This window comes from Conger conger, chromosome 2 (assembly GCF_963514075.1).
Source record: "Conger conger chromosome 2, fConCon1.1, whole genome shotgun sequence".
In the NCBI taxonomy this organism is placed as follows: Eukaryota; Metazoa; Chordata; class Actinopteri; order Anguilliformes; family Congridae; genus Conger; species Conger conger.
This window is the reverse complement of record NC_083761.1, coordinates 24616893-24761071: the sequence shown is the minus strand read 5'-3', so window position 1 is coordinate 24761071 and position 144179 is coordinate 24616893. Positions and strand designations below refer to the sequence as shown.

At 44.7% G+C, this 144179-nt stretch overlaps 1 protein-coding gene across 18 annotated transcripts; it reads right to left on the bottom strand.

The window, feature by feature from the left end:
• Nucleotides 1-27003: 27003 nt before the first annotated feature.
• On the bottom strand, nt 27004-137396 carry tcf7l2 (transcription factor 7 like 2). 18 transcript variants are annotated; one of them, XM_061223782.1, is made up of 15 exons: nt 136730-137396; nt 136501-136567; nt 136223-136347; nt 99382-99483; nt 91387-91446; nt 51970-52102; nt 47699-47801; nt 46647-46733; nt 40645-40785; nt 39121-39283; nt 38048-38155; nt 36342-36405; nt 35503-35553; nt 34200-34272; nt 27004-28191 (listed from the first exon to the last, which is right to left on the bottom strand). In XM_061223782.1, exons 1-15 carry the CDS (start codon nt 136916-136918, stop codon nt 27747-27749), a joined length of 1911 nt encoding a protein of 636 aa, XP_061079766.1. In that variant the 5' UTR covers nt 136919-137396; the 3' UTR covers nt 27004-27746. The 18 variants fall into 18 exon arrangements, with proteins under 18 accessions (XP_061079766.1, XP_061079775.1, XP_061079784.1 ...); XM_061223791.1 differs by having other exon boundaries at nt 36342-36390; XM_061223800.1 differs by having other exon boundaries at nt 40645-40770.
• Between the last annotated feature and the right edge of the window lie 6783 nt (nt 137397-144179).

Sequence of the window (144179 nt, the reverse complement as noted above, 5' to 3'; positions counted from 1 at the left end):
GAAATACCTCTCCTTTTGTATTGTTGCTGTGTTTTTATTTCTGTTTACTTTTGTTTACAATTGATCAGTTCTGGTTATGACCCCGGCCCAAACTTTGAAAGTAATACTTCAAATTCGACTGCGACCCCCCCTACACCCGTCAGCCACCCTTCTCTCTGTCCGTCTCTCTCTGCAACCTACGAGCCGTGAGAACCGCCAACCAGCAGCTCATTTCTCCAGCTCATATTCTCACCATGAGTAGAGATTTAACGTCTCGTTCTTTGTAAACGCACTTTATCCCTCAGCGAGAATACACTGTAGCCTAATTCTGCCTATTCTGTGATGCATGTTTCATGTTCCACGCCACATTAGTCTTGTAAGTCACTCTCACAAAGTCACGTCTGCCACATAAATAAACACGGATTAAAACAGCCCTGGCATGTTCTGGGTTATAGCTTAAGCGTTTAAGTTTAAGGTGTATTGCCGCGGTAACCTTGACAACAATGATATCCCAAGTGTTAAGAAACAGTTTTCCAAATGTACAACTGCATTACAGGATGAAATGGAATGAAATAGACCTGGCTGAGGGAATTTCTGTATGGAAAATGGCAATCGACTTCATCACTGCTGAATCATTTAAAAAGTTCAATCCACTGGGTTTAACCATAAAAATGACATTTTTGTCAAATATCCACCGTAGAAACCTGGGGCCAAATCTTCTGCTTTTTTTGTCACCCATGTGCCATCTCATATCCAAAGCATCTGACATCTGGAGTCGAGGAACTGATTGATGGCAGAATGAAATTCTGCTGCCAGACAGTTTACGAGGCAGGGAAATCTGAATATTGAAAGTCCAACAGTGTCACTTTTGCCATATTAAGAATTATTTGACAATGCATTGTGTTAGAAACCTGTCATGCAATGCTGGCACTCAGGGGCTGGTTTTCCCTGGAGTCTGGATTATGGTTGGTGGTGCAATGAAAGCGCTATCGCTAGTTTTATTGCTATTTCCCCTGACTGCCCCGCACCCTCCCCAAAGTCTCCCACCTCCATTTTATTTTTTAGGGAGCCCTCTGCCTCCATCAAAGTCCTGGCTCCCCGTGGTAATTATTAATGATGCTCATTTGCACCAATATTTGTCTGCAGTCATGTCTTATTCCACACTTCATTTTAAAGTGTAGTTCAGCAGGAAGTATGTATTTTTCACTCAGAATCATTTTCCTTCAGGGTCTGGTGGTTGATGTGAACATTACAGTAACTGAAGCTCCTGACCCACATCTGCATGATTTTATGCATTGCACTGCTGCCACACGATTGGCTGATTACATAATTGCATGAATAAGTAGGTGTACATGTGTTCCTAATAAAGTGCTCACTGAGTATATATTCACAATAGTCTAGCGAACATCTTTATATTTAAAGCAAAGTTCAAAGTAAAACAAGAGTATCTGCTCCGTAGTTACTGTTCCCCAGGAAATGACACTGTGACAATAAGTACGACCAGAAGTACATATGTGACTTTATATATAGATATTATTTATATATAAGGTTTTTGTGAAATCCTGCAAAGTTTTTGAGAACATATCAAATGAACATGTGCATTTAATACTAAATTAAATGTAACAGAGTTAAATAAATAGGTCACAGCAGCATTTCCAAGGTTAGTAATTATTATTGTATGAGATTTACAATGACCACTCATCATTACAAAAATGTGATGGGTGCTTGAAAAGTACTGTAGTATCAAAAATACTGTAAATTAGCGATTGCACAATTATCGTAGATTAATGGCAACTCACTCAGTTATTGAAGTAGGCCCAATTACATTTAATAGAAAAGCAGTGATGGAAAACATTAAATGCACCAAGGTGTTTTTATTACATTAGAAATGGGGGGAAGGGTGTCTCGGTGGCGCAGCCTGTAGAGCACTGACTGCATGCTCATTGCAAGCCGCGACGTCGGCGGTTCGAATCCGACCGTCTGACATTTGTCGCATGTCTTCCCCTCTCTCTTGCTCCCATTCTTCCTGTCTCTCTGTGCTGTATACTGTCCAATAAAGCTGAAAAAAGGCCTAAAAAATATCTTTAAAAAAAAAAGAAATGGGGGGAAAATGTCAGACTCTATTGCCTGCCTATGTCAATTCTATCAGGCCTTAGATCACAAACCATCAAAACCAGGGATAAATAATTCATTTGTAATAACATTATAATTACACAGTACATATGTAATAATAAAGTATACAATAAGAAAGAGAGGATTAACTACAGATTATTCAGTCATTTTTGCCTCCCGAATCTCTCCTCTGAATCGGCCGTGTGCAGTGGTGTACTTCATAGCACCTCACTTTGGGCTGATAGCGAGCGTAACCTTTGACCTCTTACGGCCCCCTCGGAAACGCTGCAAGGAATAAGATAGCATTTCAAAGGAGGGGGGGGGGGTGTTTCTCTGGCATAATAATCTTAATAAATAAATATCAGAAGAAGAAGCCGTCGGCAAAGCTTTGAACCGGAGGGGGGTCTGGCCCATTCATCCCAAACACGGTTCACGTTCACCAACGACCCACGCCCCCGAGCCTGTCTCCCGAATCCGAGCCTTTCTCTCTGATGACCAACGAATAATCAAGTGGCTTTGAGGTCCGTCGCTACAGAGAGCAAAAACAAGCTATTTTTTTCTTGCAGTCCTTTCATTCATGCTAGATATCTATGTATACGGTTCATCGTCTTCACACTTCACATATCCTGAATAGGATAAAATGACAAATTATCTTTCATGTAATGTCCAAGCAAAAGAGGGGAAATGGATGCTGGGGTCAGGTTTCTAATCTCTATCCAACAAAAAGGGCGGAGGTGAGATTTTCATGTCACGATACCCTTGCCCTGAGATAACTTTCCAGACCCCAAGCATCCTCAGTTTCTAAAACAGTGGTAACCAATCCTGTTCCTGGAGATCCTGTCAGTTTTCACTCCCAACCTAATAAAGCACACCTCAGCTAGAGATTTTGTTGAGCTGCCAATTAGCACAGTCAGTTGTGCCAAATTAAGGTTGGCATGAAAACCTAGGAACAGGGTAGTTACCACTGCTCTAAAGCGTATGATGTCCTTACTGACTTCATTTCACTTCCTATGTCCATCAAATCCAGGAGGATAGCATAGGAGGCTGCTGAGCTATAGCTTGTACAGGACAGGCAGGGAAGTTACATACAGTACAATCAAATGCAAGACCACTACGATCAGTCTTTCAGTTCAACTAGCCAGGTAGGTAGTTTGCTTGTGAAACACTGTGCTGTTTAATAAATTAATCTTAATTTATTTTGCTTTGTGCATCTCTTTTTCTGTATTAACTGCAGTGATCTGAAACAAACCCATAGATGAAATGCTTCAAATTGATAGCGTTGGGGTTGTTTTTGTTGATGCTTATTAGTGTTTTATTAATCATTATTCCACCGTTTTTTGTCTGCATACTGTGTACGCAGTTTTTGAGATACAAACTTGAATCTGGCATGATCCCTAATGGTGTGCTTGTTCACAGTTTTTTTTTATATTCCCATTCATTTCCAAGATATTTAAGGTTTTCCATGGAAAAAAGTCCCATGGAAATGAATGGCTGAATGTTCTGTTTCTAGAGAGGCGAAAGCTGGAATTCACATTTTTTCACACATTTTTGAAACTGCCATTACTCTCTCAATTTTTACACTACATACATATATTATACATCGAAATGTTCAGTGTCAATGTTAACAACATTTGGGTATGCCTTATACTTTTTGAATTATGAGCATTTGTTTCAGAACAGCTTTCCACACGCTCTAACATTAAAATGACTTATTCTACAGTTCAACCAATCTGCTATTGATATGCAAATGAGCTGTGAGCCTCATGGAACCTTGTGATGCCACAATACTGTCTGCCCTCTAGCAGCATTCATATTGAGTTCATAACTGACTTTACTCATGAAGAGCTTCAAATACCGCCATCACACCAATTGCCTTGTATTATACAATAACTCTTCATTCACGCCACTGATTGGTTGTTATGAATACCTAGCCACCACCTAGCAACTGACTAGTAATACCCTTAGCAGCTTATATACTTATATGTGTATATACTGAGTGTAAATAATGGTTATATGCTTCATAGACTTTCATTCAACAAAAATGCTGATATGTTTCATATACTTCCATTCAACCAATTACCTGGCATTATGCAGTAACACCTTGCCTCTGATTGGCCATTATAAGTGCCTAGCAACCACCTAGCAACACCTCAGCAACCACCAAGCAACACCTTAGCAACACCCTAGCAGCCACCGAGTGTTTTTAAACAAGTTGAAAAAGGAGGAGTATTATGGGTGATATATTTTTATTTCTATGATTTATATTTATTTCAGGCAGTTTTATGACTGACTGTTACTTTTAATTTCAGGGTATTTGCATCCGTATTAGGTGATCCGTGTAGGAATTGCATCCCCCTTTATACACAGTGGTCCAATTACTTTAGGGGACCAAAAGTAATTGGACAGTTAGCTTCTCTGTTATTTCTGATCAATTGAGTGTATTCAATCAATTCCTTAGCGCAGGAATAAGAAAGCTTTCAGCATCTAGCCTTGATTCGAGGCTTTTGATTGTCTTTGGAGTCTGTTATTGCCATTTGTCAACAGGAGGACCAGTTGTGTTAATGAAAGTCAAGGAAGCCATTATGAGACTGAGAAATAAGAAAAAAAACTGTCAGAGACATAGGCCGAACAATAGGCTTACTTACAAACATCATTAAGAAGAAAGACAGCTCTCTTTTCTCCAAGGGACAACTGAATACAGTGAAGGCCAGTCCCTAAGGCTCCATTACTCACGCAGAATGCAGAGGCCATGCTGATTCAGAATGTGAATATGCATACAGTTGCATAATGGTTTGAGCAATTACCTGTGTAATCCAGGAATTACAGTTAACTTTTCCATTACGGGGCCAATCAGCATGAGACTGCTTATTTTGTGGAGGGAAATAATTGCGGAATTGGAGCAGTTGCTGAGATCCTGTGAGTAATTTCATGGGTATTTCCAGTTGTTGCCTCACTCTCTGAGGTAGGGAATCTCTCATGTGTTGTAAGTGCTTCCTCTACAGCATTTGAGCTGCGTTCCAATAAAACTAAAACATTGAAAGCTGCTGCACAGTTTATAAAAAGGATTGTCTACATTGATTTTAATTATTAATTTCATTGTTATTTGATTTAGCGTATTTCCCCCCAGTGCAAAACGGGATTTTATCACAGTAGCATGTATATTTTATAGTTATTTCTCAGAGATGTTCTATGAGGAAGATACACGATATGCTGTATATTCATGACAAATCGTATGCATTGATATTTCCACATGAGTAGCTGTGTTAGCTTTTCTAGCTCACAATATCTTCCAGCTCACAACCTGCTGTGTGCAAATCATGTTCCATTTGCAATTTCAACAATGTATTGGGGGGTTAATGTCAATGCAATTGTAAGTAACTTTCAGTTCACACCCAAAGTAAAGATGAAAGATAAACAGCAAACATAAGCACTGAATGTCAGCTAATACTGCCCATGGGGAGAAGGCCAGGAAGAGACAACCCCAAAAATCTCCATAGGATCTCTTTCACTTTACTTGAGAATACCAACACATTTACGTAGCACTCCCCCTCTCTTGCTCCAATTATCAATCTACAACAGCAGCTGCAGAGAGAGAGACAGAAAGAAAGAGAGAGGGAGGGAGAGAGAGTGTCTATTTGCCTTGGAGAAGGAGGGGTGGGGAGGGGGCTCCACTCTGTCCTGGAACCAATCAATAACACTTAGCCCTTCAACATGGAGAGGAGAAGTAAATGCTTCTTGACTGATGTTCATAGTATATAACTACATTGCCCCAGGGAGTTTATTATTGACTTCAGAAAAAAAAAAAACTGTTGAACTGCGAAATTAATTTAAGACGAAGCAACCTTCAGTTTCCAAACGCCTCCGTGTTATCGGTTGAGGATATGCATCTACCAGAGGGCTCGACAGGAGGACAAAATAATTATTATTCAAGCAAACAAGACACTTTCTTCCCGAAGCTCTGGCCTTGCTGTGTACACTCTTTACTGATCACAAACACATTTACACCGATGCTTGGAGTATAAATGTCCGGCGTGAGGTTTATTTTTGTTACCTAAACATATCAAACGTTGCGTGGATGTGATGATTTCCCTGGTGTTTTTGGTTACTCAGATCTTGAGACCTTCAGACCTACTTTAAGCCCGGCAAAACAAAAGGTGTCACATCATTTATCTGACTGCAGTCTTATTTATTCCAAATCTTTTTAGGTAACCAGGTACTTCATGACTTGTGTGTTCTTATTTTGTTAGACTTTCAATTCTCGTATAGCCCCTTTTGATTTTTTGCTGATTGGATTTCGTGTTTGACATTGCCTCAGTTTATTAGACTCTGACTCTTGCCTTAGCCCTTTTGATTTTTGCCTTAACCACTGATTGCCTCGCTGAACTTCATTCATTTTGGCTTCAACTTTCGTTTTGCCCCACTGCTCGCCATGCAGTTTTAGCTAGAGTGTTCCCGGCAGGGAAAATATTTCCCCCCATGTATTGATGTTCAATCTACGCTACATAAATTTTATGTTTTTTTAAGTTATTTTTTCCGAGGTCCGATATTTTCCCCCTAGCACACAAACATATAGATGTTTTTATTTCCCAAGAAATGCTCAGATTTTAAATCTAGTGTGCCCTGGCAACTGAGCATTAAGCGTTTATCATTGGTTCATCCGCCGTAGCATGTAATGTACTGTGCGTCTTCTTAGTCGTACATGTGACTAGGCAAATGACCAAAAACACAAATGAACATGAGCAGTGAACGAACATGCTGCCCTGTGTGGCGGACTTTTTCCCCATTGGTTTGTATCGGCGTCACTGTCTCTATATATTATAGTATACTCTAAGGTCGTATCACAGCTTTTTTGTGATGAGTAGCCTCTCTGGCTAATGGTATAGCAAATTACATATTGTCCTGTGGGACTTCCTACTTACAGACAACACTGGTGCACAGTCTTGATTCGGTCTGAGCCAATGGAAGCATTTTTACCAAAGTTCAAAATGCTCAATTTCATATGAACACCATTATAGTATGCAACACTTGCTTGTATAAGTGGGCCTAAAATATACAATCTTCTTGACATGAACAACTGTATAACACGTATTTCTGTTGCTTCTGGTGAGGCCCGCAACTTATCCTATGATAGCTTTATACAGTTGGGTGGGGTCGGGTGTAAGTACTGTAGGTAAGTCAGCTTCTATTCATATTCTTCACTGCTGATTGTAAATTAGCATCATTCCTGAGTCTTAACTGTTCAAAATACCTGGACCATACAGTCCTCGAGAGGTGGAAACCCACTTTGGCTCTTATTCTGTGTCTCTGTCCAGCATTCTTGTCACTTCCTGACTTTCCTTTTTTTATGTATTTTCTAGTTCCATGTTCTGTTCCCTGTCCTGTCATGTCCCGTGCCTCTGTGTCTTAGTTAATTTCCCTGGTTCTCTATTTTCATGTGTTCTCCAGGTTTGTGTTCCGTTCCATGTTTTCCCCCTTTTCCTGGTTACGTGTCTCTGCACCCCGCACCTGATACATGTTTTCTCATGTGTTATTGTCTCAACTGTTTCTTGTTGTGTCATCATTAGCCTACCTATTTCTTTGTTCTGGGCTAGTTCGTCTTGTGTTGTGTCTTTGGGGTCATGTCCTGGTTTTCTAGCCTCTGTTTTCTCAGTCACTGCACCATGCCAGTTCCTGGTCATGTTTTGGGGTCATATCCTGGTTTTCTAGCCTCTGTTTTCTCAGACACTGTACCATGCCAGTTCCTGATCCCCGCCTGCTTCTCCATCCAGACCTGCTCCAGCCCTCCTGCCGGCCTCCCTGTCTCCATTCAAAAGCCATGCTCCAGCCCTCCTGCCCGCCTTATCCATTTCTGTCCAAGCCCACCCTCCTGCTCCTGTACCCATCTCCTGTCCTTCTACCCTCCTGTTCTCCAGTTCCCCACTGCTGGATCTGCCAGCTTCGACCTCTGCATGTCTTTAGACTTCGCCCTCCTTTCTCCTCATTGCCCTGATTGGGACTCTGACCCCTTGCCTGGACTTGACCATGTACTGCTTTCCTGCGTTGCCCTGTCTGCCGTCAGTTGAGCTGTTTTCCGTGTACTCTGCCGTTAACTACATCCCTGAGTCCGTGAGTGGCTCCAACCGGTTCTTACTTAACAGCTATCCAGGCCTTTCTTTCTTTCTATTTTTCTTTTTTTATTTCTTTCAGTATTCAGTTTCAGAATTAAGTTCTGTCCTCCACCTGGAACAAAACACAAGATGCCCCTATTGTTCCTGAAATCTTCATGGAAAAGACAAACATGGCTCACATACTACTGGCCAGTTTGTATTGGATCCCAGACCATTGAGCATTTCCCTTCCCCTTAGCTCGATGGATACTCTGCCCTTGAGTAGTTCTTAAGATGAATTGAATCAAAACTGAATGCATGTGAGACCTTGTTGTGCTGTCATACAATAGACAAGCTTTCAGTTGTGAACGATCGTTCACAAATGATTTCCCTCAAAATATATTATTGTATATATAGTCATAAGATGTACTCAATTTGAAACAGGCCTTTTCGGTGATACACTCGCTATATGGACATATACAGGGTATTCATGGACCATCCACCATACATTTTTCATTTTGTATGTTTTACATTTGTTAGCGTTGAAAATAATGGATTTTTAAACAACATTAATGTTCCATTTTTCAAGCCTACAAGTTTTAATGGAGGTTATATAAGCAACTAATAAAGCAACTACATCAAGTCAACTGAACAACTACTGTTCTTTATAACCCAGCAATTACTATAGTCAGAATCTCTCCACGGACGGCTGTACCGCCGTTAATTTAAAATGGCCACATGCTCAAATCTTCCACCTGCTGACCCAGTGATCAGGGAAAGTGTGGTAAAAAGAAAAGACAACACAGAAACACACAGAATCAAATCTTCTATACTACCCCTCCCCTCTCTAAAGAAAACAGACCAAAGCCAGGCTGACAAAGATTGAAGGAGATGATGCAACCCCAGCGTCTCACTTTCAAGGCGGATAATTTTGGCTGTGCGTCCGCGACGCCCCGGAAAAGCAGCGGCTTCCCTGCAAATTGCTCCCGCCGCCCGCAGGACGGATCACGACGAGCCAGCGGACTAGCTGCTTGGCCAGGAGCCGGGTTCCTCTGATCCCCGCGATCGCGCCTCCTTAAAACGGCCACGTTTCCCCTTCGCACCGAGTCTTATTGACGCACACATGAGCCCGCGTGTGAATGGGGCGACACATCAAAGAGAAGCGCCCCCCCCCCCTCAACCCCCGCCCCCTTGCAATCTTCTTTAATTTCGCAGATGAAATCAAAGAGATTAATTTTCTCGTGCGAACGGCGGCACCGGGTGTGTAAGGCAAACCTATCTGGCCTTAAGTGACAGATCAAACTGAGGGGGAGGGGTTTGCTTTTTGGTGACTGTGTCTTGATTATTACACTGAATGAATGTGTCTGTGGAAAGGGGGAGGGGGAGGGGGGGGGGGGGCGGGGGGTGTTGTGCTTGTGAGATGATGTTTTTTTCGGTTAAATTAGATTATTTATCTTTCTCTGTCATCATTTTGCATGTAGAAATGCTATACCAAATTTGATTTGCAGCTGTAGCTGCTCTATGAGAAAAGACTTATCACAGAACCAACCTTCTTGAATGTTCATATCTTATAAACATACTGTATATGAGTGTGTACGAGTCAGTGTGTGTCAGTGTACTACTAGTTTTGCTAGAAATAATCATAATAATAACAAAAATAATACTAATACTAATAATAATAAGTATTATTATTGTTATTGTTACTTCAATATTTAATAATTATATACTATTCAATATTATTTATGTATTCACTTAGCAGAGCATTAGCATACAATGCCATAGCAACAATATTTGTTGTTTAAGTTGTTATCACAGTCCTTTAGGATATGTTTTGTACAAATACAAGCATTGTGCAGAATGACAATATTGCTTTATCATTAAATGTTCTCTAAATATTGATTGTGATTATCTAAATATCAGTAAGCGAAGTCTAAACCCAGTCTAAGAAAAGGAGCTGAACAAAAACTGTTTGCATTCGCAATGTCGAAGGACAAAAGTTTGCAGCAAAAAAAGAGGCGAAAAAAGAAAAGAACACACTGTGAATTTATATTTCATTTTTATTGTAAGTTCAGATTGTCGAGTCTTTTTTTGGGGGGGGGGGGGGGTGGCGTTGTATGGATGGGGATGAAGCCCAGCCTTGACGAGTCTGCAGAGAGGGATTAGCCTGAGGGCAGAGCGCTGCCTGCTCACTGCCATCATTAGGGACAATGACAGGTCTGAGGAGATGACATAAAATAACTGCTCTTTCAAATGGCGGCAGGGTTCTTCTCTCCTCAATTACAAATGAGCTGAATCGACTTCACACATCCCCGATGTGTGCACACGAGCACAACCGCCATCACTGTACATGTGTGTGCGCGCGCGTGTGTGTGAGTGCGCACATGGGTGTGAGTGCGCACACACACGCGCGCACACACACGCACAGTGATACAATCACACCTATAAGCCTAAAATACCGTAAAAAAACCCTAGTATAGACTCAGACACACATATGAACACAAGCACAGAGCAGAAGTAGAAGACTATTTCTTATGCCAATTCAAACCGTATTTTAAAACCAAACTCCGTTTATGCACAATGCTGACAATAGAGCAAGCTTGCAACATAACCTGACCTGATTTTCGACCGCAAAATAATTACATGGAGAGATTTGAGAATGAATTGTATCCATCACAATATATCTATCTACAGTATAGGAAGCCGTTATTTACAATATATAAGTCAATGCATTTTGGAAACGTATAACCATAAATATGGCAGTTGTTCTCTGTATTTATCCCTGCCCTATTATACTCTCCTGAAGTGCACTTTATCCTTTTTTTCTAGAAAACGTCTTTCGAAATGTGAAATTTCACCAACATATTAACCTTTTGTGTGCTTCATTGTGTACTTCAAGGTTGCGAAGTATTTGCCTCCTTAAAAAAAGACATGGAAACCCAGCTCTTTTCAAAATAACGTAAGATCTTTTCTTTACGGGCGCAAAAATAAATGCAAAAAAAAGCAGAGGCAAATCATGCCGCACTTCTGTCAGCGGAATTCTAAACTCAACCTTAAAAAAATGAAATGAATAGAGAAGAAAGTATTGTGAAAGGAGCCGGGATATGTTTCTGCCGTCAGGACGAGCTCTTAAGCTGAGTGTGCATGTATGTATGCGTGAGCGTACACTCTCTCCTTAAAACTTAACCACAGCCTTTCACGCTAACGAGGACAATATCCACCAATAAGGGTGGAGTAGCAGGTTGCCCGGAGTCTTCCATAAGAATACTAATGCAGTAAGCGGGCCATGGCGTTAAACGAGATAAATGTGCAGAATTCAAGCATTTTCAGCGATGGCGCAAGAGAGTGGCATTTAGCAAACGGGACAAGAGAACCACACGCAGCGTAGTGTTTGCGCTTTCGTAATTTTTAGACCCTCGGCCAATACTTTTTATGTTCTGCCCCCCTTTCCCACAAACCACACACACACACACACACACACACACACGTGTGGCTGCCAAAACTCATCTTTGTTCACGCAGCATTTATTTCCAATCAAAGTCAACACATCATGTCATCCGTGACTTGTGGGCTAGCGGCGACTGTATCTCTCCAGTCATTAGAAAACTACACGGAGTCGCCATGGGATTTCTACCTTGTCTGGTTTCCTCTCCACTGAAATAAAAAAAGGCAAGAAAAAAAAAACGGGAAAAGAAAAGAAAGAAGGAAAGAAAGAAACTTTTCTTTTTTTGTTAAAAAGTATTAAGTCTCCCAGGAAAGTGGTGACAGCTTGAGGCCATTACTGGAGGAAGTGACAGAAGTATCAGTACAACTGGCTCTCATTACCATTCTGGCTGCTCTCTCTTTCTCTTCTGCGTATTGATGTACTGCACTCCCCACCACCACCACCCCCAACCCCCCCTTTTCCCCCACCCCACCACCACAACCAGTCATGATTTATTAACTGTTACTACCACAAGTGTCATCTTATCAACCCAAAGTGCAGCTCCAGGCCTAGCGTTGACGCTAACTCCGGGGGCTATAATAGGAGGGCTTTTTTGGGGTGGTTTAGGGGGTGGATGGTGGATGGTGGATGGCGAATGGGGGGTTGCTGCTGTTACTTCCGTACTTTGTCCTGCCTCGATGGTGTCGCACGGGGATGTGCGCTTCCCCTACTTCGATTGTCCAGTGAAGGGACGCTGTGCGAATGCAATGCAGTGGGATGAGGGTGAGGGTGCTCTTGCCGCACCGCGTACCTGTTTCGGAGAACGTTCCAGATCTTAGCTGTCTGCTCAGTCGCCCTGCGTGGATCAATTACGTGCCTCGGAAAGCAGGAATTTTACTAACTACACTCTGGCTTTTGTGGGGGTCTGTGAGATCGTGAACTGAGGACGACGGGGGGAGAGGGGTATGAGATCACAGACCAGGGGAGTTCAGGCCTTTTTGGGCAAGCTTAGGAAGGTGGAGAGGTAGGTTGAGCCCCACCTTGCTCCCTCCCCCCCATAATTCAAACACGGTGGTACATTCTCTCTTAACACTTAATGCGGTAATGTAATGAGTTAGCCAATCAGAATGGTTAAGAAAGAGAATTACCCACCGTAGGGGTGCTTGACAATTTGACTTTAGACAGGGTAGGGGAAACATATGGCTCAGGCAGTAAGAGCAGTAAGAGCAGTTGTCTGGCAGTCGGAGGTTTGCCGGTTCGATCCCCCGCCCGGGCTGTGTTGAAGTGTCCCTGAGCAAGACACCTAACCCCTAAATGCTCCTGACGAGCTGGTCGGCGCCTTGCATGGCAGCCAATCGCCGTTGGTGTGTGTGTGTGAGTGTGTGTATGAATGGGTGAATGAGAAGCATCAATTGTACAGCGCTTTGGATAAAGGCGCTATATAAATTCCAACCATTTACCATTTACCATTTACCATTTACATCTTCGTTCAGCCTCCACAGGCCGCTTAGCACCTCCCCCTCTCAGAACCTCCACCTCACGCTCACGACTACTGTCTGTTCTGGCTCCACGGTGGTGGAACGAACTCCCCGTTGAGGTCAGAACTATAGAATCTCTCCCCACCTTCAAGCGCAAGCTGAAGACGCACCTCTTCAAGCAGCACCTCTCCCCATCCCTCCCTACCTCCCTGTGAACCTTAATGGTTGTCTCTGTGACTTGCTTTGTGTATCGGTATTTTTAGTTGGCTAGGTAAGCAGTGTTTGGATAGTTAACTTTGGTCACTTTTGCTCTTGTTTGTTTGTTTGTTTGTTTGTTCAAAAAAATAAAAAATAAAAAATAAAAAAAAATGGCCCTTGTCCTTATCTTTGTTGTACAGGTAGCAGTTGAAATTGTACTTACCTCTAGGGTCTTTCAGCGAACTTATCCCTGGTTATGGGTATGCACTTTGTTGTACGTCGCTCTGGATAAGAGCGTCTGCCAAATGCCAATAATGTAATGTAATGTAATGTAATGTAATGTAATGTAACATATTTATTTATATAAGAATATTAGAATTACCTTTTATGATTTAAATATTGAAGAACTCTCCTTACCTTTTTTTTACCTCCTTCAGGGGAATTCAAGGTGCACCCTGCCTCAGAGTACTGTGTGAAAGGTACAAGTGGTACATTCCAAGATAAATTCTCAGAATCCAGACAGGCGCTTGTTCTAGCATCCACTTCAATAAGAAAAGAGTAAATGATAAAACACCCCTTTTCATTTTGCAAAGTCAGACAGGTCAGATGGAAACAATTGCAGGGTGCTTAGCTGGAGTTTAAACCGGCGGTTCTCAGTTTAAGACAACAGAACTTAATTAGAAATGAAGCAGCTATCCAAATCTGTGCAATATGGATTAGCTGATCCACTTGTAATGCAGTTCCGTGGTCTAGAGGTTTAAACTTAAGCATGCTTCAATTGACCCAAGGTACTTTTCTCATATGGAAAATATAACTGACTTTTTGGTCTCGACCACGGTCTCTTACACTGCACAACCGGGGGGGGGGGGGGGGATTCATATGCTAGATCTGTAGATATTCCTGACAGGTATTATTACACTCAGGAAAAACATTTATAAAGGTGCACATTTTCCAGATATCCAGAAAAAGGGATTGTGTCATAAAAAGACGTTCCCATGTTGTAATCCCAGGACAATGGTGACATGGGAACATAATTCAGCTGCAGTTAACAGTCCTGGCCTCTCTGGGGTGATAGCAAAGTGACAGAATGACTGTGCTTCAGTTGAGGCTGTGACACTTGCATGGTAACTCTCCGTCTTTGAAGTCTGTGGTCGGACGTGGATCTTTTGATCTCTCCCTCCCACCCATCACCAGACAGATCCCGGGAAACACAGTGGATAATGCAAGACTTACGGGACACCTGTGACAACTTCACACAACCAACTGAAGAACCAGCAGCATGAAACAAATTTGACAAAACCAGAACCCCATCCCTTCCCAACTTATTTCCGGGGAACTAACTTCTTAGCTTGTTTTTTTTTTTTTAACTTCTAACCTGTTTGTCAGGAAAAGTCATGGATTAAATTCAAGATTAGATCATATTTCTGCAACCCCCACATTAGCAAACGATGGATGATACTGTGGATCAGTGTTTCAGCATTGATTGTAAAAACAAACCTACATTCTTGTAATTTTGTGATTGCCGAATTGCTTGGATGTCTGTAGCACAGACCTGTGTAAAATACAAAATACTGTTTTGCGCTCGATGGATCTCGGTTGACCAGCTACCAGCTCAGACAAACTAACAGCACTAGCTGGTTGACCAGCTCATACCCAGCTAGACCAGCTTTATGAACAGCCTGGCCAGGCTGGTTGACCAGCTCATACCCAGCTAGACCAGCTTCATGACCAGCTTGGCCATGCTGGTTGACCAGCTCATACCCAGCTAGACCAGCTTATGACCAGCTCAATTTTCATGGTGGCATAGGCGGATTTTACAACAGGGTAATTCATGAACTGAGAGGAATCTGGTGTATTCTGCCTTCTGCCTCAGTTCATCAGCTTTGAATATCAGAGATACTATGTTCTAAGATTAGCAAAATTCTTTGACTGGTCGGTTGTCAATATTTAGCCAGTACTTTTTCTAGATGCTCATTTAGATCAATTATTTCAGATTTACAAAACTGAACCAAAGGTTGACTAACTTTAATTTGAATGCACACAAAGCTCATTTATTTTTGGAATGTGCACCAACAGAGTTTCTGTATCTCTGCAAGAGCAGGTTTACAGTATTTCTTCCATTTCCCCTGCATACATTTTCAATAATCACGCTGTGTAAGGGGTGTTAGAAATCCCTTTCAACTTTGAGACTGAAATCTAATTTAGGGCTTCAAAACAAAACCTTTTCCTAACAGACCTTGTGCAGAAAACTATATTCTAAAAAATAAGTTCTGTAAATGACTCAGCGCTGAATAATGTTGAGGCCAATATTTTTCATCTTGTACAGACCTGTGCAGTTCTATATTTATAATTTCTAATATTTTATATTTTTTAAGGATGCAGAGAAAAACAGAGGACTGAATAGTCACACAACAACAACAACAACAATAATAATAATAATAATAATAATAATAATAATAATAATAATAATAATAATTGCAGAAAATGCAGAAAAGCAAATACTCTATAATAATGAATCTGATCATTTTTATTATCAGATTCATTATTATAGAGTATTTGCTTGTGTGTTTCTTATGAATTGACAGCAATTCATTCATGTGTAGCCGGAGGTTTTAGAGAGTGGATCTGTTCCATGATTCAGGCTGATCATGTTATCGGAGCTGTTTAGCTTTACTTTAGCTTTGACAATAACAAAACCAAAGTGAAGGTTTCAAAGGTCTGACCCGATCGTGCTTATGAATAAGTGCATGTTTCTTTCATCCTGTATTGATCAGAAAGATGTCTTTCAACATCATGAAAGCAAGAGAAAGCTTTTTTAAGAAATTGAATGAATTGAATACTGAAAATAAATTTTGAAATATAGCAGTAGGGAAATTGCTGAAATAGACATAATGGAAATGGTGCGCATTGATAGGGCAATGAATGAATACCTACAACCGTAGAAAGGGTTTGCTTCCCACAATAACTTTCCAGGAGGGATTTTTACACAGAAAGGACTGAAATGAATGTGCAGCCAGACCTCCAGCTATCAAAGGCTTTTGTTGATATCAACTATTGTACTAATAAAAATGCCTCTATCCTCTCTCATTTCAGAAGCAATTGTTTACATCTTAAAGCAGTAATATCTTTTCAGAATCACTTCTGAAATAAGACAGGATGGGGGCATCCTTTTTATAAAATAATAATATAATAATAAAGATATATTATTATTATTATTATTATTATTATTATTATTATTATTTTTAATCAAAATCAAGGCTGCTCAGAGAAAACGGGTGTCGATGTGTCATAATTGCTTTGTTTACAAAAACGTATTATGTGAGAGGCACCTGTAGGGACCGAAACAGCATTAACGCCAGGTGAATACAAGAGCCTTTACTATCTTAAAATGAACCACATAAATTAAATGTCAACAGTCAACTTTTTAATTTATCAAATTCATCACACGAAGCCCAGTTTTCTGACTTCCACATTTATTGCTGACTATACAATGAAGAAAAACATAAAGAGTTCAGACCAAACCGTGAGGCTCGTCCTATGTATTGTTAATGTGTGTCCATGACGGAATTCTATGTGCTGCCTCCAATACGTGTGTGAATTCAATGCTTATTTGTGTTTGCCACTTTCATGCAACAAACTCATTCTAATCAACATGAGAGAGAGAGAGAGAGAGAGAGAGAGAGAGAGAGAGAGAATCAGTGATTAAATGTTTTAAAATGTGAAGTTTTTATTCAATAGTTCAAGAGAGAGATTATCAGTGAATGAATATTTTAAAATGTGAAGTATTTATTCAATATTTCGAGAGAGAGACTGTCAGTGATTAAATATTTTAAAATGTGAAGTATTTATTCAATAGTTCAAGCTGTGAGTATAATTATGTTCTTTGGGGAAATGAAAAAACACCAATCACTGTTTGAGTTTGCTTTGAAATTAAGACTAGTTGCAAAATAAATGCCAATAATCCATTTACAAACACTGTATAATACATTACACAAATTCATGCAGATTTTTTTTGATGTCTCGTTCAAATGAGAAATCCTGAGCAAAAACAGAACAGGTCATAATTTATGTATTCATACGTAGTATGCTAAACATCTGTATAATTTTTATATATTTATGTTCACATCAACAGGTGATTGCACAAAAAAAGACACAAGACCGGGAGGTAAGAGTGGGTGTTTGGCAGTAAGAGGGTTGCCGATTCAATCTCCCGCCATGGGTGTGTCGATGTGTCCCTGAGCAAGACACCTAACCCACCATTGGCATGTGTGAACGAGAGGCATTCATTGTAAAGCGATTTGGATAAAAACCTATATAAATTCCATATTCCATATAACATGCTTTACAGAAAAGAAAGAAAGAACGAAAGAAAGAATTTTTTTTTGGGAATTGAGTTTCTGTTGAATTGTTCTTCCCCGACAGTCAGAAATCTCCTGCCAGTGAATTCTGAAAACAATGACTATAGCTGCAGAGGAATAGCCCCCCATGGTTAAAGCTGAGTAGGATTATGCTTGGTCAACACATGGATGCAAAATCTAAGGTGAACCAGGTGGCTAGTCGAAGTGGAGTTTGTTAGCTCTTGGGAGTGGTCGTCGTGGCCACAGTGTTGGTGTTATGGGGGGGCATTCGTGGGCCATGCCCCCCTAGATCAGTTCCCCTCCCTCCCAGGCCAAGCCCTGTACGTTTGCTTTATATTAATTCATTTATATGTATCATATTAAAACTGCTAAATGTTTTATAATAAATCAAATAAGAACACACCCTTGTCGGTCGTATTTACATTACATGAGGTCAAATTTCAGGAAGTGTGTGCTTATCGGTGTGGTACATCACCTATCACATCAAAATAAGCGTGGGCACAGACCAAGTCAGATGGCGTTAATACCTTTGAGAGCAAGCGTACATCCATCCATGTGATTATCAGACTACACTTAAAAGATTAAGAAAATGGATATAAGAAAATGGCTTACGATCGCTTGTAATTGATACAGAGTACGAAGTTGCGAAACAATTCTTCAGCTTGCAAAAACAATCACAGCCAATGGAGGGGAATTAGACTATACAGCACATCCTCTCAAAGTACCACACACTGATCGCAATTCCCAGCGTACTGACTGCTTTCAAACATCCGGGGCCTCCACAGCAATGTGCAAGCATTCATTACCATAGATGCACAATGCTCCACAAAAGAAAGGCCCAGTTGGTCCAGCTAGTGTTTGAGAAGGACTTAACACAAAACTGCAGTGGAGACACGTTTTCAGATTGGAGCTGCGTTGGGGCTTGTGTGTTGGTTGTTGATGGCAAACTCATTATCAAGCATAGATTGAGTTCTCAAACAGCAGTTTGTGTCCCCCTGCGGTTAGCCTAATGCCCTCCCATTAAATTTGTTTTGACGCCAAATCTGCATGGCCAGGGTATTTTGTTAGTTACCTGTACTCTGCCCACCAAGTATTTGAACAGCAAGGCCAATTCCTTTGTTTTTGCAATACACCGAATACATTTAGAATTTCAGATGTTATTTCCTGGTATTTACACCTAGATGTGTTAAACTACTTAGAACATAGCACATTTGGTATCAGACCACCCAACAGTCGCATTCTTCTTTTGTGATGTCTTTCCAGGCTTTTACTGCAGCCTCTTTCAGTTGTTTTTTGGGGTTTTCCCCCTTAATCTCTTCTTCAAGAGGTACTTGCTCAATTGGGTTAAGGTCTGGTGATTTGACTTGGCCAGTCTAAAACCATCCATTTTTTCTTCCTAATGAAGTCTTGCTTCACAGATGAGCTCCTATGTTTTGGTTCATTAGCAGATTCCTTCTTTTGCCACACTTTGGTCTTTCCTTCACTTTCGGAGAGGTACATTTTGGTCTCATCAGTCCATAAAACTTTGTTGCAGAACTTTTGTGGCACATCTTTGTACTTCTCGCCTTTCGATTCTCTCTACTGATGAGTGGTTTGCATCTTGTGGTATAACCTCCATATTGCTGCTCTCTAAGTCTTCTTCGGTTGATTGAGATACCTTCACCCCTGTCCTGTGAAGATTGTTTGTGATGTCACTGACTGATATTTTGGGGTTTTTCTTCATAGCTCTCACAATGTTTCTGTCATCAACTGCTGTTGTTTGCCTTGGTCAACCTGTTCGATGTCTGTTGCTCAGTACACCAGCGGTTTCTTTCTTTTTCAGGACATTCCAAGTTGTTGTACAAGCCATCCCCAATGCAATGGCTCTGATCAATTTCCTCTTTTCTAAGCTTCAAAATTGCTTGCTTTTCTCCCAAAGACAGGTCTTCTGGTCTTCATGTTGGCTTCACTTTTCTAACAAAAATACAGTCAAAACCCAAGGCTAAAACCAAGAGTAGACATTCAGAACTATTTATTGTCAATCTAATTGGACACATCTGGGCAACAAGAAACAACTGTAAGTCACATGTTCCAATACTTTTTCTCACCTAGAAATTGGGTGGTGTGATACAAAAGGTGATATGTTCTAAGTTATTTAACAAGTCTAGATAAAAAATACCAGGAAATAAAAGCTGAAATTTGGATCTGTCATCTCATGTTCATCTTTTCACCTTCAGTGTATAGCAAAAACAAAATAATTGGCCTTGCTTTTCTGATACTTTTGGAAGGGAATATGTGAGTGAATGTCTCTTGTCTAATTGTTTAATAGACCCCTCTCTCTCTACCCTAGTTGGCATACTATATGGGCCTATTCCAATTTCTTAGTTGTCCTTTCCTTGCTCCTGACCCAGGAATCAATCAAGGTCCACCATCTTAAATGTTCCTTCTAGGAGGTAGCAGCAGAAGTCAGCAACTCCAAAAACATCAGTGCATCCTTTGCGGAGCAGGCTCTAGAAGGTTTCATTTCATAATCCAGAATACAGTTTGTGGATGAGAAAGCCTAAGATTCCACCTAAAATCTTTCAAAAATGCCCAAAATAATAAAAACAACAGTATTCCATGCCGTATCATCATCTGTAAAAAAGGAATCTTTCTGAAGCTACATATGTGCAGTTACAACCATATAAAGTACACGATGAAATTACCTTGTTTTTAAGTTGTCTTGTTTTGATTGAAAAATTGAAAACAGATTTTTGCCAACCACTGCTTGTTTTCACATTGCAGCCCACAGGTTGTCCTTACACAGATATGAGTTAGAGCACAGGTGTCAAACTCCAGTCCTGGCCGTAATGTCTGCTGGTTTTTGGGGTGTTCTGGGTTCATTCAAGTCATTGATTGGTTAAAGTATCCACACGCCTTGTTCTCAAGGCCTTAATTGGCCTTAATTGGCAGCTGATTGAAAGGAAACCACAAAAACCTGCAGACACTGCGGCCCCCCGGGGATTCAGTTTGACACCCCTGAGTTAGAGGAAGACTCTTTGTGTTCAGCCCCTAACACAAACACACACACACTTGTGAAATTACCAGTGTAATGCTGTGAGCATTGGCAAAGAGGCGATTCCATACCAGACTGTGAGGCCCATGCACACACTGGAACGGTGCCAGAGCTTTATTGAGATGAGCCACCCAGCAGCTCCTATGAGGCCTTTTTGATGGAGTAATTATATCTGGAAAACAAAAGCTGTGGAGAGCTGCCATTGTCTGGTCAAAAAGACATTCTTCAAAGTTAGAAAATGAATTAAATTAATTTTTAGGGGCAAACTTTTAATGTAAAAAAAATCCTTAAATGAAATTTTTAATTTTGTTGAAATGAAGAAATTATGAATTATGACACCTACAGCCCGCCCACCCACCGCAATGGCCTACTACCCTCATCTGGACTGACAACCAGTCTGAGTTCTGCAGAAGAGGTTAAATAATCTGCACTCAAATTTCCTCTAAACAATTTTTTTTTGTGGCAATTATAATAAGCGGTTATGAAACTTATTCTGATGGTAGAAGAGTGGTAAAACAGTTTCATATGCATTTACCCTATTGCTATATGTGATAGATTGCCTAGCAAGTCATTAAAATGTAACCTTGACAACCTAAAGGATTTTATTGAGTCCAATTAAAATTATGTCACCTGACCCTACCTCTGAGACAGAGAGATGGCGTGATAGTTACCATTTTGAAAACCTGGAGACAGAGTGAAAAATTATATTGGTTAAAAGAAATGACACAAAAATGTAAAGCTAAAATGTTTATGTTGATCTGGAGGCAGGCTGTTCTTTTTGGTACAAGAAAAGAACAGAAAAACAGATGGAAATAACCATTTGACCGGAGGAAAATGACCCAGCTCTGCTGGTCTTGGTGTTTTCTGAAGTTTATTTGGTGCCGTTCCAAGGCAAGGAGACATAAGACCCAAGGAACAAAAAAAATGCAAGTATTAGACATAAGAAAACTCATTTCATTTTTCAAAAATAGCCTAAAGGAAAAGTATTCTCTCTTGAGAGAGCCATTCTGAACACAGAGAACTGCGGGCCGGCGGACTTAAGTGATTCATTCAGCGACTATGTGTAGTTATAACCATGTTTATGATGACATAAGCCCTTAATTTATTGTCTTTTCGTTAAAAAAATGCTAACCTAAAATGCTTGTTCACATTACAGTCCACAGGCTGACCTCGGACAGATATGTGTCAGAGGAAGAGGCTTCATATGCAGTGTAAACATACCCTGCTGTAAAATCTAGCTATGTTAGTTTGACCAGCATTAAAATTGTTTGTTCTAAATGAGTATGAGCTGGTCAACCAGCTAGTGCTGATTGCTTGTCTGAGCGGGTAGAACCTAGCTGTTTTAAAACACAACTTGAGCTGGTCAAACCATGTCAAGCTGGGAGCTGGTCTGAACTGGTCAACCAGCTAAACCATGTCGAGCTGGGAGATAGTCTGAACTGATCAACCAGCTACTAGCTGTTTCATAACTTAACTTGAGCTGTATTTTTCAGCAGTTCAAGTTGTAGGACCCCAATTTATCAACAGAGGATGCTGCTGATGGTCATCCAGGACAACTGAACCCCTTCCTGTCCGGGTTATGCTACGGGCAGAAAACTATGCATCACTTAACAAAGACAGGACTTACAGTCGGCATTTCATACACATGCAGAAAATGCCTGTGTTTTTCACACCTGGGTCAAATACTTTTCTACACTTTACTGAGCTTGGTGTATTGAAACCTATGAAACACTCTCAAAAAGTGCAAACCCCACCTTCTGGTCCTCTTGGTTGGCTCAACTGAACCAAGCAAGATCAATCAAGGACAGAAAAGGATTCATATGCAAACCAAATACATATTTAAGCCAGGTCTATCGTTTTTGTGGTACTTCACAGAGGATGTTGAAGATGTCAGCCACTTGCTAAGGCAAGACAAGTTCCCCAGTGTCCCCTCCCCCCCTACTTGAGATATCTCTCAATCCTCCAACACTTCATCCTGTGAAATGACCACTGTAACACAAATAGCATAGGCCTCAACATGAACAGCTGCCTTATCATCACCAGGAAAAGCACACGGACATGTAAACTGTTGCTTCTCAAGTTTTCATGGTCATTATCTGGTTCAGAATCCCCTCTGCAAGTATTTGGCTTTCAGGACAGCAGTACCCAAAAAACTGTTCAGCCCAGTGCATTGTGACAATGCTGCATTCCACCACAGGATACAGCATTTTTGCATAGCTCCATAAATGCTGAACAGACACATTTTAAGAGACTTCCATAATGACCCCAAAATGGGACAGCTTGTAGCCTAGTGGCTAAGGTACATGACTGGGACACCCGGTGTAGCCACAATAAGATCCGCACAGCCGTTGGGCCCTTGAACAAGGCCCTTAACCCCGCTCCAAGAGGGATTGTCCCCTGTTTATTCTATCTATTAAGTCATTTAGGATAAAAGCATCAACTAAATAACAAATTATTATGTATTACAAAAAGAAAATATAAGAAAGATTGTATGTGGATAGCTGAACTTAGGGTTTGCCATGGATCTGGCAGATTGAAGAGGAAAACATTGTTGAACTGCAGTACCTGTAGGAATTTCCATAAATGGGATGTTTCCGATATTTCATACTATCCATCCATCCATCCATCCATTATCTGAACCCGCTTATCCTGAACAGGGTCGCAGGGGGGCTGGAGCCTATCCCAGCATACATTGGGCGAAAGGCAGGAATACACCCTGGACAGGTCGCCAGTCCATCGCAGGGCACACACACCATTCACTCACACACTCATACCTACGGGCAATTTAGACTCTCCAATCAGCCTAACCTGCATGTCTTTGGACTGTGGGAGGAAACCAGAGTACCCAGAGGAAACCCACGCAGACACGGGGAGAACATGCAAACTCCGCACAGAGAGGCCCCGGCCGACGGGGATTCGAACCCAGGACCTCCTTGCAGTGAGGCGGCAGTGCTACCCACTGCACCATCCGTGCCGCTCTATTTCATACTATGTGTTCTTAAATGTATGACAAGACTCATGATGAAAATGTATAGGGAAATTTAGGAATCAGTTGGATGCCTTTAGTTACCTAATTTTGAACAATGTGGACCAGCGAATGGCTTCTAGCTATGAAGAAATGTACACGTCACCTTACAACTGTGGTTCCTCCGATGCCTACTGTGGAAAAGAGCACACATATAACAGCCTGTTCTAATTTGAAACATTGCCCAGGTGTGTGCCTACTTAACCAGTCAGCGTGGTCCTCAGATTGACCTGCTTCCTTCCCACAAACCTCGCCAGACTTATATATAGTTAGCGAGCACTTTATTAGGTATTTATTAAACATATTTTTTAGACATATTGTTCTACTGCTGTAGCCTATCCACTTAAAGGCTTGACACGTTGTGTGTTCAGAAATGCTCTTCTGCATACCACTGTTGTAATGTGTGGTTATTCGCGTTACTGTCAACTTCCTGTCAGCTTTCACCAGTCTGGCCCTTCTCCTCTGACCTCTCTCATTAACAACACGCTTTCGCTTGGAGAACTGCTGCTCACTGGAAGTTCTTTGTTTTTCCACACCATTCTCTGCAAACTCTAGAGACTGTTGTCCAAGGAGATATTTAAACCTTACCAACAATCATTCCACGGTCAAGGTCACTTACATCACATTTCTTCCCCATTCTGACATTTGGTCTGAAAAACAGCTGAACCCCTTGGCCATGTCTGCATGCTTTTATGCATTTAGTTGCTGCCACATGACTGGCTGATTAAATATTTGCATTAGCAAGCTGGTGTACAGGTCTACCTAATAAAAGTGCTCACTGATTGCATATTGTGATTTATTTTATTAAATATTGTATTGTGATTGGTAAAGAAGAGTTATTTTTTCAAGCAGAATGAAGATAAGTTATTACAAGCAGAAAGAAACTGTATAATTCATAGCAATAGTAGCTCCAGCAAAAACATTTAACAATATTTCAAAATAATAGAGGCAAACGCATGCGTCTACATTCTCAATAACAAAAAATCACCTTCCGTAATCTTATAAAAATCGGTATGCTAAAGTTACAGCACCGATGTACGACTGTATGTTCCACATGGCAAGTTCTGCAACATCTGGCAGCACAAAATTAAATTCTTGAATATAACATCATCAGTCAACGAATGCGGTCTCCTAACTCTGCACACCAGCATAATGCATTATAATTACTTTACCAAACAGACCACTGTACAGAATAACAAACATTTGTTTATTTGCCAACTAGAAAACACGACACTGCCTATTTATGAACTGGAGATACGGAACTTCATTCTATGCTACAAATGACATAATGAATAAACGCGTTATGACAGTGTATGTAACCTTCAAGTAAAATGCTGTCAAAGTATTAGACAAGTGAATATACAATCCATTCCAAGCAAGATTAATTAAAATGGGCATTATTGTAATAGCTATGATTACGCAAGCAACTGGAGGCAAGCTATTGTGTTATGGATAAGGCAATTCTGTTTTGTAAATAAGGAGATGGTTTAATGTTTAACAGGTTATTAGAGAGTTATGTGCAACATGGGATCGATCCAGCTCAAAGTTAGTTAAAACATGGTCCCTACAAATCAAACCCCATGGTATGAAGTCTGTACAGTAAAGCACACTATATGCACTCTGCACTACAAAACCAGTCCTAGGCTTGCCTTGCTTGGTTACTGTCCATTTTATATTGGACAGGAATAGAGGTATTACTGATAACAGGAAATGTAGACCATCTTACTTTAGCGGGGATATAAAAAAACATGGTTATCAAAGGAATAAGACAGATAATGGTAAATGTAATAAACACATTAATGATCATGAATTAATACCTACCTCTTGCAACCTTTTATAAAGTGAGCACAATATTAAAAAAAAGAATCCACTGTAAATTGTTGCACATTCAATGCAGTTCTTGACACACTTATTTAATGAATGCATCGGCCAATGTAAGTTGAACGAATGCACCGGCCACCTTAAAAATGCATCGCTTCGTAGGTATGTGGGGCAGAGTTTGCATATATCAATAAAAGCAGAATACTGTATCCTGCACAAACTGAAATGCATACATTTTGTATTTTGGGGTAAATTCTCCCTTTAAAATGAACAGAAAACAACAGAGGGTTTTTGCACATACTAACTTGTTTTTATTAATACATACAGAACTGCATGCTACAGATACTGTACAGCATAAACATTTATTCATTACAAAAAATGGTTTTGGAACCATTAAAATAACAAAAAACAAACAAAAAAGAAAAAAGAAAAAGAATAAGAGCATAAAATAGAACAGGAACATCATCACAGCCGTTAGGAAACATTCAAACTATTCATCATTAGCATCTTAATAAACCAGAGAAAAATTGACAGTTTACAGTCGCGTCATGTCAACTACAATGGCACCGAATGGATGATTTTCTTGTAGCTTTTTTTACAGCCTCTTGCAACATCAACATGCCTATTTTTTGCTACCTACCTATATGTAGTAGTGTACTTAAAAGTGGCAGTTTGTGTTTTTTTTTTTCCATTTAACATTTTTTTTTATGAACCTCCTAATATACAGTTTGGCCCGAGTGGGATTATACAGTACAACGTCCGTCATTTGTTCAGTTTAGATTTAATATTTGACAATCTGCTACCAAACACATTTGTTATAGCAACATTTATACTACATACATAGCAATCTATGTAACGTCACAGCAAAATATGGTTTAAAAAAATAAAATAAAATAAAAAAACTACAGCGTTAAGGAGGGGGGGGAAGGAAATTATCACAAATTTTGGCACGGAAATCTGTACACAATTCTACAGTCTGGAAGAGATAAGACTGTGCATTAAAAAAAGAAGGGCTTTAGACATTTTTCCCACTACTGAAGACGCTGTCCCCAACACACCTTCAAGTTTTTTATTCTTATTGTATAATGGCTTATAGTTGTGTTTCTTGAAGTATTGTTGTGCACTTATCTGTTCTTAAAAAGAATCTACACGGTTCATTTGGTGGAATCCAGGTTTCATTGAGGAAAAACAAAAACAAAACTTCAAAAATCCTTGTAAAAATGGATCATTTTCATATATATATAAGCTGCTTACGCTAAGGAAAAAAAAATATTTATACAATGTATTATGAAAAGAAAATATTTAAAAAGGGACAACATACAAGAAACAACGAGCAATCTCTAAAGCAATAAATACTACTGGTCCTAGCGTTGTGACTTTTTGAATTTAACAACCCCACCCGCCCGCCCACCCACCCATACCCCACCCTGCCCTGCCTGGTTCCCTGCCCTTCCTCAAGACAAACCCCACCCCACCTCCCTCCCTCCCCCAACAAACAACAAAATAAAACTTTTTTTTAAAAGACAACGCCATGGAACGATGCATATTAACACAGTTTCCCCCAAATATTTCTGTACATTTAAACAATAACAAGTAACATCACAATTAAAGTTGTTCCGCACAGTTTGAAGAGGTGACAATGCTTTCCACATGCCCTCTGTATCTGAACTGATGGAAAATGATTGGTTCGCAAGCTCGTATTTAATACAAATAATAAAGAACCACAAACGCTTTTGGAAAGGGCAAACGCAATTCATCAATTATCTCCTAAACCTCAGCTTTTTTTTTTCTCTTCCTACATCTAGTTTTTGTTGCAATTTCCTGTCGACAAATCTCGTCTTTCGAATGCATGTATGAGGAACTACACAACCCTGAACACATTCTCCCCGTTTCGTCGTTAAACGCTTAAAAAGAGTCGGAACAGTTGCTGATAAAAATTTTGGCAGATTCACAAAGCTTATAATCTACAATTCATTGTACTTAACTTTTTTTCTTTCTTTTTATTTTTATTTTCCCGAGATAATGATGGGTCAAATATTGACCAATGAACTTGGTTTAACAAACTAAAAAAAGAAAAGAAAAAAGAACAAAAAAAGGCACACGCACAGACAGAAAAAAGTAGAAACGTACTTGAAACCAGGAGGGGAAAAAAAGAAAAGAAAAAAAAGGCAAACAAAACAAACAAAACAAAACAACCGTAAGAGCCTAGCTGAGAGAGTGCTAAAAAGGGCTATTCTATTCTATAGACTTGGTTACGAGCGACAGAGGCTGGGGTAGCAGAGAGTGGGTGTGGCACAGGGTTGGGGTGGGCCTAGCCAGCACGGAGGAGGAGGAAGAGGAGGAGGAAGAGGAGGAGGACCCCGCCGGTCGGGGGGGGATGGTGGGGCGCTCCAAAGGCCCGTTCCTGGCGCCGGGTTTGCCGGCCGCTGCTGCTGCTGCCGCCGCGGTTTCCAGCAGGACTAAAGACGAGGGCATGGGGTGGTGTGTGACCAGGGGCGGCGGTTTCATAGTCAGTGAGAGTGGCTGCGTTTGATCTGTCTGCGGTTTGGAGTCTTTCGGGTGGGGGGAACCGATGAGGGACGGGGACGAGGGCGGGGAGTCTAGCAAACTTCCGTCCGAGGATGGGGGGCTGGCACAGCTGCCTTCGCCTTGGATGTAGCGGATGCACTTTTTTTTTCTCCTGCGGAAAAGAAGAGAAAGCGGAAGGAGAATGAAATCAAATGGGCCGCGGGAAGGTAGTGGACGGAGGTCGGCTCTACGGCCGTCAGGGTGTGCGACTACCCAGTTTCCCCTTTTTAGACAACCGCCCCCCCCCCCCCCCCCGCCCTCGTAATGACCTATGTGTCGGCCTACACCACGATGGGCATTCTCAAACCTGATTCTGGGATCCGTGAGATACTCTAATCTTACATGCGCAACTTTCTGTTTTGGGTGGCACCCCAACCCCATTAACTTCAACCCCCTGTCCTAGTCTCTGTGTTGTGAGTTTGGTGGGTAGTAAAGGGGGGGTGACTGAGACTGAATCTTGAGATTGCACACATTTTACTGGATGAGTGTGGGTGTGAAGTGGTGACAATGAACCCAAATACAGCACTGACACGGGTCACATGACAGGAGAGACAGAACGGACAAAAGAGAGAAGGAGAGAGAGAGACACTAGAAGGTTTATTCACACAGAGGAGGTAGGAGGTGGGGGGTAGGGACAGGTTCTGTGGAACAGTGAAATTTTAATTACTGCCCTTAACATGCTGTCCCAGGTCAATAGAAAAAAACAGAAGCGTGAAGTGGCCGCACAGACAAAAAACGTTTCAAAATTTTCAGAAGGCAGGCGGACGGAGAAAACGAGCGACGGCCCTCTTATCTCCCTCCTTCAAAAAACAAAAAACAACAACAAAAAAAAAACCCTCTTTCTTCCCCCGGTTATTTCCTTTTTGCCTTTTTGTGTGTGTGTGTGCGTTGGGTTTCTTTGGGGATTGCGGATGTGGAAGGTTAGCAGAACGGCACCGAGCGGCAACCTGCCTCACAGACATGTCTGCCGCCTAGCCGCGCGGGGTCAGGGCCGGGGCGCCCGCGCTCGCCTCCCCGCTGCTTTCCTCCCCAGCCAGGTCAAGGTTCCCCCCTCGTCTGCTACGCCCGGAGCCAGTGGAGCGCGACTGCGGCCCGGCCCCGCTGACCTCAGAAACGCCGGAGCGTTAGCTAGCGCTCCGTACCAAGGAAGGAGGGAGGCATTAGCCTCCGAGGGGGCTAAAGGCTCGGTGTGTTTGGGGGGGGGAGGGGGTGTCTGGATTGGGTGGCAAGAGAGAGCACCCCCTCCCGCCCGCCCCTCCACCCCCTCTTCTTCCTCCCCCAACACCACCCGATCCCCCCCCCCCCCCCCCCTAACCCTGACCCCCCACAGCTCCTCCCCAAGAGGCATCTGCCTGCCTGAGGCCCAAATTCAGCTGGGCACGAGAACAAACGAAACGGAAAGATTCAACATTTAGCTCGGCGCTACGCACTGCTCATATCGAAAGAGCCGGGAAAGCGGGAGAGGGAAAGAGAAAAGGGAAAGAGAAAAGAAGAAGAGCAATGGGGAGACGGAGAGAAAGAGAGAGGGAGAGGGAGACGGAGAAAGAGAGATAGAGAAAGGGAGACGGAGAGAAAGAGAGAGACATTTCCCTACACATGCGGTTCCTCGACTGCTGAAAGCCGCCTCCGTACAGTGGTGGAAGAACATGACGGTTTTTTTGCAGAGGGAGTAAAAAAAAAAAAAAAAAAGAAATAAAGAAAAGAACAGAAAAAAAGAACAGACGAAACTGTGCTGAAGAGAGGAAACGGAGGGTGGCATAATGCGCGCCACGCGGGTAAGGTATGTTTCTTAAGTCATACCCCTGCCTGCAAAACTGTGGACTTGGGTGCCAAACAAAGAAAAAAGTAGTCGAGAGAGGAGAGGGAGACACAGACACGGAGAGGGATAAGGAGAGAAAGGGAGAGAGAGAGAGAGAGAGAAAGAGAGGGACAGAGAGAGAGATTTTGGTAGGAATGTGCAACAGCAACATTAGCCCACAGTTTATGTAGATTGCATGCGGCACTGGCAGGGCTCATGCAGAGTGGAGAGGGAGGGTACGTACGCAACAATGCAGGACGACACAGAACTACGACGCAACGCCAGGGCGAAAACAAAAACACGTCACCTACAAAGAAGTGACTGAAATAAGAGCTACTGTACTGAACCCAACAGGCAGAGAGAGAGCGAGAGAGAGCGAGAGAGAGAGACAGCAACCCGACGCCAACGTTCCCTTTTCAGGACACTAATAAAGCCATCTAAACGGACGACATCCCAGGCCGGGAAAGCGATCGAGGCGCCGATCAGGCTAATGCCATAATAACTGCCTGTCAAACAGTTGTAAATAAGGTGATATCCATTTTTAAATAGACGTTATCGATTCCTAGCGTTTGGCCTGTGCGCTGTATTGATTCGGGGGGTATCGCTGGGGATTCCCCCCGAATGCGCGTGAAGGAGGCAAGCTCTTTTAACCCCTCTGCACCTCAAATTTACACACAATTACCGCCGGCTTACGTTTTCACAGCCCAAGACAACGGCTCTTCTGAAACGTGCTGCGGAAAGTGCATCGTTGTGTAAGCTCGCTGAGGTTTGACCTCCCAGTCAAGAGTACGATCCCATCTGCCCTTCATTTATATGCATATCTTATATAATCTTAGTACGTTTTCTTTTTATATCGATTAGCGCCTATACTGACCTAACATCAAATGCTCATCTGCATTCGTTCCTTCGCAGGGTGGCAGCTAAAGCTAACTTAACAAACTGGCAGGTCGAAGTTAAGGACAAGCTGTTGGCAAGGCCCATCCAAAAGGCAAGATACTGACAGATTCCACTGGTGGGTTGCTAAGGAAATGCTCGTCCCTCCATCGTTGGGGGTGCCCAATTACGTGTAATGGGGGGCTGAGAGTATGTAGGTTTTCATTCCAACCAATCACTACCAGCTGATTTCACCGATTAACACACCGTCAACCAGAGAGGAGGGAACTAACCAGTGAAATCAGCGGGTGTAGCGACCGGTTGGAATGAAAACCTGCATACTCTCGGTACGTGATTGGCCTAAGCTAAGCTTCTGTCGGGGCCACGGTGGGAAGCTCCGGAAACGGTTGCAACGGACGAACGTGCCAACATGCCTGGACCGCGCGGGTTCGCGCTCCTTGCTCTTGCTCTGAGGGGTCGCGATCCCGACAGACGGACCCGTGTCTCCATGCGGACCGCGGCGGTCAGACCCGGAATGCCGGCCTTGGCTCTCCGAGCGAGCGGGTTAAATTTTAATGCTGGCGAAGGCGTCACGCAGAGAGAATCAAAGCCAAGAGCATGGAACTACACTCGCCGTGTTCTGAGGGGCCGAGGGTTGGGTGGGCACCTTCTCGCACCTCAACCTTGCGGAAGCACTTCAAAAGTGCCTATAAGTGGTTTGTAAGATGATGTTTGACTGAACAAGACCCAAGCGGAGAATCCTGATGGGACAGAATGGTCATATTGGGAACGTGTGTGTATACGTGTGCATGCAGAGGTGTGTATGACAAAACATACTTGCGTGTGACTATGTACCGTTGTACGCGTATGTGCTCGAGTGAGTACTACACAAATTAAACACTAATTTTGAATGTCACCAAAAATCATGGCTTGCGAGAAGGCCGTTGTAGCGACACAAAAAGAGGTGTTGTTCAACCGGCTGCAAAAACCGTCTTTCTGTGTTTCCCTTACAGGCGGCGAGGCCACTTCTGCCATTTCACGGAAATTAGACCGAACTTAAAATGGCGGAGTGTGATTCACTCACACGAGCTGACCTGAAAACCACACTCCGCAGCAAATGAAATGAAGAAATAACTCTATGACTAATAATGGGACAGCGATGGGGCACAGCATGCCTGTAAACGCATGGATTTGAGTCACAGAACCAGGACCTACGATGGGGTAGGGTGGCATGGGGGACGTGGGGGGGAGTGAAAGAGCAAGCGGGTCACAGAGAAGGGTATTACTTATCAGAAACAAATACCTACCATGAAAATATTCCAAATTCAAAGACTGCTTGTGTCAGAACAGAAAAACAACAGATTGGGACTAAGTAAGGTTATTGGGGAAAAAGAGACTGTGTAATGAGAATGGAGAAGACTACAATGGTCCCTCCGTCCAAAAAATTAAACTAAACAAATCAGACAGTTGAAAGTGACAGAGCAAAATTGACAGAGTTATGACAGCAAAGTAAGCAGGTATTTGCCCTGGTGCAGATATTTACCCAGGCATTTACCCCTGGTGCAGAAATGGCATTTTTTTTATAAACAGATTTGATTAAATTACTTCTTAAATATATGTCAATACTTATTTAGATAAACATAGATTAGAGAAAGAAACTGCATTTAAAATCTCAGAACATCTCCTCAAGCAAAAATGAAACCCCTGGGGAAAGTAATTTAAAAATGCGTAAAATACCTGATATGTATAGAATTTATACAAAGTCGGACCAAATGTGCGCACTGAAAAAGAAATAAGAACCAATGGGTTTCTCTGGAAAAAAATCAACCTACATAAATAATTTTTGATTGATACTCCAATACTTTGCATGGGTTTATTTACAAAGATGAACTGAGAAACGTCATTTGAAAAAATAATATTTTCTAGACCCGTAACAGTCCAATATACTACATTAAGGGTCCACAATAACGTTTCTGAAATATCACACAAATAATGTGTACAGTATTCAAATCCATTTCATGCCACAGGACACACGTTTCTGTACATATGGTTGTCCTGTATATTTGTTTTGGGGTATTTTTGTTTCAGGATCCAGTTTCACAAAGACAACTCTGTTTTAAGAGCGAGCGAGAGTTTAAGGAAAGGAATGGGGGAGGGGGGGAGAAAACAAAGATAGACAAACATTTTCTAGAGAGGGAAAAAAACAGGGTGGATTTCACTTTGTTCACCATGGTCACCGTGGGCCCAGAGGTACTACAGGGAATATACCTGCATGGTTTGCACCATGAACTCAGCTGCTCAAGACCAAACAAGGCACGACACTTCTTTGGGGTATTTGCATCTGTTAGCCAAGAGGTAAACACAAAAATACAACAGGGAGGGGGGGGGAGAAAAAAACAAAAAAAAAAAAAAACACACAAGAAGTGGACATGGTCATTGGAGGACATTGCAGTGAGGCGGGGCTTCGGTTTCAGCTGGAGCAAATGGCAGTTCCCTCTGACTTACCGAGCTTTCAGCCCCACCCTTCACTATCAACCCATCGAACCTGCACCGATCCCCTCCCCCAAACACATACACATACAGCGGCCCCTCAGCCCAGTTTGAGCCTCAATGAAGGCCTTATTGGTTGCTATGTGAGATGTTACGAGCTGCACTGTATACTATGAAGGTTCTCAACCTTCGGTTAAACACACCTCTCGGTGCATTTTGACTATCGGATGTTATACCGTGTCCCTGAAATCGTTTGACTGTAAGGTGTTAGAAACTTCTCTCCATGTCTGCTATGAGACGATGGTGACCTTGTTCTACAAACATAACTACTATGAGATGTTATGACCCGTTATCTGTATTGACCAATTCTCTGAAGGTCTCCTCTATGAGGCTTTTATAGTAATTGAAAATTGTTATTTAGCTGACGCTTTTATCCAAAGCGACTTACAGTTGATTAGACTAAGCAGGGGACAATCCCCCCTGGAGCAATGTGGGGTTAAGAGCCTTGCTCAAGGGCTGAGCAGCTGTGCAGATCTTATACACCGGGGCTCGAACCACCAACCTCCCGGGTCACAGTCATGCACCTTAGCCACTAGGCTACAGGCTGCCCCACCCTCTTTAATCTGCTCTCTGTACACATGTGAGTGACTGAAGTTCTCTGTAAACACGTCGATTGTGAGATGTTATAACTTGAACCAGAGTTAGCGGAGGGAGGGCTGTATGTGCAGGGGAGGTAGAACACCGATGCTCAGGTCCTGGCTTAGGGATGGGGGAAATGGGACACACACGCACTCACGCACGCACGCAGGCCTGCGTCAAACCCGGGCGGAGAGAGAGAGGAAGGCGAGGGGGAGGGTGGGAGCGATAGCCGGAAAAGGGGGACAGAGAGGGGGGGGTAACCAATTTGTAAACCAGCTGCAACCTCGCCCCGGCCAGTGTGCGAGCGCCGTCATACACACCTGCACGGACCGCACCAGTTATTCTGCTGATCAAGGCCGAAGCGCGCTCGGCATTTCTTAGGAGCGCTCAGATCTGATCGAGTCAGAGAGAGAGAGAAAAGGAGAGAGAGAGATAGAGAGAGATAGAGGAAGATACAGAGAGGAAGAGGGAGAGAGGAGAGAGATACAGAGAGGAAGATACGAGAGGAAGAGAGAGATAGAGAGAGAGAGAGAGAGAGAGAGAGAGAGAGAGAGAGAGAGAGAAAAGGAGAAAGCCAGCAGCAGGAGAGAAGGGAGGAAACAGAAAAAGAGTGAAACAAAGAAGGAAAAACAGAAACAAATGAATCTGCACAGTTCCAAATTATGTAAATTATGCTTTTTTATACCCAAGTGGGTGCATTTCAACAGGAAGTAGTTATGTAGTGTCCCTTTTACTGCGAAGATTGACAGAGGATGCAGTTAGTGTACTCCATACATTAGCAAGATCAGATGTCGAGCAAAAAACAAACCAGAAATTATATTTCAAAAATGCTATTGGGACGCTAGGATAACTTCTTATCATCCTGTTTAAATGATGTCTGTTTAAATTATTTCTGCTATGCAGTATATATATGTGTATATATTTTTTGGAAAATATTCAACTGTAAAGGAAAAAAAAAATCAAAAGAACATAATGGGGAATTTGCAGATTTGATTACTCGTCTGCTACATATGATTTTAACTTGAAAAAGGAAGTGTAGTAAGAGAGTGAGCAGCAGCCAGTTAAGCTAGTTAAGCGAGTTAAGACCCAGGCAGCGAAGCGTGTGGATTTGCACCCAAACAAAATGCGCTAGCGAGTGTCGTTCCGTCGAGGAGCCGAGCAAAGAGAGGTTAGCTACGTCTCCATGCTAGTGTAAGAGAGGACAGGTAAGGCTACTGAAGCAGACAGATTAAGGAGGTTTACTCTGGCCGTACGAATCTCCTGTTCAATCCTCAATATCCGCATATACCTTTCAGTCATTTCGCATAATGTTAAAATACTGCGTGTTGCCAAAATGGGGAATGTTGTTAAATTATTTATGACTTCACAGAGAAACGCTGTTGTTAATTTAATTAATCAATCAATTATTAAGCATACTTGTGGTGGAAGTAGAACAAACGAACAGTGAGCTTTTAAGATAAAAAAAACCCATATTTGTCCATAACTAGCATTTTCGGTAAAATAATTAAATATATACACGGTACAAACATACATAAATAAGTACATAATTAACCAAAAGAGAGAGAGAGAGAGAAATAAAATAAACAAGTTAGTAAATTTAAGACTCAAAATGACATTAAGCACCTGTAATCGGAGGGAGGGAAAGGCAAGGATTTGGAAAATATTCTCTGTGGTCTGTAAAAAAAAAAGAACAGACACAAAGCCTTTAAAAACGGGTTCTGCAGCCAAAGAGACTGCCATTACATTTAGTCTACACTTCTTTTAACGCACAAAAAAGAAAAATGATGATGATAATAATAATAATAATAATAATAATAATAATAATAATAATAATAATAGTAATAATAAAATGAATAAATGATAGAATTAGCAAACCTCCTTAATTTAAAGACGTGGGTGATTTCCCCCCCAAAAAGCATGCATCAAAAGCAAACAGGCGCAGCCCCAGCTAATACACTCAACACAGGGAAGGGGGGTGATCAGGGAAGGAGGCAGGGGAGGCAAGTCAGGACCAGGGGGGCAAGTCAGGACCAAGGCACAGGCAAGTAAAACACACACAACAGCAGCATGTTAACAGCTTTCAGGACAGTAAACTTCATAACATATTTAAAAACACACACATCACAATGTCAAAATAACACGATGCTTTGGTGAATGGTGAAGGGGTGAGGGAGGGGTGTGTTGGAGGTCATTGTAGTAGGGGGGGGGGGGGGGGTGTTTGGACATGCGTGGTAACTTTGCTGTTAGCTTTTAACAAGGGGTAGTAACAAGCAGTCTATCGTTTGTAAACGCTGAATTAGATAGCACAGTCGCATACAGAAAAAAATGTGGCAGGCAATAAATAAGTAAGTTAATAAATGGATAAAAACGAGAGGAGTAAGCAGGACTTTTTATCTGGGAGATGTCATGGCTTGACACATGAGGCACTCCTCCGTCACCAGAGATAATTGCCGTCGACTCACCGCTGCCCTCTCCTGGCTGCTTATCCCTTTTCCGCTTCTTCTTCTTGCCCTGTTGGTTACCCGCCAAAAACAGAGAAATAGACAGGCACCTTAGTTATTATATTGCAGAAGACAAAGACACCGGAACAAAAAAGGAGTAGGGGAGGAAGCAGCACGTTTTTGGCCCAGAGGGTTTCCCATGGTTTAAGGCCGCCTCAAACCATAACAAGACTTCATTGCGCTACGCTTCTCCCTTGAAGTCTTCCGAAGGTCATACTGGTGTAATTCGGTCATGGCCTAAAACATAAACTTTACCAAAATGATAAAAAAAAGATTCAGGGGCTAGAATTACTTTAAAGTGCTCCAGCAAGCTTTTAAATGTAAATAAGGGGGTGTTTTTTTGTTTGTTTCAACATTGCTTTATTAATAAGAAGACCAAAAAGCATAACTACATGTAATTGAATGATGATATACATTAATAAACTTTACTCCATTAGTCCAAGCAAAACTGAGAGCAATATCAAAGTTTCAGGTGCCATGTACACCAAATAATAGTTCCATTTTGCAGAATTTATGAAGCTTCACAGGTCATAGTTAAAATTGCCTCGGAGGACAACAGACCTGGAGTTCTTATACTCACCAGATTATCTGACATGTTCAATACCGACACAGGAAGACTAGGGTCTGAAAACCACTTCCTGTGTAGTCCATTTCCAGAAAAGAGGATAAAAATCACCTCTTTCCTGGAAGACAGGCGCACTTCACTTGAATAGCGCTAAATATCCAGCCATTTCAATTGCTCATAAAAACAACGTACTGTGCAAGTCGTTCTTGGACTACAGATGCAAATGCTAATTTTCTTAACTGAGTTCAGAGGCTGCAAACCTCTGAACTATTTGGAGCTATTTGGATTCTCCAAAGATTCAGGAACTGTGTACAAACTCTTTCATTGGAGCAGACACTTTGTCCTGGTCTCCTTTATAAATGTACAGGCTCTGCCTCCTTTCAGCAGGGTGAAGAGGTGAGGCCCCTCTCCACCTGGCCACAGGGATCGTCAAATCACAATCCTCGAGGAACTGCTGGTTTTCCACCCTCCCTTTACCTGGGAGTCAGGAGTCAAGACAGTCTGGCAAATCAGTAGCGCTAATTGTTCAGCTAATTACCTGGGAGAAAAGAAAACCAGAGCCAAATTTGGATTTGAGGTCCAGGTTTGATGATTGCTGCCCCCAGGAGCTTGCAAACTCCAGTGGTTACCCGAGCTATTTGCAGTTTATAAAGCATCTGGTGTTAACTGAAGTTCATTCAAAACTACAAAATTATTACATTTTTGACAGTGCTTTTAAACTCTAAAATGTCCTCACACTGGACCTAATCACACTGAATGGACCAATTTTTCTGAGCCACACAACAGAAGATAGAAGATTTATGTTCATTCCTATTCATCCCTTCATGTGAACAAGCTCTGGAGTCAAAAAACACCCCACAGTCAAACATGGCAGCATCCGTGAACTGACTTCAAACGCCACAGAGCAGCGCCCAGAGGAAACGGAGTAAACGGAAGCCACCTCCAGTGCTTACACTTATATGTTGATGGTACAGACGAATAGGCCCCGTGCCCTACACCCGGGCAGGTTTAGGCCTCGCCCCCTTCCAGCAGGGTACAGATGACATTGCAAAGTAAGGAAACGTGTTTAAATCTTAGACGACTTGAAAACTTAAAAACTTACATAGTTGTCTCGCGCCGACCACCCGGGGTACAGCTGCATGTGCAGTTGTCGCTCTTTTCTGGCCAGCTCGTAGTATTTCGCCTGTTCTTCCCTGGATAGCGCGTGCCACTGTGGGGAGAGGGAGAGTAATTCAAGGGATTAGCACAGTGTCAAGGGCGAGACTCTATAAACAAAACAAAGGTTACATGAGCATCTACCTCAGACTGATTTCAAAAACACATTGCCAGCTGCTTCTTCACACACCACAGAGTACAAGACCTGTCTTTCAAGGCTTTGATGCAGCCTACGAACACCCAATCGACCAGCAGGGGTGGCTAGATCGCGAAGATCGTCGAACCTTATCCGACTGAACCATCACATTTACTAGGCGACACTATTGCCAGTTGCGCATCACTCTATGGCATGGTCCGGATTCAATCCGAGGCCATACCACATCTTTCAGAAAACAAATCGTATTTACGCTTGCAAAACTCCAGTGGTTGCATTTTATTAGTCCTGCATTGTTTGTAAACGCAGTTGCACAGATTAGAAAATCAAAATAGTCACATAATACTACAGTTTACTCATGGTTACTGCGTGGATGAAGAACAATACCACAAACAATAGTTTCCACCAGACCTGGGTCGAATAAAAAACTGTTTTGGATTCAAACAATTTTCTGTGCTTGATTAATCTTGCTTGGAGCAATTGAGCCAAACAAGAGGACCAGAATCATAACTACAATATGTTAGTCAACGTTTTTATCCAAACCGACTTAACAGTTGATTGGACTAAGCAGGGGACAATACCTCCTGGAGCAATGCAGGCATAAGGGCCTTGCTCAAGGGCTCAACAGGGGCTACAACAGGACTTGAACCACCAGAAGGAGGGAGTTGTACTTTATTTGAGAGCATTTCATAGGTTCCAATACATCAGGCAAGCTCAGTAGAGCTTAGATAAGCATTCAAATCCAATACAAGTACATGTTTTGACCCAGGTCTGGTTTCCGTAGCGTCAGCGAACTGGAGTTTGACGCGCCAAGTGTGACCCGCGTAACAAACCCAGACATTCGATGGTGACTGAAGCCTCCTTACCCTCCGTCCCAAGATCTGATTAATGGCGGCGCTCTCCTTCAGCGTGCACTCGGCCACCACTTTGGCCCTCATCTCCTTCATGTAGAGCATGAACGCGTTCAGCGGCTTCTTTATGTGAGGCTGCTTCTTCTTCTCGTCCTCCTTTTTCGAGTCCTGATGTTTCCTGCGGAATGGAGGATAGGGAGAGAGGGTTTACTCGGTGCGCATCGTTTTCTCATAAATGACATCACTCTACCAAACAGCCGACGGGGCGAGACGGTTTTGGAACGTCTTCAGAAGTAAGTTATATCCGTGTGAAGTGTCCAGTTTTAGAACGTCGGATCTCGGCGGCTGGCATTTCGAGAACTGAGCATGTCAAATCTTAAGCCCGGAGTTTTAGAACAATTAGTGATTTACCGTTACAGTTAACTCGGGTCGTCATGGAAACAGTTGTTTATTTGTTATTCTTTAGTGTGAACTGTCTAGTCCATACTCACGGACGTTTTGAGATACAAACACGGACGTTCGAGATTTCTCTAGTCTTGTCTCGTCTCGGGAGTTTGGTGGAGACTGAGCTTAAGAAGCATTTGCTTCTTAAACAACGCAGGTTACGACGCAACATAAATGCAGCATGTTTCAAATTGAGTGACAGTTAAGCTTCAACTTCGGCGATACGATTATCTGTCCCCTTAGAAAGATACTGTGACCAATGCTACCTTAAAAGTGCTAAGTGTGTGTGCGTAAGTATAAGTTAATGTTATTTTTTTCCCCACAAGTGCCATCACCTAAGAATTTGCTTCTTTACCAATACAGGTGATCTTGTGATATAAATTCAGCGTATTTGACGTTGTATTTGAACTTTTCAAGTTCAGAAATGCGCCTCAATGTCAATCAATGTCCACCTGTATTGAGTGAGTATTTAAATCTAAAAATAAATCACGGGAACATTTCTCTTTATTGAGAAAGTCTTCTAATTCACAGGAAGGTTATCTCCGTCCAGAGAGAGCAACGCGACATACAACAGTGAAGGACACATCATCGTGACATCATTGACAGGCTTTATAAAAGACCTTGGGTAACCGAGAAACAGACAAACCAACGTGCAATAAAAAAGAGTCAGGGTTTTTTCCTTACTGGACAACAAGCTAAAGGCCTATCCACACCAATAGCTATAATTCTAACCATAACTATAACAATAACGATGTGAGCATCCACACTGCTGAACGATAATATTCTGTAAATAGCCTCTCGGCTAGGTCGTCCGCCATTTAGCAAGTGACACCCTGTAAATTCTGATGGATTTTGATCGATGTTATAGTGTTTTATCGTTCATGCAGCTAGAAAAAAAAAAAAGCTATGAAAGTGGACCCAACGATATCGTTCGCCAGTGTTATTGTCCTTATAATTGTGATGTGGACTCCACCACCATTTGAGTTAAAACAACATATTTATAGCTATCTTTATAGGTGTGGATGGGCCTTAACAGTGCGCTAATGGCTACGAAGAGGGCGAAAGGGAGAGAGAGGGAGAAGGAAAGAGACTCACGAGCTGTTGAGAGAGCCGATGTCGCTGTGGGAAGACTCCTGCTTGACGTTGGGGGTGACGATGGCTGGGTGGGGGATGCCCGTGGTGTGCAAACTGTGATGGGGGGGCACCATGTGGGGGGGGAACCTGGAGGCGAGAAAACTGTGTAAATCGTCAGAATGGACACAGGTGAAATGAGAGATGAACACACACATACACACACAATATCAGCAACATTAACAGGAACACGCATAAACCAGAGACATGCTAATGCAATTCACACAAACTCATGCAATGCACTCAACTCACATTGTGTGATTTTTGAGGGAAATATGACCATTTACTTTCGAAATGGAATAAACAGTGTTGCTGTGACATGTCTTTGCCTAATGAACGAACACCATTGTCGAAATTGTCATCATTGGCTAACAAAGTTTTAAGGTGACTCTTCAAGTCTCTTTAAGTTTTAAGGTGATTTGGTACTCAATGTAGCAAGCTGGTTAGCACCACATATCAATGGAAGAAATAGCTAGCTAGCTACCTTGGCTAACATCATTTTCATAGCATTTTATAGAAAACAAGTCAGCATAAGATTTTTCACTGATAAACCATACTCCCATTGCTTATCTAAAATTTGCTATTTGGGAACATTTGCTGGCTAAAAATTTAACCGTTATCTTAAAACAAAATTTACGAAATTTGTGTTGGTATGATTTACATGAGTGTAACCCTCCCGACTCCTGGAGATCTACCATTTTTTAAGTTCTCATTCCAAAACCAAACCAAGCAAATCTCATTCAATAGAGATCTCACCGAGCTTCTACAGTAATTTGCAGAATCGGGAATGCCAAATTAGTGTCTAGCCCTGATAATTCAACCCGCCAATGTTGTGGGCATGGGTGAAAGGGGCTTAAACGCGCTCTAAAGGGAACATATCTGCAAACGCGCACACACAGACACACACACACATGCAGACGCGCTTATCCATGCTCACTGACACCAACGCTCACAACACACTCACTGACACATACTCAAAACTCAATGAGTGACATGATTAGATAACACAGCTGAGAGGTGATGGGCTGGACTGGTGCTGGAACCCTTATCCCTGACCCCCAAGCTAGTAAGGCTAACACAATGGTCCTCAATCCCGGTCCTGGACAGCCGCAGGGTGCGCTGTTTTTTGTTTTCACCTTCATATCAGCAACCAATGCAGACCCAAGAAACCAGGGGAGGGGAGTTAACTGTGCAATTAACTGCTTTAAGTGATCAATTAAGTGCTGAGCAACATCATAAACCAGCACAACCTGCAGCTCACCAGGACCAGGAGTGAGAACCACTGTGCCAAGACAATATGCACACAATCAACAGTACGAACATGTCAATCTTGCAATGTCAGAATCAAAGACACATTGCTTCATAATGTCCTCTTTACAGTACTACACACATTTTGTTTTCTAAGTGTGGACGCTCTGCGAAGGTGAGATTTTGACTGTATGATAACCTTGACTAAATATATAGCAATATCGTCTTACGGTATCGAGATATTCTAGCAAATGTAGTAGTAAGATCACTGAAATAAAAAAAAGGAAAAAAAAGAAAAGAAAGAATGCTCCTTGTTTTACCATGGGGGAAATATGAAAATGCTACTTATTTATTATTACTCGCAAAATAAATAAATAAATGAATAAATAAAATTGGATGTCGTCGGAACGAATGGATAGAAAGTTCAACGGTTTCAGAGCTGAGGAAAGGCAACGGACTGTAAAAACCGGACGCCGGACCCTGTGCAATGGCCATTTTATATACTGCAGCTGTAAATATTCTAGGTGAAGACATACGAGTATAGCCGTTGCTGTTGATACAGGTGCAGATAAGGACATAGCTGTAGACTGACTGGGAACAGTTTTGGATGTAGACAGCAATGGTTGTAGCTGCGCAGGTGGAGGGCAGTTAGGGGTGTAGACGGTGGTGTAAAAATATGTTACGTGCATATGGGTACGGGTATATACACTCAGTGAGCACTTTATTAGGTAGACCTTTATACCAGCTTGTTAATGCAAATATTTAATCAGCCAATCATGTGGCAGCAACTAAATGCATAAAAGCATGCAGACATGGTCAAGAGATTCAGTTGTTATTCAGACCAAATGTCAGAATGGGGAGGAAATGTGATCTAAGTGACTTTGACCATGGAATATTGTTAGTGCCAGATTGGTTTGAATATCTCAGAAACTGCTGATCTCCAGGGATTTTCACGCAGAGAATGGTGCGAAAAACCTAAAAAAATCCAGTGAGCAGCAGTTCTGCGGGCAAAAACGCCTTGTTAATGAGAGGTCAGAGCTGAGAGGGCCAGACAGGAAGGTGACAGTAGCGCAAATAATCACACACTACAACAGTGGTATGCAGAAAAGCATCTCTGAAGACACAACATGTCAAACCTTTAAGTGGATAGGCTTCAGCAGCAGAATACCAATAAGTAAAAAAAAATAAGTCTAATAAATATCGAATAAAGTGCTCAGTGAGTGTAGATGGATAAGTGAGCATGTAGACTACAATGTAAATGTGTGTGGTGAGAGTATCTGTGTATATAGGCCTGGGTTTGCAGTAGACTTAGATGCTATTCCACAGTACACTACATTGAGTGTGTGTGAGAGAGTAGCCACTTTACATGTAGCTTCAATAGTTAGCCGACTAGCTAAGCACTGTTTTGCGATGAATTCTGGTTTCAGAACTTTAGCCGCACAGAGATTCTCAGTCCAGTCAGATCTTTAAATATTTTCACGCAAGTATCAGTACAGCGATCATAATTATCCCCTTTGCTAGCATCGTCATGATAATCGTTAGCATCCCACTTTCTAAATACAGCCATTAGCCGCATCGCTGTTGTGAACCACTGTGCGTGTGTGTGTGCGCGCGTGTGTGTGTGTTTTCTTGTGCATGGAAATGAGTGTGCGCATCAGAGAGTGTGCGAGTGTGAACGCGTATTTGTGCGTGCGAGCGTGAATGTGTCACCGACAGTACACAAATCAGTGCGGAAGATTGGCTGATGATAGGAAAAAAAAAAAAAAAAAGGAAAAAAAGGCAGCTCATTACCCGGCCAGTGTCTGGCTGCATGGCTCCGAGCCAGAATATAACGATGAGCCTAAACTTGCGAGGAACAACTATTTTGTGTTGGGAGGCTGTCTCTGGGGATCCCGCTTTCCTAGCCCCGCGCCCCGCCCGCACCTCTCGTCTCCTCTCTTCATCACTGTCATGTTCCCGCGCGACACCATACCCACCCCCCCCCCCCCCCCCTCCCCCGTCCTCCCTCCCTCCCTCCCTCCCTCGCGCGGGAGCGAGCGGCCTCTTCCTTCCCCCGGTGCGGGGCCCTTTGAGCTGCCTCGTATCCGCCATCATTATCCCTCTCTCCCCCTGCACTTGTTACGTTTCGTCTTTTTTCCCGGATCCAATTTTTTTCTTCTCTCTCCCTCTCTCTCTCTCTCTCTCTCTCTCTCTCTCTCTCTCTCTCTCTCTCTTTCCTCCCCCCCCCCCCCCCCCCCCGCCCCCGCCCCACCTCCCCATAGCGTGGCCCAGGTTATGGTTTAAACATGACGCTCCTCTCTTTGAAGCCGGGGCCGGGGCTGGCGGAATCGGGCCCTCATCAGCAAGCCCGGCACCTCGGACCAATTTAGCCCGGGCGAAAGGGCCCCGCAGGCTGTACCCTCGCCTCCGTCTAAAGGGGGCGACCGCGGCCAACTTATCCCGTCCGCGAAGCCTCGGCGAGGGCCGTTTAATTGCGCCGCTGTTTAACGGGTAATGACCCGTCCGCTCTTTTTCCCCACAAGCCCCCGGAACCGTCAAAGGCCGGGCCCCGCGCCGGGAGCTAGCGGCTGACGCTTCCCCTTTGGCGATGCCCCGACGGTCTGTTAAAAAGATAACGCGTTTAATTTGTCCTACCTTCCTCTGAATGTCCTGTGTTTTTTCTATTTTTTGTATTATAAGAACAGGATACCTGTTAAAGAGAGGGGGGGCGGCTGTCAAGGGAGTGGTGGGTTAGAGGTAGCGGCGGCGTTCGCAATGCTAACGTGCTAATGTCGCCCCAGTCCCCCTGTCTCCCAGCTATGTTCCCGCTGAAATACAAGGTCCGGAATAAAAAATGGTGGGGGCATCCTTGTTTCGGTCTGTGGTCTTTAAAGGCCCACACACGTTTCATCCTGGAGCTTTTGATTTGTGTTCCACACTGATCCAAGTATTAGTGTTGGATCAGACGCCTATTTTTCCAAGCAGTTTGCAAAAACGATTTCCCACGTGACATGACGTATGTTTTTGGATGATGTTGCTAAATATAATCCTCTGAGTTTGAGTCCGAGCCAAAAGCCTTTGGACACCCTTTTAGAACTCTTGATCTTCTAAATATTTAAACGCTATTTTTCTCCTCCATCCCTCTCCCTCACTATTGTATTCTCTCCACTTTCGCCACTGTCCATGTTAACACAGAGAGCTGACCGCAGGAGGGGCAGGGGTTAGGCTCTTTGTGAACGTTTTGTGGGTGTTTTAGAGCCTAAAACCAGGAAGTGAATGCTGAGACGTGTGGACCTTTAAAGTCTCGTGCCCAGAGAATTTTCCCTCTCTCTAAACGTGCGTTTCCAACGTGGACGTGAGTCAAGCGAGCATGCGGACCGGGGAACCCACCCCCCTTTTTGTCGTTTTAACATAAACATGCTAAACTGCGCTCTCGCCAGACACGTGGAACCTCTACCTATTAATCTGCGCTAATTCAATTAGGGGATTATCAAAATGCATTAGCCGTCCCCGGCCCATCACGAAGCTCCCAGACCCTCCGCCAATTCAATTAGCCGCACTGGAAATAAGATGATCACAATATAAACCCCTCATTAAGGCCAATTAGCCGTCACTTAAACACAGGTCCGCCGGCTGCCCGGTAAACACAACGCCAGATACCCGAAATTACCCAGGGCGAAACCACGGCAGGCGAGCATCGTACGTATTTGTCCGTACGCATCTCGTGCGGCAGCTCGAATAACCGGTGATGCAGTGCCGCAGTGTTATTTTAAAAATGTTGGCCGTCCCACCGCAAGAACAGACAGACCTCCATTTCAGGAACTTCTTGACGTTTCTCGGTGTCAGAGGAGCAGTAGACGGTCGGGGGGGCGGAGGGGAATCCGGCTCCGCAGAGCCGGTTTCTACATTTACAGCGCAGTTACACGCCGGCGTTCCACCGTCTGGAGACTAGCCCGACGCATATTTCACCCTGCTCTCACGGCTATAAACCATGTGTGTTTTCTGACATTCAAAAATGGTAATACCATCATTATTAGAATGGAATGGGCCTAGCACTTCAGGGCTCATAGTTGTTGTAGTTGTGGAGGGGGGGGGTTGGGTATGCAACAGGAGGAGTTGAAAACAATGTTTTTTTCCGCCTCCGTCTCTGTTATTTCATTTTAAAGACACTAGCACAAACCTCGGGGTGTTAGTCGTCTACGGTTAACCCTTAGCCGCCTCGCCGCTGCTGATTTCACTCGCCTTTCCCCGGAGAAAAAAAAAAACACAAATACAGGCCCCAGCCATATGCTCTCCCCGCAGTCTTGGCCCTCGGAGAAATGCATCTCGAGCCTCTTAACTAGCCACGCCGAGATCTCCCCGCATTCAAGACCCCCCCCCCACCTCCCCACCACCGCCCTCCTGCTAACCCCCTCCCCCCGCAGCATCCGGCGAGGGTAAACGTGCATCGGGGGCCTTGGTACCAGAAACGCTGGTAATAATTAATATTTTAATATCTACGCGGGGCCACTGTGGGGATTGCCTTTATTAATGGGGAGAGCAAAGAGAGCTCTTCCTTCGGGGAAAAGTTCTGGAGGATCGGAGCAGATGGAGTATCCTCGCTTCTGGGCCCCCTGGTGTTTCAAAAGGGTGTGCGCACCCCCCCCCCCCCCCCCCCCACCCCCTAACCCCACACCAGCACCAACACCACCCACCCCCACCACCTCAACATAACCCCCCCTTCCCAGAACTCAACTCACCTTGACATGGAGGCGTTGACGGTAAGTGCGGTGGGGTAGGGGTGCCTGAATCCGCCCGTTGTGATTGGATACACTGGCTGACCTTGCCTGCGAAGAAGAAAGGGAAAGGTAAAAGCTCTCCCTGTGCGACCGGCTTTATTCTCATTTGATCAGAACAAAAAATCTTGGGGATTGCCGAGCGGGGATCAAAGGGAGCAAACTCCGAACAATTTGAATGCCGCAAATCTGATAGGAATGGCTAATTAAATTTTATAACCCTCTCCTATGTCAATGGAAACCCTTTTTCCCCCGAGCTGGGGCTAGGTGTTTTGTTGTGATAATTAAAGACGAAGCTACGGACGCTTTAATGGAGCCATCACGCTAATTGAGCTCTACACATCCAAAGGAAAACAATAATGAATGTAAATTTATACCAAAATAAAGCGCAGCGAATCAAAGAGCGGCGGACCGGCTCCCGGCCTCTCTCGGTATTTAGATCGCGGTGAGAAAACATTAAATTAACAGAGCTTAATTTGTAGCCTTTTGTCATATTAACAAGTGTTGACATGGGTTACCAGGGGAAGGGTCCCCGTGTGGAATTGTGGGTAAAATACTGGCAATCACAGTTCATTACTTTAATTGGACAATACAGCAACATGCAAAATAGCATTCTCGGCACAAAGAAGCAACTTGGGGCTGATGGGGGGGGGGGGAGGGGGGGGGAAATAAGGCAGTGTGTGCATTTTATTTATTTATTTATTTATGTTTCACAGGCGGTGAAAGTGCCGGTGTATACCAGCGGAATGCATAAGGTGGGGAAGTTACTCTGGAGGGGAGGCGGTAAGCTAATATTAGCTTAAAAGAAAGGGTTGATAACATGCCTCTTAACCTAATGGGGGAGGCAAATACCCCTTCCTCCCATTCAAACCTACTGCCTCACTGAAGAGAAACAAAACAGTAAGCAACAAAATATGAAAATGTCATAAATATTCAGGCACATCTGATAACATAAGGGCTCCTGGTAAAGCAGCAAGGTAAAATCTTATAGTAGAAAAAAAGTGGTGTTTGCTTACTGTGGTACTAACCATCCTAACGGATGGGGGATTTGGCCTACTGTTCCAGGAGACAAAGGGTAATATGGTGATATGTCAGGGGGGTGTGGAGGCCTCGGAATTCCTGTGAAAAGAAAGAGAAATAAAGAAGAGAGTGAGAGAAAGAATGGGCGAAAGGGGGAAAACAGAGAGAGAGAACAAGTGTTCAAACGTTTATCCCCTCAGTCTGACGACCCTATCCCCCCGCGAAGACTACAGTAAGGCTAAACTCGTCCGTTGTGAGTTGCACAATTGAACAAAGTCAAACATCACAGGGAACCAGCGCGCGCGTTGTACGGCGCTAAACCGCTACGTTTTGATCAAAGCCCTTTGAGGTGCCGTAATGAGAGGATGAAAACACTGCTCTGTCATCCACATCGTCGTGCCGACCGAATCAGAGACCTAGCGCGCGCGATAATCAAAGATTTAAAGCAAAACAGCAGTACAGTGCTCTCTCTAAACCAGTCCCCAGATCTTGGCTTTAAAGCAGTCAGATAGCAAATTAACTACACCTTTCATATGCGTCTGCCCAGTATTAGAGTAAAATATAAACACATAGAAACACACACACAAAAATAAACAACACACCACTTTGCAAAGAGGTTTGTCACCACAGACGTCCTTGTATCATGTCGTTATCTCACTGTGGTGACTACAGCCACATGAAAAGCAAGACTTTACAGAGACTTCAACTCCACCATCATCTCAATGAAAAAAATAGAAAAGAAAAGGGAGGGGTGCCTGAATTTACGGTAATCTAAACACAAACATGTATGGGTCATAGACCGTAGAAAAAGTGCCTGTTTTGTCACACACTATCCATGGGCTTGTGAAAAGCATTTTGAAACCGAGAATCAAGCTTACAGACGGCGTTACATTGCACAATTTGGAGCCAGAGTCGGGAGTGCGGCTCCTCCACTAAGTGTGTGAGAGAGAGTGACATAATCTGTCCCTGATTCGACCACAAAGTATTGCTGTATTGTCCTACTAACACAATAACTTAAAGAGAATAGGCCAATGGGGAGACATTTGATGTACATTTGAAGAAAAAAACACTGATTGCGAATACACAAAAAAAAGAAGAAAAAAAGATTGCTTTTGTATTTTGACAGCAATTGTATCATTGACTACACTGAAAACAGGTCAGAATGACCTATACTGGAGCCAAACGTAGAGGCGCTAGTGAGCACCGCCTCTCAGCATGACCAGGAAGTACCAGGAAATTAGCTTGAAAACAAACCTGGTATTGGCCGCTTGGTAAGGAGCAGAGGCAGCCGTTTCTCAATGTGAAAAAAGAAAAGAAGAGTACTCTGAAATGTACGGTAATCCCAACACAAACGTGTGAGGAGCGGGGACTCTGAAATGTACGGTAATCCCAACACAAACGTGTGAGGAATGGGGACTCTGAAATGTACGGTAATCCCAACACAAACGTGTGAGGAGCGGGGACTCTGAAATGTACGGTAATCCCAACACAAACGTGTGAGGAGCGGGGACTCTGGGGGTAACAGCTGAACCAGCGATTCGGCCCCCGCTCCCTGACAGCTGTCCGCTGTGGCCACCCGCTTCCTGTTCGCATTAAGCTCGTTCCTGCTTTTTCATTTAGAAATTATTGCCCTTGTGTTATTCATTCACACTGGAGCTCAGCTGAGCCCACGTGCAAAAACAAGCAGCCTGCTGTCTGGCTCCCTATATAAATACTCCAAGAAGTACTTTTTTTAACGTGCAATAACACTGAAGGAATCATAAGCGCACACAGAAATTCAGTCTGAAATTCGAAAATATAAAAACGTGATTGTCAACAAAATCAGACGCACCAACCGAGAGATTACAAACTAAAAAAATATATACAATAAAATACAAATTTTGATTTTCATCCTAGAGGGGGAAATGCTACATATACTAACATCGCTAAATCTCTTCCAGAGACCTTTCCACATCTCGGTGTAAAATATATTGTCGTAAAAGGAAAAAGATCGAGTTACCAGTGGTGTAAAGCATGCGCAGGGCCACTGTGGAAGCGCTTAGCGTCTGCTGCCCGGACAGCTCTTAAAACTGGCTGAGGCGCTTCAGTAGGGTACGCCAGGAGCACGGTGTGACATTTATGCGCCTCAGTGCATACTTCCAGTCTGCTCGCTTCCCCAGCTGTGCTCAAGACAGCAGGACGAAACTACACTACTGTAGGCCCTGGACTAAATGCTGTCCTACTGTAGGCCCTGGACTAAATGCAATTCTACTGAAGGCTCTGTACTACATGCTGTCCTGCTGAAGGCTCTGTACTACATGCTGTCCTGCTGAAGGCTCTGTACTACATGCTGTCCTGCAGAAGGCTCTGAACTATATGCTGTCCTGCTGAAGGCTCTGTACTACATGCTGTCCTGCTGAAGGTTCTGTACTACATGCTGTCTTGCAGAAGGCTCTGTACTACATGCTGTCCTGCTGAAGGCTCTGTACTACATGCTGTCCTGCAGAAGGCTCTGTACTACATGCTGTCCTGCAGAAGGCTCTGTACTACATGCTGTCCTGCTGAAGGCTCTGTACTACATGCTGTCCTGCAGAAGGCTCTGTACTACATGCTGTCCTGCAGAAGGCTCTGTACTACATGCTGTCCTGCAGAAGGCTCTGTACTACATGCTGTCCTGCAGAAGGCTCTGTACTACATGCTGTCCTGCTGAAGGCTCTGTACTACATGCTGTCCTGCAGAAGGCTCTGTACTACATGCTGCCCTGCAGAAGGCTCTGTACTACATGCTGTCCTGCAGAAGGCTCTGTACTACATGCTGTCCTGCAGAAGGCTCTGTACTACATGCTGTCCTGCAGAAGGCTCTGTACTACACGCTGTCCTGCAGAAGGCTCTGTACTACATGCTGTCGTACTGAAGGCTCTGTACTACATGCTGTCCTGCTGAAGGCGCTGTACTACATGCTGGCCTGCTGAAGGTTCTGTACTACATGCTGTCCTGCTGAAGGCTCTGTACTACATGCTGGCCTGCTGAAGGTTCTGTACTACATGCTGTCGTACTGAAGGCTCTGTACTACATGCTGTCCTGCTGAAGGCTCTGTACACTCTCCTACTGTATTGAACACACCCCACTACTACTACTTTACGTATTATCTACTACTACTACGACTGTATACTAATATATACTTTCACACAATACTACTACTGTAACTCAAGAGTCTGCAACTATTGTCCCACCAGTCTATTACTATTGTTCCCCTACACAAGCTTCTAACAAAAATAATTAAATTCTGATAAACATCTGAAAAACCTCAGCTGTTATAAAAAGCAATGAATGAATGCATTCAGCTTTGTCTGGCACAGGCTAGACAACATTCAGAAAGCCGGAGGAATGCGGTGGGAACATTCAATCCACGCCCTGCTCGTGTTCTCCAACAGCGCAAGCACACGACAGCTTTAATATGGCTCATGGATTAATTAAACGCTAAGCTCAATTAAGCAACGCCATTAAGCGCTGCATTTAACAGGATGCGAGCCATTACCGCACCTGTGACGAGGACGCTGTAATTGAAGACAGCATTAGAGTCAGACAAGGCAAGAATCAGAGCGCTCGCATCCTTCCGAAAGAGGTCATGGATGAGCCACGAAGGAAAGCATGAAAAACAGCAGGTTTAAACTGCCATCGGGACAAGTTCTGGGTAATAACTACAGATAGGATCTCCCTCTTTCGCACACCTGCACATACATTAAGGAGTCACTCCAGTAACTCCAGTGAATTAAAGAGTCACTCCAGTAACTCCAGTGAACTAAGGAGTCACTCCAGTAACTCCAGTGAACTAAGGAGTCACTCCAGTAACTCCAGTGAACTAAGGAGTCACTCCAGTAACTCCAGTGAACTAAGGAGTCACTCCAGTAACTCCAGTGAACTAAGGAGTCACTCCAGTAACTCCAGTGAACTAAGGAGTCACTCCAGTAACTCCAGTGAACTAAGGAGTCACTCCAGTAACTCCAGTGAACTAAGGAGTCACTCCAGTAACTCCAGTGAACTAAGGAGTCACTCCAGTAACTCCAGTGAATTAAGGAGTCACTCCAGTAAGTCCAGTGAACTAAGGAGTCACTCCAGTAATTCCAGTGAACTAAGGAGTCACTCTAGTAACTCCAGAGAATGAAGGAGTCACTCCAATTAATTAACGAGTCACCTCAGTTTAAGTGACATGATTGAGGCGTTGTAGGTTTGTGATGTATGTGAGCTAGGAAGAACGCACAGTGTCGGGAAGGAGGCACCACTCTTACCCGTTTTGGGGTCCACGTCAGTCTGTAGGTGGGGTGGGGGGTTCCCGGGAGTGAAATGCTCATTGCTGTAGGTGATCAGGGGGGTGAGAGGGTGCACATGGTGAGGGTGCTGAACCACAGGGACTTTATTGGACTGCAAGAGAGATAGAAAGAGAGAGAAGGGAGGGAGGGAGACCAAATCATGTTAATCTTTGACAGGAAAGAGAACCAAACATGGGCAATGAGAAATATAGAGTTTACACTTCACCAACTGCAGCGAGGAGGCGGAAGACCACCTCAAAGCGCAGTATTGTTTTGTGGTTTGCTTAACCCTGTGGTAAAAGTCAACTTCATCCTCTGCTCTGGCAGGCGGTCACGACTAGCAACTGGCGCGTTAGCACAGCGCGGGAAATCCACACGGCGGTCTGCCTCCCCGACACTGAAGCCATTTCCTCCATCCCCTAAACCCCCCCCCCCCTTCCCCCAGGGGTTCCTAGAGTCTCTGCTCCGACCCCCCTAAGCCTGCCAGCCCTGCGTGTGTTTGGGCAGGGATTTGGCACCGTAAAGGAAAAAAAAAAAAAGAAAAAGAATCATCTCCCCATTTTGCCAAATTGGCTTTAGTGATGTAATCGGCTCTTTGTGGCAAAAGCCCTTTTTCAATTACATTAAGATTACAGTTTAACAGAGAGGGGAAGTCTGAGGGGGAATTTGGCAGGGGGAGGGGGGGAGCTGGCGTTAAACGGCTGTGGGGAGAGAGTGAATTCCCAGCGCGCCCGAAGGGAACCAGATTAGGTGGCGGTGGCGCAGATTAGACAGGCTGGGGGAAGGTGATGGATGGATTAGACTCCGCTCTCATTTGCCCCACTGTCTTACAGGTCTTTTATCTCAGGAGTAGGTAGATACAGGCCACAGGCACAACGCAGGCTCAGCACAGCGTAGGCCCAAAAGAAGCAGAGCACAGGCATAGAGGAGGCTCAGCACTACACAGGCCCGACGCACACCCAAAAGAAGCATAGCGCAATTGTCAACGTAGGCACAGCCCCGAAGCAGGCACAACAATGAGCCGAAACAGGCAGAGAACAGGCCCAATGTCGGCACAGCACAGGCTGAACACAGGTTGAACACAGACCCACAACAGCACAGAGCCAATGCAGGCCTAAGAGAGGCCCAAAACAGAGCCGATGCAGACATAACACAGACACAGCAGAAGCCCAACATTGGCACAGCCGAGGCCCAACACAGAAAGCTCTTGAGCTACGCCGAGTGACTCACTTGTTAACACTGAAACAGCAAAAGAATTTGTACGAAAAGTACTGAAATATGATACCCGACACACAGAAACATGCACACATGAATATGGTGTGCATCTGCAGGGAATATGTTTCCAGCGGTTTATCATGTCATTTCATATCATATCATTCTGTGGTGGCGCTCACTCAGTTTGTAAATGTAACGCAATTGGTTTACTGTTCAAAATGGAACTTCCTGAAAAATGGCAGCAGAGAGCTAAATTCAGCTGCAAATAAAAACGAAATAAGCAAACAAAGGTGCGACTCCCACCCCTTCCGTACGGGTCAATCCTCAAGTCCAGTCAATCAAGAATAAAAAAAAAAAAAAAAAAAAGCTACGCACTGGCAGCCGTTGCACACGCCTACCGAGTCCGCCATTGAGAGAGACCCGCGTCGCGCTAACCCCCTCCCCCCACCCCGGTAATGATGTGAAAGAATGCTGCCCATTCTCTGGGGCTGAAAGGCTTTAGTACACCATTGAAATGGGTTCTTTTGTCAGGGGTCTCTATTCAGTATTCCTCCGAATGGCCATCTACTGCCCACGCATTCAGAGGACGAGCAATTGATTTACATCACAGTTAGCGTAGGACGCGTACGTCTTAAATAAAAAAAAAAAAACACAAAAAAAAAAAAGGATTTTTTCTTTTCCCTGTTAAGAAAGTCCGTTACTCATGGAATACCCCTGACCTTTGACCTTGGGAGATCCGACACGTTGCGGGGGTGGGGTAAATAAAAACAAAAACAAATAAACTAAATCAGTTCTGAGGATATGTACTCGTCATTGTACATATCCAGTTTTGCCCATTTAAGAGAAGTTAAAAAAAAAAAAAAAAACACAAAAGAGATCAATAAGTAAACATGAAATGTAAAATATTAAGAATAAAAAAAAATCTGTAAAACCAAAAAAAAAAAAAAGGAAAACAAGCATTTCAATTCCGATAAACCGCATAACTAACAACAAACAAGACAACCCCAGCTCACTTATTTTCAACCCACAATAATCTTTTCAGATGGACTTTTGACTGGACAATACACCGCCCCCCAAACTTTCACCATCTCCATCTTTACACAAACTCCCTCCCCACTGAAGCAGAACCCCGTTCTGTCCCGAGACATAAAAAACCCTCTGCATCTCACTCACTTAGGCTCTCTTCGTCTCGTTCCCTAACCTCCGCAGCGACACTAAACACAATGGCCGAACGACATCACGCTGCCCCGCCGGCTGAACAATGCCTCTTAATTATGCCCAGCGACAAATGAAACAAAACGCAAGGGGAAATGCACGGGAGCCTTTTCACTCCTACCTCTTTTAGAGGAGAAAAACGTAAATAAAAGACACTTCCTGCCTCCCGCACGGCCCGTACCACCCACTAATACACCCCCCACCCCGCCTCCGCCCGCCCCCAAAGCCCCCACAACCCCACCTCCAATAGTCAAAAAGAACCTAAGAAAGATAAAAGAACAAAACAAAACAAAACAAAAAAAAGAATCAGCCGATCTGAACTCTGTCGACTGAGAAGCGTTTCGGCCTACCGCACGCATGAACAGGTCTCTATGTAATGAAAGAAAATACACATATAAACACCAAAATATTTAAAGAAAATGGAGGACTGCGCACCCTGGAACTCGGGTGAGTGGACGTGACAGCGGGGAGCGTCCGAAAACGCGGCTGCTGCCGGCCCCCCGAAAACGGCTCCTTCGCTCGGCCTGATGCTAACGCAACGCTAGCGCTACACTAACGCACAGAGCGCGTGTGTGTCACTTCACTGCAGCCATTAACCACAATGTCAGTCCATTAACGGTAATTGACAGGAGGCTGTGGGAGGCCGGTGGGGGGATTTGCGGCCCTCCATTGTAGCTCGCCGAGCTCTCGTGATGAAGTGAGCGCGCGTTCCATGCCGACAATGAGAGGTTAATGCGTCTCTAGGCTCTATGGGCCAGAGCATGGGGGACTTGCAAGATGTGGGGGGAAAAACATCAAGAGTTCATTGTTTTGTATCCGGGCACTAAGTTAACACACACCGCGTACCATCTACACCGAAAGGGTCCGACAACACCACTGTTTACCATGGCGCACGACCGACCCGACGGCCTAACCCATTATTAAAGCCAACACACCTTCCTTAAACCTTAAACCCACAGCAAGCTTTTAAAAGAGGGGTACAGCGAGGGAGAGAGATAGCGGAGTGTCGATGCCGAGACGGAAAGAAGGGGCGAGAGGGACCGGGACACGCTTGCGTATTTTTCCGCTGCGCGGCAACCTCGCGAGGAAGGGAAAATTTAAAGAGCGAATACGGAGGTGGCGACCTCTGGGGGCTCCCCCGGGGGGAGGTGGGGTGAGTGCGCCTCGACACTTTACAGCATGATATGATGAGCTGTCACCGGCGCTTGAGGGGCCTAATGAGCTGTTGTGCTGTTCTGTGGGGGGTGGGTGGAGGGGTTAGGCTGACAGCGCTGTGATGGATCGGGGGCTCTCAGACTGACAAATTCCAGCACAAGCGGCAAAGCTGCCAAACGCGCCGAGCGATAAGAGACGCGCCGGGGGCCTGCGTCCGAGGGCCCGCGGTGACACGCCGTGCGGTGTGTGCGAGTGTGTGTGTGTGTGCGAGTGTGTGTGTGTGTGCGAGTGTGTGTGTGTGTGTGTGAGTGTGTGAGTGAGTGTGTGTGTGTGAGTGTGTGTGTGTGTGTGTATGTGTGTCAGTGTGAGTGTGTGAGTGAGTGTGTGTGTGTGAGTGTGTGTGTGTGTGTATGTGTGTCAGTGTGTGTATGTGTCAGTGTGAGCGTGTGTGTGTGTATGTGTCAGTGTGTGCGTGTGTGTGTATGTGTCAGTGTGTGCATGTGTCAGTGTGTGTGTGTGTGCGTGTATGTCTGCGCATGTGTCAGCATATGTGTGCGTGTGTATGTGGTTCTGCGTATATGTGCATGTCAGTGTGTGTGTGTGTTAGTGCGTATGTGTCAGTGTGTATGTGTCTGTGGGCATGCATGTGTGTTTGTGCTTATGCGTGCGTTTGTGTGTGTGTGCGTACTAGATGTAGGTTTCCACACACCCTTAGCATTGCTGCGTTGTTTGCTCGAATGTATATAAACTACACAGTATACCCTGTGTGTGTGTGTGTGTGCGCATGTCTCTGAGCACAGTGTGCAGAATTCCACAAATGTGCAAGAACAAACAAATCCAAGGTCACAGGGTGAGTGTGTGTGTGTGTGTGTGTGTGTGTGTGTGTGTGTGTGCGCAGTCAGAACAGTATGTGCAGCATGCATGAGCGAGTGAGCACGTGCAATCAGCAGTCTGTGTGTTCCGTGCATGAGTGTGTGTGTGTGTGTGTGTGTGTGTTGGCAGTCAGAAAAGTATGTGTAGCATATATGAGCGAGTGAGTGAGCAAGCGAGCACGTGCAATCAGCAGTCTGAGTGTTGCGTGCACGTGTGTGTGTGTGTGCGCCTAGTCAGTATTGCATACACAGAAGCTTGCAACTTCAAGCGGCCTAAACAACTCAGGAAATGCTGTGTTATTTGATTCACGCATTGACGTACCCAGCCATAAACAACATTAAAACGGACCATAACAAATGTAATCAGGAAAGAGAATTAAAAAAATGATTATCCTAATGAAAGCAGCCAATCAGCCATGTAGCTACTTCCTATGTTAATTGCAGGGGACCTGCATTGATCCAAGCATGCCAAATACAGGCTACATACAGGCTATACCTGCTACAAAATGAGCCTGTGTTGACACACAGGTCAAACTAGGTCAAATACAAATTCAAGAAATATTGTAGAAACCAAGGTCGTTTTGAATAAACGAACATGAATATGAATATTTGACTGAATAATTTTACTTTTATTGCAACATTATTTCATTTTCGCACACATGCACGCACCCACACATGCACCACACACGCACGTGTGCGCGCGCGCACGCACGCACACACGCACACACGCACACACGCACACACACGGTTGCCCATATGCCTTACATAAACAAACCCTTGGGGAGTTATGTAGGCCTCTTGGAGCCCTTTCTCATTCCCGCATTTCAGATCCTACCAGCATTCCTATTTCAGAAAAACCAGAAAAATCAGACAGCCCCTTTGCTCCTGGGACAAGAGTAGATTTAAAAGTTAATCTATTCACTTTACTGCAATGACAGGCTGGCTTCTGTGATCTGGGAAGAGCACAGAAATGTTATCTGGGCCAGAGACTTCACTGTCATTTGCATGGGTGTATTTTTCCCCTCTTCTTTATTATTTGTTGTTTTTGTTTTTTTTACATGAAGTAATACATCAATTTGAAGCACCAAAACAATGTTTTTGTTTTATTGTTGACGTAATCTTGGAGAAAGGCCTTAAAAATAAATGGCTTTAAAAATGGTAACCTTGCGTTTTAAAAATCGGCAAACGATAAAATGTAGCACAAAGAAATGATCACATAACAATAATAATAATAATACATTTTAATAATTTCATTATCATTTTTTCATTGATAATTCTTCCTATGGAAGAGAGGCCTATTGTACACTGTTCCTGCACCTTAGAAGCCGGATGAAGGAGGAAGAAAAGAATCAGACGCCACACGGCACTCGTTCATCCTGGCTTAACGCAGCGAAGCCTCCGTGTTCCGGAAAACGGCCTGGCGCTTGGGCACCAACAAATGCCCTTGCGCTCCACCCCCCGTCCCGCTGCCCCACGGGGCCACCCTACCCACCGCCAAGGGGCATTTCCCACAAAGGTGAAGAGCTCTGGCCGGGGCAGGAAGGACCGCGGTTTAACCATGAGCAGGCCCAATCACCGACTCTCCCATTTCCTGATTAAAAATGTCTCCCAAGTAACTAATGCCTTTTTTTGTCCTCACCCTCTGACTACTGCACAGCTTTTCAGCCTGAAGAATTAAATTTTTTTTAACAGAACCGCAACATAAACAGGAATATATTAATTTGTAATGGGAAACATACTACTGTATATATTTGAATCCAATGCGTGTGGGCTCTTCTTTGCTCATTTTTGCAGGTACCTTTGACAGCATTTGAAATAAAATGAGAGAATTGCCCTAAACAGCCCAACAAACAGATGATGTGAATAAGGGATAAAAGAACAATGTGTGTGTGTATGTGTGTGTGTGTGTGTATGCTTGTGTGCGTAAGGGGTGGGGGGGGGAAGGGGGGTCAAATGTCACCCCAACCACACACAGAGGGTTATCGTTAATCCCCAAATGCAATACAATACCTATTGTACAACAAAAATAAAGTATAAGTTCCTGTAAAAATGCCAGCAAAGTATTTCCCACTGAAGTACCACTTGCAATGCGTATTTAAAAACGTCTGGCAGCCAACATAACTTTACCACGCACACACACACACACACACAAATACACGTGCACGGCCTGAATCGAACCCTCCACTCTTAAATGCATCCCCCCCCCCGAAGACAAAAAAACAAACCTTTCCTTCAATAATTGCATGAATAAAACTCACCGAGCACTCGTGTAACCTTAAAGCAGGAAGTTGTCATTCGGACCTCCCGTCTACGTCTCCCTCACCTCCCCCCGCCCCGCCTCGCCCTGCCGCCCCAGGCCGAGAAGAGAGGGACGGCGGAAGGCGAAAAGAAAAGAGCGAGGGAGGGAGGGAAGGAGGAAGGGGACGGGAGGAGCGAGGGACTCACCCAGCAGTTGAGGTTGAGGTGCCAGCAGCCGAGCTGCTGCAGGAGGGAGAATCCCGAGGAGGAGGAGAGGGGGCCTCCTTTGCAGCCCTGTTCCTCCATCGCAGCGGGAACGCTGTCCCGCGAGTACATAGCGGCCCTCTCCGCTCCCCCGTCCGACCCCGACGCCTTCCCCCGCCCCCCCTCCCCTCGGCCGGCCGACGACCTCCCCGAAAAGGCCTTCTCTGTCTCCCGCTCTCCTTTTCCTCCTCCTCGTTTTCCCAAAACCCCGCTTTTTCCCGTAGCTCTCCCCCCACCGAACCCGCCGCGCGCGCTACCATTCAATCAGCCCTCCCCCGTTTATCTTTCTTTCTCCCGCTCGTCGCTCACTTATCGATTCGAAAAGCTACTTTGAGGGGGAAAAAACGAAACAAAAACGCCACTCTGGGGAGACGGAGGGGTCGGCGGTTCCGAGGCCTGGGCCGTTGGGGGGGGGTGGGGGGTGGGGTTAAGGGGGGGGGGGGGTTGGCGGATTTGGGCCGGCGCTAAGACGAGCCTCTCGCCCGCCCGGCGCATGCCAACCGCACCAGCACCGCTGCTCCCCAGTTCGGCTCCAGTTATCGTTTTTTTTATCCTTTTCTTTTTTTAAGTAAAAGAGAAACGGAGAAAAGACGGGGGGGTAATGTGGGCTACGACTCCTAGCGCGGGAGCAAAGTGCTCGGGTAGAAGCCTTCCCACCGACGAAAACCAAACGAAATAAATAAAAAATAAAATAAAACAAACAAACCAAAAACAAAAAAAACACCGCCGAAACAAAACAACACAAAAACGTTGAAAGTTACCCGACCCCGGAGTTGCGCCCCACCATGTGTAGGCTAAGCATCGGGGGCTCGTCGGGGGTGCCCCGAAAAGCGGCGGCGCCTTGAAAGCTTCTGCGTGAAGGAGCGCGCAAGGCGAGACGAGGAGGAGCGGGGATGAAGGGAGAGGAAAAAAGGAGGAAGGAGACGGAGCAGCATCCGTAAAGCAGCGCGAGATCAGCACACTGGAGCGAGCAGTCATTTATCTGAGCCTGTGCAGGTCCCCCCGCGAAAAAAGCACAACACGCTCGCGCGCGCACACACACTTCCCTCGGAGACCAGAGCGGGAAAATTTTCCCCTCTTGTCACTTTGACACGGCTGTGACATCTACATCATGGGGCTTTTTCATTTCTCTCTCTCTCTCGGTCTCCGTTTTTTTTTTTTTTTTTTTACGAGTGGCTCGCCTTTTCTTTTCCGTTTTTTTTTTTTAAGAAGTAGAACAAGGAGAGGAAGAGGAGGATGAAGAAGAAAAGGAAAGAGCGGAAAAAAAAAAAACAGAGGCGCTAAATTTTGACTAACCTGTCTCTGTAGCTCCTCGCCTGTCCACAAGGCCCCTTAACCACCTGCCCCCTGTGCCTTTCATTCTTTATTTACTGTACTTAAACAATACCCCACGATATTTAGCCCTGAAAGACCTTTTTCTACAGACCAGTTTCAGGCTTTCAAACAACTGTAACATTATTGGGAGTCAAAACCTACAGCACGTTCAGAGGGCACTTTCATATTTTTCATATTTTAAAACATGTTTTGTCCTTTTCCTTTAATGAGAAATATTTTAAAAGAGAGAGCTAGAAAAAAGCTTTACAATTACAATGACGAAACTGTAATAAACTAAATAACGCGATTGAGGGGAAGATGAGAGGAACATTTCGTAACCCACTGAACATGAAAAACATGAAAGTTTGGTGGGTTATGAAAAGCTTAGTGATATAATAAAATATAATAAAAATAAAAACACTCTATATACGTTTTATATACAAATAAAATGTTTTTTTACAGTTTTTTTTAAAGAATTTAAATTCATAAAGTAATTACTTCCCTCATTGAATATTGTAAAGGTATCTGTCAAGAAGGGGGGAGGACAACAAACACAGCCTTTCTGTCTCTCTCAAACAGCACAACGCACACGACAAAAATAAAAACAAAACAAACAAAATAAGGCCAAGGACAAAACAAATGCTCTTCCTCAAACTTTTTACATTTTCTGTGTTCGTCGTGCCTGCGGAACATCCGCCAGAGAGCTCTCTGGGCCCTTAACGCTGAAATGCCGAAACAAAAACCGGCAGAATTTCCTTTACACGGGAATAACAAAAGCTGCGAGAGCCCGGCTTGACAAGCCAAAGAGCCCCGACAACACGGCGGCTAATTACCTCCACTCCTTCCATTCAGCCGCCCGCCACGCTCCTGCCGAACCCTTTGTCGCACGTGCGCTTTCTTAAGCTAACCGCCGGTTCGCCTGCCGCTAACCGACAGCCCCCAATCAGTCGGGACACAATGGTAGCACGCCGGCCTTGCCAGCCGGAGAGAAACTCTCTTTCCTCTCTCTTTCCGGCTCAACCCGGACCACGACAGGGAAAGTGCAGAAAAAAAACAAAACAAAACAATACAAACAAAAAACAATACTCGTCGTACCGAACAAGCTACAACAGAGTACCGCCCGTCCAATGCAAAATACACACTAAACTTTGAAGTAAATCTGATGAGACAATTTTTTAAATATTTGTACTCACACACCCGTGCGCGCACACGTACGCAGACACACACGTGTGCAAACGGACAAAACACACGGGCGGCTGCCCACCTGCTAGAACTCTTTAAACTATTTATTTGTTTTGTTTTTGCCAAAACTTTGTGCGGCATTTTTGAAGATGCTGATCAACTTGTGATACACTGCTTTAGAACAGTACACAAAGGCGATTTGAAAAACAGACATTTCAGAAAACAAAAATGTTTCTCTTAAATTTCCTTGAAGTTGATGGTAACCTGCATTAGAACATTTCAAAGGCTGAATCAAACTTATGACAACGGTCATCCAAAAGCAGGGCTCTATAATTGCCAATAACATACCTTAGAGAAATTAATTACTTCAAACTGAAACTTACAAAATGTAATAGATGCAAAATAACATTGAAATCTATACACTTTTTAATAAATATTCAACATCCAAAAAGGAAAACAACCTTAAATTGTAGGACAAACCTAAGCTTTGTTTACCAAAATTCAAACACGTTCCCAGATAATTCAACTCCAGAAATGTTGTAGAAAAAATAAACCAGTATTGTCATAAATATACATATTTTTTGTGACTATATAGAGGTATAAGTATATAAATAAATATAAAAGACTGCACAAATAAAAATTGACCCAACAAAGTGGTAGGTAGAATAAAAAAAAAAAAAGACAAGCAAAAAAAAAAAAAAAAAAAAAAAAAAAAAAAAGACAGCTTACCATTTACACCGGCTTGGTTTGGGATGGGTACCGATGCGTCTGGTTTCCTGGTTATAACAAGCATGCTGCTGCTTGCGGTAGCGCTCAGACTACACAAGACGCGACGCCGCGCTGTCATCAGCTACTCCACTGGAGGGCAGCACCTTCCCAGACTGCCGTCCGGCGACCAGATCGCCCGAGCCGATAACAAAAGCCCAGATGAGACACGGCGAGTCAAGCCAAGCCACCCAAGCGCCCGGGACCCGAGTCCTCTCCGCAGACTAAGCGCCGCTCAAACTCCCCCGATCGCCAGAATTAAGCGCGCGCGGCGGGAAAGATCTCGCCGACGCACATCTCTCCCCCCTCCGCTCATCCTCATATCCCTCTTAATAAGCTCTTTTGTGTCCATCTTCCTTTCTTTGATAAGTTGAAAGAACAAAAAAAAAAAAAAAAAAAAAAAAAAAAAAAAAGGCTTTCACTTCTTTTCCAGAGCTTGGCAAACATAAAGGTACTCGAGACCGGTCTATACAACTTTCCCCTAACTTGGCTAAACTCGAACAGCGGGCGTCCTCCTCCGTGTCATTAAACCTAAACGCATCGCTCGTTTCAGAGGTCGAAAACGAAAACAAACTTAAAAACAAAGCAGGGAAAAAAAAAAAACACCCAAAAGAAGAGTAAAATGCAGGGTGGCAGCAGCACATGACCGAAAGGGAGTCGCTCTCCTTCTCCTTCTGCGTTTTGCTCACTCACAATTTTGATGTAGATACAGGGAAAATATAAAGGCAGCAGACATAAATGAGAGCCTTAAAAAAAAAAGAAAAAAAGAAATAGCACATTGTTGCTGCTTTGCGAATTGCGCCACTTTCTTTAACGACGGCGACGCAAAAGCAACCAAACTCCAAAATCAAACCAACAAACCGGCATCAAAAAAAGAAAAAGAAAAAAAAAAAACAAACCCAGAAACAAGTCACATTAATTTCAGAAGCACTGGCAGAAATTTAGCGCGGGCAACTAATGGCAATAAGAGACGGACCCCGCTCTTAAAGCCGCGATCCGAACACACTCGAAAACCACCGCTGTGCGCCTTTTAACCATAGTAGAAAAAAATTACTATTGATCTTCAAATAGCGATAATTGAAAAGATCAAAAAGATTAAACAAAATCGAGAAATGTGCTGACTTACCATGTTATGCTTTTTTTTTGTTGCAACTTTTTGTTAAAAAAAAAAAAAAAGATTTTGCTCAAAGATGCTGCATCGGAGGTGTCAAATTTTAGCAGTGACTCTTGATCGCGTTACTTCCGCAGCCCTGCCTCGCAATGCTTCAGAACTTTTCCCTTTCTCTTTTATTTTGTTTGTGGTACCTCGCTTTTTTTTCCGCTAAAGACTTTAAAAGCCTTCAGCGCAGTAAACCAGCACAAATTATCTTGCCACCTTGCTCAGCTCTGATGCTTTGGCCGCTAACTTTGGAAGGCCCTTTACTACTGCATCAAAATTAGCATTGTCAAAGCAGTTAATGAATATTAATATTGTATTTGTCATTGGAGCTGGCCCGTTGCTGAACTCCAAGTCATCCATCAGGGACAAGATTAAGAACACAATTATTTCTGACTGACAGGGACCAAATCTGCGAGATTTCCCCCCCCCCCCCCCCAACAATTTAAAGAAAAAGACACAATATCATCTTAAGGTGTCTCCCTAGAGACAAGAGACCAGATTAATACACTTTTAATGAAGCAAGATTTTATTGTGCGTGAACTGGCAGGGTGGAGGGGGGTGGGGGGGCAATATTCCAACTCACAAATTCAGCATTTTACTGAAAGCCTTGAACCCACAAATGGCACATCTTATGCGACAGCTATCCAAAACATTTTTGTTCAATATATTCTTTGGAGACTTTTTTCACTGGAATCTCTGTTTTAAGGCTCCATATTTATTCTCAAACAGAATAATTTCATCCAAGCCTTTTTTTTTTTTTTTTTTTTTTACTGAAGGGAATCACACGCAGATTAGTCCAGAGTTCCTACACAAATTTGGCAAGAAACGCCTTAATCAATCGCTTCAACTATAACCACAACTTCCAGTGCATTGACCCCCGATGCTGTATCTCACCTGCTTTAGACCACACAATCTGCTTTCACCAAAACCCACAAAGCCCAACTCAACCACAAACGGCAATTTCACCGGGTGCCCGACTTTCAAAATCACTTCCCATGATAAAACAAACAAAAATTATACATTTATGCAGTGTTTTCGTAAAAACAAAAAAGAAAACTGCCGCATTCATCTCTCCTCAAGACTTTCGGCGAGAAGGTATCGTTCAAGCAAATTAGGCGACAATCGCCTGAAGAGTAATCTACCACAAACCCTTTCATTTCAGCATCCTTACCTGCGACTGCCTCTCTGGGAAATTAGCGACGTAACATGCCATTTAACACGCTTTCCGTCCTCGCAGAAAAGAGCGTCCTCGCGCCGCGCATCTTACGAAGCGCGAAAAGCTGAAGAACGCGGGCAAAAAAAAAAAACGGCTTTTATTTAGAATTCCGCGACTTAAATAATTAACTGCAAAAATAAACAGAACTTAAGCGCGAGGCTACGCCATCTGGATCCGGCTGTTCGAGACTGCGGTTTTTGCTCCGTTTACCGTTCCCCGCTTTCGTTTTTTTTTTTTTTTTCTCCCCGCCAGGGGAAGACAACCGCAAAACCTTTAAGTTTCAAATTGTTTGGTTTTTGTTCGTTTCAATAAAAAATATAAAAAAAACATATATAAGCTGGGGTGAGGGGGTTTCGTGGGGGGGGGCGGAAAATGACAGATGCGGGGACTAATGCTATCAGACCGATGAATCGCTGAAGGTCTGGGTCAAACAGTGGGCTCATCGCAGAATGGCCGTCTCCTGCTGGTCACTCCGTCGGCCCCCTAATACCATTAGCAACCCTTAGATGAACATTCTAAATTGGAGTTTTGTTCTGGAGGTGCCAACCTGACCCCCCATCCCACCAGCCCAAGGCTGCAAATGCAGATGGTGGAGTCTTTTACTAAAATGAGGGGAAGAAAAGAAGAAGAAAAAAAAAGCAGATTAAATTCTGCCGATTTTTTGCACGTTTTGCGCCGAAGCCGACGGCTTCACCGTCCTCTTTTATCGGCGCGCCTTTTCCCGTTGTGATATATGCAAAAAAAAAAAATACAAATAAACTAAATAACTATTCTGAATTTATAGGACAACGTTAACAATTCCAAATTAACCTGCAAGTAATAGGATATAAAAATATTCTCTTCGTAATTTCGAATATCACCGTGTCTGGTTATGAATGTAAGGAGGAGTAAACACTAATCGCTTGACAGACCACAGGTTTATTGTAAGACATTAAGGAATAATGAGGAGTGGATTTAAAATAACGTTCAAAACAAGCCAGGTTTTTTGTTTGTTCGTTTAGTGCGCCTCTCAACTTGAATCAATGGCACTTGTAACTGTCATTTTCAGTTTTATCTCTGTTGGTGCTGCCATTAACCGAGATCCAAAGCATTTCAGTGTTTAAGCATTAAAAATGGATGAGGCACGAGATAGAATTTATATAAATTATTTTGTCAAATAGAATTACACTAATAGTACTTCTACGACAACTAAAAAAATTATAATAACCATATTATTACAATTATTATGATTATTATTATTATTATAATTATGAGAACTTTTTGTATAATTATTAGTACTTTTTGTATTATTATTATTATTATTATTATTATTATTATTATTATCTTATTATTGTTATTGTGGCATTAAGTTTGATTATAAGAAAATATAAATTGTAACATTGTTACTGTTATTTGTGCATTGCCATTATTATTAGCTATACCAGTATTCATTTAAATAGCTATATACTTGAAATTTGGTATATACTTTTAAATGGTGAAAAAAGAGAATAAAAACAAGATGAAATTCACTTGACCTGACATTAATATATGCTTGCACGCACACCAGTGCACGCCTGTAAACACTTGCGCGCGCACACACACACACACACACACACACACACACGCGCGCGCGCACATAAAAGCACACACGCACGCACAAAGCACACTGCACCCTGTACCGCACATTCACAAGAATACCAAAAAAGAAATGTAGAGAATCACAATCCGCCGGTGCGCATGAGAAGTGTGGAGGACAGGAAGTGTGATTTGTTTGAGCGCACGCGGCGCGGCGACGCTGCCGGGCTCGCCCTCTCCCCTCCTCGCCGGAGCTCGGCGAACGCTCGGGCGGCACAGCGTGATGGCATCAGCCCGAGTATCAAATTAACTCTCCGACTTTGAAACTTATTGATCTGCTATTAAGACACTACTGAACTTGATGAAGTGAGTGCTGTAGGTGACTGTGAGACTTCAAAGTGCCGCGCAGCCACATAAAACAAGCCGCTTTGATCCTCTGCGCCGATCTGGAGAGAGGGCTTTAGAACCCCCGAATCTAGCTAAGCCTGTCCTTCACCGAGAGCCGCGTCTGATTCGCGACCGGCCGACACCTTGATAATGTTAATTGCGCAAGGTTTAACAAGCGGGCGAATGCAAGGAAAACAATATCGTGCGAGGAGACCACCCTGACGGTCGTGCTCTTTCTAACACGCACACTCGCACACGCGAGGGCAAACGCCCGCGCCCCCGGTTCCGAGCGGTCGGGGCAGTCGGCCTTCAAATGCGCCGAGCGGTTCGCACGTCCGGCTCTCCCTTCTTCCCCTTTCTCGCTCTCTCCGTCCTCCCGCTTAGCCGGAGGAAAACGCACGTTTGGCTTTCCCCGTAAGACGCGAAGAGCCAAAGCACCTTATTAAATTCCGCGATGCAGATAACGAAAGCCCCGGTTCTATTCAATCAAAGGGGGGGGGGGGGGCGACTAAAAATTCCATATTGTTCGGGCGGCAAGGTTTCCCCCCCCAAACAGAATTTCCAATGTGTAATACTATGTGTTTATGAAGAACAATGAATAATTCTGAATAAAATATGCCGATTGTGAAGTGAACTATTCCTGCTCGGCCCGGGGCTCCCCATCACGCTCGGCGTTTGAAGAGGCGTGCCGACGATCCCCACACAGGCTCTTGCCTTACGCCACTGGGTGGAGATGCACACCGACTCGCATTAGGACTGAAAAGAAGAAATAAACGCGAGATGCGTTCGACTGATGATTAGAAGAAGGGGGAAAAAGTTACAATCGGAAGAAATAAATTAAGAGAATGCCACACCGCTTTTCGTGCTCCGAGATTAACAGAAATATCATGAAACAATCCTGGGTTATCAGACGTGGAGCTTTACATTTTCCTTACATTTATGCTTTGTGACTAATGACAAAAGCGTCTCACAGCTAAACAACAAAGCCTACATGTAAGTATCCTGAGACTTCTTTATTTGTGCAGAAGTTACACTGGCTTAAATCTTCCAATGGTGGTAGAAGCACACGTGTACATTTTATATTTATTGACAAAGATTCGTTCCAATTTCACCTTTTCTGCAATCTTTTTGTAAGCAGAAAATCCGAAACATTTTGCAAACAATGACAAATATTCACCCAGATGTGGAAACAGGACAGCCAAACGAGCAGATATGTTAGCATTGAGAATTCAGTTCAAGGTATTCTCAAGTCAGGGCTAAAATGTGGAAATTGGTACATGACTAATAGACATCATTTAAAGTAAAAATTTCTTATCTAATTTATTTCATCCATAATATAAGTTTAGGGGTTTACTCAGTTGGTCAGTTGGAAAGAAAACATGACTGATATTAGTCTTTCCATTCAGGCCACAGTGAGCTTTCTCTGAATCACAACTTAGCACTTAAAAAAAAAAATATATATATATATTTCTATATAAATTCAGGTAGCTTATCTTTCACCAGTTTTCAATAGGCAACAATACAGGGAACAAGCTCAATATATAAGCTCAAATATTTGAAAAGCATTCACACATAATGTGTTTATTAATATCACTATTAGTTGCTGTTATTATTCCTAATACCAACTGTCATCAAACCATGAGCACTATCAATGCTGAGAATGTAGTATGTGTATACCATTCACATCCCGACCTCAAATGCACACGTTATTGCAACACCTAATAACCCGATACATACCATTGCCTTCAGCAGAGATAATCCTTTATTTTTTAACCCACTTGCAACACCTAACTTAAAGGAATCACTTCCACTCTGACAAACGTAAAAAGAGGGAAAAAAAACAAAAACTGGGGGATGGGAAGAGGAAAAAGAACAAGAAGGAAAAAAAAATAATAATAATAATAATACAAAAAAAAAAAAAAAAAACGTGCCACAAGCACACATACGAGAACTTTCACCAATTAGTGTGGGGAGATGGGAGAGGGAGCAGGCACAGCGGCTGGTGCTCAAAGAGCCGGGCCTCGCGGCAAAGCTGTCATGTCGGCAGGATTGATCAACAGCCCCACTATTTCTAATGGCATCTTGTCATGAAGCCTCAGCCATGGGGAGCCACCTGCCTAACTCCTCACAGACAGACGAGGGTGTGTGTGCACGCGCGTGCTTGCGTGTGTGTGTGTGTGTGTGTATGTGTGTATGTGTGTGTGTGCGTGTGCGTGTGTGTTTGGGGGGGTACGTATTCCATGCCAATGTCTTTTACTAACAATTTCAGAAGGGGCTTCATCCCCCCCACCCCCCACCTATCCCCCCCTCACCCCGTACATGCATATCCCTCGGTTGAAATGTGACAGGTGCGCTACACTGCCTCAACTTGCCTCGTCCTACTAAGCAAAACACGCCGAATGCTAATGGGAGAGGTACAAGGGTAAAAAACATCGCCACGTCAAATATGTATTTATAAAAATATTTAAATAAATATAAATAAATATATCTAATTAATTTCAAGTGGGTCACATGTACAGTGTTTAAAAATATGCCAAAATGGTATATCGTAGATTCATGTCAGGTCAAATTGCCTCGATTGAAAATAGAAATTGATAAAATGCTGCCAATTATGACAAAATTCATATTTATGAATTTTTTAATTTTTTTTTAATTTTTATAGCTAATAGCCAAAATACTAATATAAATGGCTGCCTTATTTACTAAATATTTTTTTAAAAGCCACTTTCCTGTGGTCTGTGGATAGCACGTTTCCTCAAAAACGCACATGCTAACTTCCGCGAAATCGATAAATGAAATATTTTTTACACGTTTAAAAAAAAAGACTATTCGGCTAGCTTTATTACATCCTCTGCTGTCACACAATTCTTACCTCGCTAACAAAAAAGTCAAATAAAAGTTACAGAACTTTTCGAGTTCAAGGTAGCGCCCGATTTCGGTTGCATGTCACGTACGTTAACCTTTTTATCGGTGCTGCCTCTGGTCTCGTCAGTCGATGAAATTCTCTGCCCGCGGCTATGGCTTAGCCGAGGGACACAGACCAATGAAAAAATATTTCATTGTGTTAGCATTTCAAATAGCGGGTATATGGGGGGGGATTGGGGGGGACGCAGAAGAAGAGCTAACCGATCATTGCCAGAGGAATTAATTGGCTATTCCGAGAATAATGTCCCTTGCCCAAGCTCCTCCGAGGCCGAGCTCTGACGGAGGCCACATTTTGTTCGGTGTCTTCAAAAAGAGACCGCTTGGGGGTAGCTGGCCGTATTCGGGGGTTTTAGCGCATTCCCCTAAAGGCCAGAAAATTAATCAGAGCCGCTGAACCAGACTCGGCTAATCCGTCCCCTAATTAAAACGCAGAAAAAACCCATTACGCTTTGCCGTACTGTGGAATCGACAAAATAAATAAATCAATAAATAAAAAAAGTAGCGAAAAACATATTACAATCGAAAAAACTGGAACTTCATTCAGTCATTGACAAGAACAATGCAAGTTTTTAAAAAAATTATGGAAACGTCCACATATTACATACAAATCGAGAGGAGAGAGAAATGTAGAACAATGGACTCAACTCGGCTCTCGGCCAACGCTCAATAAATGGCTCAAGATGGAGCTACCTTGGTGGTGCTTCTATCCTTTTATTCAGAGGGATTTAAGTTCGAGCTCTATTTCACATCGCCCAAGCATATGCAATGACCCTGACTGATATTAGTGTATCTGTAGACACATCTTAATCTAACCTTTTTAAAGCTCTGTGGCTTTCAAACTCAAAACAGCATAAACAATGAGTATTGTTGGGGGGGCCCTGGGAGACTCTTCAGAAGTGTTGGCTTGGTCTGGGGCAGGAACCCTCCGGATAAACAGCTGCTTATACGCCCGAATCAGCAGCTCCACACACCAAAGCGGGAAAACAACAGCAAAAAAAAAGAAAAAGAAAAAAAAAAAAGAAAGAGGGGAAAAAAAAAGAAAAAGAGAAACAACAAAAAAGGATCGAGATTAGGGAACCTTCCCAAATGTTCCATCTTTCCATATCGACCGCCGGGCCTATAGCGCAAGGTGTCGATTTCGCTCCCCCTAAGACGGCGTACGAATTCGCAGCGCTCCCATTATGCCGTCTCGGCGCTCATTGTGAATTCCGCCAACGAAGTCAATCTTATTAACTTCCGCGCCGGTTCACACATGACATTTTCTTCAATTTTCTCGCCAACATCAAAAACATCAATTAGCAGCTCGAAAATAGGAAGGAGCGAATGAGAGAGTCCGATAACGCAGACTTATTTGAAGCTGAGGGTAAATCTATTCTCCGGTTTCTGAATGTGTTCATTACAATTGCATTTTCAAAGAAGACCTCCAAATAGCAAAGAAATTAAATTTATCTTCTAGAAATGTCCAGAAATTGTTTTTTTTTTTTTTTTTTTAATCCTGTGTCTATCTCCTGGTCTCAGTGTGCAACACAAAGTATAGCGGGAGGATTTTTTTCTCTCTCATTATAACAGATCACAACTCTCACAGAGGTGGAAACCAGGGACACTAACCAAAGCCATTCCCATCACTAAAAATAAATAAATAAAGACAAACAATGCAATACCGACTATCAAAAGGGTTAGCTCAAAAGATTGTGTTGATTAGAATTTCGCTAAAATAAGCTTGAGCTTAACTCACAGAAAAAAAAGTTCCAGAATCCGTTGCAAAATCAAATTGTCCAGTCAAAACAAAATAATTTTGAAACCTTCAGCAAATAGCTAGAACCTTATGTAGCAAATCGCAATTGAAGCAAATATGCATAACATTACCTTTATAAGAAAACAATACATTCGAATTTTGAATGTTACAAAAGACATTGTAGAAATTTGCAGCACAATGTCTTGGTATTCACCGTCTACCTCACAGTATTTCAGTATTTATAAATAAAATATGCTGAAAGATTTGTTGAAAATAGTTGTCCCGTTGAAATTAACAACAGGATAAAATTAGTATTTTTTATGTTTTTTTTACAGATAGGATAAGATGGATAAAAATTAAACTAAATTTTAGTTTCTTAACGGTTTATTACAACTGATCTTGCCCCCACAAATTACGTACTAGCCTACCTTGCAAACGGCATCAGAAATCAGATCTGTGGCATTAACAATCCTGTTTCGCTGAAATTATGAACCCTCAACATTATTTTATTATTTTTTTTTAAACCACGACGAATGTGTAACTCAATAAACCTCGGTTCGTAACCTTTAAGTAAAAGGCTCTTTTTTTCCCCTGATATCCAAACATGGAAAGAAGCCTTCCTAATGCTTGGGTTACATCTCGGAGAGGGTGAACAAAAGGAACTCCAGCTCTGGCAGAAGACACTCCGGTGGAGGTAATGCGGGAGGAAACGGCGCGCTTACACCGAGAGCGGGATCAGATTCCTACGGCACATTGATTTCTGATCTTTTGACATTATTTAGTTGCTTTTTATTTTCTTGCCTGTCTTTTTTTCCCATGTCACAAAAGACAGAAATGTCCAAACACCCGACGGTGGGGATATCTACTATCTGTCAAGGCACTGGTTTTCCCGGCACTGAACAATGCGGCCCCTGATACAGTGCCGAGAATTGGTGAGATGAAAATATCACTCTTTAATGGGCTAGTCGGATTTCGTAGCCATTTGCTTTTGTGAAGGAGAAAAGGGTGATGGGTAACAAGTGCAATGAAACCAATATACTTCACGCAGTGCTTCTGACTATACAGCCCAATCCTGCTCTCAAAAGCCTAAATTTATCTATCAGACTAAAGCCATGGGGCTGCACAGTGACTCTATACTATTGTTTAGCTAAAAAGTAAGAACACTATTTTGGCTCCTGTTATTAGTAATATACCAGAAAAAAATATTTTTAATACACAGATGATGCATGTTGGTGATAATGAAGAATGAACCCTACATAATACAAAGATGCACCAATTCCTTTTTATGTCACAGCCTTAACAGGTGTATACATTTATATTTAAGCACATCACAAGACATATCAAAAAGTGTTTGGTCAACAATGAATTTAATTATCTGAGGCACATAGAAAGAAGCTGGACATGTGTGTTTGCGTGCGTGCATGTGCACACAGTACTTACACTATTTATATACACAAGTTATCACTGGAGATTGATCAAGATATGAAATGCTTTTAATCAATCATTTTGTGAAATGAGAATCAATATCACTGACCTCCAGGAAGCTATGAATGTTGTGAGCACAAGTGAATTAGGAGAATCAATCAACGGACAGGACACAGACGAAGTGCATTCTCCGTCAGCCTGGCTAAAGGCGTTTCAGACGCTACTCTCCGGTGACCGTTAACATTAGCACTTAACATTAGCATTAGCGAAATACGGCACCGCTCACAAGACCTAAATTATGGTATGTGCCACCGGTGAGGAGGAGAGCATTACTTAGTTAGTGCGCCCGGTGTTCAGGAAGACGTGACCTTACAAACGCCGGAGAGAGCAGTTGGACAAACACTGGTAAAAACGAGGCTCAAAAATAGATCTAAATCCCATTAACTGATTAGCGCATTTATATAAAAAATGGGGAAAAAAAAAAAAAAAAAAAAAAAAAGACAATGGGCGCAGGGTTAATTATTTGTAATGTTTGTAAGGGACGGGCATGGATGCGGCCGGGGTCCTATCCGTGAATAAACAGCAACGTGGCGATAATGCCTGCTGGCGTAGAGACTAATGGACTTTCAATGAGATGGAGAAACAGAAAAATAAATGTGCAGCAGGTGATGGAACATGTGCCCCCCATCCCCCCGTGCCCCCCTCACCGGACAAACACCACAAAATGGCAGTTCTTACCAGGTGAGGACACACAGGTAGAAAACGCACAGTGCGAGAGGGATTGTCCAAATACTAAGGTAAAATACTAAAGGCCAACTGAACACTTTCCTTGAGTTTATGTTCAAATGAATGGATCACACTGGTAGAAAATGCACAGTGCGAAAGGGATTGTCCGAAAAATAAGATTAAATGCCAAAATACTAAATACTAAGGCCAACTGAACACTCCTAAGCTTTACATTCATACAAATGGATCACTCAGGTACAAAAAATGTACAGTGTGAGAGGCATTATCCAAATACGAAGGTTAAATATTAAAGCCAACTAAACACTTTCCTTGAGTGTATGTTCATACGAATGGATCACACAGGTAGGAAATGTACAGTGTGAGAGGGATTAGCCAAATACTGAGGTCACTCGGAGTTCCACTCGAGGGCCGGACAGCACCTCGGGGCGTCCTTGAAGCAAAAACGCTCGGTCGTATTCGCGCACGCAGGTTATTAGATCGGGTATGGAAGAACTGCTCCCGCGCTTTCATAAAGATCCTTTACTCAAGTGCTTCCCTTAGACCTTCATTCAATTACAGGAAAATACGAGGAGAAAAATAAACTATACAATTTCTCTTCCAATTCACCTGTGAAGCCACTTATCTTCTCATGGTGTATTTGTACGAAGAGAGTTTACTTTCTTTTTTTTTTTTTTTATTGGATCCCCCCCTTTTTTTACTTCACTTGCACAACAAACTGTGCACATTTTATCTGGAGGGAATGAGTTTAAACAAAGTGCTCTGAAATAATTTGGTTTTTAACATGTAAAATAAATGTCCTTCTTCAAAAGACTGAATCCAAGCATCACAAATGGCCCTTAACTGCAATAGAAAGGTCATAAAAGCATATGACCATTATAGATGTATATACACTCACCAAGCACCTTATTAGGTATTTATTGGACTTATTTTTTAGACTTCTACTGCTGTAGCCTATCCAGTTATGATGCGTGTTCAGAGATGCTGTCAGCTTTGACCAGTCTGGCCATTCTCCTCAGACGTCTCTCAATTAACAAGGCATTTCTGTTTACAGAACTGCTGCTCACTGGATATATATATATATATATATATATATATATAGAAAAAAAAAAAAATATATATATATATATATATATATATATATATATATATATGCATTTTCTGCAAACTCTAGAGACTAGGGTGCATGAAAATCCCAAGATTTCAGCAGTTTCTGAGATACTCAAACCACCCCGTCTGCCACCAACAATTATTCCACGGTCAAAGTCACTTGGATCACATTTTTCCCCATTCTGATGGTTGATGTGAACATTAAATGAAGCTCCTGACCCGTATCTACATGATTATATGCATTGCACTCCTGCCACATAATTGGCTGATTAGATAATTGCATGAATAAGTAGGTGTAATAATGTAAAAATGTTCCTAATAAAGTACTCGGTGAGTGTATATACAAGCATTATAACCTACGTTCAACTACACAGATGGGGCAAATAAAAAGCTTAATATCTTAATATTGTTGTGGACCTACACTGTTGAGGTGTAGACCAAGAATTTCATATGACAAACACATAAATGTATTTGATATTATATATATTCCTTACATCTACTTGGATTTCTGAAATCATATTAAAACATGATAATAACCCTTTATTATTAGTTTCCATTTTTAATGCAAGTTCTAGCATGGCAGTTCAGTAATGAATGTTCCTATCTACCCGTCCAATTACAGTTAGATTTTGGAGTTTACAAATTCTGTCTTTCATATCCTGGTGTTCGCAGATAAGTCACTCTTCCACACCATGAAAGAATGTCTTTAATGAGCTGAGCCAAGGTTAATTGGTTAGCTAAGATCCTGTGGTCATGTGTTTTAATATGAAATTAAGCCATTTCCGGGACTTCCCAAGACTTATTTAATTAGATACACTTCAGCCCAATTTTAATTTCTTACCAAGTCTGTTCTGTAATTTTGATTTTTTATGATACCTAAGTCACTCGAACATTATTTACCAGGGCATAAGACCAGTACCCAATACTGTGATACGAGGCAATATTATAACTCTGCTTGATAAAACAAAAATGTGGGGAAACTGGATTAGCAAAACACACTCTTTAATTTGTGTGTGTGTGTGTGTGTGTGTGTGTGTGTCCGTGTGAGAAAGAGAGCAAGAGACTTATACAATTGTTAAAGAAACAGCAAAATAATATTTTGTATTATCCGCTTATATTCACACACTTGTGAAAACACACACGTGCATCCTCCCCCCGCCCTCTCTCTCACACACACATACCCCAGATAAGATAATCCTTCCTAAACGACTGTAACAGTCACTTGTTATTAGGAGCTTCATGGGGTGAATCTGCCTATATGAGGGACCCCGTAATTAACGGGGCAGGCTGTGTTAAGGTTGCGCGTGGGGTACCCCGACAGCATAATTACGCGACTTCACTGAACCCCCTTCTCCCTCGGCACTAATTCAATCAATCTTCGTTCGCGGCCGCTGGTCCGGCTGATGGATGGTCATCATTACGGAGGACAAAACGCGGTACGATGAGCGAGGGATGGAGGGAGGAGAGGGGGGGTGTGACGGGGTGCACACCATTGCCTTCACGGAGCCTGGGCCCATACATAACTTTTGGGGTTGGGGGGGGCTACAAGAGGAGTACAAACTCCCTTGGTAGATGCAATGACAGCAAGGATTTAGCAAACGAAAAACAAAACAAAAACTAAACCGACAAGACCCTGTGGCCATTCTCTGGACTGCCGCTGCCCAAAAAGCAGTTCCCAAATTTTGGCCATTCATTTCATAAGATGCTATTTTTATTTTACTTTTACAGTATTAGTTAACAGTCGCTTCAATCACAGCCGGGGTCAAATTTAGTTTATTTTACTGAAGTAAAAAAGTTAATACGAGACTTACACACACTGTCTCCCATTCGCAGGATACGTACCTCAATATTTGTTGAAACTGTCAAGTTATTTGAGGAAGGAATGTAATTTCAAATAAAATGTAATGTTCGCCAACATTAATAGCACATTAGCATTTTCTTTTCTTTTATACAATACAACATATAGTATATTTGACTAGCCATGTGGAGCAGTTAGAAAATCTAATTATTGAATATTCATAAATATGTTGGGAGAACAGTGGCAGAAATTTCCAGCTTGCCTACATGCAGTTGGGGACAGGGTGATGTTACATGACTAAAGCATGCCCTGCTTTAGATATTTGATTAGCTAGCTAGCTACCTATACTGTCAAAGCATTGTCAAATGTGCCACATTCATATTGGTCCAGTTAGCCAGCTAATTATTTAGTTTGTGTTTCATGCTAAAAAATGCACTAGTTTCCCAGATGGCTATAGAACTTTTGTTAGGCATTCAATACAGTGGAAAGACGGGTGTGGTTTTTCCTAGGGATTTAGTTTTCCAGAAGCAAAACTGAACGTTTGACTATCGAGGTAAAAAGTGAATGATGTGCTTTTCGGGCATTTCCAAACATAACAATTTAAGAAGATGCATAACGAAGATACAAGCACTGCATTAGGAATCATCCAGTCACAGAGCTCAATGTCTGTAGGTCTGCATTTTGTTGAGTTGGTTCGACCAGGCAATGACGATGCAACCTAGAATTCTTCAATTCCAGGGGTTCATTGGCACTGGCCCACATTATCACCACAGTAAAAGGCGCAAGGCTCATGGGTACTGTAGTATTTGAAATACTGAACCAGAAGTGTTCACCAACCTCACTCTGTGACATCACACGGATCCCTGTGCTCTCCCTCAGAATTCTGACATCACACAGACCTCAGCGTTCAAGCCCTGACCCACTAGAGAACCACAGAGGAGGATGCAGACACTCTGTGTCTAAGCCTCCAGCTCTATAAAAAGAACCAGGCAGGATGTATATCTTAAGTATGGTTTTTTTTTTTTTTTCTCCAGTGCCCTGTTGGATGTGGGGGGGGGGGGGAGGTGGGGGGTGCAAAGTGATTTCAACATGATCCAGCCCGATCGCACCCGGCTCTCCACTCTTTACAAGCTCTGCGCAGTGCGTTTCTGTGGACCTGCCAACTGCATTTCACATTTCACCCCTTCAGGTCCACCTGGCTTTGCAGCCTCTCTCCATCTCTCCATCTCTCCATCTCTCAGCCACACTGCTCTCCCAGCGCAACGGAGGAGGAGGGAAATGCAGACGGAAAGTCAGGAGCAGAAAGTTGGGGACAGACGTGTGTGGAGTTGGAGACAGATGGACAGATGTGTGGGGAGTTGGGGACAGACGTGTGGGGATTGGAGACAGACGTGTGCGGAGTTGGAGACAGACGGACGAGACGTGTGGGGAGTTGGGGACAGACGTGTGGGGAGTTGGGGACAGACGTGTGGGGATTGGAGACAGACGGACAGATGTGTGGGGAGTTGGGGACAGACGTGTGGGGAGTTGGAGACAGACGTGTGGGGAGTTGGAGACAGACGTGTGGGGAGTTGGAGACAGACGTGTGGGGAGTTGGAGACAGACGTGTGGGGAGTTGGAGACAGACGTATGCGGAGTTGGAGACAGACGTGTGCGGAGTTGGAGACAGACGGACAGACGTGTGTGGGAGTTGGGGACAGACGTGTGGGGAGTTGGGGACAGACGGACAGACGTGTGCGGAGTTGTGAGGCTCCCCAATAACATAAACAGAAACATAAACACTGAATAATACCCTAAAATCAAATTGTACCAAATTGTAAATGTAATTGTAAATTATAACATTATAAAACACGCAGCATTACAAAAGAACAAACTGGCATAGCTGAAAACCAGACCCGAGTCAAATATATAATTGTTTTGCTTTCAAATACTCTTCTAAGCTTTACTGAGCTTGCCTGGTGTATTGGAAACGATTAAATACTTGCAAAATGTGCAAACCCCACCTACTGGTCCTCTTGCTTGGCTCAATTGCACCAGGATAGTAGAATCCAAAACAATTACGTATTTGGCCTAGGTCTGCCCCAAACTAGAGTAAAACAAACTGTAGTAAGTTGAGGAAAAAACCGAGTTTCAAATTATTTTCAATAGAAGTGTGCGAATAGATTCTACCGGAACAAACAGATGGACAGGAGCAATCCAAAAAGATCTAGACTATTAATTAGCACAGTTAACCACCGATTAACAGATATTTCACCAGAAACATGCTAACTGTGCTACAAGAAAGTCAGCAATGTAATAGCAGTACCCCTGGGGAAAAACAAAAGAGAAACTTGTGTACACGTGTACACTTGTTTGGCTGGAAGACGAGCCAACGTCCTGAAATAGACATGGGTGAGAGAGGGAGGGAGGGAGGGAGAGGGAGAGGAGAGAGGGAGGGAGGGAGAGAGAGAGAGAGAGTGAGAGGAGTGAGCGAGGACATGAGTGAGCGAAAGAGACAGCGAGTAAGAACGACTGAGAGCAACAGGGAGAGAGTGAAAAAGAGCAGGGCTAAGAGAGATAGATTGGTGAAGGGGAGAGGGGGAGAGAGAGGGAGAGAGAGAGAGAGAGGGAGTGAGAGAGGAATGCAAGCCTTTCTCCTGAATGAATTCCCTCAGAGACCCGTGTGCAGGGAGCTGCAAGCTACAACCCGCCCGCAAACACCGAGTGAGACGGATGGGAAGAGACAAACCTCAGGGCGGGGAGCTAATGACGCGTGTGCTGAGCCCATCTCCGCTCAAACCCGGAGTGCCGACAAACTGCCCCCTGTCCCCTCTCAAACCACCCCCACCCAACCGCCCCGCACCCCACACCCTCCCCTGCCGCCTAGCCACCTCACCGCCGGACGGCGACACCCTGCAGTTTGTGTGGTAGCAACACTCCCGAGCGAGGCCCTAAGGGTGCAATTGCCTTCGGTTAAGCTTCAATTACACCTCAATTGCAACCCGACTACCACCTCAATTACAGCCGGTGGGGTTCGCGAAAGACACGGGTGCCGTGTCGCAGGGGAGGGGCGGGGACAGGAGGTGAACCCTTTCACCCGTCTGGACTCCCAGAGACCTCCCCAAAAACCCCCCTCCCGCTCACCTTAAAGACACAGGCCAGGCAGTACCGATAGGCCTCTCTGCAAGGAAATGGATGTGAAATCTTTTCCTAAAACATGACCTAGCTGTTTGTCGAACGCAATCAAAACTGTTGAACGTGACCAGTTACATTAAGAGAAAATGTACTTTACTTTAACAGCATAAGGACAATGTACATAAACATTTAAAAACATAAATACATGCATAAATGCCAGGCCACAGTAGGTCACAAGAGAAGGGTCCGGCAGCAGAACAAGCTGTCAGCGGCACGTATAGCCAAACCCACCCAGAGAAAAACGAATCGGAAATACTGAATATCCGACAGTGGACAAGGACTGAAGAGAATCCTGTGCATATTTGCTGCAAGGCGGACCTGACAGTTACACAAGGGATTTCAGTAAACAATACACAAATAAAGAATAAAGTACACCTCGAAAAAAAAGCCAACTGCCAATGCTTGCAGGTCGGCATCTCTTCCAAACACTTTACTGAGGGTTTGGGGGTCACCTGACCTCCCCCTGTCAGTGATGTCATAATCAGCATCTGTTCAATGGCAGACTTCAACCATCAACGGCTACAAAAGCAATCTCTCCACAGATGAAGCAAAAACTGACCAAAGGGAATACACTGTTACCGTAACTCGGATGTATTAGTGCAAATAACAAATTTGGACACGTCCCATTCTATAAATCTGAGTTTTACAATTTCAGAATTTGTCTTACGTTCATACACAGAAAACCGACATTCATTAAAATGACCAATTACAAAATATTTACCAATGATAAATAATTTCTTGCCTGAGGGGGGTGTGTGGGGATGGTAAATATTAAATTGTAAAGTTAATTTGCTAAATATGAATCAAATAATTTCGCCAAAAACAGAAATGGTCTAAAATCTTGACAAATCTTCTAAACACCTGAAGTCAAGAAAAGTAAAAATCACAAAAGCATGATGGGGAGATGGAAGGATCAATATAGAAAAGTTCCCTATGACCTAGCAGATCTAAAACCGGTGTGTGAACTCAGGCACAGCTGTAACAGCGCAGTAAACACAAATGCAGACTCTTAGTTTAGTTCATCACAAAATTAAATGCAAGGAGATCCTTGCCCTGTGCTTACCCCCTACCCCCCAACCCCCGGTACTACAGCAGTGTTTACTGATGAGGATCGCTGTGTTTGTCCCCATGTTGCACTTGGACGGCTTTCAAAAGGACACGGGTTCTCTCCCGGCAAGGAAACTCGAATCGTTAATGGGTTTCAAAACAGGAAGTTCAAAGAAGGAAATGAAAAAGAAAGGAAAATAAAAGAAAAGAAACAAAAACAAATTGCAAGCTGTCCTCTGAGGACAGTTCGCTACTAGCCAAGCGCCACGTTCAAGAAGGACTCAACAAGCTCACTTCAGGATGCTGCACCGTGTAGTTCAGAGAATTACAGATTCAGTCTGCTCCTTAAGTGAATGCCAGGGCCTTTTAATGCATGGCCAACACAGAGCCACAATGAAGGGAAACACACACACACTCACACACACTCACACACACAACACACTCTCGCAAGCACACACACACACACACACACACACACACACACACACACACACACACACTTGAACGCTCATAGCTTACTGCAAGCAACACGTGAATCTTGACTGTTATTACCTACATGTGATCAAAGTGAGACCAAATTTGTGATTCACACCTTGGCTTTTCAGACTCTTAAGGCAAAACAAAATAATATAATAAAAAGCAAAGCATGCTATGCCATCTTAGATTCAGATCGGCCTATCTCCGGCAAAGAGCTTGCAGTCGGTCGGGCAGCAAGGCAAACGTTTCCCACACAATCAAAGCCGTGGCGAACATGAGAGCACAGTGCTGTCCGAGCCATTTAAACACATGCACTAATCAACCGATAATTAATTAACACTCATTATTACCTATTAATTCCTTCAATTAAAGCGAGGGGAGCAGGGCCAGCCGCGTTAAACGCCACAGCCCCCTTTGGGACGGTCTGCTGACGGTGGCCCGTTCCACTGCCTCTCGCCGTCACGGCGTCGAAAAATCGATTAGCGAGCGTCGGGCACGTGGGAGCACTACTCCCTCCCCCCCCCAGCACAGATGATGTGTTGTTCGCCGCTCAAGTTTACCCTCATTGGCACCTCCTCCAATACTGACAGCCCAGGGCTTTTAGTACGAACTATACCTCAACGAGAAGCGAGTACCCCGGTGTGCCGATCGCTATTCCTGTTCACCATTCCTTCACAGGGTTAAGGAGTCATTTTGCGGTTTACACAGAGCTCGCTTCTAGACTCCCCGCGGAAAACACTCCGTCAGGCGTTTTGTGAGGACGGCGGTAAAAATACATTACAAAAAAAATATTATTTTTATTAGGGGGCCAAGCACCATTGGTACACAGACACCCTGCTGTTACTGTATGGATTATAATTCAGTGCTTCCAACTTTGCTGTAACATGTTTACTGTTTGTCAAAAACTTGGAAGTAATTTTAACCTGTGAGTGGCGAAAATTGGTACACAAATCTCCAAGTCTCCTCGTGCTGAACTTTGTTTTGACTACTGAATGTCTGCTATTTTGGGTTTTCCACAATATTAGATTTGGTGGAATATCTACTTATCCCCTCTGTTTAATGTACCACTATGGGACTTCCCCCATTTTGTTCTTTGGACTCTTCTTGCAACTGCATTATTTCATAAAGCCATTGAAGAAATTTAGTGCCTAACACCCTAAGCCTATCAATAGGCACTTGATTACAAATGCAAAAAGGTCTCCTAGGTTCATGTCGATAATTTGAGAAAAAATATTGAGATCTTCAAATGTTGCGGACGAGGCATGAATCCTCAGTCTACAACCTTGGCAACTGTGGCATAAAACCCCCCAAAAATGTGTTGTGTACAACAACAAATGTACCTGCAATGCTTTTCTTGACACAATAGGTAAGATTTTTGTATTAAAACATTGTTACAAGACCATTGTAAATCCATTCCCATCATTGAAAAGGCTCACTGACATGTTGACTCACCCTCTGCCTGTGTTTGTAGTCCTTAAATTCTAAATATGCAGTTGATGGGACTCACATTGTACCAAAACAGTGTATAACTGTATAATAATTCAAACTCATTTGCTGAAAATTGTTTCTAATAGCCACAGCCAATGGTGTGCGGGAGTTCATAGTGCATTCACAGAGAAGGGGGAGGGATAAACAGTGTTATCCCTCCCAAGTTGTGTCCCAAGTTGTGTATCTTAGGCACTAGGCCACAGGCTGCCTATCTGCAACCAGTCACCTTGAACAGCGCGTTCGCTCTCCAATGTTCTGCCCGGGTTTGCAGGACGCGCACATAGCTGGCGGATCAGAACTCACACATTACCGATCACGGACCGCGAAACCCGCTCGGGGACAAAAGCCGCGGAAAGACAGCCACAATCGTTCCGGCGCAGCCGGACAAAAGAAATTTAACCGCCGTGCCGAATCACGCCAAGGTAGTCCTTTCTTCACCATTTTCCTTTCTTTTGTTACTTTGCTGACAGACTTGGATGTTTTACTTTATATTTTTTGCGGGGTTTTTTTGTCTTCGTAGAAAAAAAAGCAGTCCATCATCTTTCAAAAACTATTTTTCCCTCATGTGCCGACTCCACGTGTAGAAACAGCCGCCCATTGATTTCCTGCGCGCCGCCCCGTTTCCCAAGCGGTGTCGTTTCGCCGACATCCTTCTCTGTACTCTGCGCTCAAGCGGCCTAACGAACAAATGATAGGGAGGGGGGGAGAAAAAGTGATACACGTGCCTCCGAAGTTTCGTTTATCGATTTCTTTTTGATGCCGACAGAAGAAGGAAAAGTTCAAAGCTGAGGGGATCTTTTTTTGATCAGCGCTGCAGTGTATGAAATGCCCCATGCCGGTGCCTTCGTTATGACTCATTCTGACTCAAATGGCCCAATTCACTGTCAGCTCACAGGCCCACTACAGTAAAACAGCCTGGCTTAGCCAACCAATAAAGAGCAATGGACCTACCATAGAGTCCTAATAGCCCTTATGCTAACGGAAAGCTACTGAAAATGTAGCGAGCATTCAAACATATGGAACTAAGAAGACCGCAGCATGTCAAGAAGCTTAACATTGAATTTTAGCAAGGGGTTCACCTAATTAAGGGCATAATGGACTTATACCAGCATGCGTATTAAAATATGATCAAAGTGCTAGTGACAGAAAGGAAAATGGAAGTGTTCCAGTTCTCCCTGCAGGAGATACCTCGCCCCACATCACCATGACAACAAGTTAACGACTTTGAAATGGGGCGACATTGGCTCAGGAGATAAGAGCAGTCGTCTGGCAGTTGGAGGGTTGCCGGTTCGATGGTTGGTGCCTTGCATGGCAGCCAATCCCCGTTGGTGCGAGAATGAGTGTCGAATTGGTGAATGCGAAGTATCAATTGTACAGAGCTTTGGATAAAGGTTCAATATAAATGCAGAAATGTACCATTTGAAATGGTGTTGCTACAACACTGGGTCGATGTCGCGAGAATACTAGTGTGTGAATGGCTCCCCTGAGGCCCTGAAGCAAAGACAAGGGGTTTGGCAGTGAGTCCAGGTGGGTGACCAGGTGACAGCAGAGATGCAGTGGGGCTAAGGGTGACAGTAGAGATGCAGTGGGGCTGAGGGTGACCAGGTGACAGTAGAGATACAGTGGGGCTGAGGGTGACAGTAGAGATGCAGTGGGGCTGAGGGTGACCAGGTGACAGTAGAGATGCAGTGGGGCTGAGGGTGACCAGGTGACAGTAGAGATACAGTGGGGCTGAGGGTGACAGTAGAGATGCAGTGGGGCTGAGGGTGACCAGGTGACAGTAGAGATGCAGTGGGGCTGAGGGTGACAGTAGAGATGCAGTGGGGCTGAGGGTGACAGTAGAGATGCAGTGGGGCTGAGGGTGACAGTAGAGATGCAGTGGGGCTGAGGGTGACAGTAGAGATGCAGTCGGGCTGAGGGTGACAGTAGAGATGCAGTCGCACTCACACATGCAGATGCATGTTCTAGCCTCATTTCTCATTTTCCACACATCATTCTCCCTGAGACTTCCTGTACACATGTGTGGGGCACAATTACACAACCCCCCACTCCCCACCCCAGACACATTACAACCCTTTCAGACTGATGCTCAGAAGTTTGATATATTAACAACAAAATAAATGGAATTTTAAAAAGCTGCACCGCGTTCTTTGGTAGCGCTACCGCTAATGGTAAGGCGCAGTTTCAAGACAAATGCACAGGACAGAGGAGACGCAAGCGTCAAACTCAAAGGCATACCGACCTTGTGGAACCATCATCGGAATTCTTGTGGAAAGAGTATAAAAGTAGCTTTGTCACAAACTGCACTTTTATGTAACTGCGTTGCGTTGAGGAGCAGCTGCGCTCTGCGTCACTACGGCTATGCCGCCCTGACTCTGAGAGAAGCGCTCTTGACCAGACTCCCCCTTACGCCCCCGCCTTTCCAGTTGCGACTTTCCAAGCAATTACATCACAGGGAATTACAGCAAAGCAGGCGAGTGTTGTCTGGGCCTGACTGAACAATCACACTCACGCTCTCTCCTGTATGCACACACAAACACAGGCAACAGTGAAATCGCAATTAAACCACATTTCTTTACATAAGCACTGATGGTTCTGCTGAAAGCTAGCCAATCACGAGAGAGTTGCTGAACTCCAACTGCCGTTCGAACACCGTGCCAAAATAAGAGTCTCTTCCCGCCCGCCACTAAAAGAGTCCCCCTTCACTTGCCTAATCGCAAATCGTTTAAGTCGCTCAGCTTTCGGGGAGGTTTGACTCCACGAGATGGAGAGAGGAAGAGAGACAGAAAGAGAAAGAATGAGGGAGACTCCACGAGAGAGAGAGAGAGAGAGAGAGAGAGAGAGAGAGAGAGAGAGAGAGAGAGAGAGAGAGACCTTGACAGAAGACGAGAGCGGTTCTTTGTGCACTTGCATCAGAAAAAGTGGCTCTGGTGACGCGTCTTGTTACAGGGAGACGGGGCACGATGGGAGATAACAGGGCTCCGACGTTCAAAGTATCCCTTTCGCAGACGTTGCGTTGCGCCTTAATGAGACAGGAAATGCAACGCGCGGCGCGTCCACAACTGCACAACACCGCCCCCCCCACCCACACACACACACACACAGCCCTGCAGCTGTCACATGCCCGTGAGGCGCCACTCCCTCATTTATTTCTTTTTTTGGCTTAAGAAGAGGATGTTAACAAGACAAATGAGTGAATAAATACACAGATAATATGTTTAGGTAATGTTAATAATGGATGACGAGCGAGCTTCGCTTTGACAGTTCTCATTTCTTCCCCTCCCACGCCCCCTCCCCCCCCCACCTCTTGTCAGAGACACTTTGGAGAACTTAGTACTTATTTATTTTGTTTGGTTGTTTGTTTATTTATATCGTCCCAGCATGCACCACTTCTACCCGGCTCCCTCCGGAGGAGACGACGATCCGACGCGACGTGACTCCTGGCCCTCTACCTGCTGTCTCGAAGTGCGGTACCGGCCCGGTTCATGTACAAGCAACGGCGTGTCACGCCGGGACCTCTGACCAGTGTCAGGCTCATCCTCATCCTCAGACATTGACTTTCCTTTTCCTGAGATCGAGAGATCTGCTGCCGGCCGGGGCAGGATATCAAGCCGTAGTTATCTGCTCATGAACTTCAGTTTAACCTCGGTTTAAGCCGGGGGTGCACAACTCCGGTGCTGGAGGGCCGGTCTGTGTGCTGGTTTTTGTACCAATCAATTACCTTGGTCTTACTTTTCTGACAGTTCTATAAGATAGGCTGGTTCACCCCAGTACAAATTCTATGATACGGTTGCAGTCTGTGGCTGCAGCAGGGTCTTACCAAAATGTCAGATCAAGATATGATATGAGCCAAATAATTAAGAGCTGAAGTTGCTACAAAATCCTGAAATGGATCAGCCCGCGTCGTGCACCCCTGGTTTAAGCCCTCAATTTAAAATGTATTTGCAAATGACAGAAGGGGTAAATACAAAGCATCTAAATCCAAGCGAATGATGTCGCCCAAGGTTTCATTCCTGCCACCTTCCCCTCCATTTGCAACACACACAACGGCGCCAACTTCATTGCAACTTGATGTTTTAAAATAAACAAATAAATAAAAAAACACAACAAAAAAAAAAATGTATGTATGCATGCGTGTACTTTGTGGAAACAGGGCTGTGGCCCCAATTTTGTCAGGGACACCCAAAATATTCAGGGGGCAGTGCAAAAAATGATAATTCAGAAAAAACAAAACATGAATTTTATTTGACCCTTTTTTTAAATAAAGCACCTTTAACGGCGTTGTGTTTCGCGACGGTCACGTTCGGTGTGCTTGTTATAAATGGCAGTTTGGTCACAACTGACTGCCGCGGTGCCCGAGATCAATGAGGCCGAAACGGAAAAGTTAAACCCCGGGATCGACCCTCGGAGCAGTGGAGCGCACGCGTCCGCGGGATATTCAAAATCATAGAGCGCAGTTGTTAAACGACTCCCTTGGTACACTCCTGAACACCTCAGAAGTAAACCAGAGTCAGGGTAGCTCAAGAGCTCTGCCAGCACACACAGACACACAGACACACAGACACACAGACACACAGACACACAGACACACAGACACACAGACACACACAGAATGTGTGGCTAAATTATTTTAAGGGGGGGGAGAATAAAACCTTTCCCTTGTTTGCAGCTCCTCGAAGAGTTTGGCAACTACAGCAACCCTGTCAAAATCCTCACCGCAAACTGATGGGCCTCCAATCAGAACAGAGGGTTGGCCAAAAACACCCCAGAGCATTCGGGTGGGTTCATTTGACCGTGAGCCACTTCCAGAATCTTTAAAATTTAAAACCACTATTCATTAGAGTGTTTAATAAAAAATAAAAAATAAATATATATATATATTTTACCGGACAAGACCCCTTCACATCCAGAGATATATCTAGCCTGTCATAATGTATCATTGTCTTTCTTTGTAATGTCCATTTCATCCAAACAAATCTGTCCCCTCTCCCACAGAAAGTGTCATAAAAGCCTCAGGGAATACAAAGGATACGTCATTTCTTAACTTCACAGCGTAGCAGTTTATTTCTAACAGTTTCACGAGCCTGTCTTTGTAAATTTGAAGTGGTGCTCAAAAGGGGAATGTGAGCATAAAATCCAAATCAGGAGCTCAAACCTCCCCTCCCGAGGTCTCAAAACCAGGACAAACTTCGACGTTGTACAAAGATGGCTCCTGAAAACAGGACCAAACGTCGCACAAAGCACCGGCTCGGACCAGGAAGGGACTAAGCGCAAAGGCGATGCCATATGGGAGAAGGTCGACGATAGAGCCAGGGGGGTTGAAACCGCGTAGTTTCACATACCATTAGAACACCATGTGGCACGTGACGTTCCCCTAACGTTACTGTTGCGCTGTGTCAGTGCACCCCCGCAGTACTGCATATAGCTCAGGGGTGGTTGGGGGGGGGGCTCCCAGGGTTCCAGCAGGGGCCCCCCTGTGGAATCCTCGCCTTGTACCCCATCACCCTCCCCCCTCCTCCCAGAAGGCTCCACCTACTGCTCCCTGGCCAAACTTTCCCAAGACACTTCCATTACAGTTCTCTAAGAGGGGGTCAGTATCAATTTACCCAACGTCCCTTTCACCACATGACCTTCCAGTCCTGTCTCTCACCCTCCCACCCCCCGGACTGCAGCCACCCCCCAGGCCTGACGCTAATTGGTGGATCTTCTGAACCATGGCAGGCTCCAACAATGAGACACCTGGAGTTCTGTCAAAACAAGTTTCGCAGTGAAAAACGCTCAAGCACCAATACAGTACCGGCTCTCTCGACACCCCCCGCCCCCCAAGGCCCCCCAGGGAATAAAACCGTGCAGCGAGGGGGTCTATAGCAGAGGAAGGAGAGGGAGAAAAATGTCTCGGGTCAGTCAACCGTAGACAAATTAGGGAGCTAAAGGTTACACTGCAAATTCCCCTGTTGTGCCATAACCCGATTTAGGCTTCGACCTTCAGTGCAACTGACATTCCTGCTTACGTGTGTGTGTGTGTACGCGCATATGCGTACATGCATTCATACACGCATATTTCTGTGTAACTGAAAGAATATGTGTGAATGAAACCATTAACATACATTCAAAACCCAGTTGTGGCACTTCATCAAATGAACTATTCTAACTATACTGCAGTTTAGTGTGAGGGGGGCACAGCCCTTTGTAAAGCTCTATTTGGGGCACACACACATAATGACAGCAATATAATAACCAGCCCACTCTCAGCTGACCTCTAACACCCTCACACGTCCATGGACATCTCTCTCTCTCTCTCTCTCTCTCACACACACACACACACACACACACACACACACACACACACACACACACACACACACACACACACACACACGCACACACGCACACACACGCTATAAAAATTCACCAATCAATCAAATATCAGAACAAGTCGGTGCATAGTTATAGCCATCCCCCACAGGGATAAACACTCCAGTCAGAGACAGCATCAATCAAATGTGACATCACAGACAGACGTGACAATTAGCATTTACCAGTGTATCCAGCAGGGGGAGCCATGTTCCCACCCCCTCCTCCCCCATTAAGGCCTATGGGAAATGGATTTAGGAATTGTTTTTTTTTTTTTTTTTTTTTTTTTTTTTTGGAGGGGAAGGGTGGAGGGGAAGGGTGGGGGGGAGGGTAATAACATTCAATCTCTCCTGAAGCAAGACTTTGTCCCGGGGGAACACATTTGCAAAATTAACTATATTTCACTATTCACATAGTTATGAATAGTAATCATAACCATTTCAGTTATAAGCGATCACTTAAATAGAATAGGATTATCAAAAATTTTAGGATGCACTCCCAAACAATAATATGTTGAGATCTGAAAGGGACGGGCTCACACACAGGACAGGAAGTGTCGGAGGAGTCCGGACGGCTCTCGGCACGGAGAACGGCGATGCGAAGCGCGGTTCGTTAACAAACGGTAACGACGTCCAGAGCCCAACTCACGCGAAGGTCATGACCAGCACACACGGTCGCAAGAGCACTTACCAGCAACTGCACACACGCACGCGGGAAAGAAACAGGCAAACACGCACCAAATACATACATGTTCGACCCAGCCCAACCAGGTTTGACAAGTTTTAGCTGCCAGTCTTTGCAGGAAAGGGGGGAGAAAAAGGCAAGCGGAGGAGCTCCTCCAGCCAGTTTTACGCTGAGCTCGAAGAAAACAATAATCAATTTAGCGGCCGCCAATTAAAATATAGAGGGATGGACCAGACAAAAATGACACGTGCCTAATCTCCGGCAGTTCTGTGTGATGTTCACCACACAATATCCAGGCTCTAAGATGAAGATAAACGGGAAATTGGTGGGCCAAGCGACCTCGGCTAACTGATCTTCACAGCACTCTGTCTGTCGTGCCAAGGCTAGCTATTGTATCCCGCTTTTATTTGCCAATAACACGGTGTCCCTGAAGGAGGGGCTACGCTTGATTGAGACACTTGCTACTCGTGCTACTCGTTGCACGGGGGGCTAAACTGGCCGCACAAAAGCAACATGAGAGGGGGGGGGGGGGGGGCGGCGGGGGTGCAAAAAAAGACAAAACATTTTAGCTGTCTGCGGGCTGACTGCAAGGGTCCTTGGATCCTCTTGCTGACAGACAATGAGAAAGGCATTAGAATAGGCCGCCTTGTCGTGGCAAACTTCTCCCTGTCTCGCATTCACCCACCCGACAGAGACACAGACAGACACGCACGCACGATGTCAATACACAAGTGTATAGTAAATTCAACAAAGTGAATGGCTGGCAACGTCTTGCACACATTCCGAATACTGACTAGGCACCCAACGACCTCCAAGCTTATCCAATGTTCATAGGCTGACAAAAACAAGCTTTAAGTCAGGCAAATGCATTTACACAGGTTCTCATCTAGCATGTTTTGGGATATTCTATAGTATCATAGCATCATACCCAAACACACTGATATTGTTGGGGGGAATAGCCTGACCACTTCTCTTTCTCTTGTCCTTTTCTGTTGCTTTCTAGCAATAGTCACATTCATCTGATATGTTATCATTGCGAATACGCTTACAGGCACACGCGCAAATAAAACACAGACAGAAACACACACAGACACAGACAGGCAAACATAAACACAAAAGACACAAACGTAACAGACGGACAGAGACTCTGGAACTAAGAACAGCCAGCTTGGTTTAAGTGAGCTGGAGTCCACCACAACAGCAGAAAGCACAAAACCTCCAACTGACAGAAGCTATGATGCAGGTTTCAGGTGCAAGACTGCTCGACGGTCGACCGAGACCACAGGCCGAAGCAGCCCTTCCACCCACCACAATCTATGTGAAAACACTGTCCTGCTATTCTGTACCCACAAGCAACATACCAGTTCAGCTCTGCAGTTTCATCATGCAATAAAGAAGTAAGCCATTGCAATAGCTGTCCAAGTAAACCAGTAAGCATAAAGTGTAAACAGCGCCATGTAAACAGCACTCCAAAGATAAAAACGCAAGCAAGCTCCCTCCAACCCTTTGGCCCAGAGCTCTCATCAAGGAACACAGCAGACTCACAATTTAAACAGCCAAAAAAAAAAACATCAAGACAGAGAGAGAATCCTTCAGATATCTATGAAATCTATGAAAAATGTACTACAGTAGAAGGTAGCACAGCAGTAGCAACAGCAGTTCTCTCATGCACACACACACACACACACACACACACACACACACACACACACACACACACACACACACACACACACACACACACAGAGCAGCAGCAGCAGCAGCAGCAGGAGAAGGATGTATAGACAACATTGCATGTATATCAAAAATATAGAATTTAATTTGTTTCTTTTTTTTTTTTATTTTTTTTTTATTTTTAAAAACCAGCTACAAGATATACGTGGAATTTGAATTTCTCACCAACTGAAATTGGTGAAGGCTCAGATCTGCCTGTCCGGGGAATTCCAAACAGAGGGGACCCTGAAATGCAAAGACGCACGTCTCGAGTCACATCATTAGAAGCGCACACTTCACTTATTTATTTATTTATTTTTTATGTATTATTTCACTCTACTATGGCATGAATGCAAGGCATTTGAAAAAAAAAAAAAAATCTCACAACCGCTTTCTCTCTCACACATTCTTTTCTCTCCCTCCATCGCTCTCTGTGACAGTTTCTCTCCTTGCCTGTCTATCTGTCCCTGCCTGTCTCTCTCTGTCTGTCTGTCCCAGCCTGTCTGTCCTTCTGCCAGTCTCTCTCTGTCTGTCTGCCCGTCCTCTCTCTCTGTCTGTATGCCGTCTGTCTGTCTGTCTAGCCCTGCCTGTCTGCCCGTCCGTCTGTCTGTCTAGCCCTGCCTGTCTGCCCGTCCGTCTGTCCGTCTCTCTCTGTCTGTCTGTCTGCCCGTCCAGTCTCTCTCTGTCTGTATGCCGTCTGTCTGTCTGTCTGTCTAGCCCTGCCTGTCTGCCCGTCCGTCTGTCCGTCCGTCCGTCCGTCTGCCCGTCTCTCTCTGTCCGTCTGCCCGTCTCTCTCTGTCCGTCTGCCCGTCTCTCTCTGTCCCTCTGCCCGTCTCTCTCTGTCCCTCTGCCCGTCTCTCTCTGTCCCTCTGCCCGTCTCTCTCTGTCCGTCTGCCCGTCTCTCTCTGTCCGTCTGCCCGTCTCTCTCTGTCCGTCTGCCCGTCTCTCTCTGTCCGTCTGTCCGTCGCTCTCTGTCCGGCTGCCCGTCCAATCTCCCTCGGTCTGTATGCCGTCTGTCTGTCTGTCTAGCCCTGCCTGTCTGCCCGTCCGTCTGTCCGTCCGTCCGTCTGTCCGTCTCTCTCTGTCCGTCTGCCCGTCTCTCTCTGTCCGTCTGCCCGTCTCTCTCTGTCCGTCTGCCCGTCCAGTCTCTCTCTGTCTGTATGCCGTCTGTCTGTCTGTCTGTCTAGCCCTGCCTGTCTGCCCGTCCGTCTGTCCATCTGTCCGTCCGTCCGTCTGCCCGTCTCTCTCTGTCCGTCTGCCCGTCTCTCTCTGTCCGTCTGCCCGTCTCTCTGTCCCTCTGCCCGTCTCTCTCTGTCCGTCTGCCCGTCTCTCTCTGTCCGTCTGCCCGTCTCTCTCTGTCCGTCTGCCCGTCTCTCTCTGTCCGTCTGCCCGTCTCTCTCTGTCCGTCTGTCCATCTCTCTCTGTCCGGCTGCCCGTCCAGTCTCCCACGGTCTGTATGCTGTCTGTCTGTCCGTCTGTCCGTCCGTCTGTCCGTCCGTCCGTCCGTCCGTCCGTCCGTCCGTCTGTCCGTCTGTCCGTCTGTCCGTCTGTCCGTCTCTCTCTGTCCGTCTGCCCGTCTCTCTCTGTCCGTCTGCCCGTCTCTCTCTGTCCGTCTGCCCATCTCTCTCTGTCCGTCTGCCCGTCTGCCCGTCTCTCTGTCCCTCTGCCCGTCTCTCTCTGTCTGTCTGCCCGTCTGCCCGTCTCTCTGTCCCTCTGCCCGTCTCTCTCTGTCTGTCTGCCCGTCTGCCCGTCTGCCCGTCTCTCTGTCCGTCCGTCTCTCTCTCTGTCCGTCCGTCTCTCTCTCCCCTAATGTGCCAGCCCTCAAGGGTGATGCCTGTTCACAACTAGACACACAGGTGGAACTGTCTCTGTCTAGTGTCAAACGGTGTCTATGGTGGGACCAGTAACGCTGCTCTTTTGCTTATAGAACGGACTCTTCCTGGGAGCTTATCACAGTAATGCATTTAACAGAACCCAGCCTGCATACCACTGTGGTGAAACAGCACCACTGCTAGCAGGGAGAAGAGAGGAAAGAGGAAAAGGGAAAGACACAGAGAGAAAAGGGGAGAGGGGGAGGGAGAAAAAGAGGATGAGGAAGAGAGACCCTGATGCTAGCCCTAGCAGCTTTCTATCCTGCTGTCAAATCCAGTGGTAGGAATTTAACAAGTGTCCTTATTGCAAATAACAAAGCCAAAAAAGAAAGTTATTGGTTTCCCTTCAGAATTCTCAGCAACCCACAATCCTGAGAGACCGCACACAGGAATGGGCAGATTGGGGGGGGGGGGGGGGCGTGTGTGCGTGAGGAGCACGTGTTCGTGTCCTGTGTTATCGCCGCACCCCTCGTTAGTCAAACATTGTCACTCACGAGCGAGGCCTGCCCGCCTGCCCTGGTTCTCACCGTTACGTAACCTCCGCTACAGCGACGCAGTGCTCAGAGGACAATGACCGGGCTACCCACCGCCCTCCTGCTCTAACGCACGAACATACCGCTCGGCCCCTAGTGGCGGGGAAACGTCACCGCGGGAGCTCGTGCAGTCAGTCGGCGAGACGGTCAAACTAACACGGGGAATCCCCTCTCCAGACATTTCCGAAGGAGAACAGCTTTAAACGGAACTTTTGAAAACGGACTTGTCGGTCGACTGCTATGAATGGCCACTCCTGAAACTCCACCCCGCCCCCCTTCTCTAACCGTTACCTACGCCTCGTCACTACGCCGCATGATGTAATGCGTGCGCTCGCTCGGGCGAATCCCGACACCTCTGACACCCTGAAGCTGGGCCTACTGACGCCTCATTGTCCTTCTGCTAAACAAAGGGCGGAGTCTGTGAGGGGCAAGAGAGGGCGAGAGACGGGAGAGAAAGAGAGGAGGGGGGGCAATAGAGAGAGAGAGCTACAGAGGAGGGAGAGAGAGCAAGAGAGAGGGAGCTAGAGAGAGCTACAGAGGAGGGAGAGAGAGAGCAAGAGAGAGAGCAAGCGAGAGAGAGAGAGAGAGAGAGCAAGAGAGAGAGAGACAGGGAGAGAGAGACAGGGAGAGGCCCCACAGAAACAGTTGGGTTAGTGTCTGGTCAGGGGAGAAGGCCTGAGCGTGCTCATTAAGAGCTGAGGGGTTTCTGTGTGGCGAGGCCTTTGCAGCTCACAGCCATTATCAGAACAACCCAGGTGCACAGCTCTAAAGGAAACACAAAGCCAAAAAGTACATTATCTTTCCTTCAAATCCACAAATACGGAAAAGGAAACTGTCCCGGACCGTGTCAGAAGCTGGGAGATCGCGGTGCCCGTTTCATACTCCAATATTTTTGTCAAACTTCTGTCTACCCCTTGTTTTCAAAAGTTTTTAAAAGAAGGGAAGGCGGTAACGACACCTCCGCTACCTGGAGGAGGCCGACAACCTGGGACAACGGTCCCAGTAGGCCGCACTTTTCCGCGCGCATTCCGGAATTCGTAATTAAGACGGTGCCGTACAACAAACTTCTCTCTCTCCTTCCCCCCCCTCCCGCTCGCTCGCGACATGCTCGACCGCCCGGCTCCAGGGAGGAAGCGGTTAACATTCCCCGTAGCCTGCAGCAGCCAGTTGAATGCCCAGGAAAACAAAGGAGACATTGTCCAGCTGAACAAGACTCCTCGGGAAGGACTTTTTTTTTTTCTTTTTGTTTTGTTTCTGCCCCAGTTCCCAGCATGTCAATTTTAACAACTATCATTAAAACCTGACGTGCACCAGCACACTGCACCGGACTGGGTAGGCTAGCACCAGCCTCGTTCCGTTTATTTACTTTATTTAAATTGATGATAATAATGATAATAATAATAATTTGTTATTTAGCTGACACTTTTATCCAAAGCGGCGTAGAGTGGATTGGGCTAAGCGAGGGACAATCCCCCCTTGGAGCAATGTGGGGTTAAGGGCCTGGCACAAGGGCCCAACAGCTGTGTGGATCTTATCGTGGCTACACCACCAACCTTCCGGGTGCCAGTCATCTACCTTAGCAACTAGGCCAGAGGTTTGGGCCCATTTTGGTTATTTACCGACATTCTGAGCAGGCTTTAGTCCAGTTCGTAGGCCTCAAACACTGGTTCGACAGCTGGGTCACACTTGACCGCCAGCGACGTGTCCCGAGACCGAGGTTTTCATCGGTTCTCGCAAGTTGGTCACTCGCAGCAAGTGTCGGCTGTGCCCATTATGGCAGTTTAACACCTGGTTGAAGGTGTCTGTCAAAGGCAAGGTCAACCCATGCCCTTCTCCAACCTTGACCCAACCTTGACCCAAACGTTCAGTTGTGTCAGACACCTAGATAACCAAAGTGATCGTAAAATTTGGTACTCCGTTTAGTTTTTTCTGAAATTATATGCTGAAGTAAAGGCAGGGATATGGGGGTTGTGAGGAGACTCTCACAGGTCCATATTAGTTCCTGCCAGATCAGAAAAAGGTGAAACTAATTTGCCCGCATCAGACCTGCATTGAGTACGTAATTGTCTTGGATTCAAATATTATTTATACATGTTACCGAGCCTGTGCGCTGTACTGGAACCTATGACCTACTCTCAAAAAGTGCAAACCCCACCTCTCAAATGAATCAGGGGAGTCAAAATAAAATCCAAAACAAATACTGCATTTCTGATCCGTTCGGACACACGTTTCCGTCTTGACGGGTGATGGATCGGACACGGCTGGCATTCAAGGGCCGTAATTCCCAGATTATCCGACTAATCCCGGTCCACGTAATATGACCCGTCCAAAATGACCCAAAGACCCCTCCCGTCACATCGAAAAAGTTCTGCCCACAAAAACGACTGAACCCGCGAACGTCTTACGAAACCTCCATCCTGACCCCCCCAAACAGCGAGGTGTCAAAAATGCGCTAGCCAATTCCAAGGTTCCTGCTTAAAGGAGAGGCGGGGGGGTGTTACAAAATCTCCCTCGAAATTAGTTAGCGCCCTCGGGCTTTCCAGAGGGTCCGTTCCCATAACGGGGGGAGGTCGGGGGGACGGCACACCTGCTCGTCGTGCGAGCGTGCCGGAATGCGGCGAACGCCATTGTGCGCGGGGGTCGCTCTCTGAATAGCGGAAGCGTTGGTGTCGTGCTGCTTCCCGTCAAAACCTGTCACTCCACTCAGGGGAGGTCCCCCCCCCCTCCCGCCCCCCGACCCCCCGGCCCGCTGCGATTGGCCGAGGAACACTCCCGCGGAACCTCTGACTTCACTCCCCGTTCACATTGTCCTGAGCTTTTCTTTCCCCCTTTCCCTCTCCTTCTAGCTCTTTCTTCATTAAAAACAAATAGACACGTTCCATTAAGTTGTTACAGGCTACTACAAAAAACTTCAACTGGTGCAAAACTGAAACCGGTCCAGTGGTTTTGAAACTTTGACAGTATTTGAAGACGGTGATCGACACATAATCTCCACAGCGATGTACTGAATTACCCCTGTATTTTTGTTGTTATTATTATTATTAGATAATAATTAATGTGCAGCATACGACACAGTGTGACGTGCAGGAATGCGTAAAGGCGTAAAGAAAGGAAGTGGGGAAAGGGGCGGACTCCGCCCCCACAGCAGGAGTCTTGGGAGCCGTGCGCTGGGTGCAAGGTGCATGTGCGGGAGACCCCTCAGAGGGAGGCGCAAGGAGCGGTCAAATTAGGCCAGAGCCCCTTTACTGCAAACTCCCACCTTCAAAGCCACACCTCACTCAAAGCCACACCTCACCGTCTGCTCTGGCCTCCATAATCCTGTTAGCCCTCTCTCCCCCTCTCTCTTACCCTCTTCTCTCACTCTTACCCTCTCTCTCTCTCTCTTACCTTGTCCTCTCCCGCTTACCCTCCCCCTTTTGCTCTCCTCGCTCTCTCACGCTCTCTCTCTCCTGTCACACCCTCTTCTCTCACTCTTACCCTCTCTCTCTCCCTCCCTCTGTGTCTCTCTCTCTCCCTTTATTAAGAGATACTTGAACTTCGGATCGGGCTCCTTATCTCTCTCAGCTATCTGCGGTGTCTTATCGCGCCAGTTCAGATGCACATTCCTCGCTCAAAAGGTCAAGGTGTCCCATTTCTTGCGATTCGAAAGAAAAACTGAAAAAAAGGCTACTGTTTACACTGGAGGTTATTAACAGACAGGGGAACATGTGGGGGGGGGGGGGGGGGGGGGGGTAATAAATAGGGGCATTATCTGGGGCATTATCTGACCGCAGAGCAGGGTTGTACCCTGGGGTAATTAGGAGACACTCACAAAATAACGCAAATACCCCCCCCACCCCCCCCCCCGAGTCCTCCATTTTCCACTCGCACTCCGAGGCCAGAAAAATCGCTAGAAAGTTGCGAAGGCCCTTAGTCTACACAGCATGATGCAAACCGCTGCAACAGCGAATCAAACAGACATAAACTCTCCAAGAAAGAGACGATACGTGATACACTTCACGTTCAATTCTGCAACACGAAGAAGCTCAGGACCCGTTTCAAACCCCCGACCCCCTTTCACAGCGTTACAAGCGCAGGCCCGCTCCAAACAGAGCCACGAAACTACCGCAAACGAGCGTTTTAACGAACGCGAAGAGAGCCGGCGCCTCGTACGTTAGGGTTAAGTCACGTCTTCCCGGCGCTCCATCAATTGGGGGCAACTTCCAACGGCCATCTTACAAAACGCCCGTTTAGCGACGAGCAATAAAAGAGCGAACTCGATAAGCGTTTATAACACTACCGGCCGGTTAACTGCAGAGGGCTTTTCTTTAACAGTTCAGGAAACAACTTTCTTTTCTCATTCTCTCTCTCTCTTTCGGCTTAAAGAGAGAAAATGCGAAAGGAAAGTTGTTTCCTGAACTGTAAAAGTTTTAAGACTTAAAATAAACGTGGCGGGCCGGCCTATTAAGCCACCGAGATGCAGAAAACGTAACTTCTTTCTTTTTCTCCTTTGTCTTTTCATTTATCACGACACCCATCAGCACCACAGCGAGGCAGCGTGTAACTTTTGACAAGTTTCCATTTCAAATAATCCCAGTTTACCGTCAGGGTTATTTTTAGCGCTATATTCAGATAAAATTGGCAGAAATCAGTGCTACTTTTATTTGTCATTTTCTCCGTTTCTTCGTTTGCCAGATTGCCATCTACAGCTGAAGGGCGAAGCTCCAAAACGAGACCTTTTCATAATAGACGCAAACCACCTCAATTTTCTCAATAAATTATTGAATTTGTTTCCAAGAGGCCATTTTTTCCCCCCCTAAAGGCATCACTTTCAGTAATGTTTGTCTTAAATAGTTTAAGGTGCCACTTCATCCAAATACAACAAAGGCTTTAAAAAGGCACACATTTAAAACCACAAACGTTATTCTCTCAAGTATAGCATAACATTTGCTCTTATTACCACAAAACACGAAAGAGAAACATGTTTTTTCCTTCGTTGGTCTTTCCGCACGTAAACGAAATTAATCAAACATAGGCGTAGACTGGCACGCGTTATCAATATCGATCTTTCTTCCTTTTTGTTGACAGACAGCCAAGGTGAAAACATTCTCTCACTGAACACATCCTGTTGGGCGTCTCGAGACTGCAAGCGAGTCAGCTTTTCCTCTACGGATTTATGACTTTTTTTCTTTTTTTTTGTTCATTAAACTGCTAAGCAAGGCAGCCCAGCGCAACCCAGGCCCGAGTCACGCTCATAAAACTAAAATAAACATTCCACAGAACGGGAGGTCATCTTTACAAGCCGGGCTGGCTCCCAAGGTTTGTTTGGCGAATTACCTGGTTCAACAGGTACGCGCGGCCACCCGCCCTCCAACTTCCTGTTAAGGTAGGAGGCGGCGTTCGCAGAAGCGAGACTATAACGCACCGGGGGCTTCTGCCCTGAGCCAGACTTGAGCCTACACTGCACTGAAAGCGCCCTCGTTTTATTTTCGAAGGGGGGGGGGGGGGGGGTGGCGTCACTTAATGTAGCAGTGCCGTTTTCCCAGAATGCAGTTGGCTCCACAGCCCGAGGAAGCACTTATGGAAAAAGACTACCATTCACAAATTATCAACAAATTCGAACGCCCACGTTCCTAGCGGCCAAGGGCGGGGAAGGAGGGCGCTCCTCTGGCTCTAGAGAAACGCTCAAGCCTCTCATTCAAAGACTGCGTAGGTAGAAGGGTGCAAATAGAAAAGACAGGAGGAGTCTAAAACAAAACAAAAAAAGGTAAACGTAATGACTAGCGGGTGTTACTTACAACAATATGTGCCGGCGATGGAGAGCGTGCGTCTTTGAGGGTCTGTCTGCTCTGTAGACTTCCTGTTTGAACATCTAGTAAGGGCCATTTCATCTGCAGGTACTGAGTGGCAGAAAGAAAGAAAAAAAAAACGGAGAAACAAAGAATAAACATGTTAACAATGCAGAAAAGAAAAACTAAATAGAAGTAAATAAATGTAAAGGAAGTAATTCTTTCCCCCAAAAAATGATCACATGGTTAAAAAAAAAAAAAAGAGGAGGATTCAAATAAAATTCAGGAGGTTAAGAATGGTGCATGAGGCAAGGTTGAGGAGATGATTTTGGCACCTGATGAATCTTCACACCCTGGTTTTTTTAGAATCTTTTTTATTTTAGAATTCACAGAAATCACTGAATTCGGCAAAATCACTGAATTCACCTCTGAGGAAGAGGTTGATCTGAATTATTCAAATGCAATGACACCTCTATTCAGTCACTCCATCTCATAGATGGTCTCTCTGTGCCACACTGATATAATATTTATGTCCACTTCAAGTAAAAACAACTGCTGAATTTTATTCAAAGCAAGTGCATCCAAACATGTCGTTCCTAGCAAGTATGCACAGTGAGGTTTACATAGAGACACAGAAAGAAGGAAATAGTTAATTTAGTTAATTAACTGAAATAATAAACCAGGAGCTGGAGATCTTATGTGTCTGCCCCGCCCACTATGTATGTGTCCTGCCCCCTCTATTAACAGAGAATTATAACAGAAGTTTAACGTTAAAATCCTTCAGCAAGCTCGATTTTGCTTCCACTCTCCATTTCACAACAAAGACCATGAACTTCAGTACACCTTATACAGAATGCATTTCCCAATACTTCCTTAAATAAAGGCCTGTGATCCCGTCTGCCCGCAAAAATGAACATTAGCTGTAAATATCTAAAGCTAACGGTAAATGTTTTCCCCAAGTCTTCAAAGGGTTAAAACGGCCCTTTCTGGATGTCAGGTTTCCCACTGAGAGAATAAGTCACTTTACACAAGCTTTTTGCAAATACATCCACTTCAGAAAGGTTTCTCTCAGTGCAGCAGTCTCACCAGCGGGTACAACCTTACGTAACCAAAACACGACCGCGAACCCAAACCTGAAGCCTGACACCAAGCAAAAAATCCAAACCCTAACCTCAAACCCCACTACACTCTGTTCGCAATGGAAATAGAAGCGGGTGAACTAGGCAGGACACCGATTCTGGAGTATCCATGTCGCCATGACCTCTCCCCCACCCCAGTCCTTCGGCTTCGATGCATTTCGACGGGAGCGTCACCTAGCTGGCGCCCCTGAGCAAACTCTCGCGTTAACGGGCACACATCCACGCGCTGATAAGCGATCGCCACGGCGATGGGACTGTGGCAGCGATCCGGGGTCGCCGTGATAGGCGGTACAAGCACGCTTCGATAGGCTGGACCACAGCCAAAACTATAAAAGTCAGCATGAGCACGTTAATTAGAGTGTGCAACAGTAACATATAATTTCAGGAAAAAAACTTCAGGTGATAAACTGTCTATAGCAGTGAATCACCTGTAATATTACCAAACTCCAAATATTTCAAAGGCAGGCACTGACAATGGAAACTCTAAACATCAATACCAAAAGTGAACACTACCTGAGGAATAGCACAGAACCTGTAGAAAGTCGCTAAGACAATTAAAATAAAATTTCACTTTAGAAAAAGCACAAAGAAGTTGTGAACATTCTAATGCCGATTGCTCACTACTTGCAATTTAAAGCAATTTAATGGAGTTCTAAAACAATTGTGAAAATCCTTCTCTTCAAAGGGTTAAACCAATTGTATGGGCAACCAGGCCACCTGCATGTTTAAGCGGCATCTCCTGCCCTCGACTCGGTCAGAGAGACGGAGCAGAGGTTCAGAAGGGCGGGGGGGGGAGGGGGGGGACTGATGCGTGGGGTGAATTTGGGGAGGGGTGGGGGGGGGCACTATTCTAGCACAGCGCGCTAGCTGGAGGAAATGAGGCCGTTGCTCCCACCGCTGAGAGAGCAAACCGAAAGCAGATGGGCAACGCGGCGTGCCTGCGGAGAGAAGCTGCGTTAGCCGCCACTAATCCGCCCTCCACCGCCGGCCTGCCACGGCAACCAAGAAAAAAAACCCCCGTACTGCCACGGCAACTCGCCACAGATGACCCTCTCCATTTTACCCACGCCGAATAACAGTCGCACGCAACGTGCGGCCCCACAACCCCAAGCACACAATGTACTGCGCTCGCAAGTATGCATGGAAGGAAATAACTCAGTGTGTCCGTGCGTTTCTGTGTGTTCCTGTTTGTGTGCGTGTGTGTACACACGGGGTTGTGGCTGTATGAGTGTGTGTGTGTGTGTGTGTGTATGTTTGGTGCAAGTCACAGTTTGGTCACTTAATCATTCCCTCTGTTGATTTCTTGATTTTTTCTTATCCAGAGGTACCCTCCAATCTGCGCAACATCTTTCCTGCAGGAGACCAGAGTGCACCAGACCTGGGTCAATTAAGTAATCATTTTCGATTCAAACACTTTTCTGTGTTCGATGGATCTTGCCTGGCGTAACTGTGGCAACCAAAGAGCACCAGAATGTGGGGTTAGCACTTTTTTGAGAGCATTTCATAGATTTCAATGCACCAGACAAGCACAGTAAAGCATAGAAAAGCATATGAATTTGTCCCAGGTGTGGTGTGCACTTTAGTGTGCGCACTGGTGAGCGTCTCAGCAGAACATACACTCCTCACAGTCCTCCATTTACAAGTACTGGTGGCACAAATAGAGAACCCCCCCCCAAAAAAAAAAGAAAAAAAGAACAAATAGCTGCAAAGACATGCAGGGCTAATCGGCCAATGGTGCGAGTGGAGCAGCAGGATGGTGTCGCTGCAGATGGCAGCCGCTCAGCTCTCCACAAAACCAGCAGTTCATTTCCTAGAGCAGACTTTTCACCTTTCCCACAAAACTGCAGACCTCAAGGCCATAGGAAGCAGTGTTTGGCTGGCGAGTGTTACATTACATTATTGGCATTTGGCAGACGCTCTTATCCAGAGCGATGTACAGTTGAGTAGACTAAGTAGGAGACAATGCTCCCCTGGAGCAATGCAGGGTTAAGGGCCTTGCTCAAGGACCCAACGCCTGTGCGGATCTTATTGTGGCTACACTGTGGATCGAACCACCGACCTTGTGGGTCCCAGTCATGCATCTTAACCACTACACTACAGGCCGCCCTAGCGTCAAGGACAGCACAGATCCAGGAGTAGCTAGTGTACCCCGTATTATAGCCCCGAACAATCAGGCGCAGCAGCTACTGTACTGAGATCAGTGCCTGCAGGCGGGATCAATCTGTAATGAGGAGGCCATGCTTTCCCTGCTCTGCAGGGAAGTCAGTGACAAGCAATAAAACAAGAGGAGGACCTGCCAGGTCTTCTCTCCAAACTACTGGAAAAAAAAACGGAAAAATACTTTCCGTCCACTATGGAAAACCTATACTAGTAAATTAGAAAAATTATAGCAAACTAGGGCAGTGCTCCCTTGTCCTTCAAAGGTCACTAAAGCCTCAAGGAGAGTGGGGCATTTCCAGGCAACAGAGCAGGGTTGGCATAAAACAGGACAAAGCCCTCAAATTGTGTTTCTGCGGGAAATAACAACTACTAACCACCCTATCAAAGTTTGTTCATTTAAGCCAGAGGGGGGTAATAAACCCCCGCCCCAAAGGCCACTCCATAGGGGCGACATGGCTCAGGCAGTGAGAGCAGTTGTCTGGCAGTCAGAGGGTTGCCGGTTCGATCCTCCGCCTGGGCTGTGTCAAAGTGTCCCTGAGCAAGACACCCAACCCCCAAATGCTTCTGATGAGCTGGTCGGGGGCTTGCATGGCAGCCAATCGCCGTCGGTGTGTGAGTGTGTGTATGAATGGGTGAATGAGAAGCATCAATTGTACAGCGCTTTGGATAAAGGCGCTATATAAATTCCAACCATTTATTCCCGATTCCATGGGTGTCAAACTCTAGTCCTACAGGGCCACAGTGTATTTGTGGTTTCCTTTCAATCAGCAGCCTTGAGAACAAGGTGGGTAGACTCTTTAGCCAATGAAAGACAAATTGCATCATCACACCAGCGACACTGCGGGCCCTCCAGGACTGGAGTTTGACACCCCTGCCCTAAACCCAGTGTGACAAATGAACACCAGCACCATCCAATTTTATGTGTGGCTGGTATGTTTTCCTACTCTACCAGCCACTTTGGCAGGAAACTATCCTGCCAGGAGGTCACTTGGGGCTCCTGTTCTATTCTGAACACCTAGTTGTCTGGTAAAGCAGCGAAATTGGCCCATTCGTTGGATAGGAGGCACCAGTCAACTGTGGCCAGTGGATGAAAAAGTTACGTTTCACGCCCTAAACCCTGCCCGCCCCCTGCACCTCGTACAGAGACCATCTCTCCATAGCATTACATTACATTACATGTCATTTAAAGCAACTTACAGTTGATTAGACAAAGCAGGAAACAATCCTCCCCTGGAGCAATGCAGGGTTAAGGGCCTTGCTCAAGGGCCCAACAGCGGTGCGGATCTTATTGCGGCTACACCGAGGATCGAACCACCAACCTTGCGGGTCCCAGCCCCTACGAAGAGGGGAAATAAATTAACCGACGTGCTCCATGTCACAACTGCGGGACCCGGGGGTAAGGATCGTGTGTCTCCGCTCAGCTGCGTTCAGCGGGCTGGGCCACCTGCCCGCACGCGGAGATCTCCCGCTGCCAACCTAACGGCGACCTCTGACCTATGCAAGCCGCCTGAGCTCTCGGCGTGCGGACCTCACGCACGGCACTCTCCCCCCGCCGTGTGACGCGAGTGGCCTCCCACCTGCTTTTCAGCCGGCTGCAAAGGCAACGGCCTCCTTCGGTGAGAACGTGAAAAATACACCAAATAAGTAATCTATCGAATTAGAGAAGTCAGCTGCCAAAGAGATCACATTCATTTGCCTTCTATTTCCATCACGAAAAGGGTGTTCTGGGGTTTGAGGTTAGGGTTTGGATTTTCGCTTGGTGAATGGTGAAGGAACACAAAACAACATGCTCCTTTCTGAATGCAGGGCAATTCAAACACATCAGGAATGACTATCGGAATGAGATGAGCGAGAGAGAGGGAAAAGATTCAGCAGGCTTCTTGGGAACTTGGATCAAACTACTGTACCCCAGTGGATCCCCTGTCTGCTGGATCCCTCAGCTATATCCCATTGAAAGCCCCTCTATACACCAGTAGATCCCCTGATGTGATCTACTGGATCCCCTTAAATGCACTGGATCCCCCCCTCAGGATCCCCTGCTAAAGTCTATCCCCCCCCCCCCATCATCAACTGAAAGATTTTAAAAGCAGTAATCCTCGAAACCTCACCCGCAATGCAATCGGGGCATCAACAACGGGCTGGGATTCAAAGACAAACTAGGAGCGCAAGTTGATCTCTTGTCCCTCTGCCCAGACAGAGCCCTGCCCCTGCTACTTTTAACAGGCGCATTTTTGTTATTTTTGCATTTTATCCAAATTGCAATCCCTGGAGAAATGACAGCTGGCTTCAGCCGGTTGATTTACGTATTGCTATCACCAACTTGGCTCACGTGTAGCCCTGCCTGAAACTCGCTCGGCCAGTTCCAGAACGAAGTGTCTGCTCCCGTAAACACACCAGGCGCTGCCCAGGAAACCGAGGGCGCCTATCACAGCGAAATTTGGCGGCACTGCATTCTTGTAGAATACACTGAATCTGTTATTATGGGGCAAAATGAGGTGAGATAAATAACAACAATAATAATAATAATAATAATTTTTTTTAAAAACACCAAACCAAACACCAAAAACCTACACCGAGGTTTCCCCTCTACCTCCCAAACCCACCCCAAAGCCCCACCCGAGAAAGCACAGGTAGAGTCCACAGAGTATTACCTACACTTCACCACCACGCAAGTAACAACCATCACCGGAGAAACCACACGACTCCAAAAAGTTTATTTCAGGATTCCGTAGAAAAACCTACTCAGTTCCAATCCTCAACATTTGCACCACGGACCAACTTCCTGAGTTTTCCCTGCCATTCCCCCCCCTTGCTCTCCCCCTCTCGCGCTCCCTCTTTCAAAAGCATTGCTCAATCGCAGATCACATAATTAGGCGGGTTCACTGCAGGATACCAGCCTGCGGTTTCTGCAGCAGTGGAATTATTGACTCACACTCCGCAGGCTCCGTCTGCTTAATTATCAGGTAAAGCGAGCAAGCAACAATTACCGCAAGTTTTGTTCGTTTTTTTGTTTATTTTTCCCGCCAGCTTGGTGGAAAAAACGGGTCGAGGGTACAGTAGGGTCTCGAAAGGAAGCCAAGGGAGCTTCCAGGAAAAGGAACGGTGCGGGGAATCGGTCGGCCGGCCATGAGAAGCTCTCCGGCCACAGCCAATGAGGCGGAAGCGTGGAAAGAGCTTGCGTTTGTCTTCGCCTTATTCCGAGGGTGTGCCCGAAACAGCCGTATTTGTTGGGTTCGTTCAACCGCACACAAGCAAGCAAGGGCACTCGCTGTCTCTGGAAGCCTTCAGACAGGGTGACACTCACCACCCCCTCCTCCCCGGGTCTCCGCCCCACCCCACCACCCCCCCCCACGCCTCCAGCCCCGCCCTCGGCAGCCTGTCCATCACACTGACAGGCAGCAGTGAATTACTGCGCAGGTTAAACACACACACACACACACACACACACACACACATGTACAGACAGGCACTGCTCTTCGTGACTAGAGCTGGGAATACTAGTGTGCCAATCCAGCAGGTTTCGCTGCGTGACGAAGCTACAGGTCTGCACACACAGCCACCACCTCCCCACCCCCACCCCCACCCCCACCCCACACACACGACAATGGACAGGCAGACGACGGACACGAGGCACGTCGACCCCCAACCTTTCACCCCTGACCTCTGCCCCATTCAGGCCGCAGATTCCCCCCATCCGCAGCCCTGTCGCTCAAGTGCCAACACCCACCGCTGCCTGCCAGAAACACCCTGGGGTTTCCCCTCAGTCTAATCCCCCCCTGCCTCTGTGCCAAAGGCCTCACAATGGGAACCGAATGACTCAATTGTCTCTGATGAACTGGAAAGGAGGAGGGACCCAAATCCCTCAAGAAGTGCTGAAATATTGAACGCCTCACAAGAAGCATCCATCCAGAGAGGAGAGGGAGAGGTTATTTAGTTCATAGACCATCATACTAATTACTATCACAATAATAAGTCATTATTATTATTATTATTATTATTATTATTACTATTATCTCTTGTGTCCCCAGTATGCTGTAATATTATGTATTACTTACTTGTTACATCTGTGTTTCTGTTGCGGTATACTAGGGGTGGGCAATTTCAGTATTCTCATGTCCCGCTTTACTGGCGAAATTTAATTGATTAAACAGTTAAAATTCTATTTTAGAACCCTGGTAATAGGCTGTACAAGCATGCTCCAATAGCTTGGACCACAGCCGAAACGATAAAATTCAGTATAAGCACGTTAATTAGATATGTTACAGCACAACAGGGTGTCATTTCAGGAAGAACTTTGGGATGGCAAAAATAACTAAATGAATTTATGGTTGCACAAAAGACAACAGATAGCCTGTAGGACACCAGCTGAGATACGGCACAAAACAGCTAGGCTACTGGTCGACAGTTTCCCACTAATAGGCTATGCAACTTTGTGCTATTTTTCCCCAAAAATGAAGAAAGGGAAGTCATGGATTTGCGGTTTTTGGCTGGTTTTAAGAAATCTGTTTGCTCATTTGTATGGTAACAAGCAACCTGTTTTTTATATTCGAAATATAAAAAAATAAAAAATAAAAAGGTAAGAAACTGGCCCTTTCGGTTAAGTGTCCATTTTGGTTAATCGATTAACCATCCCTACTGTATACTTTGTCATTTTTGTCAACAATTTCCTGCCAATAAAGCATTTTTCGATTTGAATTTAGGAAAACAAGAGAGGGAAGGAAAGTGGAGAGAGTGGTGAGACAGGGCAAGCCCACACCCAGGGAATTAACCCCTCCACATAGTTTACATAATGGACTTAAAAAACAAAAAATGAAAATAAAAACCAAAAAAAGTTTAAAACAATGTACCCAAATGCGTGCATACAAAGCGTCAGTTTAGCGTTTAATTTCCCTCCCGTCGTAAAGATGGTCCTTCCGGCCCCGTCTTCCCTGCGTTGCAGTTGACCCCGGCACGCACAACCTGTCATCGAACCGCTAACAAGCCTCCAAATCCAACAGGAACTCCACGCCATCGCGACTGGCCAGAGAGACGTCGGGGTACTTGATGAATCGTCGGCAATAAACTTGAAACTAATGCCCTTAGAAAAACGCTACAAATCCACCCGAGTCCCTAGGCCCCTGAGGGTGAGACGGACAGGCTGCACTAGCACCTTCCTGTCCTCCAAAACTGCAAGCTAAAAACAAGCACGACATACCAATGGGCAAGTGCACATGGTTACAGACTGGAATGGGTTGCCATCGGATACAGTGTGTGTAACAGCAGTAGCATTTATTAGTAGCTTTATTCTCTCTGGCAACCCCTAACCCCGGTCAAGGTCAACAATACGAGCGGGACACAGCTCACGTTTGGCCTCCGTTTACCCTATTCCTGCGGTCACTTATCCCAGGGCCACCCTGGTAATTTTTAACAACGCCGGCTCCTTCCTTTATCGAGCGGCCCTTCCCAAACGGAGGCGCTGCGACTCCCGAAGCCGAAATGCGAAAGTGTCAGCATAGCACAGCGGTCGTCAGAGAACCTCCGCCCGAGCCCGGGGCCGGATCCTCGATTTCGAAACCCTCGTAACATTTAAGCTCCCCGGGCCAGGAAGACTGCGATACGGGCACTCGGTCGCGAGGCATTTCAGTAACGCAAACAATTCGAGGAGATCCAACTCCCGCCCGGGACTAAATTTACAGCCGGCATATGGAGCTCCCGGAGTCGCCACGGAGATGGATATTTCCATTCCAACTGTGCCTCGGGTGGGGGGCGCACACACAGAGACAGTTGTGGCAATTACGGCGCAAGTGCGAGACAAACACAACTGGCCCGGCCACCATTGGGAGGGGTGGCATACTGTCAAGGACAGCACAGGACAGGGTGGCAGCTTGCAGAGAGAAAACACACTTGCACACGCGCTGCACGGTCTGACCAAATCGCAGCTCAAATTAACACAACGCACACCCGCAAACCGGCTCAGCGCTAGCCAGGCATTAACATAAGCGTACAAACACTTTTCAAACGGGAGAAACAGCGTATCGTGAGTCGTTTATAAACACGCGTGCGTGCGTGTAGATTACCAACCAAAGAATATTCCATTTCGTTCGGAAATGCAAATACATTTTCGATACTTTCTATATAAGACTTTATAGATTTCTGTGGTGGCGCATGGAAAAGAATAAGCGCTATTGTGATGCACTAAGTGAAGACAGTTAGGGCGAATGTTCGACCAGGCAAAACGAGTAACGTTGTCGCGTTGCCACGGCATTGGGGCTGCGACTCCTCATCCCGGATTGTTGCACGTGCCACGCAATTCAAGGGCAGCTCCAATTGTCTGTAATAAAAATAATAATGCAATTTAAAAGTCTCCGAACTGGAGGAGCGGTCTCGCCTCGTGGTATTAATGCCAGACCGCTTCATCAGACGAGTAGCGCGAAAGAGGAAGGCATGACTTCGGGGGTGGGGCAGTGGAGCTAAGAGCCAGAAGTCGGCATAAAACTGAAAGTTAGGTTACACGAGGGCTCTTCAAATCTGCTTAGTTCTCCTAATACACATTTTATGAGTAAATAAAAAAAAAAAAAAAAAAAAAAAAAAAAAAGCCCCACCAGCTCTGACAGCCAGAGGCGTTTTGCAACCAGGAAAATAAAAGTGGAATTGTGGGAAGGCCGGAGGATTCAGCGCCTCGGGGTAGAGGGAGCTCCGTCGGGCCCACATTCACTCCAAAGCCAGAACCGCGAGGGGCTTCCTGCAGCTGACAGCACAGGGCACAAGGCGCTACCCCTCTCTCTCTTTCCCCCCTTCTCACTCCCTCTCCTACTCCCAGTTCTCACTGCAAGGTCTCCCTCCTTTTTCAACTACACCTTTCCCTCCTTCTAGAAAATCCCCCCCCCCCCCCCCATTTTCTTTGTTTTTTTATTATTATTATTATTTTCCTGCGCTTCCCAGGTATCGCCGAGCGATGCGGTTTCAGACCGGCGTGGTGGGTTGTCTACCCCGGTATTTGGTATGCTTTCAGACCCCGGAAACAAAGAAACAGGGGGCGGGGGTGGGTGGGGGGGGGGGCATGATAGCGTTCTCACGTTCCTCCCTCAGTTACCGCAGTTACTTTGCTGGCGACAAGACGGAACATGGAACTAAAGCTCCTGCCGTGTCTGCGGTAGACGGGTTTGCCTCGGCGGTTATTTGCTTTGCAGGTGGGGACTGCACGCTATTCAAACACACAGAGATTACAGAGGCCTTCGGGCCTAATGCAGCGCTCACCGCACCGCTTGGGGGAAAAAAGACAACAAATAAGCGACTGCGACAACTTCGCACTTCAATTTCCCGTTCGTTAAAACGTAACCAAAGCACGTAATATCAGGAACGCTTTGCCCCTGAATGTTTCTGAACACTTCAAAATCATTAAACTGTGACGGGACACAGAGCCCATACCGAGTGTCTGATTTACCAAGACGCACAAAACCGTTTGTGTAAAACCTTTTAGGACACGCAAAACAAGTAACACAATCAATGATTGGTGCAAAACATTGGTCATGTTATAGGTTTTGCATATGCTCAAGGCCCTAGTAAATCAAACCCTAAGTGGGATATTTAGGCCTCTAGGCACTAAAGAAGTCAGAGACAGACGGCAGACTTCAGGGCAGTAAAAATGGCCTTGCACGCCCATCACTCCACAGGACTCGGCCTAAAGCCTAAAGAAAACACACAAACGCAACAACCTCCCGGGAGGGACGCAGGGTCAGGGTCAGGAGGTCATAACCTCTGCCCTCCCCTCGTTACTACAAGCGGTGTCTGGCTGTGACGGGAACGTTATCGCCACGACAGGCTGCTGCTTCGGCCGGCCTTTCCAAGCACGTTCAATCGATGGCAGAGGACCGGTAGCGGTGAGCGGCGTTCTCGCCGGAAGTCCACCCACCGCTGGGTTCTAACCAAACCCCAAAGCGCACAAGATTTGTTTAATTAAATATTTTTTGGTTGTTATTTTTTGGGAAGAAGCGTGAAATTGCCCCACGTGGAGGCGGCGCACCACAGACCGCACCCACCCCCCCGATCACGCGTACACACTGGGTCACGGTTTCGAGTCGCTGCCGTGGTTACAGGAACACGTGGGCCGAACCCCGCACACCCCCCACCCCCCCACATGCCGGGGCTAATGGAACAGGTAAGGCAGAAACGTGCTGCAGGTGTGAGGTGGCATTTCACCCACCGAATAACCGCTTAATGGGCTGGGCAGGGGACACAGCGCTGAACGCAAGCAAATAAGATAAACTAAATAAATTAAATAAAAGAATATAAAAATAAAGAAGTCGAGCGAATTAAGTGCGGGCGGCTATTAGCGCACGTTAACATGCAGGATGCTTCTCAAGCAACGTGACACTGCAGAGGTCAGCGACCAGTACCCCACCCCACCTCCCCTCTCCTCTCCCCTCCCCAAGAGCCAAACCCCTCGCCTCCAAATCAACCCTCATAATGACCCCCCTCCGCCTCCCTTCTGCCCCTGTGACCCCCCCCCCCTCCGCCCCCCCGGCGGCACCCTTGACCGCCCCTACGCAGTCTGACATTGGCTTTTTCAGAAGAACAGACTCTCGGCTAATTACAGCAACGCTCAATCACTGCACAATCCATCTAAAACCCCAGTCCACAAACACCACTGACAGACATCATCACACCAGCCAATTATTGATAAATCTTTAATACGCTCTTTTAACCGTCTCATTTTTCTGAGAGAGAAACGTAATCCTTCAGTCTACGAGAAAAAAAGAAAAAAAAGCCTTGCGCAGATCGAGAGAGAGAGAGAGAGAGAGAGAGAGAGAGAGAGAGAGGGAGGGGGAGAGAGAGAGAGAGAGAGAGAGAGAGAGAGAGAGAGAGAGAGAGAGAGAGAGAGAGAGAGAGAGAGAGACAAGGTTTAAATATCCTCCAACAGACGTGCGGGTGCGTGGATCTCTGCCCAAAACCCATTTCATGTCCCATCAGGGAGATTCCCCCCTCCAACTCAAACCCCCCTTAGCAGAGTATATGATCCTGGCAACAATGACGGGTGAATGAGGAGGAACGGATACATCCCGTAAAAAGGGGACGTGGTCCGCAAACATGGCCGACTTCCTCCCCCTGTTCCTCCCCATGAGGGACACCACCTTCACCACCGAAAATCGACCTCAGGGCCCTGCTCTGGGTCTCAGACAAGAGAGGACGGGGCACTGAAGGATATGCAAACGGTCCCTCAGCCCGGGTCTACACTCCGATGATCAACCAGGGCCATGACCAGACATGATGTATTAAAATGGTCCAAGTCTGCTAAAATAAACATTTGTGCTAACGCTCATTTCAATGGACCAGGCTGAGTAAGACAGTCATGCTAACACTTCTATTAAAACAGGCCAGGTCTGGTAAAACAGACAGTCATGCTAACACTTGTAGTAAAACAAGCCTGGCAGTCGAGCTAACACTAGTAGTAAAACAAGCCAAGCAGTCGTGCTAATGCTTGTACTTCAATGGACCCAGTCTGGTAAAACATTCGTGCTAACGCTTGTATTAAGACTTGTATTAGTCATGTTAAAACCAGGCCAGGTCTGGTGAAACCTGCCATGCTATTGTGCATAAAATGGACCAGGCGCGGAGAAAGACAGGCTTGCTGTTAACGCTGCCAGTATTGCAGGACACACCTATATTTCTATGTTAATTTGAGTGCAGTGAGAACTGTGTTTAAAGCTACATATACACTGCGACCTTTTGCAAAAGAGGCTAATCTTACAGTGCAGTTTAAAATGGGTGTTAGGTGCATTGACTATCTTCACTGCGTGTGGCGTATTCCTTGTATCGGCTGCCACGTAAAAGCATATCCAGCGCAGGACAAAATGCATTCATATTTCAGCTGTGGCGGCTATTGTCGTGAATTTAATGTAAGATGTAACGAGCTTGACTATTGCCAAAATAGAATGGGAACATTGTGTCGGAGGTTCCATGACATATTTTATTTCTCCCAGAAGCGCAATTATTTGTATGGCTGGTTGTCTGTCACGATAGTCTTTCTCCGTTTCTTTTCCGTGATTGTTCTGGAGGATAACCAATACAAACAAACCCACAACAGTATTCTGTTAAAAGGCACGTCTTTCAATGACGGACTAAAGTGATTAAAAGCAGCATATCAATGCATTCAGCCTACTTATATTTTTTTTACTAGCGCCAACTATTTTTTGAAACTTCAAACACTTGTTACTGTCACTATGGTTGAGCAGGTTATTTCAGTAATTTCCCACAGCTTTGCATGAGATATCGGTTAATTTCATACATTATTTTCTAAATAACACCCGGCCATAAATATTGTTTGCCTGCAATCATTAATTAATATTTAATATTAATAATCTGTTTGGTGATTTCTTGGGATTTAAAATAGTGTGATTTTTGTTGCAAAGATTATTTGAAGTTATTTCAAGATTCGGAAATGTGTCTATGTCTCGCTTGTGCCTCGGTTAACGCCTGCTATTTAGAGACAGATAAATTTCACGCACAAAAAACAGACCCTCGTTAATCGCATGAACTTCGACGGAATACATAATCAGCCACACTTACAATATAGCCACCTTTAGTTTGTGCAATCCCTTAAATGCTTATGCATTAAGGAGAGAAGCACAGTTTGCGATGACTCGCCTAGATCACACACATACTGTGGTTCCAGGCCTGTGCGGCAGTTTGACACATACAACGCATGTTTCCTGGGTAGAATGCGTCATATGTGCTCCTGAAAATTGTCGCCGTTAAAATGGCGTCTCTCTTGCTACCGCTTTCAAACCGATTCGCGTCCCGAATAAAAAGCCGAAGTTGAGACACCAGTCAATAACAAAGTAGTTAACATCCAAAAGGACACCAAGACTTTTCCAGGGAGAAAAACACCACTTCTCGCATCACCATCCTCAAATTCTGCATATGGATGTCAGATGATGTAGCCACGGTAATCGTAGGATGTAATCTCTGCTCTTATTATAGAATTCTTGGATCTCATCACAAAGTGTGACAAAAGTGAAAGACAGGATATTATCAAGGCTACATCACACAGTGTGACGTGTAGCAAACCTGTAAAAGGTGGCCGATATCGCATAGCGTACAGCCAGCATAAGAGGGAGGGGGAGAGGAATAGGCCAGGTCTGCACAGTCATGCTAACGTGCTACAGTCATGCTAACACTCGTATTTAAATGGACCAGGCCAGGTAAGATAGTCGTGCCTACATTATTATTAAAACAAGCCAGTCAGTCATGCTAATGCTTGGATTAAAAAGGACCAGGCCTGGTAAGACAGTCGTGCTAAAGTTTGTATTAAAACGGAAGACACAGTCATGCTAACGCTCGTTTTAAAATTAGCCAGGTCTGGTAAAGCAGACAGTCATGCAACTGCTTGTAGTAAAGCAAGCCAGGGAGTCGTGCTAACGCTTGCACTTAAATGGACCAGGCCTGGTAAAACAGTCACGCTAACACTTGTATTCAAACAGGGCAGGTCTGGGAAGATGGACAGTCATGCTAACGGTCGTATTTAAATAGAGCAGGCCTGGTAAGACAGACAGTCATGCTAAAGCTTGTATTAAAAACGAAACCTGCCATGCTATTGCGCATAAAATGGACCAGGCACGTTAATTTGAGTGCAGTGAGAACAGTGTTTAAGAGGGGAGGGGGAGAGGGACATAATTACAGATACACTTAAACACTTCATGCCTGTATTTACTGTGCAGAAAACACCCCCTTTTCCCCCCTACATCCGTAGTAAATTATCATGTCTGAAAGCACTGAGACCCAACCATCATGCGCTCCCATTCAGTTCTGATAGATCCTGATTTTCCTCACACAGAGCTCATATGAGACCCTGGTTCATACGATTATGACGCTGCTGCACTGTAATTGAATATATTGACTAGGGTCCACTGGCCAAACAACCCCGCCCCACACAACGTGGCCGGCTGCCCATGATGCCTCTACAAATAAAACAAAACAAAACAAAACAAAACAAAACAAAACATGATTCAAAATACAAAAAAACCTTTTTTAACAAAAACAAAGAAAATATCAATTTCTTAGTTAGACCCAATTTTAAAGGCGTTCATATGAACCATAGACTTGTGTAAGTACATGTAGATTTTGTGTGTTTTCAGTTCAGCTCAGATCCCATAAAGGTTAACATGCATGGGGGGGGGGTGGGGGGGGGGGGGGGAAGATGGGTAAAAAAAAAAAAAAAAAAAGGCTTGGCTACAAACTGTGGGTTTTTGTCAGGCAAGGCGAAGCAGTACAGCAGCACCAGTGAAATTGAAAAAAATAGAAAAAGCCCTCAGTCAAGCCATCAAGCCGAACATTGAAGTTCACAGTAGTAGCTCCCTTTCTCTGCTTGCGTTTGATGTTACCTCCAAAGGAAAAGATCAAAGAGCTGAAGTGTGGCGTGGGGAAGTCCCGGGCTCTTACCCTGCCAGCCTGTGATATATGCAAAAGTCTACGCCAAAAAAGAGAGAGAGAGAGAGAGAGAGAGAGAGAGAGAAAGAGAGAGGGAGGGACAGAGAGAGAGGGAGGGAGGAGAGAGAAAGAGGGAGAAGGGGTGAGAGAAAGGGAAAGCAGCGCAAGGTTGCGAGGAATGTGGTTGTATAGCATGTTTTCGTCTCGTGGAACGCAGAGTGTGATGCAACAGAAACCAGATTATTTAGCGGAAGAATATGAAGGAGGTAAAAGACCTCTCGCGGTGTGCTTGTGCCGGGGGGCGTTGCAAACCAAAGACCTCGGGTACAGTGAAACAACGGTCTTTGTTTATTAGGAATAAAGGAAGCCGGTTTATTTGCCGATAATAGAAATAAACAAACAACAGACAAAGCTGGCAGAAGTGTAGTCCTGGTCTGAAAAATACACATATACACACACAGACACAGACACAGACACAGACACAGACACAGACAGACACACACACACACACACACACACACAACCAGGGTCCATCCGGGTCAGCAAAAGTGTGACAGGCGTGGGTAGTGCATACACACACGCACACACACACACACAGACCTTCTCCCAGTTTGCTGACAGGAGCACCTTCCTGGCGCTTACTGTCAGTTCTGCGAAAGGGCAAGGTGACAACACACCTACCCCAAGAGACAGCGCCCACATGCCTGCACCCCGAACTCCACTTTAAGGCAGCTGCAAGCATCGTAGAACAAGCTGGCGATTCAGGTCAAACCAAAACGCCTCAAAGGTGGGGGGGGGGGGTGACAGCAGGGAGCCCAGGAGGATGGGAGCAGGCGGTTCGTCAAGGCAGCCCAGAACCTTGGGGAGAATGCAAGCGGTTCAACAGCAGGAGCGCGCCCCCCCAAACCCAACCCGCGCCGGCCAGCTGAGAGGTCTGTGGGAACCAAAAGCGCTCCCGCAGCTGGAGGATCTCCTCGGAGCCCCTCGCCCACGGTCGACGACCGACGCCACACAAACCGCCAGCCGGCCCTGCCCCCGAAAAATATCCGCACTCAGCGGTATGCGAGAAAGGCCTGTATTCCATTCGACTAAAACGAACGCGAAGCAGGTGAAACGAACGTTTCACTTTCTCCTCATAAACTCAACGCGGAGAGCCAGTTCCACTGATTACTAAATTTGCCAGGTTGCATTTGCAAAGGAAAAAATAATTGATCATTGCTAAGTCAAAGTTAAGGACAAATGTCGATTGAATCCCTCTGTGAGAAAGGAAAAGCAAGAGCGAGGAGAGAGGAGAGAGAGAGAGAGCGAGGAGAGAGAGCGAGAGAGAGATGCACACACACTATATGAAATGCAAAGTGAAATGTATTTACTTGTGTGTGACAGTAGGAGCCACACAGGAGCGGAGAGATATGTATTTTCAACTCTTATTTTTGCTCCTTTTTTCCTTCTTTCAGCCCACGGGCCTGGAGGGCGACGGTGAGCAGTCCTCTTTACACTGGGTCGACAACATCACCGCCACCCCCCTACCCCCAGCATCATCAGGAATGGAGGTGGTGTAGTGGTGTGGGGGAGCAGGGGGTGTTGGGTCAACGCTGTGGGGGTTACGGCATCGTTAAGGGGGCAACGGGCACAATGGCCCCAGTGTTACAGAAGGGGACGAACCAGAGGGCAGAAACACACATAACATCACTGTATCTCATTTCAATGCAGCTGCCAGGCAGGCATGGCGGGGGGGGGGGGGGCGGTTCTAGATTTCAATTTCCTTACCCCTTGGAGAGAAGGGGGGGGTGGGGAGGGTGGTGTTTGAGGAGAATGAAATTTTCAGTTTGCGAAAATACTCGTGTCTCCTCGAACACCGCTGGTTTTTGTTCCGCAGCACTCCAACAAGTCAAAGATTCATCAAGGAGTTTGGGGGTTCCTCGCGTTCGCCATGGCAACATGGCTCGCCGTTAGCGTCTACCCACCCGAACTGGAACAAAACCATGACAATGCAGTGGCGGCTGACGACAAAGAAATTAAATAAATAAATGACGTACTATTCACAGATTTAAGGAAGGAATAGGGGATTTCGTCGCGGTTGAGATGGATGGCCGAAGACTCAATAAGGCGAGAAACACGAGTGCAGACTTCACACAATGAGTGGCCTTGATTCAAGAGCGCCGCAAAATCGTCAGATACTACTCACTCTCCGATTGTTTGCACAGCCATACGCTTAGGCCAGGCTCAATCCGTTCTTTCACAGTTTGATAATAATGTTTCGAGTTTGAGGAGTTGTATTTAGCATTAGCATTAAGATTGACATGGGATTCAGGTGAGGAACCGTTTTATACACGGCTTTGGAAAAAAGCCGCAGCAAGAAAGCTGCAGTCACCACAGGTTATACGACATCAACAGGGGAGAGCAACCTAAACAAAATAGCAGCCTAAAATGAAATAATTCAGATCGGGGAACAATTCCCCTTACCTCCAGTCAGACTGTGCTAGCAAGGTGGATTTTATTTGGGTCTGTGTTGGTTAACTAATGAGAGAAACCCCCACAGGCACCTTGGCACAATATCACTGACACTGCAGAACGCTCACCACACATTTTCTCAGTGACGGGTTAAAGAAATGTGGAGGGAGAGAGGGAGGGAGGGAGACCGAGAAGGAGAAGAAAAAAAAAAATCACAATAGTGACATGTAAGAGGGAAGACCGATTAAGGATTTACTTTCAAAAGAGCCGTCATTGATCTTTTTTGATAGACCTGCAATAAATCAAATCAGATTGACTCACATGAGAACCGAGTGTAATCCTTTAGTCAGATCCAGAAGAACTCAAACCAAACCAGCTGTTAATTTAGGCTTTACAAGATAAAGCAGGAGAAATCCTACCTGATGTACCCTAGGGCACAGGCTTACATCATCTCTGTAAAGCAATCAACTTATTGCCAGTTCAGAAAGACAATCAGGAGCGCACTGTGCAGGGAAGGGAGGGAGGGAGAGGGAGGGAGAAAGAGAGAGAGAGAGAGAAAGAAAGGGAGGGAGGCAGGAAGACATTAGCAGACACTGCTTCCCAAAAGGGGTAGAGGCCATGTTTCAAAGTGCTAAGAGAGGCTTAGACAGCGCAATGTTTTGGTTAAAATAGCAAAAATAAAAGATATAGGCTACGATACATTTCCGTCTGGCAGAGACCGAGAAACAGCGAGCGACGCCAAGAATAACTTATTCACACATGATCTTTTTCTGCGAATATTTCAACGTTACTTCCTTATTGCTTCTACAAAGGCTGCGGTTAAGGTAGGAGACGGTGGTGAGAGAGGGAGGAGGCCGTGGTTACGGTGGGAGGTGAGAGCGAGAGTTCATCGCTTTCGTCTCAAGTTCATCTCGTAGCCTGAACAGGTGGCGCAGTGGCAGGGACACACAGGGCCAGATTATCAGCGCCTGATAAACTGCTTTTTAAACACTTATCAGACGCAGCCCGCTTTAGGCCCCTGAGGCCTGGCGATGATTGTTTCCTTTGTTTAGCTTTGCTGGTCAGTGGCTTGTGTCACATATTTCATGACAAAGACCCTTAGAAATCCAATATTTCAGGCAAGTAACAAGTGTTTTTTCTGTAGCTACTGCGGTAGCTTGATTTATTCGTTTCTTTGTTAGCTACTGGATCCATTCACGTTCGTCCATTTCGAACTCAACCTTGCCTTCCGACAGGCGATTCCTGATTATTGGCCTTTAAATTCAGTTTGAATGGTGACTTTGTTCAACGACTTCACAAGCCTTTTGTCACCCTCTCAGCATGTGCATGTCAATTAAAAGGCCATCTTGGCAGGCCTATTCTTACACACACACACACACACACACACACACATACAAAAAGCAACCAAAAATGTTTGAAATCCTTACTGGACCCAACATACCTAAGCGGGTTTGGGCCTGGCGAATGAAATCACAAGACTACTGGCAAGCCCACACACCTCATCCAGAAAACGTACCAAATAAGAACCCCGGAGAAGAATAATTTTTCTTTCCCTTCCGCCCAGGACTTTCCTTGTCACGGAAGCCAGCGACACCTTTGTCAGTTCTAGTTCTAGTTCTAGTGTAGCTGGTTTAATTCAATCTTTCTGTATTTCTGTGCTCCCTCCAGAGAAGACCCGGCCCTCCACTGTCGTGAGCCTGAAGCTCGTTTTCAGAGGCCGGTCCTCAGAAGTTTACCTTCCTGTCCCACCATCTGCGGCTCACAAATTTGGTGCTTTTCTCGAGGCTTGGATTTGCCATAAGTCTCGGTCCCACTTTAATCGTTTCCAGGATTCTCACACTGTTTTCTATGCGGGTCACGACGCCCTGCCACACACACACACAACACGCACACGCGCACACACACACACAAACATTCACACAACACCCACACACACACAGGGTCATTAGCCCCATCTCCTTGCCTTTAATGTTCTGTTAGCCGCTCGCAACAAGATCAAATCTGAAATCCAATTTTGGGGAATTACAGGGGCCTTGGTATTGGGTTTGTTAAGGAAAGCAGAAATAGAGCAGACCTGCATCTCTGGAAACTGTCCAAAGGAACAGGGAACAAAAACCACACGTGAAGCAGGAGTTAAAACAGCAACCCCCAACCCCCCCACCCCCCATCCCGATTCTCCTCTGTTTCGGTGACTGGTCCCAGGGATCAGGGGAGACTACGCCGGCCCGCTCCGCCACCCAAATTGAACTCGAGGAAAAACGAGAGCGGCTACCGTCCTCGCACGCCGTGGACGCGTCTGTGTACGACGACGCGAGGAAAGGCCGCCACAAGCCCCGCTCCGTCTCGCTTTTATTTTTATCCGCTAAACCATTTCCTCTTCCCTTTTTCTTTTTTCGGTTTCGTTTTTTGTTTTGACGAAAACAGCTTCCCTGCTGGCACCTCCTACGACAGCCACAGGGTCACACTTTTAATTACACAGACGGAGTAATCTTACCAGACAGACGGCAAACAGACAGCCTCTCAGCCGCTCGGAGCCCATTTGAATCATTACCGATGTTATTTGCAGAATTACCGCGCGCGCAAAAGCGGCTCGAAATTTGCACGCCGTCTCAAACAGGGGGAGAAACGGGCGGCTCCAGTTTGTCCAATCGTCTGCCGCGGGAGGCGTAGTAGGTGTGTAAAGAGCTGAGAAAAACAGAGAGGTTTAATAATATCGACGCTAAATACACCCTCTTTCTCCTGAGGGATACAGGCCTAGGGTCTCTCCAGTCTAAATCGTCGGTTTAAAAAAAGAAAAACAGTCCGGTTGGGGTAAACCACATAATGGGCTCAGTTTAAAAGTGACGAAAGCGTGCTTCTCTCAAAACGTTTTTGCTCGGCACCGCAGTTTGTTGACTGGGAGCGTCGAGGGCCTTAGTTTTCTCCCACGGTGCTCGGTGAGGTCCGTTCGGCCGCCGCTACCAGGCTCCGCAGCCAGCGGCCTCTGCGAACGATCAGAGCTCGCTTTCTGACATTGCGGGTCACGGGGTCAGAGCATCAAATCGTAAATCACAATCAAGCTCCTTAGCGAGAAATGCACACAGCAGGTAGAGAGAGAGAGAGAGAGAGGGAGAGGTGAGAGTGAGAGAAAGAGAGGGTGAGAAAGAGAGGGAGAGAGAAAGAGAAAGAGAAGGAGAGAGAGCGAGTGAGAGAGTGAGTGAGAGATAGAGAGAGGGAGACAGAGAGGGAGATAGACAGGGAGAGAGAGAGAGAGAGTGAGTGAGAGAGAAAGAAAAAGTGGATGGGGGTGGAACACCCAGAAGGTTCCACAGGATGGGGAGGGGAGGCTTAGCCGTAAAAGTGCGTTCTTCAAATAATAAAAACAAAGCCCTCTCACAAGGTCACGGGGATTGCAGCAACACGGTAACAGGACCAAGACCAAAACCAGAAATCCCTTCGGAGAACACGGCACCTTCTGGCAGCTACCTCGGCACCAGGGGGTTTGGCTGTACAGCTCTCGGACCACCGGACTGAATCTGAAACCTGAAACCGGTCACTTTGACTTGGCAGGAACAGTTTTAAAAAAACAATACAAGAAAAACAAATTAGGGGCCTCACAATGTCCAGGGTTGGGCCCTACGGGCTGGTGCCCATGGGAGGGGGGGGGGGGGGGGGACACAGGGCCAAGGGCCAGTGGGGAGTAATAAATCTAACATTCACAGAGCATCCATCTGGATGGGAAAAAGTCACTGCCATGCAAGATGAATATTTCCCCATTTTGCAAACGCAGGGCTGTGCATTGCAGCGTGATAATGCCCTGCCCGACCAGAGGGGGCGCTGCAGCCCCCCTGGAGACACCTTCTAAATGTCTCTCGACCACAACGCTGAATCAACCCGAGTCAGCGGTTGAACTTAGTTATCACTTTTTCAGGTGCAGTGCCAATACAAAACCCACATTCCCTTATAAGGGCACAGCCTAAGGTCTTTTCCCGCCATTTTGTTTCTGCCACAGAGATTTTAGCTGGACGGGAAAACCATCCAGAGTAAAACTGCGTCATCGTTCCCTAAACAGGGCGGGGGTGAGTGTAGGCTCCGTGGCTTTAAGGTGATCCAGGGGACCGTAGAAAAACCCTCCGAGCTGCTTTTTCGAGGGAGGGTGTGGAATTCCTCCGGCATATGGAGAGACGAGCAGTTGTTCTCCGGAGAGGGTGTGCGAGATGGAGGGCTGGGAGCAGGGGTGTCCTAACGTCGCCGGGGCTTAAAACAAGTTGAGACGCAAGTGCGGGTATTAAAAAAAACGGACCCCGGGGCTCTGGTTGCACACGGTCTGGGGTGGGCATCAAGGCAATGATGCGGCATAACATCACACTTGGCATGTAGAAGACAAAATCGAATCAATCACTCTAACCTTCACACTTAGCAATTTGGCAAGTTTCCAAAAAAAAGTCTGCTTGTCTAAACGAAATTTCAACTTCCCTGGATACAGCGAAATTTACCTGTGACATGAAATGCACAAAACGTGTCCGTGAGGACATTTATTATTTATTCTCTGGTTCCGAAAGATATTGAAAAACACGAGAAATCAATAGATTGACCATGAAGAGTCATCTTCGATTTGTCACTAGATTTTGGAATTTGGATTTTGAACGCAATACAAACAACAATTTACTTATATAGTTGACAGATATCTAGCTATACGTTTACTTCACACTGATTGCTGAATACAAACCTTCATGTTTTGATCAACATTTCAGCTTCCAGTTCATATTTAAGTGCTGACACTAAATATTCTGCAGCACACCCAGCGCTCTAACCACTACACAACACAACATGACACGCTCTAACCATTCTGCACCAAACCCAGTGCTCTAACCACTAAACAATGCAAAATGAAACCCAGCTCTCTAACCACCATACAACAACATGACACCCAGTACTCAAACCACTCCGCTACACAATACGAACCCCAGCGTTCTAACCACTGCGCGACACATCAGGGACTTGCTCCCATTTCCACTCCCTCCTCCGCTGGAACGAGGTGATGAACTCATCTCATCCCGGGCCCCCGAAGCCGGAGTTACAGATCTCGCAACCCCCGGAGCAACCAGCCGAGGTTTTAAAAAAAGATGAGAAGCGGGGAGAGGCTTCTCTCCTTCTCCCTCTCTCTCGCTCTTCCCTTCATGTCATTGTTGACGGTACAAACCCGTACCTCCCCACAGCCAGAAATGAAAAGCCCCCTCGCCACACTTTGTAATCTGCGGCTTTGCGCTGTAATGCGACTCCGCCGTGGCGACCGGAGCCGGCGTATTCGCACGCCGCCGAACGGGTGGCGCTGCGGCCTCACGGTCCTGGCGGCGCGACGTGGGCCAGGACAGGTAACAGCCGGGCGTGCCGGGCGCACGGAGAGAGACCTCCGCATCTCTCACTGCCAACTGACGACGTTCGAGGCAACCGCAGCGTATAAACAGCGGTGATCGAAGTCAGCGCTACTGAACTCCGCGTCCTGTGGGCTGCAGCGTCTGCAGGCGTTTGCTCCTACCGCGTGACGCCACCTGATTTCACTATTTCTTTGACCCGCTTGGTTCAGATAAGGTCATTAGTGAAATCGCGAGGTGTACCGCACTGTCACCGCGGCCTGCAGGACCTGGAGTTGAGTAGCGCTGCTCTAAATCGTTGTGTTAGTACATGGAATATTAAGCTTACTCCTTGAATTTCATATAGGCCTAATGTTTTTTTCCAGCATTAATAATACTGGAAAAAGCATTAGGCCTAGATGCATAGTTGTTTTTACTTATTTACAAGAACCACAAATTGCGTTTTACCCTTAAGTGATATTCCTCTTACCGGTTTATTGCATTTGTAAACACAAAAAGAAGGACTCTACAGTTCATAAAAATATGAACAAACAAAATTAAGTCATGAAGACCAAAACGATGAGGCAATCTCCGAGTAAGGTCTGCAGTGAGCGAGAGGGCATGATTGCGTAATCGCAACTTAATTGTAAGCCTCGTTTGGAGGTTTCAGTCCGAGAACCGGGTCACGGACACCGCTAAGCTAACGCCAAGGCCTATGGAGGGCAGATTCCGGCTCCAGGGAACAGTATGCCGGCCGACAGCTCCTGCTAGTTGGGAAAAGGGGCAAACCCTGGCCCATGGATCCTGTAAATAAAAAACGAGGCCAACATCCCTCTCTGCCTGCTTCCTGCTTCCTGTCATCGGCTCATTTGCACAGAGACTCGCTCTCTCCGCACTCAGTGCATCTTTCTGCCATTTTAGAGCATTTCAGACCACTGCATCCATCTGTATCACTCAGTCACAGGAGAGGAACGGGTAGGGATGGGGGGATGGGGGGTGCCTGAGGGACAGCTTAAGAGAGCCATACTGCGTAACCACCCCCCCCCCCCCCCCTCCTCCTCCTACTCCCCCTGACTAATGCTCCCCAACACTCGTACATCACCCGCAAATTGGCCAAATGAATTAACCACGGCCTCTGCTTAGCGTTACGAGCTTTAAATGGGTTTTCGCTCTCCAGGCCGGCCCAATAATTGCATTTATCCATCTTGTTGAAGTACGGTTTACACTCGCTAACATCTCACCAATTCAGCCCACATTTTCTGCTCCAGTGGTGGGAGTGCGGCGGGGATTTGTCATTGGATCATAACAGGTAATTCAAACAACAATTAGTTCCATGACTGGCCCGTATGTCAACGTCTGTCTGCGCCCCTCTCCTCCACCGCCCCCACCGACCCCGAACCCCCCCCCCCACCCCCAACCACACGCCCGACGCGCGTCGGCTACGCCCGGGTGAGCGGCGCTCACAATTCTTCAATTTCAATCACGGGCAGCAGGGACTGGAGGGGCCTACAGGCCACGGTTCAGACGCCATCCCTGAGGTCACAGCGAGTTAAACGCTGACATATACACAAGCGTACACGCGCATATACACACACATATATACACTCATATACACACACATATACACTCATATACACATACGTACAGACAGACACATGCTCATATACACGTGTACACGTGCATATACACACACATATACACGCTCATATACACATACGTGCCTACACACACGCTCATATACACATACATAGACACACGCTCATATACACATACGTACAGACACACGCATACACACACGCTCATATTCACATACATGCCTACACACACATACACACTCATATATACATACGTACAGACACACACACATACACATGCGTGCATGCATACACACACACACACGCTCATATACACATGCGTACAGACACACATACACATACATGCGTACACACACGCTCATATACACATGCATACACACACATATATACATATACACATGTACATATACACATACATACAGAGAGACACACATACACGCTCAAAATATACATACATACAGACATGCGCATATAGACATATGTACACACACACATGTGCATATACTCATACATACACACATACATGCTCGTATACACACATACACACACATATATACACCCATGTACATATATACATACATAGAGACACATATACACGTACATACACGCTCAAATATACATACATACAGACATGCACATATAGACATACACACACACAAAGTCTCGAACACACAAAGACATACATGCACACGCACACACACACAAACAGTCTTTCCCATTCACTCACACACACACACACACACACACACACACACACACACACACACACACACACACACACACACACACACACACACACACGAGACGCCTGCCACGTGTGCGGTGTGATGGGGGGGGGGGGTCCATTCCTACACTCGTGTGTGTTTGAACAGCGATGCATTAGGCGAACAGAGGCCGACAGAACAATTGAGCTGTGTAAACACAGAGTAAGCTCTCCCTCCTCGGACCTACTCCGGGGGGCCGAGGGCTATCTAAACATCCCGCCATTCCTCCGGCCGGCTCTAATAAACATCACCGGTCTCCGGTCTCCGGCTGCAATGCTTTCGCCACCCGACTTTACAACCGACACACTGAACCACCAACCAGAGCACACAACCAGGTCAGGAGATAACGTCATGTCCCTCACCGACTCTGACTCAGATCAGACTTTACCCACCACAAAACACGCTCTTCTTACGCAAATGGCCAGCTGCCTTCAAAAGTCATTTTGAGAGTTATGAAGATTCCTGAGGTGCACCATCAGACATCAGCTTCCGAATGATGGTACCGGCACAATGACCCCCTTTCCCTGAGCCTGATTAACGCTCTTTGCACACAACGATGAACATAAACATTTTTACAGGGCTTCCTTATATCTCAGGACCAAGGGTCAAAACAAATGTCAAATGCGAAGTTGTTTATTAAACCGGCACACTCTGCATATCCCTGCACCAAATATCTACGGTTGAAAAGATTAAGAGATCAAACTTAACCCTCCTGATTGGTTAAGGGAATCCCTAGCCGGTCTACGGTATCTCCGATTGGCCAAGGAGCTCGCTTGACAGCCTTCGGGTGGGTTGTGAATGAATAAGGGCTCCCTGGTCTGTGGGTGAGCTCTGATTGGATAAATCAGCTCCACAGTCAGGACATGGGGTTATGCCCCTCAATCCTTTATTTTTCGTCACCAGGCCAACTCCCACTGCCACCCAAACATCACCATGGCAGCAAAGACTCAATTCCCAACTCCCCCCCTTCAGATTCAAACCACGTCATTCCACACCTGGTTCCTGGATGGGGACTGATGCTTCACACGCTCCCGGGAATCAATTATTTGGATTCAGGATTCATTCGGGAAAACACAGCCTCCACAACATTCCGCGGAAAACTCGGAATGACGCCAGAACGCATTACTGCCTCTTATTGGAAAACAGAAATAATCCTGTTTTGGGGGTTGGCTAAATTGAGGAATCACTTGCCCTGGCCACACGGTATGTTGTGATCCAGGACATTCAGAGAGCACTCGACCGTCTTCGGTACTTCTGCATGACACATAAAGATTGCGCCTGCTAACACTTTAATGATATCAATAACACTTTTGCTCGATGGATGAAAATAGAAACATCCACTGCCTTTTTTGCTGACAAGCTCGCTCAAGGCATTTTTTTTTTGTGAAACTGCTCGTATCACTCGCAACCCTAATCCACCAGCCCTGTGTGCCTTTTAGCATGCATTACTCTTGTTCGCATTCTCTTCGAAATCCCAAAGAAATCCCACAATTAGTACGTTCATTTATTTTCTGCTTTGGTAAAGCAATCTCTTTCACCTTCCGTGTTGACATGAATTAAGCACCTTGACAAGCAAACAAGATAACGAGCAACTCATTAGCACATGCACACGAGCACGAGGGCTCCTTGGAGGATATTATGCCAAAATTAAAACATTTAATTGGACGATTAAAAATACTTGTCGGATTATGTGACCTTTCCCTCTGTTACAGTGTTGCATTCCTGATACTGTAGTCTGGAACAGAGATTTTCTACTCTACTCGGGTAAAAAAAAAAAAAAAAAAAAACCCAAACAGAATCAAATCTTAAAAACCAGAATCAAAAAGCATCAAATCCTGGCAGGCAGAGAATTTCTACGCTTCAGTATGAAACAAAGGCATGCCTGGGAATATCTGGGAGGGGAAAATGGTTTAAACAAGACACCGCAAATAGAATTCGTATTTCCAAGTAACCAGGAGCTGGTTTAAACATTACCAAAGCATTCTTAAGGTTTCACTGATCATTTCCTTTTTTTTTTTTTTTTTTTTTTAATGGTCCTTTTCTTCACTGGTTAGGAGAGTCTGCTTTCATTCCACACAGTTCCTGCAGTTCACTAGTCAAGTCTACAGTGACACACCAACCAGACAGACCCTGCCCCTTTGAAGGAGGTTCGAGGCCCAACCAGCAACTCTCAGCATTACCATCCGTCCCTTATATGGTGAAGTCACATGCACACACAGACACACAGACACACAGACACACAGACACACAGACACACAGACACACAGACACACCTTTGCATGACAACAGCACAAAATCGTTCTGCACAAAAAGAGAATACTGGTATTGAATCCAAAATAATTCAGTTATTATAACCTTTAAATCATTGCAATCATTCTCCATTAAAGTGCTCAATCGCTACATTCGAACGCGCAACTGGAAGCAGATCTGCTGAACTGCCAAACCGGCAGGCTGGCCAACAGGAGCAAGGCTGCACTCTGCAGACACGCCGAATCCTCCCCCCCACCCCCCCCCCCCCACCCCGACAAGGTGGAGTCCAGAGATCTACCCGCTGCCCCACACCGTACCCACGTTCCAGGGGAAGATCGGCCCCAGCGGCAGTGCCCAGGGCTGACCGTCAGCCGGCACTCTGGATTGACCCCAGCCCGCTCGAATCCAAACACAAGCTTCGGTCCTCCGCCCTCAAACAATGCTATCCTTTGAGGTTTTTTTTATTTTGTATTTTTATTTTTTGTTAAGGTGGTGGTGGTGGGGGGGGGGGGGCGGTTTGGTTGGGTCCTTACATCATTACCGAGAGCAAGACGAGGCGGAGGCGGAAGGTTTTCGGAGAATTTACCGAGGTGAACGGGCGAGGGTTTGGGAAAGAAGTTGAGAGGAAACTCCAGCCATACACGTCGCCCTCCAGTCGAGCCCAGCGATAGACGTCGCCTCCCCCTCGACCCCCCCCCCCTCTAGAAACACCCCTGCCGTTTAAAAAAAAGAGGGAAGAGAGATAAATGCAGCCCCGGAAGGCTCCATTGTTTGGACAACTAACCGCGAGCGGCCTCTGCTCTCATTACGGCAGCATTAGCGCCAATTACGCGCCTCGTTCTGGCACCTAGAGTCCGACGCCAGAGAGCCTCCGTAGGATGGAACAGTCACGCAGTTCATCGGGTTTCATGCTCTTACACTGTCCGTCTGTCACCCGCTTTCTCCCTTTACGTTTCTCAACTATGCATTGCTGCTAGATGTACACTCAGTGAGCACTTTATTAGGCATGTATTACACTTATTTTTATACTTATACTGCTGTAGCTCATCCACTTAAGAGTTATGATGCATTGTGTGTTCAGAGATGCTCTTCTGCATACCACTGTTGTAATGTGTGGTTATTCGCTTTACTGTCACCTTCCTGTCAGCTTTCACCAGTCTGGCCATTCTCCTCGGACATCTCTTTTTTTTCACCATTCTTTGAAAACAGGAGACTAGTGTGCATGAAAATCCCAGGAGATCAGCAGTTTCTGAGATACTCAAACCACCCTGTCTGCCGCCAACAATCATTCCACGGTTAAAGTCACTTGGATCACATTTTTTCCCCATTCTGATGGTTCATGTGAACATTATTTGAAGCTCCTGACCCGTATCTACATGATTTTATGCATTGCACTGCTGCCACACAATTGGCTGATGAGATAATTGCCTGAATAAGTAGGTCTAATAAAGTAAATATGTTCCTAATAAAGTCCTCGGTGTATATAGGTGGGAGGCTAAATATACTATATAATACACACATTTTATATGTACACTGTAGTGTACACACATATATACATACAACCAAATGCATTCGTCACACACACACAGTTATGGTACATGTATATGGATTTATATTTAAAATAAACGAAGTCATTAACATTGTCATTCATATTGGGATTAAAATGGCCGTACAAATTACATCTCATGAGTTTCCAGTCCCTGTTACATGCTCACCAGCGCCCGAGCATGATTAAAAGTCACAAAAAGGGGTTGTATGCCCTTCCAAAACACACGTCAACCGCTGAAAAAGACCAGCTTCATCTGAAGATCTCGATTTCTGTGCAGGGCATTTAACAGCCAATTCAAAACTAAAAACACTCCCAAGGTCATGACAACCAAAACATTCTCACCACCCAATTAAACGCGAGCTCGGTATGGTTGAAATCCATTGATTGGCACAAAAAAAGAAAACAAATAAATAAATAAATGTGGCCACGCACATAAATGTCACTCCACAACAATCCAGTCGCTTCAGAAAAGTTCATGCAGGGGTCTGTGAAATTCAACAATTTCAAAAAAACAAAACAACAAACAAAAGAAAAAACAGCATTACAGCTCCTAGACCAGAGCCTTCATACAGCTGACCTTCCACAAAGCATAAACAAGTTTTCTTACAGTGAATAGTTCAGTACAGTGTGTAAGACAGATACTGGCATTTTGGCAAATGTGTATTTCCATGTTTATTACCAAGAGAATAATTCTCTTCACCAAAGCTTTACCAATGGAATAACCAAAAGATATTTTCTAATTTATCATATCTATGACATTTAACAAAAAACAATATTTCTACTGCTACATAAAAAAGGAAAGGAATGCCTTCTTTATCCTGAAATCTGAAGTTCTGCGCACCTCACAGTCGACCCCCCCCCCCCCCGTGAATAATTTAATTTCCATGTTTTGAGCTGCCTCACCATGTGGGCCAGTAGCCTATATTTAACAGATGACAAAAGTTGCATTCCAGATGTACAGAGTGATCTTTGTGTGAAGCATTATGGAAATGCATTAGAGACCCCAGTTCGACACAGCTGCTAAGCTAATGGCCGTGTGTGTGTGTGTGTGTGTGTGTGTGTGTGTGTGTGTGTGTGTGTGTGGAGAGAGAGAGGAGATATTCAGTCACAACTTGACTCACCGAGTCTCTTTCCTCGCTCACACAAGCACACGCACACAAAAATGCAGACATAATGCAAACACGCGTGCACACTGGAGGCACAAGAACACAAAAGCACAAGCGGTTCTGACTAACTGTTAGTGCACACAAGTATCCAATTTCATTTTCCATTTCTAGCTAAGAAAGAAAAACACACCAACACATATTCTATAATGAGGCCATAAATGGATTTTAAAGCAAGGTTATGTATGACTTACTTAACTATCTGCTACCAGCTACGATGCCTTATTTATGGCAACTTCCAATAAAGATTCTTTACATATTAGAACAAACCCCATTTGTTGGAATGTACTCTTATTAAAATTTCATCAATGATTATGGGCCAGCAATAAATAAATGAACAAATGAATTAATATCACAATTCAAATATGAATCACCCATTCTTAAATTAAATCTAACAGGAAGTCATTGTCCGAAATAAGAAAGGTGAAAGACGGCTCTCTCTCGAGAAGACACCTGGCCTGACGACACTGGAGGCTCGGAGACAGAGGCAATGCAAATGGAGAGAAGCTGCGAGTCCGAGAAAACGGCAATAACCGATCGTCACATGCTTTCAAAATAACTCAACCGGCCAATATCATCAACACCAGATAATTAAGCCCAGCTTTGGGGAGGGGGGGTTGGTTTGGGGGGAGAAACCCCCGTAATCTTGGTAAATATTTACAGCACAAATCTTTTCCACTCGATCCCCAGAGCTCACAAAACATTACTGTACTCTCCACATCTGCAATTCATTGACTTTACAATTTACCACATGTCGTGATGGGAGAGGTCTCGACTCCATCTGAATCACTCCACAAATATGCCAGTGATTTACAGTCTTAAAAACTGTAGGCCGACTTAGCGCAACTCCACGTCTCCTTAACGTTGCTCCTCATCGCCAGCGCTAGAACAATTACAGTTTGCGCTAATTAAGTTCAGAAAATATGCTGCGCGCCACTAATGCCAACCAGGCCTCACGTATATTTTAACGGTGCCAAACTTTAGTCCTGAACTTAACTCCCTCAAATCCAAACCAGACTGCAGTTTTTATGGGTGTTTATCAAGTTCGACAAAACAGACGAGTCTCTTTCCTTTTTGTTTGCAGGCTGCAATGAGAAAATGGAGGAAATGAGAGGGGGGGAAAGTGCAAGCGCGTAACAAACGGACTCGGGCCGTACGTCGTAAACAAACCGCAATTTGCAAAACAAAAGGATGTCAACCTTCTAAATAAACCCTGCGTGTATTTTGTGGCGGCCGACACAGAACGGCACAATGCCTGCCCATTAAACTCCCCACGGGCGACAATTAGGAGTCATTAACATGTAAAGCCAATTTGATAAGGTGTAGGCCCTCCCTGAATCTTATTCACCTCACGGGCGCAAGGCATTCAGACAGGCAGCACTACACACATAATCCATACGAGCTCCATTGTTCCGTTTATCCCCCTAAATTAAAGAGAGAGATACCGTCCTCGTGAATTATAGACGAAAAAAAAAAAGATCTCTCCAGACGGGCTTTTAGACCAGGCGTTACAGAAACACAATTGCTCTACCTCGAGCTAAAACAGATTTTTAATTCAGCTCTGACAACAAATAAATAACTATACAATATGCAGTCTTTCCCGAAGCAAGTAATATACTTAATTCATCATTTTCTTTCTTTTTTTTTTTCCCCCCTGACAAGCAGTGTTTTTTTTCTCAATGGAAGCAACTGTGAGAGAAACCAGATACAAACCAAACAAAGAAAAACAACTCTATTGTCTCAGCGAGACAATGTCCTGCGAAATCTGCTCGGAATAGGCCGCAGTTTGTTTTGTTTTTTTTTCTCTCCCCGCAAAGACCGAGTTTTTCTATTCTAAATTGAGAACAGTGTTTGGGTGTCGTGTCGTTTTTTTAGTTTTTTTTAGTTTTTTTTTTAACTGCTGGTAATTACATGTGGAAAGTGGAGGGCAGACGCGGAGCGGGGGGCATTACGAGGGCCCGCTCCGGCGTCGGATATCTCGCCGTTCGCGAGTCTGGGCCGCTGTAAATAACTCCTGCGGATTTACGGCCGGCAGTAATTCGCCGGGGCGTGATCGTGGGCCCCCGCGCGTTTCTGTGCGCAACCTGCTGGCGCGCGCGTTTCACGCCTCCAGCCACGGACGCTACGCGGCGGCCCGTACCCCCGCTGCCGGCCGCTGCCAGCGCACATGGGGGGGGGGGGGGGGGGGGGGGGGGGAGAGAGAGAGAGAGAGAGAGACGGAGAGAGGGAGGGAGAGAGTGGAGCGGATGTCAGCCGTGCGGTTGTGGCAATGTGAACCTGCTCTGACCCACAAGACTTTTGGAGGGGGAGTGGGGGGGGGGGGGGTGGTTGAGTGGCAGGGTTGGATGGTGTGGGGCAGGGGTAGGGACGGGGCAGGGGGGCAGGAGGAACTGGGTGGTGGTGGGGGGGGTACTCTGGATATGATTTCATGTTAAACTGGTAAACGATACCAAATTATAAAGCACTTCAGACTTCAGGTAGTTGGAAAAACAAACTATGCGTCGTTATAGCCCTCCGAGGTCATACAAATTAGACAAGCTGTCAACCCCCACACACATTCATATAATATTCATATATATAATTCATATAGTATACATATATACAGCAGGTATGTTGTGTGTACGTGCGCTAAGGTACACATCACATAGGGGCTATATACTTTTTTTTGTTTTTAAAAAAGTGAATGCTATGCACGAAGAAGCATGCTTAGCCCAGCCAAAGACCATCAAACTAAAACAACACGGCGCAGCCAGAGTAAAATAGGACAATTTTCCTTTCATTCACAATTTACACTGTGCGCACACGACCCACATTCTCCTACGAAGAGGACATGACCAAGCTGATTTTATTTTAACCTATGTGAAAAACATGTTTGTGTGTGTGTGTGTGTGTGTGTGTGTGTTTTCCAGGAGGTGAATGAATGAATGACATTTCTCCCTTGGGTTAAACCGAACCAGCAAAAAGCCAGATGAACTATTATGCAATAAAACTAAAATTCATTTGAGAGGGAGGCAAGAGGTCTTCCCGCGACACGTCTATCGGACAGACAGTAGAAACCACAACTGAAAGGAACAGAGTCTGGCCGACTCCTGTAAGCTATGCATAATACAACGCTTAAGAGCCAACAAACGCTTCGGAAAACCGTTCTACTCGCTGTGGTGTTTGACCCATTGTGTTTGCGACCAAACAGACGCGCAGTCAATGCCCAGATAAAATATTTAGAATAAACTAAGTAATGCATTATGAAAACAGCAGTTTGAGCTTTAAAGCCTCAATGGTTTCACACCTAGTCTATTTACAGGGGTGAACAATATGGGAGATTACATGTGCAAACAGATTCATGGATTTACTAACAATGCAAAGTATTGACTGGAAGGCACCGGTCTTAAAACACAATTGCAATTTTACATTTATTAAATATGCTACACCAGGATGTATTCAAATTGCAATGCAATCTTGGACTGAAAAAAATAGGCAACATTAACATACATTTCCTAACATACAAGTGTGTCCTTAAACTGGTGTTCACTTCAAACAGGACTAAAAAAAATAAAAAAATAAATGGATAAATAAATGGAATGTGAAATATACAAAGACAAAGAACTAAAAATACCCAGCAAATACCATCCCACCGTGACTGCTGTAGTCTGTACGTTGTAACCGACCAGTCAATCTGACAGAACACACGACGGTCTGTGCTTTCATCGTAGACTCGAGCTGACTGCTATTCTATTTAAAAATGCACACAGAGCAGACGCTAAACAGTGAGCGATGGCAAACATTCTCCAGAACTCTCGCTGCATTTCATGCTTAGCACCTGAATGCTTTTAAAAATGGAGGAAGATCACTGCCGTGCACAAATGTACCGAATTCAGGCCATGTGCAAAGATATGTGACATTTGAGAGCGCGTGCACATTGCCATGGACATACACAGTACAATGCAGGCCTATTGCACACACTCTTTTCAGTAAGCACATTATCTGCAGATTCAAAGCCAAGGTTTGTCCTTTTTTTATTGTAAAAAGGAATGAAACCTTCTGCAACTCTCATACAGTTATTACAATTAGAGCCCTGTCTCTCAGATTAGCTAATAGCAGCCTTGTGGTGAAAACAAACACACACACACACACACACACACACACACACACACGGCATGTTTGTGTGTGACACCCTACAAACAATGGCTTATGGGGAGGAAGTAAACACTACAAGCCAGCAACAAATAAAACAAACCACACAACAAGATTAAATATGTCACATTAATAGCACTTGTAGGTGGACAAAAAGATACTATAAGACACTCTGTTTAAACTCTATAAACCAAATCAATGATCAGTAACCTTTGCTTACATTACCAGTTTAAAAACCTATATACGTTTTGCCTTTGTGCACCTGGATTTTCCAGAGTCTGTAAAATGTGTACGTTCTTCCTTATTTTTTTGCAAACATGTGCACAGCTAGAAGGCCTGTTCTGATATTTAGCCAAATTATCTTACAATAGCAAAACATCATGTAATGTCTGTTGTCACAGAAACCAAGTCAAACAAATTATAAGACCATCATCAATTTATTAATTACTTTCTATAACACACCATTTCATGACAAATAAAAAAATGCAAATTATGAATTAGGTGGTAATAGGCTATTCAAAATATAAATTGAAAAAAACGCATTTCTATATGCAAAAGTGTGGGGTAAGTAGAATAGTTCACGATGTCTCATCGTTGCTCTAGCTCTTTAATACGACATGACAGCTCGGGAAGCCGGGACTCGTAATTACAAACAAATTGAATAAAAAAAACAGTAGGTTTAGAAAATTGCCCCCCATGTGCAGTTATATTGCCCCACTGGGACTGGTATTTGGTGGAGGGTAAATTAGTATATATGCATAATTACACAAGCTGAGGACTGAAAACTATTTCTGTGTCTTTACTGAACTACAATTTACGACAGCTTATGATTACGTGCAATCGTTTAAAAAGATAAATATACTCGTATTCTTATGTCTATTATATACCATCAGACAATGTTAATTGTGATTAAAATAATTAAAGCATTTCTGACCGCTTGTTTACTCCGTATGTGACAACCTACCCGTTACGAAAAAAATAATAATAAAAAAAAAATTCTTTTTTTTGCCTATTACAAACGTTTTATTTTGTCGTTATAATGAGGACGCTGAACATTTATAAATATGAATTCATAATGACAAGCGTGTACATATATTTACCAGAGCAAAAGCATATCGATTTAATTCATTGACTAATAAAATTGTTTTTATTAATGCTTTTTTCGATTTTCCCGAGTATAAATAAAAGATACAACATTCCAATAAGACACGTGTGTATAACACGCTTAATTAAAAATAAAATACAACGTTCTTCAGAGAGGTGGTACCATCTGTGCCAGAGAAACGCTTGGCACAACTGCACAAAATTACATGGGTCGTCTTAACATGAATTTAGAGGAGAAACTATGATGTTTCAAATTCCCTTTATTTAAGTTACACTTTCGTAGTTGAGAGAATTTTGATTTGTAGGAGGAATAATAATACTAACAATAATAAATGCAACGATTGCTAAACGTGTTAGATAAAATAATATAACAGGATGACTTGACAAATCCAACAAAAACCATAAATTGTTATTAATCACTTCAGCGTAAATTAAGTGTAGCTTTACGATTATTGTATTATGTATAGCTAGTAAAACAATTGCGTGCTTGTAAAATAACAGCCTGCCTAGTCACATGCAACCCCAAATAGAAAAGGCAATGGAAACGCGCGTTCGCTTCGGCGCTGAAAACTGTTCACTCAGCTACGCGCACATAACACAAACACACATAGCTAGCTAGCTAACTCTCCGTACGTGCCATTATACTGTACTTGAAAAGTTGCGAAACTTTTACTTTAGCTAGCTAGCTATATTAATAGCTAACATACCAAGCTCAGAAGGAAGCAATGCTTGAATAACAACACACTGATTTCAAATGCGTGTCTCCTTAAATGTACATAAACAAACATTTAAGTAAATTAACTTACTGTGCGTGCTGTTGGAGAAAGTGATCCGTTTGGAAGGTAGGGGCTTGTAAGATCGGGGATCATTATAAATGGATAACCCGGGTACGGAGGGCTCTTGAACAAACCTCCATCTTGCCTTTTCGCAGCTAACATGGCGGGGGAAAAGAAGAAAACTTTTGTAAGTGCCTTGAAAAGTTTTTAAGCGTCTGAGAATCCGTAAGGATATCCACGACACGCTTACATTGTACAATACTGTAAAAGTCCCCGAGACAGACCGTGAAGAAAAACGAGAAACTCACCCTCCTCTAAACTTTCTCTGGTTTTGTCTCTGAAAGTTTCGGATCTAGGCGGAGGCCGTCTTTCCGCCTTGAAATGCAATGAAACACAAGGTTTGCATTAAAGACGTATAGCGCAAACGGTAATGTTTCGATCGTGCGAAGGCGGTTTCAACACAAAAAAACACACATTTAGAAAAACGTAGCATAGTGAACTAGGTTGGACAAATGACCCGGTTAATTTCCCACTTACCTCTGAGTCCGACGAACTGTTTTGATTCGTTTCTGATTCGTTTACAAGAGAAGATTTGACATCTGCTAAATCCCTTTCTGCCGAGGAGTTCTCCGAAATTTTTTCCTCCTGTTCCCCTTCGTCTTTGAAGGAGATCATTTCATCGTTCGCTCCCAGATCGTCCCCTCCACCGCCGTTGAGCTGCGGCATTTTCCCGAGCAATTTTGGGGGGCAAAAACACAAAGTTTTTAAACCCTTGATCTTTGTGATCCCGAATCCGAGCTAAAGTTTAGGGTCTGTATTAGCGTTTTCCAAGGACTGGCGGTTTGTACAAACTAAAAAGAGGGGAATCTTGGCAGAAAAAGGAGCCGGAGATGGAGCTGAGCCGCTCGGATTGAGTGAGTTGAAGTTGGTCGGAGTGGTTTTCAGTTCAAAGGCGGCGCTGATTGACAGATAGAGAGGGATGGAAATAGACTCTGGATTCGGGATTATTGACAGGGAGAAACACACAGAAACTAATGAGATTCAAACAGGGAGGGACTTCAAGTGACGTTTTCATAAATAGAGAGGGGCAGGAAAGCATAGGAAAAAAACGGCTTGAGGAAGCCGGAGCACGACTGTGCCCTCTGAAAAGCGAGCGAGGAAGAGACAGTTTTGAGAGAGGCAGGAGAGTTAGCTATCCAGATAAGCGGTTCAGATCAGTGCCAAAAACAGAATAGTCGCAAAATACTATAATCCATTGCGAGGATTACATATTTGGGCGGTATCTGTGTCCCACAGTTATTTTTTCACTTCCTCATTTTCTTAAGTTTCAATGGAGCTCGTTGTCAAACGTTCTAGCATTAGCTAGCACTATTTGACTAGTTTTGTCACGGATGGCTTAAAGTTTACACGTTCTGTTAAATACGTGGTTTGCTCGCTCTGAATATATTATACGTGACATTTTATCGCATGGAATAGCTGGCTTGCTAGCTAAATGGAACGCAATAAGTAATTGTGATGCTAATAGGGCTAACGAACAGTTAGCTACTACATGTTGTGGTTCAGTCTGCCAGTTAATTTAGCTTGCTAGTTTTAGTGATTGTGGTTTATAATCCTGGTACAAGCCGTTTTCATAAACTAAAGCAAATAAAATCAGATCTAAGATTGCTTAGTTTTGTGCGTGTAATTTACTGTCGTTTATCCATTTTTTCCTCGCTACGCCAGCGAGCAAACCATTTTGAAATGCTTAAAGCAGACTTGACAAATGGATAGGTAACTTGGCTGATGTTGGCTAACCCGCAAATTACTCAATTTCGGTTGTTGACAGTTGGAAATATGCGTACAGCTACACTTGGATGTGGCGAAATAATTTGTCTGAAAAATATTTACTTAATATTTAGATGTAACCTGTAGTGAAACTAGTAAACTGGTGCTTTTGTAGCACATTTTCATGTGTGAGTTTACAAGGAATCCGAACATGTTGGTAAAACGATAGACTGTCGCTCCCATTCCAGAGGAGGGCCAGGCTAAGGAGGAAAAAAAAACTGTGGGAAAATGCGTTGAGGGATCCAGCGATCAGCACTGAGGTCTCTGAACACAATACCGTGTGGACTCAACGCATGGTGCTAATGAGGCTCCGCAGGTCTGGGCACTAACCTGTATTCATCATAAATAAAAGAACAGGGTCTTGGTTTGTATAGGATTCTTTTCTCTTCAGTGTGTCTGCGCAGTATGTGATATCTTTCAAAAGCCCAGGGAAAAATTCCACAAATAAAAGTTTTTTTGTTATTTTTTTGGGGTTTTTTTTCCATTACTTGAATTTCCTGTCCTATCAAATGATGGACGTTATTTCGTTAAAAAAAAATCAGCCCAGAGCAGATTAAATTACGCAGCGAACGTGGGTGTGTGTAAACGGACATTAAAATCTACAATTTATAGTAACAAATTAGTGATTGTTATTGCATTATACGTTACCTAATTGCCTGCTTTATGTTCAATTAAGTGACCTAAAATTTTCAAACAGTGTAATTATTTTATGTAGGAAGCAAATGCATGCATATTATGAACATAATGATTATTAGCTGTACACCAGACCGTGGCTGCTGAAATAAGGTCTCTGGGAAGCGGTGGCCGGTGTTATCGTGTGCAAAGATAACAATGTTGAACTTGTGAAAACCAAATTACAATTTCAGACATTTCTCTTCGTTTTTAATAAATAGAGTAAAACGAGATTTGTCTACCTTAAATGTATCGTTTTGATTCATTTATTTATTGTCTTTACATGTCTTGTTTTAGATTTCATTCTGTACCCTACTGAAATATCATTCAAACAGAATCTATCCTACGGATGAGAAGTCCGCATCTCGAGGAATCTTTAACGTTCTCACTTGTCTGTTGTTTGTGTAGGGGGGTGGGGTCTAAAGTAGCCTAACTTAAAGTGGCAAAGTCTTGTCTGAAAATAATAATCATAATTGATTAAATAATAATCATAACTGATTAAATATAAGAGCCCCATTCTTTTGTCAGTTGCGGTTTTGCTGTTTAGTGCAATGAACATAAACATAAAATAGGTTATTTGTCGAAATCAAGATCATATTTGTATAACACACATTATAGCCTAGCGGTTTATCTACATTGCATAGCATAGTTAAGCGACCTGGAAATTATCCGTTCATGAAGACTTGCTGACACTTGCCTGGATATAGGCCCTGTACATTGTTAAGTGCACCGACAGTAGAGCAAACTATTTAACTAGCATAACCGCTTCCCAGAAACAAACAAACTGCTTGGTGCAGTAACAATGATGCCCAATAGACGACCTGCACCCTCTCAATATAACAAAGACGGGGGGCTGGGGATGTGGTCAGTTTGTTCTTAGGCTATAAATCGATCTTCATCATTTGTCATATTGTATTCACATTTTTAAATCACATGTTGTGTTGATATAGGCTAAAGCCGCGTTTACCCCGCAACATTTCTTAGGGAAATGATTTGACAACAATAGGTCAATGCTGTTAATGAAAACACAATTATTTGAATTAACAGAATAAAATAAACGATATGGGACGATGTCATGCAGTTGCACTTGTAGGCTAGATGTGCAGCCGGCAAAAACCCTAACTTACACGGAATTTTAATTAGAGGGCGTTCTTACGTTTTTCATGCGTTTGATATGCTGGTGCTATGCTGAGTGACCCGATGAAATTGATCAATAGCTTATTGGTTATACCTTGCCTTACTTTCCGTCTCATTGAATTTATGCAGTGATGAGGTCGTGTGACCGGCACACTTCTCTGTTGGTGCCAGTGTGCTGACATAGTACCACTCAACGGCTCACCATTAATGTGGCTACAATCTTCGTACCAGACCAAAGCAGTCGATCCATACGGTCTGACGCTTTTCTGGATTTGGCTGCCCCAGAAGGTCTCCTCAGAGCGAAGTCTGCGAGTGGGTCAATAGAATAGCAGCTCCACATAAACTGTATTTACTCAGCCCTTAATTATCGTTTCTCTCATTTGGACAGTCTCAAGGGGGCTGATAAATATGATTCAGTCCCATGAGACCAAAGTGATTTAATTAGCTTGCTGATGTTTTTTTTTTTTTTTTGTGATTATAATTTGTGTGTGTGTGTGTGGGGGGGGGGTGACGTAAGAGGCCTATAGTCTAAGTCTTCTTGAGTGTTTTCTAATCAAAAAATCCACTAACACCTGAAATCTGGCTACATCTGAGATGCTGTACCCATTGTTACCATCTCAATAGATTTCCCACAAACCCTTGCATTCAATAGTATCAGTATCACAATGGAAGAGATATGATTGCTGAAGTATCTGTGGATTGTCTTAAAAATTTTGAAAAGTGGGATTTTATACAGGAAGCCTATATGAAATTGATTAATCGCAAACATGCGCCAGTGCTCCAATGCAAATGCAGGCTTGGTAAAATGTTCCTGTAATTAATTAAAGTATTATCGGGTCTGTTAATGGTCTGCATCACTTTGTTTGCATTTTACAGGTTGTTTTGTAGTTACCATTGCATGATTCATGCCAAATCCCCTCAGAGCAGGATTAATATAAACTATTAAGGCTTCTGTTTTAGCAAGTGGAACTTGGCACTTAACCTTTTGCATTTAGTCAATTGAATATTTTCCCTATTGTGAAGCTACCTCTGCTAATCATTTTAGCATTCTTTCCAAAAGGTTCAGATAAATTATGTCATAAATAATATCCTGGTTCACCACAATTATGTGCTTGTAATGGCTTTATATATTGTGTATTTTACCATAATAGGGTTTTTAATTTAAGCTTTATCCAATTATGTAGGGTCTTAGTGTATGTTGTGTAGTCATTATTTAGAAAGCAAACTGATTTGAAAAGCAGAATCAAAGAAGCTGGTTTGTCACTGCTTTGCATTGCAATGGGAAAACAAAATATAATACAAGACTAGTAAAGTCATTTTAGTGACAGTGTAGGTAAATGTTTGTTCTTCAAGGATCAAATTTCGCAAATGTACCCTGAAAGTACAGTAAAGTTATTTTTGGGTACAGATGAGTACATTTTCCAAGCAAAAAAGGTAGAAATGTGTTATATATTGCTAGCTGTTGGTATAATCATATGCACATACTGTGTAGGGTACTGGCCCAGCGACAAGCATTTCTACCCTTTTAGGCACTTTTTATTCCTTTATTTCTATGAGTGTAGCTTGGAAATTTGACCAAAAAGAAAAGAATAAACAAAAGCCTGAATGATGACATTGACGTCAATTTCAGAAACTGTTTATAAATTCCAAACCAGGAAAAAATGGTATAGTGTTAAAAAAACAAAAAAAAACCTGACCTGTAACCAGGAGGTTATAGGCTTGATTCCCAGGCAGAGAACTGAGCACTCTTCAGCAAGCTACTACATCTGAGTCACCTTGGTGAGTATCCAGCTGTGGAAATGTAGAAGATATGTAAAATCTAAGCTGTGTGCACTGGCACATGTCAGGTTATCTGGTAAGCAAATGTGAAAACCTGCTACTCAAGGGAATATTGAAACAAACAATCTGTCCGACCAGAATTGTTTCTTTCAGGTCAAATATTTTGTCTGTCATTGTTCAGTCATTATTTCAACAGTGGTGACTCGTACAAAACTATGGTTCTATGAGTTCTATTTGCATTCCATTGAAGGATAACTTCAGTTTACTTTTTAAGTGCAGTGTAACATAAGGACAGTTAATCAGATGCGCAATAAGTTGGAGGGGGAAAAAAACAGGCTGCTAACAATGCTAATCAGTTAAAGCGACATTTACTGTATGTGATGGAGGATCTTAAAATTGTTCTTTGTTGGTAAATAGTAATCCTTTGCTTAATTGTATTTGTATATAAACATTGGTGATCTTTATAAACAATGCACAGGTTAAAGGACCCAGGAGTAGGATTCAGGATGCTTATTGATGGAGTATACACTCAGTGAGCACTTTATTAGGTATTTATTAGACTTTTAGACTGTAGCCTATCCACTTAGAGTTGATGCATTTTGTGTTCAGAGATGCCCTTCTGCATACCACTGTGTTACTGTCACCTTCCTGTCAGCTTTGACCAGTCTGGCCATTCTCCTCTGACGTCTCATTTCTGCACAATTCTTTGCACACCTTAGAGACTAGTGTACGTGACAGTCCCAGGGGATCAGCAGTTTATGAGATACTCAAACCACCCTGTCTGCCACCAACAATCATTCCACTGTCAAAGTCACTTAGTTCACATTTTCTCCCCATTCTGATGGTTGATGTGACCATTATCTGAAGCTCCTGACCCGTATCTACATGATTGTATGCATTGCACTGCTGCCACACAATTGGCTGATTAGATAATCGCATGAATATGTAGGTGTAATAAAGTAAAAATGTTCCTAATAAAGTGCTCGGTGAGTTTATATGGTATTACGCACGCAATGTAATGTAATGTAATGTATTACGGTTCAAGATCAAGTTCAAGTGCTGTGAATCTAGAGCCCTTCTAGTACCATGCATGGTCTAAGGATTCTGCAACCAGGGCACATCTGCAACTGGGTGAACTCAGTAAAAATATAGTTTTAACCTCAATATCTCTGAAGGCGAAGGCTTAGAGAAGGTTCCTGCTCACATAGAACTCTCTCGTCATTACATAATAATTCCTGCGATTGTGTAATCATTTAATATGAGTTATTAATATTTCATTTATTTTGCGGAGTTTTAATGTAACCTTTTCAGAGCAAGTTCCTTTTTAAAATGCTCTTCTTTTATTGGTGTATCGACACTCACCAAGCACTTTATTAGGAACATTTTTACTCCATATTCATGCGATTATCTAATCGGCCAATTGTGTGGCAGCAGTGCAATGCATACAATCATGGTGATTGGTGCAAAGACAAAAGGAAATCCAGTGAGCAGCAGTTCTGCATACAGAAACGCCTTGTTAATGAGAGACGTCAGAGGAGAACGGCCAGACTGGTCAAAGCTGACAGTAACGCAAATAACCACACATTACAACAGTGGTATGGAGAAGAGCATCTCTGAACACACAACGCATCATAAATCTGAGTAGATAGGCTACCGCAGTAGAAGTAAAAAAAATAAGTAATAAATACCTAATTAAGTGCTCGGTGAGTGTATTTATTGGCAGCAGCTGGTCACCAAGTTATTTATTGTATACCTATTCAAAGCAGTCTTTTCTTTTCTTATTTTGTTTGATGAAACATTGAACAAATGTTGATTTTACTAAATAAATTGGATTGATTGGATTGAAAAAATATATATTACGATGGCTCAAAGGGAGAAGGGTGATTCCACCGATGAGTTCTTTCAAATTAGTGGTTCGGGTCCAAATCGGAACTAGGTCCTGGACAGGGGGACCATGAGCTGGACTGGGACCGTGCACTGGGTCAGGACGGTGCACTACAGGTCCTGTAAAGGCCTTCCGTTCATGCGTGGTAATTCACCCCCGCAAGACGGGTGAATTATAGCCATACGCAAAGCTAGAGAGCCAGCAGCACCCCTTAGACACAGCAGTGAACTATGGAAGAATTGAAGGCCTGTATATAAATAAGCCATGCCATCTCAAGTGTATTCAGGGATTTTTACATGTTTGAATTTACGTAGAAAATATAATATTTAATTTCCTCAATTTTGCCTTTGGTCAATAAAATGAGGGGTGTCAGAAGAGGATGGGGGGGGGGGGGGTTTGTAACATAACGTTGCTGTCTTGACCCCAATTAGTGTTACTGACAGAAAGCTTGTGTCTCCATATTTCCTCGTCCTCCCCCATGCCTGCCTTTGGTCACGGTAGGCCCCCTTTGTCCCCAGGAAACACAGGAAGCAGAGGGCCCTTCACTCAAGAGGCCTACGGCCAGGGAAACGTTTAACCCACGAGCAAACAAATGCAAGAAGTGTCCTGACAACAAGTGAGGATTTGCCAGTGTTTTGCTGGCCTGAAAGTCTATTTAATGACAAGAGGCTTTTTTTTTTCTTCCTGTGT

Excerpts from the sequence above, each read along its gene's own strand:
- tcf7l2 (XM_061223782.1), bottom strand. The coding sequence starts at position 136,918 with ATGCCGCAGCTCAACGGCGGTGGAGGGGACGATCTGGGAGCGAACGAT. Across the intron at positions 99,484-136,222 it reads TTTCTCCAACAGCACGCACA|TACCTGCAGATGAAATGGCC; the intron begins GTAAGTTAATTT and ends TCTGCCACTCAG. Across the intron at positions 38,156-39,120 it reads ATCAGATCTTGGGACGGAGG|TGGCACGCGCTATCCAGGGA; the intron begins GTAAGGAGGCTT and ends CTCTCCCCACAG.